At 43.2% G+C, this 144,179-nt stretch overlaps 3 long non-coding RNA genes across 3 annotated transcripts; 2 read left to right on the plus strand and 1 right to left on the minus strand.

Annotated features, from left to right (window-relative positions):
- The first annotated feature begins 37,674 nt into the window (after positions 1 to 37,674).
- LOC140002734 (uncharacterized) lies at positions 37,675 to 101,242 on the plus strand. Its single transcript, XR_011810030.1, has 3 exons — positions 37,675 to 38,178; positions 99,472 to 99,746; positions 100,402 to 101,242. It is a non-coding gene; the product is annotated as an uncharacterized lncRNA (long non-coding RNA).
- Positions 39,234 to 48,066, plus strand: LOC140002733 (uncharacterized). The gene is made up of 2 exons (XR_011810029.1): positions 39,234 to 40,007; positions 47,881 to 48,066. It is a non-coding gene; the product is annotated as an uncharacterized lncRNA (long non-coding RNA).
- A 2,854-nt stretch (positions 101,243 to 104,096) lies between the features above and the next one.
- On the minus strand, positions 104,097 to 108,923 carry LOC106017906 (uncharacterized). Its single transcript, XR_001191671.5, has 3 exons — positions 108,852 to 108,923; positions 108,325 to 108,459; positions 104,097 to 107,395 (listed from the first exon to the last, which is right to left on the minus strand). It is a non-coding gene; the product is annotated as an uncharacterized lncRNA (long non-coding RNA).
- Between the last annotated feature and the right edge of the window lie 35,256 nt (positions 108,924 to 144,179).

Raw genomic sequence — 144,179 nt, forward strand, 5'->3', positions numbered from 1 at the left:
CTATGTTTCATTTCAAAAGTTCAGTGTTCATTTTTGATCCATCAGGGCTCATACGCTGCTCCTGGTGACATCACTGTAAATCTGGGTTGAGATTGTTATGAAGTCAATGTCATTACTCCAGATTTACACAGATCTAGCCCAAAGCAAAATAAAGTCCATCAGCTAAAGCATTCCCTTATCTTCAAAGGGAATTCGTTACATCTATAATGAAATATCTTAGGGCAGCCTAGATTAAGCCTAGTTATTTGGCTTCACTGAGGCTCTTTGTGTGAATGAATCTTTTTAGATTTGATCCCGGATAGTTAAACTCTATAAGCAACCTTCCATAGACTTCACTGGAGTAGATCCAGGCTCTATATAGCCTCTGCTAAGAGGCTTTTCATTATGGCAAGATACAGTTAGAAGTTCCAAAAATTTGTTGGGCTTTTCATAAGCACACATAGAAAAGCTTTTATTTCCTAAATTCCAGATGCTGGAATTTACAATGTAGCAAGAAAGAGGAAGGGGTGAGGTGTTGGGTACCCTGTCTACGTCAGTATATTTTTTGCAAGGGAGAGTTCTAGTGTGGCTATATTTTCTTGCTGTATGTATAATACAATATTTTTTTCTGAACATAGAGCAATCACTTTCTTCTTCAGTTTCTTTTCTTAGTTACTTGTGAAGTGATCAAAAGCCAAAGCTTTAGATCAAGATTCCTTAGTGAATAGTCCCATGTTTTTAACTTACATTTACTTAGTTTAATTCCCAATAAACAGTAGGGTATACAGTCTTATACCTCTAGGAGGTAGGAGCTCTGGTTTGTATTTTGCTGTTTGGTTAAGTAAAGCAAGGCAGAGTAGCATCTTTGATTAGTTGGATACAAAAGATATTGCTCTGCTTTCTGTCTGGCCACATAGCAGGAACTGTAAGCCATTAAGTTATGTACTAAAATACAAGTCTTTATTCAGTCCATTCAGGACTTTGGCACAACTCTTCTCCATTCCTACATCTTGTTGCAAGAATAATTGAAAGTAGATCTGGGATCAGCTTACCAAGCCCAAGGTTTTTATCTGATGTTTTATTTGTATCCTTTCTGTGTAATGGAATGGTAGCATGGCACAACTTTTTCCCTACCATCAGGGAATCCAGCAGTGCTGGAAACACAGTGCTCCCAGCACTGCTGGATTAGTGCAGATGGCAGCACTTCACATGCTCTATACAGAAGTATTGGAGAAAATGTGTTCATGGGTAGGCTGCTGAAACCAGTATGACTTTGTCAGCATTCAGCAGGCTTCCAGGTTTCTTCCAGGAATGGTCTGAGTAAATTGTCCTGGAAGAGTCCACAAGAGGAGCAGTCTGATCTACCTCATTGCAATTCCTCACAGCTCCAGCAACAAGAGGAAGATTGCAAGACTTGTTTCAACATATCCAGAAACAACCACGTAAGGAGGAGAGGATTTTTTTCTGTTATTGAATAGGATCCAACCTAGACCTCTAGCTGTTAGGGAACTTTGGTGTTCTCCAAAAATGTTTTGGATAAAAACACACTGCTTTACAGTCCTTCTCCCTGTAGAATATCTGGGGATAGCATTCATTTATAATCAGAAGTGTTATGACAAAATGAAACAAAAACAAAATTTAGACTAAATATCAAAGAGCTTCACGACAGCTAAATTTATTAGAGTTTAGTTAGCCTAAAGAAACATCAGAAGCCCTGCAGCATTGGTCATATACAAATAGGATATTCCCAAACCTGGGAGAAGACTGTAAGGAGTGATCTTAGATTTTTGTATACAGATGCTTAAGAAAAATAGGACAAAAAATATATTTAAATACAGTATATTTGTCAAATCTGTTTCTTTTACCCTGTCTTTCTTCTAATCTGAATAAAGCCTGGCACTACTTTGCTCCAGAGCGATCTTACTCAGGCAGTGGGGAATTGCTGGCCTCTGTGCAGCATACAAGTTGTTGAAGCCTGACTCCTGTGCTGGGGTTTATGCTGTGTGACTGGCTGCAGCGCTGTGTTGGTGCCTGAAGACCTCATGTGCCTAGAGGCCAGCAGGGACTCTTGAGGCAGAGGTTGCTTTTGTAGTAGTTGGTCACTCACCCCAGCACTGTCCAGGTCTAATCAGAGGTGTGCAGAGCTTTCTGAGGTGTGTATCCTGGGAGTGGGAATTGGTATATGCATTGGTGTGTGACTTGCAGATCTGGGGAACTGGGTCTTCCCTGTTCTGTATGACGGCACATGTTTATAAAGCTTGGACATCTGATGGGCCTTCCTCAGAGATGACAAACTACAAAGACTGAACGTGGTTGTGGAACAAAGATGTTGTACACTGCCTAATACAGTGCAATTTGTATTTAACTAAGGGACCCTTCTCATAATATAGAATAGCTGAGGCTGGAAGGGACTTCTGAAGGTTATCTACTCTCAAAGTGGATTATTAGATCAGAGCCGTGTCCAGCTGAGCCTTGAATATCCCCAGATTCCTGGGCCACTATAAATCCCTGCCACAATGTTTGACTATCCTTACTGTGATTTTTTCCCCGTATCTGTAATTGGAATTGCCCTATTTGCATCTTTTATATTGCTGCTCATAATATTCATCTGATTTTAGGTTGTTTATGCCAATAGGCCATGGAGTCATGCAGCTGTGAATCCACCTCAATAACCAGGGCAGGATCAATACTTAATTCTATAAAAAAATCCTCTTAAGAAGGACAGGAGACCAAAGCTAGTATTAATAGAGCCTTCTAGTGTACACCTCCAATTGCACATCAGAGAGTTGTCAGTATCCCTGACACAATTTGCACCGTATCAAAAACACAAACCTCAGCAAGTACAGAAAGTGAAAGCAATTTTGGAATGATCTGTGCTAGACCAATTCCCTCCACAATAGGTCTAAGCTAACCCAAACTGATGTATTTTACACAAACGATTATAAATAGAAGCCAAAATTTTGTCAGACCAATAGTGCAAACTTAACATATTGGCCCCTTGGTGTCATTTGAAGAAAATTAATGTAGAGGGCCAAAGAGACAGAGTCTGCAATATGTAATGCTCCGGAGACATTGCTGAGATTTTGTACCTAGTGTAGCAGAAATAAATGCTCTTGGCAAGTCATAAGGGAGAAATAAGACATGTGCATAAGTAAGATTAATCAGTAAAGCCAGTGTCTATCTCATGAGTCATATCTGACATCAAAAAGGCCAAGGTTGTTGCATGTCAAATTTGTGCTACTACAGGAAAGGAAAAATAACAAAGAATTTCCCGTGCAAATTGTGCTGTAGATTTGGAGAACAAGCAAGCACTAGTGAGAATGGGGGCAGGGGAAAAAGCAGGGGCTTTCTCTCTCCTCTGTCAATAGGAAAGTGTGGAATGATGGCCCAAGCAAAATCAGTAACAGTGCTCCCATGGCTCTTAGTGGAGCCTGGTTTTACATACTGGGTTACAGTGGAAGTTAATTTCTCAGCCTTTACGTAGGTAAACTCTCAAAAAACTAAGTGGAAATGTAAAATGGACAAAGAGCCTGAATCACTGTGCTGAAAATGCTAGATCTGTTAAATCAGAGGCAAGGGGATTTTTCCTCAGTGATGGTCAAGTAGGCTTTTCCAAAACAACTGGTGAGCCACCACTGAATAATTGAGGGATGGGTTGGGTAGGGGGGGCAAATGGCCACACAGCTGTACAGATTTAGCCCCCAGGCTGCAAGTTCCTTGCTTCCCTTCCCTTCCACACAGTGTTTGCGTGAGTGACCTGGCAGAGAATCTGGTCCCAGTCCTTAAAGGCACAATCTGGCTCTGCTAGTTTCGTTGCAGTGGTTGCCTAGGCCAGTTCCCCCAGGACTGAAAGGAGAGGCCTCCTCTGCTGAAAAACTAGTGTCTGTCCAGTCTGAGCTAAGTGAGCTCTGTAATTAGGGTTTGTAACGGGCTTGTATCCTAGGGGAAATGACCACAGGGATCAGGAGGGTGTTGAACAAAGTCTGGCCAAATGGTGGCTTATAGGAAACAGTCACTCAGGCATCAAGCATTGGAAATCCTGGGCCCTGGGACAAGAATGTGGGGGAGAAAGGTCCTCACTTCATTTCTGTAGCAGGAATCTTACAAGCCCCTGGGATGGAAAGCATCATGTAAGACCATTTTTTGCTGCAGCATCAAAACTGGTGTTTCATCTTCCTCTCTGTGTTAAAAATGCTGTCCTGACCTCCTCTGGCTGAGGGAAAGCTATCAGCTATCCTGCTCCTCAGGACAACTTTTGGCTCTTTTGATAAATTCTGTTTTTCAATTCCCTATCACTCCAGTACCCTAATAGAGTTCAGGAGATTAACCACTGCATAGGGCAGATCAGATGGAGCAAAATAAAATCAAGGGGGGAAATGTGCCCTACTTGCACCACAAACTCACCCACTGTGAAGCATTTCCAAAGGGTTTTGGCTGTAGACACCAGTAGGAACAAAACCAACATGCTGGGATGCTGTTAGGGGGAGTGGGGCTGAGATGCTGGCTGAGCAGCGGGGCTGTTTGGGGCTGGCCGAGCAGCAGGCGGTAGCAGCAGCAGTGCAGGGACAAGCAGAGGCTGCCTCAGGCTGTGCAGCCCTGCCAGCCTGCTCGTGTGTCGGCCGAGGGCAGAGCGCCAGGCTGCCTGTGTGTGCATTTGCAAGGCACCAGCGCCCGGTTTATTGGGATGGGAGAGGAAGCTTTTTGAAGACTGTGCCCAAACCAATGTGCAGATACAGAGCTGTTTTAAAGCAGGGAGATTTAAGGCTAGCTCTTGTGTGCGGGGGAGTTTTTAGGGTAGGAATGCACTAGCTGCCCTGCTGTTGACTCATTCGTATTAAGTAACTCGAATGGAAAATGCAGACAAGTTAAGGAGAGGGACTGGTTGCCAAATGCATTGCTAGATAAAAGATGTAAAGATAGAGTTAAAGGTGAGGTAGTGCATCAGTCATTTAGAGGTTAAAATCATGTTGTAATTAGCTGTGCAGTTCCCGGAAATTCTGAATACTGATTATATTGGCAAGACAACCTGTCATGTTAAGAACATGCAATTAAAGCCTTTCTGCCTTCAAGTGATGAGGATGAAAACCAAATAAAGACAATAAATTAAGATTAAAAAATCACTGTCTCCCAGCCCAGCACTGCAAGCTGTGAGAAGAAAAAGTCCCACTCATATGGTTAATGCATAGATTTGTGCAGCGAATGGACGTATTAACTACCCCACAGTTTATTTCCTTGTCTGTGTAGAGTCAGTGTGTGCTGCTTAGATGCAAAGAGGGATTGAGTGGATGAGCTTAAGTGCTGGCAAACATAACTGCTTCTGGAGTCCCAGCACAATTGCAAGTGCCCTGGGACAAAGTACTTGCCCTGTGTTACCAAGTTCAGTGACTTGTGCCTCCCTGCTTTCTGGTCCAGCTTTGTATTGTCTCATAGCAGAGACATCCTCTGCTCTGCAGCTGTCATAACACTTGCAAACCACCCACTCTTCACAGGAGCAATTACAAGTAACCCAACCCCTCACCGTATGTGCAAGCTGATCTGTCCCACTGCCCTAATTCAGGCTGCAGAATCTCTTTGTTTTTCAGCGCTGTCACCTCTCTAGCAATTGCAGCAGACCAGCTTCATTATTTTCCAATTTGCGCACTGGGCTCTGAGACCTCAGACCTGCCCGCTCTCTCCCAGGAGAATTACCCTTAAGCAGCTCAGACAGGGTGCTGTCTGCCCGAGGTTCCCTCGCCTACCTCCTCTGGATTAGTTGACAGGCTGATTTATCTTTCTCCTAATTGCAGCGAGCTATTTGTCAGCCATAAATTTTGTTTCTGATTTAATTGTCTCCTACTACAGAAATTTGTAGTAGGACTTAGCTTATTGGTAGGAACTTATCTGAGCACTTGTTAAAGTTTACCGCCAGCCTCCATTCCATTTCTGTACTGCCACGTCTCTTACTGTGTTCTGGTTGAAAGGAGAGCTTGGGCCAGTTTGCATGGGGATCTTGAAGATGAGTTGTGACAGAAGAGGAGCCCCCACCCAGAATCCAGTTAGTTTTGTATTGTTTCATATAAACATTTTAGATCAGGAAATTTGCTCTGCTGGATAGAAATTTCCAGAGGTTCTGGGGCTACAGCTTTTGCCACTGTTAAGTTTACTTTCTCAGCCAGTGTTTTATTTGAGCTGAAATGTTCTGCTTGTGATCCAGATTTTGGTTGCTCTGAAGTTGAATGTTTGCATCCACTCAGAATTTAGCTATGAATCAACCCCCCTCCTTCGCTGCCAAAAAAAAAAAAAAAAAAAAAAAGGAATAATAAAAAATGTCCTAACAGATTTCTTTCTAGAAAAAATATGTATGAAATATACTGATTTGACCAGAAGAGTGTTTGTCTTTCTCAGGAAACTCATTTTAGTTCAAACAGAAACAAAGCTGGCTTTTTGAATCACTGTTGTCATTGATATTTTAGTTCATTGTTATCACTAATAACTTTTATTTATCCCACTTTATGGTGTACAGCTTCTGCAAAAAATCTCTGGAAAACTACTGGAGCTGGAAATGCTCCAAAGAGGCATGCATATGGTAGAGAGTGTCCCCCTGTGACTCACTTCTTGGGAATTTAAGAGCCTTGCTGGAGGCTGTTGGGGATCTGAACCTTTGCTGTCACTTTGGAAAACTGAAATCAGGTTACCTGCAGCAGTGCCTTTGCTGCAGGGCTGTGCTCCCGCGTTATGTTCGTACCATAGCCAGGTCCTGACCTTGCTGGTGGTGGAAGCTGAAGGAGGCCTTTCATTCTGATTGAGCTCTAAGGAGCTGTTTCAGGGAGAGCACAACACTGCCGAGTGTGGCGGTGGTCTGTGTTGCTGGTCTTAAGCTGGGCCAGCCTCCCTTGTTACAAGGACAGCATTAATTTTCTTTTGGGGCCTTCATGGCATTTCTAATAAATACGAATTGCAATTAGGCAAAAGTAGTGAAAAACTAAGTAATATTTCTTTCCTGTTTCTGTGGCCAAACGTTTTGGCCAGCTCCCATAAAAGTGTTCCTGAGGGAGTTGTTTTTCACGGTTAAAACTAGGATTCATGGGCCAACATCTGAAATCTAAAATTAGGAATCTAAATAGAGGCAGTCTAAAGATAAGACCAGTTTGGAGTAGGAATCCTCAGAAACATAATTGTTGTCAAAAATAGTCATTCTGAAAAATCTAGCCAGCTTATGGGATCATTCATGGAGCATCACAAAAATATAGGTGCTGATAAATAATGGCCTGCTCTTCCCATGTCTGTGTTGAGCCATATAGGAAAATGCTGTGGTGTACAGATGGTAGAAAGGCACAGGGGCCTTCTCTCATAGAAAGGCTGAGAATTTGCTGAGCCCTGTGCAGATGGTGGCCGGGTGGCAGCCCCACATTGGTATTGATGGTCTGGGATGTTTGTTCCTCTGTGGGATGGAGTTTGGGCGAGGGGCCAGCAGTTGTGTAAAGGCAGAACAGGAGAACACCAGTAATGTGATTGTGCCATGAAGTCACCAAACCCATACATCAGCAGCAGGGTGGAAAAATGATGCAGAAATGAACCATGGGGACTGCCTGGGCTATCCTCCCCTTGGGTCACATATGTTGAAGCCAAAACCTCTTCCCTAAGTGCAAATGATCTGCATCTGCATGGGGTTTATAGCTGTAGCTGGTCATTCTGCCTTCCTGCGCCCTGCAGGGCTGTGGCACAGCTGGGCATGACCTGGCTCTGCATAGCTAAGGGAACTGCTTGAGGAACACCATGGCTTTGGGCAGCGGAGGGAGGTGCGTTTCATTTTGAAGCATATAAATTGGCAATACAACAACTTTTCTGTCCAACAGATGGTGCTCTCCAGCTGATTTTGTGGCTTGAATTAGAAGTTTGGGAACAGTTTAAGGCAAACCCTTTCATGTTGTTAACTCTGGTGATTTTTTATTTTTTTTTTTCTGAACTGGGTTGAACTATCCAATTATAAAACTCAGAACAGGCTTCAGAAACTCTCTTCAGAGCAGACCTGGCGTGATTAACTAGGCAGATCTTTTTCCATTTGCAATTAAGATTTTATTTAAACTTAAACAATGGTTAAACAACAAAAAAACACCGTCCCCCATGTACAGTGTGCTGCTGGCAGCCTGACAACGTGTAACTCTTAAATTACACAATGACGACCCCATGACATTACAGTACCAAACAGGAATGGAGCACGTTTCTAAACCTACTGCCAAATAAGAACAAAGCATGCTCTTAAACTTACTGAGGCCTTAAATAATCAGATTGTGACAAATTCATACAACCAGGTGGTAGGTAAATCAAAGCAGAAATAGTTCCTTCCTTGCCCTTTAGACCCTTGCATTCGAGATAGAGGTTCGCAGCTGATTTGAGGTAATTGAGAGTTGTGCTCTGGGTGAACAAGGTGCTGTCATGCACACCTCTGCTGCTGGCTGGGTGTCTGCACCCTCCTTGTGGGAACAGTGCTGGTGCTGTGGCCAGTGCTCGGGGTGGGTCAGCTGGATGCAGATTTGCTAGATCAGGAAGCTGGCCCAGTCTGTCCCACAGCCACCCAAGTGTCTGGCCTAGCAGAGGAAAATGGTATTTTGCTACTGTATTGGCCTGCTTTGTTATTGTTTGTTTGTTTTTTTTTCCTTTTCTTCAGCATCCTAGGCTTAGGCTGGCTGCTATGCAGCTGCTCCCCAGTTTTACCAAATTTCATGAAGTCCTCTCTGAAGGTATTTCAGTTAACACACTTTTGCTGGGAGGTATTGTGCCCAGCTGTGTCATCCATCCACTTTCTTCTACCCATTCTGCTGTTTCATGGATCCATCCATGACCCAATTCATATCACCAATCTAGGTGAAAATGATCTGTGGAGAGACCCTTTCCTTCTTTCAGCAACAGTGAGCCTGGAGATCAGTTTAGTTGCTCAAGGAACTGTACCTGGAGCCTCCAGGTACCTGATCTTGCTCACCCTGAGGTTGACAGCAAAATTCCACCTGACTTGAGTGCTGCAGGAGCTACCTCTGGGCTCCAATCTTGAATATGGTTATATAGAACAGCACAGGCACAGGTTTCATGCCTCCTTGGAGTTAAACATACCAATATGTGCTTCAAATAACTACCTGTTGTCTGTGTACATCACCCTTAGAAAAGCAATATTTTAAGGAGGACTCACAGCTGCTTGACAGGAAAGCAGTATATCACAGGGGAGGGATGTGTTGCATCACAGACAATACTCTGCAAATGCTACAGCTGAGATTAACTTACCAGCTGCCTCTTGATTTACTTATGATCAAGGGCATGCGAGCTGCAACTTCCTTCCTTTACTTTTCCTTGTCAGAAGGACCTGTTTAATGCAAAGCTAGGAAGTATGACAGGATGTTTCCTCATGCGTTGTTGGTGGTTTATGTGGACAACACTAGCTTGAATCACTCTAGTGGAGATGTGGAGCACATCCTCCTGTGTTAGCTCAAGAGAAAGTATCCAGCGTGTTCAAGCTGGCAGGAGTTTCTTGTTAACTTCCCTTCCCCCAAAAGTGTTATCACAACCATCTAATGCATTTTTATGGCTATGAAATCTTCCTCTGATTACCGAGCTGAAAGGAACATGAGAGCAATTTGTTCTGGTTAATAACCAGGAGGCTTAACTTCAAATCAGTTGGAATGAAAGCAAGTGTAAACCAGATGCGGAGAGAACAGAGTTGCAACTTATTTAGGAAGTGTTTGAGGTTTCTTGTGCAGATTTTTCTTCAAAACAAATACTAACATGTTGAAAGTACACATCACATCCATGATGCTTTGTTCCTCCATTGTGAAAGCTGCTATGAACAGGGAGAAGCATTGCTTTCAACAACGTGTGTGGGAGCAAACAGAGATGGCTGGATTGCACCATTGTAACTCTGGAATGGGCTTCTCTAGAGAGCAGTCTGAGGTTGTCTAGGCCAACTGAAAAACTCAGAGGAGGCATGTAGATGAATACCTTACTTTCCATTTGGCTGCAAAAGTAGTAGATCACAATGAAATCAATTTGGTTCTCTTGCCTTTTCTTTTCTTTTTCTTTTTTTTTTTTTTTTTTCTCTGAGATATTTGTCTACTTGGTTACATGCCCACAAGGTTCACACACACCTGATTCCCTGGTGATGTGCTAGATGTAATTGGAGAATATGAGATAAATGAGGCAAAGAGAGGAATTCTCTGCAGTGCCAAGTCTTGCTTGTGTTGTGGTTCCCATGCTAGGAAACATCAGCCATGTGTCTGAAAGGATCTAAATCATGGAGCCTTGGTAATGGCAAACTCCACTGTTAGCACGACAGACATGTTAGTGCTTTTCTTAACTGTAACTGCAGATTGGTCTGAGGCACAAGGTTGGTCAGCATCTAGATTCGCCAGTTTATAGAAGCTCAGGTTGTCTGTTCAGAGACATGTTAGCAACAGTGTGTAGGTCCAGAAGCTCGAAGGTGTTGACAGCTGTCTTGGGGTTGCATCTAACAGCAGCATTTTTCTAAGGCTTGGATTGGTGCCAGAAAGGGAACCCCAGCCCTGGTTGTCTGAACAGCGTACACAACCAGTGCTCAGCTCTGTGTATTTTTGCTGTTACCTTGTAAGTTCACTGGTGCTGCTGTTCTTTGTCAGAGAGTTTAATACACCCCAGAGCACCCCATCAGTGTCTGGGTACTGGAGGCTGTGTGTCCACTTTGTAGTGTTTATTTCCCTGAAGCCGAGTGGGTGGTAGCCCTAAGAAAGAGGCTTCACTAAAATCAAGATGGTTTTATTTTCCCTTGACATACTTTTTCCTCATACATTATTCAAGGAAGACTAAAAGCTTCTCTTATTGGAAGCTAGTTGTGAGGCATGGGGGCACATCCTTCTTTCCCTAAAGCCCAGTCTCTACAGAACTTCACATGATAGCCTACATGGTCAGGCTGAGGAGGCTACACAACTCTACCTTTCAAGCTGCCATACACAAGCAAGAGTGTGAAGCCATCTACTTAAGACTAGTGTTTTATTTTCTGCCACCTCCTCATTCTTGAGGGTAGTATTGTAGCTACCTGAAGTGCCAGCCCAACCACAGTTTGCCCTGGCAGGTCCTACCCAGTATAGGGTGTCCCTGGTCTCCATGGACTCTGCTAGCTTAGATCCTCTAACAACACACAAGACAGATTTACTGCCACCTACAGCTTCACATTTTTTGTTTAATCTATTTTTTATTTTATTTTTATTTTTTTACTACTCAGCTGGGAATGAACAGAATTACTTGGCTGCTATAGATCATTTATCTGCCAATTATTTGGGTGATTATAGATTATAGCAGGCCCGCAAAAACAGCTCTGTTAAGCAGAGATTGCTTTCTTCCAGATAATTAAGCCATTTAACATTGCATTACTCCCCAGATCACACCAGATATATAATAATCTGACCATCTCCATTTGTGGAGACCTATACATTTACTGAAACACAGAACAGCTATTAGAGGTGCAGGTTGTTGTATTTATTTTACAGAATGAACATAAATTTGGACAGAGAAGCTTTGGGAGTGCTGTGGGAAAGTGTCAAAGTAAGGCCACCCTCTACTGTACACTTGAGTATACAAGTAAAGCAGTTGCTAAAAAAAATTGTATCAAGCAGAAAGAATTCACTGTTCCTCACTTAGAAGTGCCAGCCACTTCAGGAGGGTCTATGGGTAGAAGTGTGACCTCTTCTGTCACTTAACAGCCCTTTCCCTTGCTCCCTGTGCAGCAGTGTAGATGCAGAGGCAGGGAGGGTGAGAAGTGAAGGAGGTACAATATTTACCTGTGGGCAGTCTGCATGGTGGGGAAAACTCCTTCTCCAGAAGGTGTATAATGTTATGGAAGTGGTTCCTTTTAGAAAGCTTAATGGATCACAGATTCTGCAGTGGTCCTGAAGACTGGTTTCCTAAAATTATATCTTCCCCACTTTGCCCACCCTCTCTTTCTGAAGAAAACCAAATCTATCTATCTATCTATCTATCTATCTATCTATCTATCTATCTGTCTATCTATTTATTCTAATTTTGTTGAGGAACTGCCCACAGACATAGGAAATTAAATCTATTTGTGGGACTTGTCCTTTCTAGGGGTGGGCTCACTCAAAGAGGTGCAGTACTTCTACATGGCTCATTTGATGAAGTTGTTGCAGTCTTCTCCATTGGTCTGGCTGGGCTGGGGCACTCTGAGTATCTGAAAAAACAAGCTCAGTCACCTGGGTAGCCTTTGCTGCAGTTGCTCTTCACAGTTTGGAAATAATTGTACACATTTAAGGTAGGGTCAAGAACAGAAAAAAAAGCACAAGTTAGATGCAGTTGAGAGGTGATTGGCAAAAGGGCTGTGTCCAGGGAAAGGTCTCTGATAATGACATTTGTGACACAACAGAGCCAGAGATATGCAGGGTCCTGAACTGATGGAGGCTATGCAATACTTCTTCAATACAGTGACTCAGACTAGTGCTATACATGTAAACCACCAGGAAAGTATATGAAAGAGTTCTGTCATACTTCCAGCTTTACATTAAACAGGTCCTTTTGGTTGGGAAGAACAAGGGAAGCTGCAGTACACAGTGCCTCTGATTACAAGTAAATTGACAGATAGCTGGGTAGATAATGGCACCCATTGGAGAAAGTGGGATATGAGGAATCAAGTGGGTGCAGGGAATTTTTTGAAGTGAAATGTTTCATCTTGACTCCCTCCATGTTTCCCTCCTTTCCCCAGGGTCTGTTCTACTGAATTCTTTTTCAACAGAAAATCTGGAGTTCAAAAAACCTACATTTTTCCAATAGTATAATACTGAATATATACCACAGTGGCCCAGCTGATCCTGCTGCCTAAATCTTTATTGTTGTTGAAGTTTGATCAATATGAAATTTTGGAGCCAAGCTCACTTTTTCTCTTTGTTTTCTAAAAGGGAAGCATGTCATTGTTCAGAGGGCAGTAGCTAAGTCGTTAGCCCTGGCATTTTAATTTCAGTCCAACAGCCATGGAAAACACTAACTGATCTAGCCCTATGCTGACAGAGAAATAATATGAGGAGAGGCATTTTCAAATACAGAATGTGTCTCATGTAACACTGTGATTTTTCTGGTGTAGAAAATATTCAGAAGGGACAAGTAAGCCATGTCATTTTTAAGTAAGACTGATTAATCAGAGCTCTTTGTTCCCACTCACTGAGCCATGCTTTACCTCCAGAAACACCATGTGGTTGCAGTCTGCTCCTAAAGTTCATTGTAGTATTGGATCCTGACAAGCCCCAGAACCTGCAGTACAGCACTAGATGTGGCAGCGCGTTGGTAAATATCTTGTGAGAAAATGGAGCATGGGGCTGAAGGAAACGTCCTGGGTTTCTGTTGCTGAGGGAACCAGAGCGCTGTTTAATTTTCTGTTTCCTAAATGGAGAACTGTTCTTCTGTGACCCAACACTATTGTTATTGGGAAGAGATGGGATCCAATTATCACAGCTGGTGCAAACTGGATCCTCTGGTGCTTGAGCATGGCAACAGAGCTGGGGATCCTGGATCAAAGTCATCAGATGGGCATGTAGCTCTTCTCCGCACTGCCTGCGTGGTATCTGTGGTTTGACCTCTGGGGAAGGCTGAGGTGTACCGTGTCCCTTCGTGCATGTGGTCTGTGTGTGTACACAGCAATATTGCAGATGCCAGGCAGGCCTGCCCTACGTTGGTAGTGTCGCTGCTTTTCTTTCAATGACTGCAACAAGTATTCCGCGTGATTTAACTTTACAGTGTAATAAACTGTAAAAGTAAAAACAAATATGGTTTGAGGGAGAGGGCAAGGCAGTTTAGGCCTAGGCCTGCTAAAGCAGCAGTTGTTTCTATTACCACTAGTTATGTCTGCAGCTGCCTAGGCACTCAGCAGCCACTCAAAACCTAACACGGACTGCAGAGATCGGAAGCTGCAGGGAAAGCTCTGAGGCTGTCCTGGGCGGTGGTGTCAGACCAGGCATGCACGCGCTCACGCACACATGCTGGCCGGCATGCTAGTGTTTCCCAAAGGGCTGGGCAAAAAATAACTAGAAAAGGGAAATGGTGTTGTTGAAAATACTTTCAGAACGCAAAATAAGCTCTCGTCCAAGAAAAGGTATTGCTCTGGAAGGAAGCCAGAAACCAAGTACACCCATGACCTGCAATGACCACAGCTTCTCTCTTCTGACCTGGCTTGCTTCTAGTCTCCTCAGGGAGTGCAGTACTGAGTGAAGGGAAGCCCAGCAGCCTCTGTTCTTATTTATCTCTGTGGTGAAAAGATCTGATTGTCATGGTGCTGTGCCTGAACAGTACCTTTCCTTGGTGAATAGAGAACCCAGCAAAAAGATCCCACCCTATACTTACAGGCAGGGGAGGAGAGGAAATGCCGCAGAAAAATGTGCTGGTTGAACAAGAGCAAAATACATAAGTTTAATCTCTTTTCCAAGTACAAATTCATAATATTTATTCAAGGTTATGGTTATTCTAGTAAGGAAGAGCCATTTTATAGGATTATATCAAAGCAATTTTCTTATATCAAAGTAAGTTTCATAGAAAGGTGGAGCATTACAGGACTCATTCAGGAATTTTTCAAAGGAGCAGACCGTTCTGTAAAAATTAACTAAGCATCTTCAATCTGCTCATACTACTAGAATCAAACCTATGATGTTTGCACAAAGCCAAATGCCTTAATCTGTGTATTAAATCTCTCTCTTTATCTAACAAGTCTCAGAAAAAATCTTCGCTCATTTCAATTAAGGATGAGCAGCAAGCAAAACAAAACAACAAAAAAAGGCAAAATAAAAAACACCCTAATGAAAACAAGCTATCAGCTTTGGTGCAGAACTCTATGCTAAACTTCAATTTAGAGCTGTCTGGGAACTTTACAGAAAAGATACTGTAGCAACCAAGGTATCTTGTAGGTGTACCAAATTTAGGGAAATTTTTGTTGGATTAAACTTTTTATTTTCTGAGTATCATATCATACAAAAATTAAGCATTCATATATGTGCAGAATCTAAATATCTGGATCATTGGGTATTTGTTCTTGGTGTTAGTACAATGGAAGTGGGATTTGAACTTCCCATGTACCAAATGAGTGCTTGCATGAAAATGCCGCATTCTCTCTCTCATGTTTTATGCTGGATCAAGTTTGCCTTGATCTTCCCTCAAAGTATTTGGCTAAGCTGCTGCTAATGAGGATTTCAGTTTCCCTTGCCACCTTTTTGAGAGCTTTTCTACCATTACAGTTACTCCTGGACGTTTCTTCAAAATCTTTCTATCACAGTTTTTTATTTCTACTCTTCTACATATGGTGGTTATGCAAAACCACCATAGTACCACCACAGGTAGTCTGTTTTTATATAACATTTTTTTATTGAAACTTTATACCTTTTTTATTGAATCTTATTACCTTTATCTTCTATTACATGAATCAAGAAGGACGTTCCGTATCCTTATTATCATACATCATCATTCACTACCCATATGATCAGTGATCAGTGATCTCCAGTGATCACTCCTTTTAGACCAGTGAATTTCTGCTCAGATCAAACCAGGGGAAAAAAAATCTCTTTTCCTCCTACACTGCTGCAGTAACAGAATTGCTTGAGAGATTAAGTTCCTCTGGGTATCCTGTAAAAGCTTTGTCCATCCAGCTCTTGAAGAGCAATGTTTTTCCAAAGTACTAATGTAAAGGAGCTTAAAGCCCAATCATCATGAGTCTTACTGCTACAGCTATATTAGCATTCCATAGATAGAAAATCAGAAATCAAATTCTGTGGGTAACACTTGTGTCAGACACTTGAATTGCTTGCAGACCCTCTATCTGAGGTCATAAGCACTGTTTTGTGACAGCAGGGGTCTCCCAAGTACGATGTTGCATATTTTATTTGTCTGAGCCTTTCCTCTACTGCTCTTGCAGGTGGCTTTCATTGGAGAACAGCCAGTTTGCATGAAGATTATTAATGTTTGACGTGTAGTAGTGCCTGCTAGTGGAATGAGCTGAAACGCATGTTCAAATGTGTGATATGAGGGACTCAACTCCCTGTTCTGAGTCTCTTGCTCTCTGTTTTACAGTATCATTGCCAGGATGGCTGATAGGACAAATGGAAGCTCCACATAGACAGCTGGAGAGCAACTGGAGAGAGAACATTGTTGGTCCTATCTACAAAATAATTCCACCATAAAATACCAGAGAGTCCTACCCACTCCTTTCCTTCCTCCTTTCCTCCCCCTTCCAAGCCTCTGATTTTCCTGATTAAACGCTGGATAGCAGGTTTTCTTAAGACAAGGAGAAACAATTCTCATCTGACCTTTGTGGAAGACCCTGCAGCTGCCTGCTTGACCTTGTTAGAGTGGTGTTGCTGACCCTGGTGCCCTGTCTTCCAAGGGGTTTCTATTTGACTCAGCAATGCACCATCTCTGGGAGAGGTGAAGGTGGCTTTTCAGAAAATTGGGACTGGAATTGCTTATCTCAGCTATGTCTAGCCTTTGAAAATCCACATAGGAAGCAGCAGCAGGACTGGGCTGTACCTAGTGGCCAGAGGAGGTCTGATGTAGTTAGAAAGAGTGGTGGAAATAGTTCTCATGAGCAATAAATAGTTGTTTTGATAGACACCTTTAAAAATTAATCACAACTTGAGCAGTTTTCCCCCCATAACAGCACAGGTGGGTCAGGCAGAGTGTTTTGTTATCTATGTGCTAGGGAGTGAACCACTTTTCAGAGCCCTGACGAACAGCACACACCCAATTTTATTGGAACTAACTAGCTGTCGATGGAGGAGTGTCTTCAAAATGATGTATTCCTTTCACTGAGCCCAAAGAGCTGGCCTCGTTTCACATCTGTGACTGATTATGTCTCTTGAACTTTAAGACAGCTGTCTTACAGGTTCATTTTCTGTAGGAACTCAGGAAATTACTCAGGAAAGCCACTGACACTACTACCACTTACTGCCAGATCTCTCTCACTCCTCATGTGAAGAAGCCTATTACAGGGAACTGCTGGCATGCAGCACGTTCAATGGCAGCCCACCAATTAGTGTGGAATTTATAAAGAATGATTGCAATAGTCCCTAAATGTTACCACTTGATGTGTATTCTAATGGCCTATGAAGCAATCCCCAGAGGCTGTGGCCCTTCCCTCCCACCAACAAATAGAAAGGGATTCTACAAATTACATTGAGGTCACAGTGGAATTGATTAGGTGTAAGGAATATAATATATGAAGGAGACTGTAATGTGATACTTATATGCAAGTCATTACTGTAGTGAGGGACTTGATTATTGTAATGTTGCCTCAAAATGTTGGCGTTGTTTCCTGCTGTATGGAGCAGCCTTCAAAGAGCTGAAAAAAAAAAATGTTTCACTTTTTTTTTTTTTCAAATTTAATCTAGAAAAAGATAAGTGACTTGGAACAACTGAAACTCATTCCCCTTCTGGTTATTTTCCTGATAAAAATGAATTGAAGGACAAAAGGTGTTTTCTTAAGTGCCTTGCCAACAACTATACACTAATTACTTCCAAAGGGCGTGCAGGCCACCAGTGTCGACTTGAATGAGAATTTAGGGCTTTTGATGATGTTGGTTGATTTTTCCCTTTAATTCTCAGCATACTGCTTTGGGCTATTATCTCATCTGATCTCAATGCTAAGCAACAGTCTATCCCGCCAAAACTTGCATGGGAAGCAGCCAAGAGCAGGTGTTTCAGGAAATGGTGTTGGTTTATTGAGGTATTTTATGTATTAAATCAATGTCCTAGCAAACTGCTGCAATCACTGTGCTACTGAAGTTGCTTTGGTAGACCTATAAACACCTAAGCCCTGTTTTTCTCGTGAAAGAAAACCACACTTTTTCAAAGCATAGCCTTATTTGCTTGAATATCCATGCCAAATAAGTTTTGATAAAATTTCTCACGTTTTCTTTTTGATTTCTGCCCCCTGTAGCTAGTATAAGGCTCTGTGATTCAGAAGACTGATAATATACTGAAGGACTAAAAAAACAGGTCAATGCAATTTGCTCACAAACTGACCAGAAGCTGAAGCGGGTTTATAAAAAACATTGGCCAAATGGATCAGACACATAAATTTGTAAGAATCAAGGGATGGTGGGAATCCTAAGAGCCACCATTGAGCCTGCGCTGGCCTGGAGCTGGCCACACACAGGGGCTGGGTCCATTATGTAAAGAGTAGCTCTGTGTGTGTGTGTGTGTGTGTGTGTGCTGGTGTCTAAGAAGCAAGCCTTCTGAGTACTGCCAAGTTATCTAGAAAGTAGAAAGGTATCTTCCATATACAGAATACCAGGAAGACAACATTTTTTTTTGTCTTGTTCTTTCATTGTGTAAAAACCCAGAGTTAAGTAAAAGGAAACTAAAGAACAAAATTAAAAAAAATAATAATATTAATAAAAAAAGAGCGAGAGAGAAAAGTCTCATGATAAAACATTTCTCCAGAATTAACATCCTCACAAGTAAATTCCTGAAATCACCAAAGGTACAAGGAAGGGTGGAGAATCTCCTTTGCAGGAAGAGATAAGAAAAAGTATGTAAAAAAGTATATTCTAGCATAAAATGAGCAATCATTTAAAAACCACCATTTTACTATAGAGTCACACAGATACAATGTATTCCAGTTCAAAAAAAAAAAAATCATTCAGGGTTTTCATTTCTTAAATTTCCTTCCTCAGATCCATCACATTGGAATTCCCTTCTCTCAAACTATTAGTACAAAAAGCAAGTAGCTTTTGACATTGTTCTCAAAATAGATAAGGAATTTTTGATATCTAGTGGAAAATGGTACACTGATAGATATTTCAAAAATTATTGAAGGAGGGTCTGGGGGAGTGCAGTTGGATGAACTTCTCAATCCAGCATTGAGTGACTGGTGTTTGTCCATAAAACATGGCTGGGAGGATAAAAGTCAATATGCAGTCTGCTGCATGAAAACTCAATGCTATTGCTAACTGTGGGCTAGCACCCTTGGTGCCAGTTCCCTAGCAGGCACCAAACACTCATATGCAGTTCAGCCTCCATGATTTGAGGCTAGCATAAGCCTTCAGTTTGAGAGCATGTCTGAAGAGCTTAATTTCATACTTCAGTGTGATATTTATCTGCAGAGATTTGTATGCTTGTCAAGATGAGACCTGTTTTCTGGACTCTTTATCTTTTAGACTCTAATCTCCTTTCAGAAGACTTTGGTGCCTATCTCCATGCTAAAAATGGTGCAGACTTGATCTGGAGAAAGGTGAGTTGGGTCTGTAACCCCAAAGGGCAGCAGAAGGAAGCTGGGAATTCCATGGCTGGCTTCTCAAATTCCCCTTGGCATGGTCAGGACTGAAGGGGAAAGGTCTGCAGAGGAGTAAGGTGACAAAAGGCAGACTATAAAAGGCAGACAAAATTGAAAAAGATAAATCCTTTGAACGGCAAGATGATTTGTCTAATCAGAGGATGAATAGAAAAAAGTAAGGCAAATTGCAGTGCACAAAGAAGAGGAAAACAGTATTTTTAACTGACCTTTGTGTAGCAGTTAATACCAAAATTAATGTCTCCACTGTTTGGGATGAAAGTGTGTATTTAAATCCTTCTCTTCTTTAGTGGTGTTGGAGGCAGGACCAGGAATAGTTCCTCCTCCCTGACATGTGTGGAGCCCTGTATGTTGGCCATGTGTATGTTCATTTCCCACAGGGACAGGGGACTCCCATCTTCCTAGCTGACTATGACTGGAAGTGGTGAGCCCTGTTGTGCTATAAGTGAAGGAAAAAACATCTGCAACAAAAAAAAATATATAAAAAAAAAATGAGGAATTAATGGATCCAGTAACGGTTGTCTGACTATTAAAGCTTTCCAAGATTTTGTGGAAGCTGTAGAGCTGTAATCAACTAAACATGAATACTGGACAAAAGCATTGTGTTTTTTTTTTTTTTTTTTTTACTTTTAAAATTATTTGTTAGAAATACAGACTAAATTAAATCAAATTGCCAAAAGACCACAGGGGAGCTCTCAGAGGTCTGAGTACATAAACTTTGGCTCCCATTGGTTGGGCAGCTTTGGAGTCTTTAATCTTTGTTGCTGTTTATTTTTCATAGCTGTCACTCTCTGTAAGTCTAATTATTGGTTTTGTTAGTGGAGTCATGAAGTGTCCTGCTGGCTGGCTCAGAGTCCAGTGCTTGGGAACTTTTTGTTGCTGGGTGAGTTGTGACAAGTGCACATCACTCCAGTCTCCCAAATTCCTCTGCGGGATTTGAAAGAGCCTAGACAATTATTTGGCCAGCTGAAAAAGAGACAGTGAAAAAATTAATAAAATGTGGTCCAGTGAAGCAATTTCCTTTCCCTTTCCCTGTCCTTCTTCCCTTCCCTACTTTATTTCACCTTTTGTCCCCCAGAAGTTAATTTTCAAATTAACGAACACATGCTACATGATACAGCTTCAAGTTTTTAAGTGAGCTGAGAGCTGAAATCAGAGGCAGCAGGAACTGAGTTTGACCTCAGCACTTTCCAGGCATGTAACAAGCACCCAGACACTCCACAATCACCAAGGTGTCTGTGCTCTCCTCTAGGAAGCAATTATGAATGTCTTTTACCTACCCTCCTGGACTTGCTGCTACTTGTGGGGTGGTGAAAGAAGTGAGGTACAGGGGGAGTGGGAGTGAGAACCCGGGATGGTGGAGTTGCAGGGGATCTTCTTGGCCTGAGGTTCTGCATTCCTGAGTAAATCCCAAATACAGCAGAGAGGACCAAGATTAGGGATGGTACTAACTTCACATGTGGGAATTCAGCCAAACTCCCATGACTGCTTTGGACAAAGGATTTAAATAGGGGTTTCCAACTCAGCTGGTCGCTGGATCATAGTTTAATGGTGACCTCAAAGTTGATCCCAATTATCAGTGTGAGCATGCTGTTGGACTGAGGAGCCCAGACTTTACTTTCAGATGTGGTACAGCTTGGTATGTTAAAGTGCCCATGTGCTGACTTTTGCACGTTAATTAATCACACAGTCTTACACTGTTTGCCCTCTGTGTTGATACTGTGCTGCTAAATTTAGGATGTTCCCACTAGTGTAGGAAATAGTACTAGTGCACCAGTGTAACAGGCACTTAATTGCCATATGGGTTGCTATGACTGCAAGCAGGCAGGGCCAGGGATGTAAATCTGTTTGAGCCTCTCAGACACAACCATTAGCCCTCACCTGAGGAAGGATGCTCTTGCATTTGAGTGCCAACTGATATGATGTCCTGTCTAGAGGAGCAGCCAATCATCACCTACAGCTGGTACAGGACAGCATAGCAAAGAAAGCCTAACAAATCTTTACCAAGGATGCTAGAGGTCCAGCAGACAAGGTCTGAACCCAGCTTGCATTCCTGAGCATCTAGTTTTCAGTCACGCTAGATCCCACCTTAACTTCTGCTGCCATGGCTGTATGAAATAGACTTTTTAATTATTATTTTTCAACACTGCCAGAACATTGTTAGGATTCTCAAAGAATCAGAATGTGAACCAACAGAATTCTGGATATCTGCAAAGAACTTTTATCTGAGATTATTTTGCTTATTTATGTATTGAACATGCATAGCCCTAGGCAAGCTGTGATGAAGAGCAGGCAGGGCAAACAATGAATGCTGCTAATATTGACCCAGAGCTCCATTTAGCTTTGCAGCCCCCTTTAAAAGGAAGCAATCAAAAGAAAGTACCATGAGGTCCTGAAGGCTGCTTGTTTGTTTTTTCACATGCTGCTCAGCTTGGGAGGTGAAAATACCCGTCAGTTTTATTTCCTTTCTCAGGCATTGGTTAATTGCTGATGGCTTTGTATTTTCAGTGCTAGAAGGGTAGTGTTGAAATACATCTTCGAAAGATCATGAAAGACATTCTGATTAAAGAATGTTTCAGATGCTTTTAAAAAATAAATAAATATAATAATAATAATTATTATTATTATTAATAATGGCAGATCATATTGCTGAGTTTTGTATAACTTTTTTTTCATATATATGGATTATTCCTGTACATGATTGTCACTCTGCACCTCTGGTGACACACAAATTGTCTAGCAGGTAATTTTCCAGTCTGAAGTCTACAAAGGGTATTTTCCAAAGTTTTTGCAGTGTCATGATGCTTTCTATACAATGGTATATAAATGTCATTTCCAATTGAGACTGCTGTTATTATTAACAGATGTTCCAGCTCTTCAGTTGCCTAAATATAGTTGTTGGTGAGGGATTTTAGGCTTTCAGGGCAGAAGGTCAGCTTGAAAGGGACTTAGAGTTGTAAAGTAAGCAATTTCTGGATTTTGAGCCTTATCAGCTCTCACTTTGAGTGTGATGGGAAAGCCTTTAAGCTGCTTTTGTCGAGGTTGGGAGATAAAACTGGCATTCTGAGGTCCATCTCGTAGGAAAAAATGCTGAAGTGTGAATCAGTTTGGATCATAATTTCCCTACGTGTAAATTTGCTCCGCTGAATTGACACCAGAAGACCTGATGTAATTTGCTCAATATAGGTTTTAGCAGCATGAGTGGAGGTATTTTAACATTAAAATGATAATTTCAAAAATACAATCTTTTCCCCATCTTCTCATGTGAGGAAAGAGCAAATGAAGAGATATCGCTTTCTTTGGTGCCATAACATTCATGTCCTTCATATGAAGAAACAAATCTAGGCTAACCTGGAGTCAGCAGCAGTACTTTGGATTTCAGTGAGTCTAAGAGACAGCTTCATAAGTGCTTCTTCTCAAGCTGATGAACTGCAGCTTGATCTCATATCACAATATTTATGCATTGAGGGCTATTTGTTTAATGGCATATACTGTTATTTTCCTACCATGACTGTCAAGTACGTTTCTTTTATCTAGGCTTTCACCTTCCACATGTCATTAAAAGCTGTATGTATTGCAGTTTGATATGCTGGAGCATAATAACAAGGTACGTACCGCAAACAGCACTGTAAGAAAACTGAGTTGTGATCCTGAATGTGTAAAAAAGGCCTTAGCATTAGCCAAAGACCTTATTCTGGTTCTTATAAAGGCACTGACTTTGCTGTTCTTAAGAGCCTCGTTAAATCTGAACCTATGCTTTAATTTTAGTTTTTCACATTTCTTCCCCTTTTCAGGATCTGTCATCCATTCTTATATGTAGTGGGGCATTCTCTAGTTTATTTTTAATTATTTTCTTGCAGAGCTGTAATTGGACTCCTCCCTACCTGACCCTTCCTCTTCCTCTTGCTTCTCCCTCTGAAACAAGTCTGTTTTTCACCTATAAACCAAAAAATGTTAGCCAAAAGAATTGAGCAGACCAACTTTCATTTCTGTCAAAAGGTTACGACACTTTGTTTTCTATAGAAAACACACATTTTTCACATACTCAGAAAATACCACTTACTCAAAGATCTAACTTTTGTGCAGAAAAATATTTTTTCCAAATTTTTAACCAGTCCTAATTTTTCTTCATCAGGGTTTCTTAGTCAATCCTAATTTTTCTTCATCAGGATTTTATTTTCTCCTCCACCATTTCTGTTTCTATAAACTCTTGGGCAAAATAAGATCCCTATAAACGTCTGAGTATGAGATGAACTTTCTAACCTATGGTATTTAGGTGGATTAAAAATAAGGTGAAATCAGTTTGCTGGTGCCCTATTTTTGACAAGTCTGGCCTAAACGCTTCCTTTATAGGTCAGTAAAAGCCTTGTTATAAGTTTGTAGAGTCAGCAAAATAGCTGTCTTTCCTCATAGACTGAACCAGTGCAATCTTGAAGCTCTCTGAAGTCACTGAGATAAAGACCAGGCCTTGAGAGAGAGCACAAAAATACGCTAAATGCACGGCTCAGGCCCTTGGATACATCAAAATCTTTTGAAGCAAATGGCAGAGGGAATAAATAGAATCTCATGTCTAGATCCAGACCACACCAAATAGCTTGGCGCTGTTCTCATCTGTAATTGCTGCCGTGGGTGATAAATTCTGGTATATCCCCATCACTTCAGAATATGCAACAGCCATGTCCGAAACCCAGCCAGTGAGGCCATCTGAGAAACCTTCCAGCTTTGGGAATGAGGACAGCCTGGAGCACTTCTTCACTACAGATGGAAGTGCTAGCCAAAAGCCTCCCACACCCCTCCTCTGCCTGTTGGATGCTATATATATATATATATATATATATGTATATATGTAAATATATACATATATATGCAAATATTTTGAGGTTACTTACTTCCTTCTAACTAGTATCTAATGATCACAGCTGAATGTGTTGTGGGAGATGCCTGTGATAATTGCAGGGCATTGTGTAGTTTTCAGGATGTTGCTCCCCATCTTGCCTGACCAGCCTAATCTGGTTTCACCATGTTTCTTACTCCACCTTGGGCTTGTAGGGTGTTGTTGCTGGGGGAGCTGGGAGGCAACCAAGTAGAATATGACCCGAACCTGGGAAATCATGCAGTCTGTTTGAAACAGACTCACTTGCTGGGAGAAGAGCTGTGCCGAGTCAGTAAAAACAGTTTCTGGGGTATGCAAGATGAAAAGAATTTCTCTGTAAGAATATTTCTGGTAATTTAATTACTAGCAACTAACATCCAGCACTGCTAGCGGAAACGGTTACAGTTTTCAGCTAACCTGCTGTGAAGGCTGAATGGGACATAAGGGTAAATTTAATATATTCTGCCTTAGTGATTAGAGTTGGAGTTCAGCTTTGCAGCCTTTAATGGGAGCTCTGTGACTGTGTGTTCTCTGGTAGCACTGGTTTCCATGGCAGCTTCTGTGTCAACTATTTTTCACACATGCTTTATGACTTATTGTGCAGCACGTGTTGTTTAGTTTCACAGTCTTCACTACAGTTTTCAGGAAACTGGTGACTCTTTAACATCTACTGAACACTGCCTGGCAAGGAGCAATCGCCTGCCACAAGGAGTGAGAGAACAATGAGCAACTCGTATAGGAAAGGTGGGGAAGGCACTCTGGTATGTTAAAAATTTGGGTTTGTCACATCAGAATACAACTGGAAGGACTGACAGGCTCAGGAACATCTGTGAGGCCTTGGACTTGAAGGAACTGATTGTTAGTGGTTTTCTGTTGCTTCATGAACTCGCCAGTGTTAGATTTTCTTTCTCTGCCACATTCTCCAAGCCCCATGTCAGATGCCGCCTGAGGGCTCTCTCTCATGTGTAAGCCTGCTTTTTCCCATGCCCCTTCTGTCCCATCCCAAAAGTTCCTCACTCATGCCAGAAAGACATTTCTAAAAATACCAAGGGAAAATACTGCCTGGCCTGGCACATCCGTGCATGCTTGTGCTGGGTCAGTCTTGCTAGCCCAGCTGTGTTCTCACCAGGTCTATGCTGGGGAAACCTCATCTAGAAGCAGGAAGGTTTCTGGCCTTGTTCCTGCCCCCCAGGCAGGTGGGCAGCCTGGAAGGAGAAGAAGCTGCAGCCTCCTTTGGGGGATTCCCCTGCAAAAAGTCCCCCACCTCAATCCCAGGGCAGACCAAGGTGGGAGCATGTGCCTGCACATCCAACTGATGCCTCCTTGGGGACTGCTGCCTGGCAGCTTGAGTTTGAGTAGGGCATAGGTTGCCTTGGCACACCTGAGACCGTCAGAAAGCTTTGATTTCCCCTCTGAGAAGGGAGAAGGATGTACTAGAGGACAGAAATCAATGAGAATTTCCCTGATCAGAATGAGAGAGACACAAGGTGAGATCAGCAATAACATATTGAGTGGTTGAGTGCCTGTGCTTTGCCTGAATTAGAGCAGTCAAAATTGGCCTGGAGGGCAGTTTAGAAAACAATCTTTTGGCCAAGTCCCTTTGAAAGGATCTTTCCAAAAAGGCATTGTTTGTGCACAATGAGGGAGTGCTGGCCACTGCTCCATCAGAATAGAATTCCTACCAAATGCCTGCTGCCTCCCCTGAATAATACCCAACAATTAATGTTACAGCAGGAAATATGTGGGAGATTAACAAAGGTTTTGTTGCTGAGTGGATTGTGTGGCCCAGCCAAAAGGAGCTGTAATTCCCACCCAGTCTGATTATTTCTGCTGCAGCCTAGCCCTGTCGCTTGCTTCCCCTTTCAAACAAGGTTAACACCTTTAAAAATTCGGAACTTGCTAGAGACTTGGAGTCTGCAGGAGACAGTGCTTCCCACCTCCCCTGGGCATTTCTGTACAGTGTTAGGAGTTGGCAGGGCTTGAGGGTGGAAGGGATCCCAGTCTTAGGACTGAGAGGGGAACAGCAAGACAACTGATGGAGAGCAGTGTACTGGCCCAGGATGGGCTAATTTGTCATCTGCCAGGTACTCTTAGATCTTGCAGTTCCTGGGAGAGAAATTGTTGAGAAGTGAAAAGCTTTCTGGTGTCTGAAGATCAGTGGAGCCTAATGCAGGAAATTGTGTTTACCTGAATAACCTCAGATAACTTAAGAGCAGAGATTGAAGCATGAGCCACTCAGGAGCCAGGCAGGAACTGTTTCACACCCAAAGCTGCATCCTCTTCCCTGGCGCCAATACAGCTCCCGTTCTGTGCTCCCCAACTCCCACCCAGCCAGACTTAGCCTAAATGTGCTGCTGGCCCAACTCCAGAGGAGAGATGCAAAGCCTGTCACAACTGTTTTGTGGTTAAATGTGGTCTTTGAGAGACCCTGGGTTTTCCAGCAAGCCTGTGCCCCATCCTGGCCCTGATTCCACCAGGCACATTTGTCCTCCTGCTGTCACAGCACCACAACCCTTCTGGTGGAATGTTCATCCTGGGCTTGGAGAGCCTGTGGGTAAAAGAGCCCCAGGGACACAGGGATTTATTTCACTTGTGCTAAAGCCTCTTAAAATGTGATGTATGTGTTTCCTGTCATCTTGTAATATGGAGGTTGTATCATGGGGTACTGTGCGTAAGGTCCAAAGCCACCTCTTCTTGGGACACCTGGTGAGGTGCTGCCCCATGTGGTTCTGGGGGGGGACATGGAAGGGAGCACCACTGCTGGAAAAACACAGGATTACCATAAAGCCCATCGGCACAAGATGCCAAAACCTGGGAAAAGGAGAGAAGGTGTGCAGGGGGAGAGCAAGTGTGCATGCTCTGTGGCTTCAAGGCAAAGTGGCATCATAAGGTGAAGATTGCATGGAAAAGGGGTTTGAGTGTGACTGTGTGAGGCTGGAGGCATGGGGACAGCTCCTGGGCAGGTGTGCATGGAAAGGAGGGAGGTGTGAAACTGAGGGCCGTGGGGAGGTGTGAGAGCTGGCGTGATGGGGAGCTCTGGAAATGCCATGTGAAGGAGAGCATGCAGGCATGTGGGAGCAGAGCAGAGGCTGTCTGTAGGTGGTGGGTTTTGAAACAAGGCCCACGTCCTGGAGGAGGATGAAGTGTTCCCCAGCGCTGGTGGAGGTGCCCCATAGTGGGGTGGGAAGGCTGCGCTGGGGCTGGGACAGGAGTGAGCCTCCAGCCTGGTCTGGCTGTGAGGAGCAGCGAGTAGCCTCACAGCCCTTTCCTCAGGCTTCCTTTCACTGTGTCTTATCCTCAGGATGGTTGCCTTTGCAGTCACAAACTGTACATGGCAGAACCCTCCAGACAGCCAGGGAAGTGCTGCTCACAGTCCCTGCACTCACGTCGGGTTAGTCCAGTGCCTGTAATCCCCTATGGCTGCAGCTCCACCCAGGCAGAGCTGTTTATTTTTGAAGCTGCTGGAAGATGCTGTGAGAGAGGTGGGTAAAGTTCAGCTGGGATTATTTTTAATACCCTGTGTCTAGAGGGAAATTCGGAGCTCCGTTTGATTAGAGCTGCTTTTTCCATCTTCAACGTGTCTGCTTACATTGTGTGAAGTCCCTGCCATTTTTTGTACTTCCCTGTCCATTTCCACTCTCCCCTTTTGGCTGCCCCTCAAAATGCTTAGTTTTGGGGCCAAGACAGTGCGGCAGGCGACGCACTTTGCCTGGTCAGCAGGAGGACCTGGCCCCTTCTCCCCTCTGCACTCTTGTGAGCTATCTCTATGGCTCTTTCCCCATCTGCCATGCAGGATGAAATCTACCTTCTAGCAGGCAATCCATCACTGTACTTGGTGACAACACAAAGCTCTCCTGTTGAGGTATCTGAGTGTGTCCCCTGGCTGAGATACTGCTTTACACCAAGCTTGGGGAATTAAGCTGTATTGCTGTATTTAGACTGGGCTGCAGCTTTGCTCTGGACCCTCTGCCAGGCTCTGGGGATATCAGTAAAAGTGAAGCCAGCAAACAGGCCTACACTCACCTCTTCTGGTCTGCTGTGTGGCTTGACTGCGGCCACTCTTGGCCCTTGGTTCCCCCCCTGTAAAACGAGACTGACAGTACTGCCCTGCCTCTTAGAGATGCTAAGGAGATAAATGCATTAATGCTGGCATTATTGCTGTACTCACAGTTAACTAGAACTAAGCAAATCGTAGTTAGAGGTTAATGGACAGGCAGATTTCCCTCTCACCCACACCTCCACCTTTTGAAAGCACTGGGATGTCACCATGGCCTGACACTTGTAGGCACTATATCTGCGCAAGGATGTGTGTGTGCATGTGTGTGACACTACAGTGTCCTTGCTGGATTCAAAACAGATGTCGAGATGACAATTTGATCCCCTTCTACTCTGGCTAAGCCCAGTGGGTGGAATCTGGACTGCGGCTCACAGCTGAGCATCCAGCCAAGAATCTCCAGGCCTTTCTCCGACATTAGCGGGACCCCCTGGAAGTTTGGGAAATGTTGCTGTATTGATGTACAGCTGGAGAAGCCAAATTACAGAGTGGACTTTGCATGGAGTGCAGGCTGGAGCCTGAAGTCAGGCTTCCCTGGGCAGACCACTAGATGGAGACGTTCCTACCACTTTCGTGAAAAATGCGTGTATTTATGAAAACTTATTTCCCAGTGGTTTCTCCAGGACCTGCCAGTGAAAGCACAGACATTCTTTCCCCTGGTTCCACAATGAGTCAAAATTGGACCGTGGTAAGGGAAGGCGTTTCTTGGTTCAGTAACAGGATAATTGGTTTCTTGGTTCAGTAACAGCAACATTTAAGAGCACTGCCCATTTTAAACCCCTTTCCACTTACCAAGCCCCCTCTCTCACCCTGGGAAGAAGTACAATGGAGTGGTTCAGAGCTCCCAAGCAACTTGCTCTGTGGTGCAGAAGAGAGGGTGTTCCTCAAGCTCTCCAGATCCTGGGGAGCTCAGGGGTGACCATGCTCGCAGCAGCATCTCTAGGTCAGTGCACACACCTCCATGGCACAGCTGTGGGGATGTCCTGAGGCCCAGAGCAGCTCATTTGGAGTTGCCTCCACCCTGCATCTGGCAGCTTGCTTCACTCTGCCTCAGCCCAGAGGGTCACGAATATGGATTATTCTCTGCCCAGAATCTGGATTCTGCTTAGACAAGAATTCCTCAGTTTGGATGGGGGAAAAAGAAGGCAGATACTGCTCTGTGGCTTCAGCTCTGCCTGGTGGCTCTTATATCTCACTAGTTTAATGTATGTTTGAACGTACTTGCCCCTGCTCTCTGGATTTGTTCTCATCTAGTCCAGGGTGCAGGCTCTTGTCTGTAACTGCATACATGTGCCCAGTACCAGATTCAAGACAACCCACCCACTGGTACTTAGTGACAAATTGTGAGGGGTGTTCACAATGAAGAACTCTGTCAAGGTGCTGCTTTTAGTGAACACGAGTGTCCAGGAAGGTGTTTGGGCTTTAAGTCCAGTTTTGCCCTAAGGGCAGGGGGAAGCTTCTCTAAAAGTGATGTCTGGGAGTTGAGTGTAGGGACCAGAGGCTGCACAAACCATTTTCCTAGGCAGCAGTGAATGGATGTTGGTGGTGTCACACAAAATCTTGCACAGGGTAGGTCACTGCCTGCATGGAGCTTACTTTCAATGGCAAATATAATCTGGAGATTCTTTAAAGTCATGATGTCTGGATATGAAGGAGACCCTGGCACCACATCTTCTTCCATACTGTTTATCTTTTCTTTGCATTCTCCCAAAGGGGAAGATTTGCCAATGGAGAAGATGTGGCCCAAGAGACTGCAGCTCCCCTCTCTCTCACACTCCCTACTGACTAAATGCAATGGTCATACTGGAAGACCAGTCATATATGGGCACACCTTCTCCATGACCAACTAGAGCCAAAACACATGCTCAAAAAGACTGTACTTTTCCTTTCTTGGAAATGGCATATTATTCAGAACCTTAAAATACTAGCTGGAAAGTTGTTTGCTTTTTTTTTTTTTTTTTCTTCCTTGTTTTCCTTTTTTATCATGCGGACAATGCCCATTGGCAAAAGTCCATCAAATAACAGATGAGGTGATGAATGCAGCTGGAGTTCAGCTCTAGGACTGAAGTTCCCCCTGTGTTTGCCTTTGGGTCCTAGGGGTACGTACGTGCATGTCTACAGGAGAAGTAACATTCTATAGAAAGAGCAATGTTTTCCCAGATTCTGAGGGATCACAGATTGCTTTGAAGCCTGGAAATAAAAGAAAACAATTATGTTCAGGAATTACTTTTGCTGCTGTTGGAATGAAGCCCCACCTGCAGGACATGGCCTATTTACTGACAAAGTTGTGCAGCAAAGGAGGGTATAAGGGAACTGAATCACCAGCAGGAATGTGGAAAGGGCTAGACAGAACTTCCCTAATCATTACGTGGCCAGGATACCAGTGTTGGTGTCATGCTGCCCACATGAGTCAAAAGATCACTGACAGCATGCTTAAGACTTTATTGGTAGAAACAAGGTATTTGCAGTGGCACAAGTGTACTGATGGTGGGCTGGATCCTCAAGGGCTGAAGAGGAATGGGTTCTTAGTCTTGATTTGTGCTGGACTTTGTTCACCTGCTGTATAATTGATTCGGAAATTATTTTGAAAAAAGCACTCCTTGTTATATCACCCTCCTCAGATCCCCGCACTTCTTGTTGGGCATTTCCAGAAATAGGGTCACTTGGGAGACATGAATAGACGTGAGCACATGGTGGTTCTGTGTCAGCAAGGCCATAGATCTTTTTTATTGTCCTCTCCTCTTTATTTCTAAATAGGACTTTCCAAAATCCTGTCAAATTCTGAGTTACAGGCAATCTCTTCAAATCTCCTTGTACTGAGCTCAAAATCCAGGGACAATGCATACTAGAACCTCACAGTATGACAGAGTAAATCCCTAAAGCCCAGTCCATTAAGGAGGAGTTAATCACTATAGAAAAAGGCTTTCTGACTGATTCTTTAAAAGTGAGGAAAGAATCATGGTTAGACAAGTAGAAGAGAGAGACTGGAGCCTTGATTTTAAGCTCAGCTTTGCTACTGACCTCTGAGGTGGATTTGAGTAAGTCGCTGTCTGTGCCTCAGGTGTTCCCCCTAATATGACTGACTTCATCGCTAAAATGCTTTGAGCTTGAGGTAAGATCTGAGTGTTGTTACTCTCTGGTGGCACCAGGGTTTCGGAACAATCTCTTAATATAAACACCTACCTCATCAAGTTGAAAAGAAACTCTCTCACTGGTTTCCCTCTGGGTAATAAACCATTACACTTGTTGGGTTTTAAGGTAAAAATTAATGATCTCCTTCCTGTTCTAAAGGAAGGTGTACTTCCGGAATCTGGCAAATTCTTTTCTTAAACATTCCATGTAAATATAATTCTTTTAAAAAAATAATATGCATGGCTTAAGTCATCGTAAGCACAATGGTTATTGTATATAAAAGAATTGGGGCGGTATTTTATAACTAGGTAAGTGCTATATTTAAGAAATTGAATAAATCACATTCAAATTTGCTGATGTTAGAAATGTCAGGTGCCCCCAGGGAAGGAGAAGAGGGTGTGCTAAGGGCCATGAGTGGCTGAAGAGCAGCCTCATAGAAATATTGCAATACAATATGGAATTCATTTTATTAAAAATAATAAAAAAATGAACATTGTTTCAGTTTCCTGCACTTGCTGTCCCAAAGACTTATATTGTCCTGATCTGTACTGTAGTCCCAAAGGACTTTCAAAGATCCTTCATAGGAAGTAAACTTTTACTTATTGTTTGCTGGTCAGTTTGCTCTGCTGGAGGTAGCAATATCATGGAGGACTTTTGGGGTGTGGGAAGGACACTCCTGGTAGTAGGTTTTCTGGAAACTCCACCTGGCCTTTCTGTCTGCCTCTGGTGGGGGAAAGCCCTTCTCTTCTGAAAGTATGGGAAGCTCCCATACAATGTCAGTATGGCAAACCACCAAGGAATGCCGAAACTGTAGCATAATGTGTAATTTGTGCTGAAGGGGAGACCACACTGTGGGGGCCTGGTTCTCTTCAGTGTGAATCAGTGCCGGGTTTCTCCCTCAGAGAGCAACCAGACCTATCCCAAGAGCACATGAATTAAGACCAAAAGTCAAACGTCCATGTGAGCAGGGGAGTGTTTCATGACACCCCAGGGGCCCTTCAGCTCTGACCCTTTGTGGATATGTGTGGTATAGGCAGACATTCATTGTGCAGACTAACTGTGTGGCTCAAGTCAGTCTGAAACCTTGTGGTTTGGTTTCTGTAAGTCACTGGTATTGGCCGTGATGGCCGCAGTTATTTCAGCATTGTCTTTGAACAAAAGGGTCCCGAAGGAGCTGGATACTAGCTTCCAAAGACCCACTGCTTGTGTGACTTTGGTACTTAACTCCTTTATGCTCTCACAAAAATCACACTTTAAGATAATATTCTGTATACTTTTATACTACCTTTAGCTTTTAATACCACTTTGAATTATCTTGTAACTCTAGTTCCTCCCCACAACACACCACTCGTTCCTTTCTGACCTGTTTCAGCCAGTGCTGACAAAAGTGCCAGCCAGGTATCCCTGTCAGAAGGTTTCTATGCCATACATGTATGACTGGGATGGGAATTAAGGTCCTCAGGGAGACAGAATCTTGCCCACAGGGCTTGTGTTTATATCACAGCACCATGTCCACCTCCCCAGCATCTCCATATGCAGTGGTGTGGCGCAGGAGAACTACTGGGCTACTGGGGTGCCTGCCAAAACCCAGGAAAGGAGCTCAGTGGGTCAGCAAACTCCAGATGAGTGTCCCATTTTCAACTGAAATGCTGTGGAATATCTTCTGGTGGTATGAATGACCCCTCTGTGCAGGCCCAAAACATGCCACAGTCATCCTGCCTATGGAGGATACTTTGCTTCAAGCATTGTGCCCATAGCCCTGAGATACTCTGCTGTCTGAAAATTGCACTGAAAGCAAGGTGCCCAATTCTCATTTCAGCTTGAACATCCCAGCTCGATCGTTTCCATAGACTTGAGCTATGCTAAATAGTATTTGGTGCCAGAACTGGCTCTGTCCTATTCTGTTCAGCAGATGTATCTCTGACTGCTTCTCATGGAGGTGTGCATGCATGCCATCCAGTGCAGCCCAAAAGACTCATCCTTGAAGAGATACTGTGGTTTTCTTTCACTTCTGATCAGTCAGCTACAAAAACAATGTGCCTTTTAAAATTGTAATCATAAGGCATCAGTGGCATCAAGTTGCTAGGAACACTCCATGTATCTCTAAATAGAAAGCAACGTTCATCAGATATTCAGTTGGCTTCACTTCTTAAAAGGATGAACTTTGTCCTTTGAACTTTGCCCCAAAATTATGAATAGGAGTAGGGTGTATGATGCTCTCAGTTTGGACTGAGTCCAGCTTAGGCTGTAAACAAATCTGAAGTACTATTTTTTACAAGTAACTCTTACTCACCCAAGGAGCTCTGTTCACTTCAGTGGCATTACTAATGTGATTATGGGCTGCAAAATTGAGTGTTGTATATATGACTTGTAATTTGTGGAGGGAGGCCTCTGGAAAAAATTCTTCTTATTTAATTTTAATTAGCTCTGGCAAGACCCTTTTGCCTCTATAAGAAGACCGGGCCACAGAGGGAATTGGTGGAATAATCACGGGCAATCCCTACCACACAGTGTTGCATGCTAACGACACATTACTACATGCATCGCTAATCTTTGGGTGGTGGGCTGGAGAGGGGCCTGGAAAAAAAAGATCATAGATTTCAATTAAGAGGCACTTAGCATGGAGAAAATAACAGGGCTTCAACTTATGTAATAACATACAGCATTTTTTGTTTGAATTAAGGCTGATAGATGTTTTATGCCTTAGGATCTATAACTCTAGTGCTTCCAGAAAATTAGTAGTTCTCCTGTGAATTGTAGTGGAGTTGCTCAGAGGATCCAAGCCATTGGCTGCAAGAGAAGGCACTCTCAAAGCTTCTACAGAGATGTACAGAGGGAGCAGCCGCCTCTCACTTCCCTGAAGCTTCCTCTTTCAGAGCATTAGCATCATCTTTTTCTGGAAGATGCACAACCAGGAGGGTGTTGCTGGTACTTCACTGGGCCACCTTCCTGTCTGCTCTTTCAAGAGCTGTTCTTTAAACTAAAGCATTGTTGGTCTGTCTGCTGGGATACCCCTGCCTCTGAGCAAAGCTGAATAGCTTTGGAGTGTTGAGGCATGGACATCCACGGGCTTAGCTGGAACAGGTGGTCAAATTGCTGCCTTCAGCTGTTTGTCCCATCCCTCTCTTGGAGGCTGTTTCCAGTGCATCTGGAAAAGACTTTAAGACACAATACAGTAAACTGTAGTGACTCAGGAAGGGTTTCATGAGCAGTTAAGCCACTCCTACTGCAGGGGCAGAAACCTCTGAGAGAACAAGGAGGTGGGAAGGTGAGGAAGGTGGGGAGGGGTGACCCGCTCAGCCACCCCAACTCATTTGCTGCTGCTCATAAGTGAGGTCTCCCAGCTTTCACCACACACATCAGGGATGGTGGGAGATGTAAAGGGACATCACTACGGCTGATTTCTGCATTCCTAACTTCAGCTGTTAAAACATCAAGCACATGTCTTTCAAAACATGAAAGAATTTTTTTCAAAATACGGAGCGTAAGTCTTTAAAAACTGATTGAATCTACAAAAGTGTTTGTAGACATGTTTAGCATGAAGTTGATTTTTTGCCCCATTGCTCTGGAATCTATCACCTTGAGTTACCTCTATACAAGTGGGTATGGAGATGAGTGAAAAAGGAAAGTTCATGAAATTTGTGTACTGATATGGACATATGTAATCACATGACAAGTCTGTCTTTCTGCCTCCTAAAGGTACAACTATGACTCTGAATTGTCTCTTGCCTATTAATACAAAAGTGCCATTGTTTCCTGTCGCAGTTCGGCTTTACAGGTGTCTGACCTGGGGCAATCTTGATTCAAATTGCCAGGATATAGATTTCACATGAGAATGTAGCTATAAAATGTATTGACTTAAAGACACTGGTGAAAGCAAATTAAAAATTAAAATGGCATTCTTACACAAACACAACAGAACAGCCCTGTGGTACATTTAATTCTTGTCCTCTGTTTGCTTAGGATAACAGGAATATTATGGAGAGCAGATTGTCTCCCCATCATCATGTTGTGTCTGTGTTTCTGTTGTAAACCCTGTTTTGACCTTCTTTCACTGAGGCTGTAGTATCATGAGTGGATTAAGTTGCCCTGGCTTCATGCCACTCTTTTCTGCTCCCAACATATCCTCCATCTCCCTTCCTTTGTACCAGCACAGCTCTTTGGATGTCCCTGCAGAGGAGTAGATTGGGGAACTGATCGCTGTTAAACATTATATAATTTTTCTGGGCTAAAAACCTCCTCTCTGCTTTCACCAAAGCTTTTCCCTATCCAAATTCAACATCTTGGATAGACACTGTGCAAAAATTGGATATTTTCTCTCAAGGGAGATACTTATATATTAATATTATTTTTCATCCCAAGCTGGGAGAAAGAGACCAAATACTTAACTTGTTTCCCACAGAAATTACTATTAGGGAAAATGTGGAGTCAAAAACCTAGAAATGGACGAGGGGTGCAGTCTGCAAAGCATTCAACGTGCTGCACCCCATTTTGCACAACAGCTGGGAAGCACCAGGGCCAAAGGCAAAGGAATATTAAGTTGACTTAATGCAGAATGCTTCTGTTCAGCTGGGCAAGATGAAATGTTTTGATTTCAGCTTAATGAGCCTGAAACGGAATAGTCAGCTCTCAGCTAACTGCCAGTGTTGAAAAATATTTATTTTTAGCATTGTATCATACGAACAGCTGGATCTGGAAATGAAATTTGTGGCTTTTACTTGGCCACAGAGAAGTCTTGCTGCCATGAAATACATTGGTGTGCTTAATTGCAATTTTGTTCAATCTGTTTTCTGATAACCTACGGTTGTAATGCTTTCTGCAGCACTGCTAAGTGCCGCTGTATCTGTTTACTCTTTTTTTAAAGCTCCACCTATGGGAATGGGGTGACTGAGAGAATTTTGGGTCCTGTTAAAATACAGAAAGAAACCATAGTAATAAAGAAATTAAATACAAATGAAACTCCGGAACAGGAACTTAAACGTTTGTGTCAGAAGGAAGGCGAATATTTAATTGTTTTTAAATGCCCTAGTTTTAAGAGGATAGGATCATCTGGGCTGTCAGTAATAATTCATGATCCAATAAGGACAGTGTGATTTACCAACCAGCTGAGTAAAGATTCAGATATACACAGAAGTTAGTGTGTGATAATACAGCAGTGCACATCAGCTCAATTGTAGTGACTGTATGTGTGCCTTTCGTCCTAAAGTGGAAAATGTGATATCATTTCAGTTAGCTTCGCCCTCAGAGAAAGAGGATATTGAGCTAAAATTAACAGATTCATAGCTCATAGCCAGAAGGGACCATTATGATAATCAATCTGACCTCATGCATAACAAAGGTCACAGAAGCTCGCCCAGAAATTCCTTCAACTAGTCTATAAATTGTACTTTTTTTTTTTTTTTTTAAAGATATATACTAAATACAGACTTCATGTAATGAAGTATTTATCATGTTTAATTTTCCTATTTTGATAAAGTCAGCAAACACTTAACAGAAGAATTAAGTTTATTTATATGTTACTTTTGATTTAAAAACAAAATAAATTTTGTAAATTACAAATAGAAATATTTAGCATAGTTTAACTTTTATCTTGGGACATAAAGCATTTGTTTATAGCACTGGAAGTATAAATGATTGCATCATGCTTGCATCAAGCAAACATTTTTGCTGTGGCTGGCAGTGGAACCATAGCAGATTTACAGTGGTCAAGTTTGATGTTAAAATAAAATTGTAATATGAATATGCTTAGGAAGTCCCTAGTGGCTAATATGGCCACAATACATGAATTTCTGAGTCAGTTCATGGGAATTTTGTAATGAAATTGGCTAGAAGAGGAAAGTAAACAGAGGAAGACATCATGCTTTCTGAGAAAGTCAGGTTCACATGACAGAAGTAAACCTGCACTCCCAGTGAGTGCAAGTATGTTTTAATTAATATTAAGTGACTTTCATGAAAGTACAATAGATACAAATTATAACATGTTAGTGCAATTACTAGAAATGCATTCTAGAAATAATTTTTTGTTGTGTGCATTTATCTGTCCATTTCGTATGTAGCAGGAGGCCAAATGTGCACCAACCAGGTTTGTGCTGCTGTATCAGTTTGGATACTTGAGTGAGCGTGAACCCGTGTGGCTCAGGAAGGAGTAACAGTTGTGCCATGGAAGCTCAGAGCACAGCATGCCCTGTGAGTGCAGCAGGAACCTGCATGGAGCTGTGTTTGGCCAGGGCTGCATTGCTGGTCATCCCTAAGCTGACCAAAATGGTCTTCGTTATGCTGCAGTCTCAGAGGAGAGGAGACTGCAGTGTGCCCATGGGCTCTCATGTGCTCAGACAGCAAATTTCTTGGGGCAGAGATAATCTTTACAAGATGTTTGTACAGCGCCTAGCTCAATGGAGCTCCAGTCTCAGCTGAGGCTGTAGTCACAAGGCTAATCTGCATAATAACAGCTCAGACTATTAATTGTGTCTGCAAATCAGTGAGGAGCAGAGATGGTTTCACCTTCCTGTTGTCATGCCTCCTCTCCTGAGGCTGAGGACAGCTCATCCCAGTGAAATCTCATTGCTGACCACAGATTGTCAGCTGTGCCATCTCACATTCCCTGTAAAATAACATAGGGGCTGGAAAATAACCCAACGTTAAACAGCACCGCAGCGCTGGAAGCCTTTTCCTGCTCCCAATTTTATGACCTTAATTAACACAGGCCAATCCATAAATCAGATCAACACGGGGAGATAACAATGAATCATGCTGAAGGCAGCTTTAATAGGAGCCTAAGCCCCGAAGAAGTGGACAGTACCGGCATTTTAAGTGCACATGTGAGGTTGAAAGGGAACAGATGTCCGACTGGGGCTGCTGCCTGCGAGGGTAAGTCTGCAGGACTGCTGGATTTCCAGAGAGAAACCTGTTTTGACATCTTAATGGCAAGAGTGTCTGGCCGAGGCCGATGGAGTGGTGATAAATACTGCCTCCCTCCCTGTGCGACTGCTGGGCAAGGGGGGGAGCCTTCAGGTTCAGTGTGTCTGGCTGAGTGCCGTCACCACCTCGCGGGGTGCTGAGCAGGTCGGGGCAAAAGGGAAAGAAAGCTGTAGGAGTGGCTGTCTGGAGAGCATGAGAAACCAAAGGGGAAATGTAGATGGAAAGGAGGAATTTCAGGCTTTCCCACCACAGCTTCAACTGGTAACTTGCCAGCAGCCAACAGCAGAGAGCATGCAGAGGAGCAGACAGATGCGGTCCTCTTTAATATAGCCAAGGAGTGACAGCAGGAATGGCAAGTCCAGGACTTGTGAGCTCTTAATGACCAGCTCCCTCTGTGTGGGGTGGCTGGTTTTCCTGAAGAGCCTTCTATGGCTTTTCCAGATGGGAGAGGCTAGGGTATCGAGGCTGCTTTCAGTTTACTGGTCCATGGCTGTTTGAGTGTGGTTGTGCTTGGAAAAGGGAGGCAGCGAGGATGACTTCCAGCAGTGCCTTGCTTACTGGGCACAGAAAGCCCAGATCACCTGTGTCCCCTTTACTGGGAAGAAAATATGGTCCTTTCCAACCACCTGCCAGGCAAATAGAGCTGAAAGTCAAGCTGGTTGATTGCTTGCACAGAGAGGTTACCAAGAAAAGACCACAGACAACTTATACCTACTTGTGCCAGTTTCCTGAGACAGCTTTTCCTCATCCTTCCTGACTGAAACTGAACAGACATTTCTCATGCCAGTGCATAAGTAGGAATAGATTCCAGGTTGTCTGCTCTTGGGCTGGCTAACTCACCAGCACAATTATTTTTATGTGTTTGGTTCTGCAGGGCTAAGTGAAACACAGTAAAGTGGAAATTTATTCTGGAGTGAGCTGCTGCAGCTCTGGTTTTCACAAGAGGCAGATCAGATTTTGCAGAGAATCATCGCCCCTGTAATGAAGGGTAATTGATGGGGCTGAAAAGGGACCTCAGAGTGCAAACCCTTCCAGTTCTGGGACTGTAAGACCCTTCATTGTGATCCTTCACATAGATGCCTCTGTCCTTTTGAAGGAGAGGCTATGAGGAGTCATCTCTTGTAATCAGTGTCTTGGTGCTCTGTTCAGCAGATTTGGAGGGTGTCCAGCTCCTGCTTTTCCTGAGCCATAGCCAATTGACAGGCTATCACTAGAGCAATGGAAAGGAACCTTTATTATGCTGGGAGATTGTTGAAGGCTGTGTACAAAGGCCCTCGGAACTGTGCTGAATAGGGAGTAAAAAAAGGCCAGTAAAAGAATTTTAAGATGATGCTGTTCAGCTTCCTACTAAACTTTTGTTGCTTTTCTATGAGCTCTTGAATGTGATTTGGGCCATGATCAACTGAGATGGCTCCTCTTGCAGCAGTCCTAGAGCCAGGAAAAGGGAGTTGACAGCAATGCCGGGATTGACCTTAGTGCAGCCTGATGAAAAATGAAGCTCTTTGGGATCCTTCCAGTATTCTGCATACCTCCGGCACTCAGTGTATTTCCCACCCATAGCTGAGCTCTGGTGAAAAAGAAAGAGGATTGGGTATGGTATATGGTGAGAGCACTGTTCTGTGACATCCCTGGGACTTCACAAAGGTTGGCTGTGACCTCACTCCCTCAAGTGTCTGTAACTTCATCAGAACACCAACCTCACCGATAGCTGAAAGATGAATATCACAGGGCTGGAGCAGCAAGTGGGTTTTCTGATGCAGGGACTCAGCCAAGACATTGTGAGTACAGTGAGCAGATACAGTGAGGGAAAAAAAAGGAAAAATTTTAATTTTGATCAGGCTTGAGGTCTAACTGCAACAAAGTTGCTCCTGATTTAGTTTGCTCATGTTAAAATTTTCCACCTCTTTCTTCTTTTTTAAGTCTAAGTCATTTAAAATGAACATTTCAAGTTGTAAACAGAATTTTAAAAAGTCAACATGAAATGTTTCAGCATTTTCAGATTAAGATATTTCATTAAATTGTCATTAAGAGCTTTTTATTTGTTTTTATTTTTTCTTTTTTTTGGGGGGGGGCAAACTATTTGACATAATCTTGCCAGCAGCTGTGAAGTTCCCTCAGCGATATGATCTGGTCTGCAGTAGAAAGAGGGCATATGATATAGAGCTTAGCAATGGAGTCTCTGTAGTCTAAATGATATAGAACAGGATATGTTAATGTGTATAGACTTCTTGTGGTGCATACTTGCCAGCTTGTTGCTTTACGAAGTTTCAGGGAGAAACAAATGCAGTGAGGAAGCTTAAAACGCAGCCTTTATAAAGACCTCAATGAAACTTGCAGCTTCCCTCATGAAGACTCCACTGTATTCTCTGTAGCAAATATTTGACATCGTAAATCATAGCATAGTCTGCTTGCCAAAATAGCTGATAGCCAGATCTTCAGGTGACAGCACCATGCAGGTGTCCTTTGTGAATCTCCTCCAGGATGGGAGGTCACTGGCCCCAGTCACTCTGGAAATATGGAAACCAGGATTTCAAGGCACCAACTGCCTCTTGTTCAAGCTCAACCCTGTAGGTCTATATTTCAAGCCACAGTAGTGTTTACACTGCCAAAGCTTTTCCCCTGACTGAAGTCCATTTGGTCAATCTCCTAACCATTGCCCTGGGGCACTGGGTGTCTCACAGAGATTGCTAAGGGGGTGGGTGGGCAGAGCTCTGTTATTTTTCTATTTACTCTTGCTCCTATGGTTTGTCTCCAAGTATGTGTTTCTGCGCTAAAGGAGCCTTCAGATACCCACTACTTGGGAAGAGAGTTAAGGACCTATTTTGGTTTATAGCACATAACTTCTGTTCCTCCCCAGAGCCTTGTAAACAAATTTCTCATTGAATTAGTCCCAAAATAGATCCCGCTCTCTCAACTGCCCAAAAGCAAGCTTTGCATTTTTTTCTTCTCCCCAGATTGTGGGTTTTCTTTCAGTTCAGCCCTGTGGGTAGCAGGAAAGCTCAGGGTGTGCTTGCTGTGCCCTGCCAACCCAAACTGGATTTATTATAGATCAAATTAAGAATTGCTCGAATGACTTGAAACTTCAAGGCCAGGAACTGTATGAACACTTGGCAAAGCACACAGGAGGGTCTCCTCGTCTTCCAGTCTGATCAGGCAGGGAGTAACAGAGTTTTATAAATAACAATTTTAAGAGTTAGTGTGGAGTGGAAGGACCTATGTAGGGAACATATCAGGGGTTCGTCTGGGGGGATATATTCATGATTCTTAGCATTTTATGATAGCTAGAGATCTCCCCAGCAGGCCTTACTGAGAGGCTGTGTAAGGGATGTATGCTAGGACTGTAGAGTGAGCAGGGTATGTGTAGTCTAAATTCAGGCCACAGGCCACAGGTAGAAAATGGTGCCCTGGAGGCTCCATCACTGGAGTGGGAAGGGGTCATGGCAGGCTCCTTCCCCTTAGGCAGCCTGGAAAAGGAGCTGAATGGGCTGCCTTATGGCCCATGGGACCTTCAGGAACATATTTCCCCTATCACCCACTGAAGGTTTGTTATTTCATCCCTGAAACATTGCAGTGTAAATCATGATCCAAGCAGAAATGTGCAATCAAAGTCCTTATATTAATTTGAATTTTGGTTGGAGGGGCTGCTGATTGAAGCTCTCCATACAAACAATTGGTAGGGTTGGGTAACAGATGTTGTGCTTGCATTGCTTATTTACATAGCCTTGCTCATGAAGCATTTCGTAAATGCAGCACTGGCCAGGTCTCTGTGGCATGCTGCAGGATGGAAAGTATTAGCCTGACGCAGTGCACGAGGCTGTGGGGATGGAGTGGGGAGCTGCAGATCACAGGGGCACTGAGGGCTGCTGGCCATGCCAGTGGGTCTGCCCTGTGCCAGCAGCACCGGGCAGAAAAGGTTGGTGCACGGGGCAAGTGAGAGCCCTGCTTTTGGCAGGGGAAGTGATGTCAGGAAGTGCATGAACTTGTGCATGGGTCACAGGAACAGCAGTAAGGACACAGTAAGCAGACACAACTTGTAAAAGTGGCACTTTTCACACTGGGTTTCCCTGTGGAGTCCAGATCATTGGTGTAGTTTGTATGGAAAAGATCTCATTTCCCACCTTGACGTTGGCAGGCTGAACACTCACCAGCTCTCCTCTATGGTCCTCATGGCCAAATTGTGCCCACCCAGGGCATGGGTGGCCGAGCCTGACTCTGAGGCCAGCAGAGTTGTCTGCCATCTGTGTGTTGGTAGCTGTCTATGCAGCTGGCTGGGAGAGCACTGGACACCCCCTCTCCTTGCGCTTAGACAGCTTTTGGCATGGTTCAAAGCCAAGGTGGGTTTTTACCAGAGTAAGATCAAATTTTTGGTTCTGGTATTTATGATAGTATGGGACATCAGATCCTCTGGCAATAAGTCACGTTAATTAGTAAGAGATAGCTGCACAGTTGCCATTTCACAACCAAAACATAGTGCATGTTAGAAATGGTGCTTCAGCTTTGTTCATCTCTGGGGGCCAGAATGGAGCCAGGCTTGCATGGGTGCTCTGCTCTGTGAAGTGCACTTGGAATGGCAGCAATGCTTCTCTGAGTTTCACTGCCCCCTCCAATGCTGCCTTTCCTGCTCAGCCAAGTCTCCCACTGGCTTCAGAAGAGGACCCTCCAACCCTTTATATTAAATCATTTCCCCTCATCAACAAAACTAATGTATTGCTATATTGGGAAGAAAAACATAAACAGCAGATAAATCTGCCACTCTAAAATGTTTCAAAGATAACAGATCAAACGTTAATTTAGTCCCTGGGACTTTTTTTTTTTTTAATAAAAAAGAAAAAAAATGTATGCTTTATTTACAAAAGAGGTCTTTGATGTATAGCATGCATTTATTACAAGTGTATTTTTTCCAATGGCAATGGGATTTTCAACAGCAATAGGATATGTTTTAATAATTAAAGGGATTTAGCTTCTCTACACAAACAGCCAGCTTCTGTTCTCACTTACAGACTACAAATCACCCATAGCTTCAGTGATGTTGCTACTATTAGCTTGGTATAAAACCAAGGCTTGTAAGACTTGCAGCAGGCCCGTTGTGGTTTTGATTTGTGGCCACTTCTGGTTACTTTCCAGTGTTAACTGTAGCAGAAATCTTGCAGTGCCAGGGGGGAGCCAAGCTTGCTGCGGTTTCTGGGCCACTGTGCAAAGTACAGATGCTGGGATAAGCAACTAAGCTGAACCTCTGGTTTTCCCTAAGGAATCTAATCTGAGGAAGGGGATCAAGCTCAGAATTAGAGTCTGGTATTTCTCTTGGGCCACCCCATAACATGGGAAACTCAGGCACAAGTTTTGGTTCGTTTTCCTTAGAATGAGTCTTTGCAACGCTTGGATCTTGGGGTGTGTGCCCTACAGAACTTGTATTGGCATGAAGGGAGTCGATTCAGGTCCCACTCAGGCATGAAAGTACATATTTGGTTCAGCTGAAAGTCATCGCTGCTTTATCTTCCTTCTGTGGAGACACGCTTGGCTCATCTAGCTTTTCCTGACTCCTCTCAAAGCCCAGACAGAGATCTTGCTTGTCTTCACCTCCTGCATTCACTGTCAGTAGCCCCAGGGAGACAACATCTTATCCCACAGCAGCCCTAGGAAGAAGCTAGACATGGCATTGCTCTGTACACATGCAGTCATGGCTTAAAATTGATCTTTTGTTGATTTGTCATTATCACAGGGTACCAAAATGGTTTTCAGCCATGAATCAGGTCTTCATTGCTTGGCATGGAAGGTCTGCAGTGCATTGCAAGTCCCATAAAAGATTCTTACAGAAGCAGAAGTGGCTGAGGGGACTTACTCTAGAAGATAATGACATGTTTAATAATGAGAGTTACTCCACAATGAAGAAATGAAATCAGATCACTGGCGTATCCATCCAGGTCCTTCCTACCACTTAGTTTCCTTCAAAAATATGTCTCAGCACAGGCAACCACCACGGATTGGTGACACAGATTCTAGAATTCAGGAATTTGCATTCCTGAGAGATTTACCTGGCAGGCCAGCTGTGAAATGAGATGGATTTCAAATGGGACACTTTAGGAGAAAAAATAAATTAAAAAAAAAAAAAAAAAGAAAGAAAAAGAAAAAGAAAAAGAAAAAAAAAAAACAGATATTTAGTCTTGGGTGTTTCCTGAAAGTTTCTCCCAGCTGGGAGATGATTGTAGTGTGGCTTCTTGTGCCAAAGGGCAACCCAAGAAGGACAAAGACTGGTGTGTGAATCTGTGTCTGGCTGCAGTGCAGTGTCTTCCTTTCCATCCCTATCATGCAGGAAGGCTTGAGGGCTTTCACATATAAGAGCAGAGAGGGGAGGAATGTAATGAATAGTGGCATGACCTTATGCAGGAGCCAAATTAAGCAAAGTTTACAATCCCTGTCTTGGTTGAGGAATGGTGTTTTTCAAGAGTCAAAAAAAAAAAAAAAAAAAAAAGATACTGATCTGTCCATCCAACCAGAGGTCTTTTAAAAAGAGCTACATCTGATTTCATGTTCTGCTTATCCTCAGGTTTAAGCCCAGTCTCCAACATGGACTAAAGTTGAGTTCTTTAATGTTAAGCCTTTTGTGTGGCCTGTAGGGATAAGTGGATCAAATCAGGGATCCCAGGCAGAACCTCTCAACCTTGCTACTGACTCCTCAGCAATGAAGGGCACCTCCCTTAACATCCAGGCCCAGTTTTACACTGCTAGAGCACTGCCATGGTCTTCATTGGGTAGCATCTGGTCTTAGGTTTGGGACATTCCTCATAAAGCCTGGCACTTAACCTCAGCTCTGACTGTTGTCATGTGAACAGCTCCATTTATATCTTTCTTTACATGTTGTGCTTCCAACTTTTTATAACTGCAGAGAAAGCACCCGATGTCTGTTTCCCACCCAGATCATAACAGAAGAGTGACTTCGTGGTGATTCCTGGCCGTTTCTCTGTTCAGCGGGAGGATCCTGTGTGTTTGATCTGTATCTGATCTCCTGCTGGAAAGACCAAAACATTGTGCACAAAACAACCCTGACAGGAAGCCTGAGCTTTCCAGCCAGAGCCGCAACTGGGAGCGTGTGGGGCTGGAGCTGCAGCGGGTTTAGCAGGCACAATGACCATTGTTGTGCATTTAACATGCTCTGCCTGCAATGCAATTGCCTTTTTATTTATTTTTTTCTTTTTTTTTGTGCTGAGCAGAATATGATTTGAGCCAGCACAAATGGCTCTCAGATGTTTTCATTGGTGTAAATGAGGCAGTCAACTATGCAACAAGGCAGTTACAAGCTGATCAGCCTGAGACCTGAGGCAGAAAGCTCTGGGTAGCAGAAATAGCTTTGGACAAAGTCATGTTTGCTGTGCTGGTGGGCCCTAGAAAGGCTAGTGCTGATTTGCGAAACACGACTTTAACACATCTTCTATAGGTAGGGCTGGCTAGAAAACCTTTTAATGGAAATAAAAGCTTTTCCTGAAAAGTGAAGATTTTCACCAAAAAGAAATAGTGTGTAATTGCAAGTTTTGTTTCTCTTGAACAGCTTTTTTTGAAATCATTTTATTTCCATGTGGAAGTGTTATTTCTACTCAAAAAGTAATGCTTCCACATAGTTCCACTACTCTGTTCCAACTGGCAAAGGTTAGAATACAAAAAAAAAAAAAAAGAAAAAAAGAAAAAAAAGCTGGTTTTCAACTGACAAAAGCTAAAAGACAGTCTGAGGATGGGGAACAAAGTGAGTCTTTGTTTTCTCACCCTTTCCCCTGCCCAATTTTTCTAATTTTCCTACAGGGAAACCATTAGTTCTTGATAGGGAAGCCTGAACTTAAGTTTTCTTAGAAATTATCATTTCCTAGAGAACAGAATTTTGTTCATAGGGTCTCAGAGATTCAGATTCAGGTTACAACCCCATCTCCTCTTGTTTAGTTTAAGTTTCACTCCAGACTTGACTAAGGTACCTTTTCTCACTGAAATCCTTCCATGCTGAGTTGACCCAGCAGTGATCAGCAAGCATTTTGTTCAAACAATTGCTGTGTTACCTGCTTGGTTAACCAAAGGATCAGAAAGTGTAGAGATGGGTTTTGTATCTTAACAAAATAGAAGGAGACAAAAAGTTAACTATTTCAGAGCAAAGGGAAAGTATAAACTATGGTTTGTACAGGGGTGATCTAAGCAGGCAGTGGGTTCAGTGATACCAGCTCTCATGAAGTCTGTCCAAGCCTGCCCTGCAAGCAGGCTGGCTGTGCCCTTGTGGGGCTGCCCATGAACCAATGATGATCTAAACTGTTGGCAGGATTTACTAGCTTGTCTGGATGCTGTGTTATCTCAGCTTCTAAATGAGTTGATCCGTCTGCCATGGCTGTAAGACCTGCCTGATAACTCATGATACTGCCAAACTGAAGATCTCTTCTCAGTGACTTTTCCCCTAGCTACTACAACCATCTACAGCGCTCTGTCCTTCTCCACATATATTTTATTTTACACATGTTGGTGCTTAGTTTAGATGAGCCCTCTCCCAGTACTCTAAATATTCAATTGCACAGTGAACTTGAGGCTTCTGATTCATCTAACACACAACTGAGCTGATGAATCATGTAAAACTAGTCCAAATATGTGTCTTTTTCCCACCATAGAAATTTTTGCTTCCTTTTTAGGAATTTACTTCGAACTCTGAAAACTTTAAATACTTTTTTTTTTTTTTTTTCCTGAAAGGTGAACATTTTTTTTTGCAGAAAATAGCTTCCCACCACCAGAAACTACCAATTCCTGCCTGTCTCCTTTAGCCTCTTGCTACCAACTTCTCCATGTAATAAATTTTGGTAAACATTTTTTATTTGTTAAATACAAGCTATTGAAGAAAAAAAATTGTAAAAACGAGCCATTTTCTAAGCAGTTCTGATGTTCTGTACCCATTTATAGATCTCCTATGTAAGGAAATGTCAGAAAGAAAGTGAGAGTAGTTTAAAGGACCGTTATGAAGAACTCTTGAACTAAATATCTAATATCTACATCCAATGTTGTAAAACTCATGTTTGGCATATCATAAATCTGAATTGGAATTTTAGCCTCTTTCTACTTCAGTCCTAGCAGGTGTACCTTTAAAGCACTTAGGAAATCTGATGTATAAACTCAGTACAAAATGATGGGTCTGAGGTTTCCCCATACTAAGAAGTTCTTGTTCATGGGCTAAAATGGGCCATGAGCCACTTTTAAGAACTACTACTGAGTGTACTGTGCAATTGCCAGCAGCACATGCTCCTTGTAACCCTTGATTCCGTCTCCGTGTCATTGTTGTGGTTCCTGAAAGGAGCTTCCCCCCTCAGGTGAAAGATGATACAACAATATCAGGAGATGACACAAAGGCAGCTCCATGTTACGTATTTGTACACCATGGTTCTGAAATTGCACTCAAGTTCCTTTCCCCCTCAGGGCAAAATCATAAAATGTGTAATAAAATATTGCTGTGAATATGTGTCTGCCTGAATTTGTTGTTCTCCCCGTGACATGTGAAATGGCTAATTAGAACTTCATGACACAAGATCAATATAACTCATATCCTTTGGCTAGCTCTGTATTATAAATATTCATATATAATATGAGTATTTTATAATTCTCCCTGTTTTGCTTCCTCTGCTTCCCCACTGCTTGTAGGCTCTGTGGACAGTCATTGCCAAAGGATGAATCAGCATCTGGGTCCAGCCACAGCCCCAGGGTTATTCATGCTGCATATTACCTTCAGATGATCTTGAATTCCACAGTGACCCTAACCAATCCTCGTGCTGCCAGTGAAAAGAGCCACTACTCCAACTCAATAAGAGAAAAATAGTTTTAATTCTTTTTTTGTTGTTATTTTCATGCAAATGTGTGCTGTGTTTGGATTTAACAACAGCAACAGAATCACCCCTTCTTCCCTTATTTTAATAATGAAAATGAATTTGAGAAAGCTTTCATTTTTCTTTTGCTCTAGAAGCTGCTGAACATTTTTATTAAACTTTCAAGCAATTTTGCTAAAGTGACTGAGCCTGGAAGTTTTCAATCATTAAAATGAATGTTTCAGAAACTAGTATTTTCATACTTGGTATTTACACCAGGATACTTATATAGTCTTATCACCAGAATTCACTTTAATGCATTTAGAGGTTACAAGAATATTTTTCATCTGCATTTAGAGTTGTGTTCTGGTATGCCATAGTTTACTCTTCATTAATAGGGTTACACTGGATAATACGTCTGGGGAAACACTCTTGACAGCTCACCAAAAGGTCCTGTGAGGCATGGGTTCAAACTCAGCTAGGCTAATTAATTCACTATGAGGTAATATGCTCTTATTAGCTCAGACTACAGACAGTAAATTGGAAAATGAATTCTGGCTACATTCCACCAGGTAGTGCAGCTTTCTGATTTAGATTCCTTTAAGTTCATTTTCTCTTAGATCTGTTTATCTGCAACCTATGCAGTTGAGGATAAACTTTAGTGCAGATTCATCAGAGTACATCTCCTGATTTTCAACTTGCTACATTGTCTTCCTAGCTGCTTTTGCTCTGTGCTTTTGCTATTGCCTTGTGAGACCCATGTGCAGGAGAAGGGATGCAAGCAGACAGCCAGAGGCAGCTGAAAGCCGTATGACAGTATGTACACCTGCTTGGCTTAACCATGCACTGTGTTGATTCTGTAAAGGTGAGTCATGCATTTACATGCCAGGAACAAGACCAGGTCTAAATGGAGCTGGAGGAATTGTGCTTGAAATGACAGAGGGAGCTGAATGGAGCCACTGAAAATAGATGTTACAACGTTGTAGGCTCCCTCTTTGATTTTGGCCCTCTGGAGGCTGGTGACCTGCCTAGAATTACCAAACCTATCCATGGTGAAAATGAGATCTGTGCTCAGGAACCCTTCCATCTCAGTCATCTCTTTCACCTCATTAGAAAGGCAAGTGTGGTCTTGAGGACAAAGAAAAAATACTTTATAAGCACTAGAGATTGGAATGTACCCCTGAATTACCCCTGCTACGTAACTTTAGGAGTCCAAGGAGGTAAAATGTATTGTGGGACTCTGTTAGCATTCTTTAAGAGCAGTTCCACTTCATACTGGGGGAATCTAATGACATATTGTAGACGGGAGGAAAATGACATTTATTAGCACTAAAAGCTGTTTGTTATATGGCTGAAAATGTTTTGGCTCCACTGGAGTTTAAACTTGTCTGACTGCTTGAAAAATGTTCAGGTTTAATATAGCTGATTCAAACTTGCAGTCAAAGTTCTGTGTAAAACCCTCTTGTGGGATAAGGGTCTTGGTTTACAGTGTCTTAAGAATGATTCTAACCACATGCCACATCAGAAGACAATATAAAGGTGTCTGTTTCTGCAGAGATCATATTGCCTTGAGTATCAAAATTGCAAATCAATTTCAAATTTGATAAATAGGCATTATCCACCAAGGGGTTCTGCTGGGAATTAGTAGTTAGTCTTGCTTTTGTGCTATCTCTTTCATAAACTGAAGAACATTTCATTTCATTCAAAGAAAAAATACAGCAGTGATTAAGTGAACAAACAGGAAATAGAAAGAAAACAGAAGAATCAGGCAAAGGATCTTTCAGAAAATATTTATCTTGATTTATATATTTTCATCCCATAGCTTGGAGGTTCTAAGGCCAGAAGCAATCACTGTGATCACCTAATCAGATTTCTTCCAGAACACAGGTCTGATAGCTCACTCTGTGAGTTCAGCATCAATTCCAGAAATCTTTGTTTGGGTTGAACCTATCCAGAGCAGGGAACTTGACTCTATTATTATTTTTTTTAATCTCCTGTGGAATCATTTTACCCCTCTGGTAAGTCCTTTTTAAAAGCTAAAGCCCCTAAGGCCAGACAGTGTTTTGTTTCCATCAACGTGAATCAGAATAGCCTCAGTGGAACCAATAGTTATTCCATATTTTCATTTGGGGAAATTCTGATCTCATGCTATCCTCAGTTAAGAGTAAAATGAATGGAATTAAACTCTGAATTGCCCTGTTATGTGACCACATCTCCCTCTTATGCCTGATCTCAGTGATTACAATCCCAATGACAGCAAAAAGAATTTTCCTTCTCTTCAAAAATGTCTTGAACTGTGCTGTCGATGGTTGCAGTTGTTGCTGCATCCAGAATGTGGTTGCTTACATGTGCTTGTTCTGTGCCCCGTTGTGCCAATAAATTGACTTTAGTTCTGATCAGGGATTGATAAAGTTAAGATTGATCGATGTTGTGTGTTTTGGAAAGTGGACAACAATTGTGTAGTGGGAAACTGAACAGAAGGCACCTTGCATAGAAGAGCATTCATCCATAAAAATGTTATTTTTGCTTTAGAGAACATATAAAGCTAGGGCAAAGGGGGGGATCAAGATTCATTGGCTACCAAAGAAAATGTTTTCTTTTTTAGTCAGAGCAATCTGTTTTTTAACTGACAACCCTCAGAGAAAGGAGTGCAATGCAGGGCAAAGCAAACAGTCATCCCTCGTCCGCCAGGGGAGGAACAGCTCATTACTGCAGGCAAAGCTAGAGTTCAGGCTTGCTTATTTTTGGCTTCAAGTTCCTCAGTTGTGGGAAACAGCTTTTTCATTCTTGTACTTTTAATAAAATCTGCACATTGTTATTTGCCTTGCTCTGATGAGGGTCTGGATTGATGTTGTCTTGTGATCTTTGCCAAATTTGTAACATTCTTTTTTATATATTTATTCTTCTTTCGACGAAGGCAAAGGATCTTATTTTGAAACCCCAAAGACTTTCCCAACATGTGGGGGATGAATAAATACTCAAAATGTCTACAACTGCTGTTACTGCTACAGCTGCCAGGTTTAGAAATGAACAAAGTATGTGTGCACATGCGCACATGCCTGTAAGTGTGAGAGGCAGAGAGAAATACGTTGTGGGCACTCTTGGGGTCAGGAGAGATCTCTAATAAGAAACACATTTTACAGGCAGCAAGAGAATTATTTTTACCGTACACATTTACAAGTCCTCAGGCAGTGAATTTTGTTGTACGGATATTTTTAAGGCTAATTATTTATAGCATGCAGGGCTTGAACCTGCAGCTTTTAATTTGGCACAACTCCTGTTCACTTCCAGGGGTGCTCTGCAGAGTATACGCGGTGGAAGGGAGGGAGGAACGGGATGGGTACATTCTGGTTACAAGGGGTTGTAGACATCCCTGATATCTTCAGTGAGAACAGAGCTTCTGTCTTCAGTGGCAGATTTTACATGGATTTGGGATGGGTTGGCTGGGAAGAAAGGAATGGCTCAGAGGAGGATTTTATTGCCATCATTACCATACAACTTGCCTGATTTTTAACTGAGCTTTTGGCATGGCACTTTAAAGCAGACTTTTATGGGGTATCCCACACAAATTTTATGGTGCTCCCACACAAACCACACTGAGTCTGAGTGTTTTAGTCGTTAGATTTTAGCACTGTAATCCTGAATACTGTCCTCTTACACAGAAAGGGAGAGCAGGATGAACCTCTATGTCAAATTTTCATCCAACACCAGATCTTTTTCATTGAGAAATGGAATTCAATCAACACTTTTGATCAAGGAGATTTGAGAGCTGCAGCACAGCAAGAGGAGGATGGGGAGCACTAAAGACATAAGCTTTCTGAGTTAGAAACCAGATTTTATGCTGTACTGAGCATACTTAACATGAATGAGCTCTCTTCAAGCTGGATGCTTCTAGGCAATTGAGAGGATGAGGATGTTGCTTATATCAACAACTTCACAGGGATTTTGTTTTGCAAAATACTGTTTGATGACTTGGGAGCAGCTGGGTCCTTTTAGCTTTCAACAAGCCTTTTATAGGACAATTTTCACTGGCACAAGCTTCTGCTTATGACCTGCAAACGAGTACATTTTTCTCCCTGTATAATCAGTGTATATAGAATTTATACCCACTCCTGGAGGACTGCAAAAAAAATCAGTTAACTTCTCTGTCCAATCACAGCTAATAAAGCTAGGCTTTTACTCTCTAGTCATTAACACTTAAAATAGATAAACAATGCCCATTAAATCAAAACTGTGGACACCAGTTTGAGCTCAATCAATCATTTCATCATTTGGCCAGCCACAGTTATAAAGTGCTAAGATATGCATGATTTACAGGAAGAGGAAAAATATTGAAATTATTTTAAGAGTGACTATGGTGTTCTCTCTCTCTCTCTCTCTCTCTCTCTCTCTCTCTCTCTCTCTCTCTCTGTGTTTAGAAGAGTAGGAAGGTGGAGAGCCACTGGGAGAAGGAAAATTGTCCATGAAGGTATTTGAGGAACATCTTAAGGATGAGTTATGGTAGTATTGCCTATTCTGAATGTAATTTCTGCTAAAGCATAAACAATGGAGAAGGCAAAAATAGGAAAATTACCCAGTGAAAGGGCAATTTTTTATTGATGAGCAGACTTGACTCTCATGTATGTGTGTAACAGATCCATGTTGTATTCAGCAGATGGAAATGAGGAGAATTGTTTGTGCTGCGAGAACAGCTACATCCCATCTAGAGCCAAATGAGCTTACTGCTATGGTACTTATAGGGACCTAGGTAGCCAGGGAAGCCCACTGCTTCTTTCTTGTTACCAGAAGATATGTAGAATATATGGGAAATGCCAATTATTTTATTTTATTTTATTTTATTTTATTTTATTTTATTTTATTTTATTTTATTTTATTTTATTTTATTTTATTTTATTTTATTTTATTTTATTTTATTTTATTATTTTCCGTTGGAAGGAGTTGCCAGATGTTTCATCGCATTCTGACTTGGGTTGAGCAGAGTTAGCCACTTCTCACATTCAACATTTGAGTTTGTCAGTTTTCTTTTATTTCTATATTTTTCTTTTAAAATTCAAACACACTGAGCCTGCCAGCTCCTTTGCTTTGTCTATCAGAGGTATGAGGTCTAGAGGTGACCTCTTCTCTCTCCCACAAGACAGAGGCTGAATAGGAGATTGATTCTTGGGACCAAAGAGACTGCTTGCTGAGGATACAGCCAGTTAAAAAGGCAGCCTGCCAAGTAAGTGGACTCTCTGTGGGCTGTTGTATACCCACGGCAGCTTGCTTTCTTTATTCAAGTTGCTGGAGATAACAGGATGCTTCTGTGACTCAGGGTCAGGTTCCCACTGCCTGCGTTCACGTTGCTATTGACCTAAAAGAACTCTCTTGAAAGCTGGAGTTTCATATGCAGATGTCACTCCAACTGGTGACTTTTTCTCTTCTGTGGAAAGTGTAGTCCTGGAAGGAGAAGAGCTTTTGGGGATGGCGATGAGAGATATAATCTACCTACTCATAGCATTTCAAAGAGCTGCTGCAGACTTGTTGGGAAAAGGAACTGGAAAGTCTGTGGAAATGGTTCTTGGGTCTAGAGGTAGAAAATTCTGCTAAAAACATGTTTTTCTGTAGTGGACTGAGGCTTACCCTATCTTACACATTAGAACCTAGATGTCCTAAAGAGCTTCACAGCCATTCTGGGAAGGAAAAACTGAGACGTGAGCCTTGAATCCCCATAGGAGACTGTCAGAATTGTATTTGGTCTCCTCCTCCAGTCCTCTTGCTCTGCTTTGAACCAGGGTAAACAGAGAAGGGAAAGTCTGGAGTAATTGCAGGGTGGATGTCCCTGGACACTACCACTTCTCTGCCAGTCTAATTTTGTTATTTTTATGGCTGACTGAAATGTGATCTTAGAAAATATACCTAATTTGATGAATTTCTAACAGATGAAAATGTTGTAATCAATTAGTAACAGAAAGCAGGGTACAACGCAGAGCCAAACATTCATCCAAATGGGTGAAGACACCTTCTGTAGTGTTTGTTTTTGTTTTTGTTTTTGTTTTTTTTAAGTTCTAAGCACCAGGTATAGCATGTTTGGTTAGTCTTTTTATTAGCAATGTTGCATTTGCACATTCTCTTTTCAGAGATGTAAACTGAGAACTTTAAATGAGTGAACAAATAGGCTATGGCATTTTCCTGTAGTATTTAGTTCCCATTTTGTTATTAATTCTGTTCCTGTAGCACCTACTGATTTTAACCTTGATTAAAATCCTTTTCCACCAGTGCCAGGTTTTGTATACAGAATACAGCATGCTTGTAATCCCTTTAGTATCGAAAGAACTAATTGGGAAATCACATTATGCAATTTTACAAATGCGAAATGAAGGCACATACCTTGAATTCCAGGCTGATTAATAAACAGCTGTAGCATTCTCCTCCGCTAACACTGTTGATCCTAAACAATTTGTGTCCTTAATTCAAAGTTGACTGGACATCGGTTTACTTTCTTTCAGTTCCCAAGGAAAACTATGTAATTTCATGGTGAATGGGCTTCTGTTGTAAATGCTTTCTTTGGTTTTGATCCACACATCCAAGGAATAAGGGTTAAGCATGCTCAGAATCTACTGTTTTGAGGTCAGAAGGGAATTTCTTATAGTTGTGACCTGAAGCTATAATCTGATCCAGTTTTGCTCAGCTCTGGCTGTGGGGAAAAGTACGGAGGGTGTTGCTTGAAAACACCCACAAGCTTTGAGGAACTTGTTTCAGGTCATGGATTTATAATACAGCTGAGATGACATTTCATGACCAGTCAAATGATCTAGAGAGGTGTCTCAGCTGTGAAGAAGGCTGTAGTACATATAAGCAGAGTAAAGCATATTTGCGCATTTTGCCATGACTTGGATGTGCAGCTCTTGAGAACTCTGCTAATATGCTAATACTATGTTAATTGCATGAAAAATAACTTTTTTTTTTTTTAATTATTAAACTGGCTTGTTTTATTTTGGGCACTTGATGTCACTTGGACTTAAAATACCATGGGCTAAGCAGGTTGTGAATAACAAGAACAAGAAAAAAGCTTTAAGAAACAAAACTCACACCCTCCACACAAACTCCCAAGCTCCAAGAAACTTTGGCTGCACACGCTGCCAGAGGAAACTTCTCATAAACCACTCTGTGTTGGTTTATACACTGCAAATCCCACAGAATATATTAAAAAGGTAGACTCCATGTCTGAGATGCTACAGTGCAAATGAAGCTCCAGTCAGATGAATACTTAAGCCTTTTACACAAACATCCAATGGCACTGTGCTGAAAGATGTTGGTAAGCAACAGCTGAGAAGGCTTGGTATGCCAGTAAAACCTATTGTAGTAACTTTGCGTGTATACCTCAAGGTCCAGCTAGCAAACCAGTATTTGTCAGGAGTGACTGAGTGGAGGGCAACTTAGCAGAGAACAGTTTTGGGGGGAAATTTTCTTCAGATGTTCTTAATAAGTTGTTGCCTATGGGAGATCAGGCTCCCAGGTCAAATGCCATGGGGCTATGGTAGCATGCAGGTACTTGTGCTCCAGATATGGAAAGGCTTGGCTAATCAGTTCTGTTTGCACACGTATGCAGCCTTCAAAGAGCAGGCATAACATTATCCAAGGAAGTAAAACTGTAAATGCAACCTCAAAGACTTTTCCTCTGCTTGGCACTGAACTGGGAACTCAGCAAGGTAACAGCTCTGCAAACATTGTCAAAGCAGGGCAGCAAGTGTGAGTGGTACAGTAATATCTGCTGTTTCATTAATGTCAGACAAAGTGGGGAGGACCCTCAACCCAGCAGTAACCGTGCACATGGCTGCCAACCCCTGAAGGAAGGGATAGCGACAGAATGTACGTGGGGCAAAACCAGAACTTAAAGCATTAAGGGTTACCTGTACCTTGGGGCTTCAGCATTGCCATATGTCAGCCTAGTCTTCCTGACTCCTCTCCTGTACCATGCTCATCATATTCCAAAATATACATTTCGGAAGGCAGATGACCAGTTGTTTCACCTCTTCTGAGAGATAAATGCTCTGATAGTATAGGACAGCAACCCATATTTATGTTAGAAGGAATAGTGTGGATCAAATTCAGCCAAAACAGGGCTGATAGTCAGTCTGACTAAATTGAACCAAAAACTCCATAATAATATCACTGCATCAGATCACTGATATCAGATGGACAACTTTGTGTCTTCATCTGTGCTGCCCTCAGACTCAGAAGGAGTTTCCTATAAACCTCCACAGAAAAAAAAAATCTGTCCTGAAAAACCTTACCATGCCTTTATGGCACTAAGCAGGCTGCTGGCATGCCAAGATCTATGCCTATCGTTCTTACATTTCCTGGCAATGCCCTGTCAGTGCCTGCTCACTGCTTTTGTTTGCACTGGGATAATTTGCAGTCACACTGATTTTTCTCAAAGGAATCCTATTTTTCTACAGGCTCCTCAGTAGTATGTCCCACATCCATTCAGCCCAAATACCAACACTTAACTGAGACATCCAAATCAGGATATTTGTTGCCTTTATCGTTTTTCATCCATGGTGACAGACGAGCATAAATGAGGTAAGGCCAGTAGTTAGTTGGGGTGAATTGCATTAATATAACTGAAAAAGAAATGAGTGAAGATTGCTTTTAATAGCAACCATAGCACCACCGCCACTGGAGTAATACCAGAAACTACATGATACTAAAGTGCTTTGCAGAATTTCATGTCTTAACCTGTCTCAACCCATACCCATGCTAATCTATGTATAGTCTGGTGGTCTGCCTGATCCTGCCTCAAGATGCAGAGACCCAAACGCTGATATTCCAGCAGAGCCCTCCCAGACAAAGCACAGTCGTGGGAGCTCATATCAGCAGACCGGATTGCAGGATTTGGGCCCTACATTCCATGTTGTGCTTGGCCATAAAGCATGCTGTGCACACATATGGTGCCATAGAAATAATAAATACTGTCCATAAACCAGATTTGAGATGGAGACTACCTTGGATAATGGTGTCATTTTCATAGAGACTCTATAACCCAGTTAACTTCTGGTGCTAGAGGCACTGTCTACCAGGTGAGTGAAGTTTCCCAGAATGTGTGAAATGCTGACATAAATCCCCAAATGGACTGAAATGAGGCTTTGCAGCCCAGCCAAAGCCCTCCAGCCAGATTTCAGTAGTATAAACAAGACTGGGTCACCTCTTCCCTATTTGAATTAGACATGGTAATAGTCCTGGCAGCAGCTGATTGCATGCTATCAATCATTCAGTATGTTACTTTTTCTGAGTTGGCACCAGAAAGAAAGCAACCAAGGTCAGAAAGGAGCCCAGGTTGCTGCTCTGCCTGTGTCACACACTGGAGTGAACAGTTCAGCAACAGCTTCATGCCTCAATCAATGCAGCTGTTAAGCCGAAGAAAAGCAGGACTTTACCAAAAAACAGATGTGTTGCACATGAACTCAGTTACGCCAGTTAATGACCCAGATAGAAAAGAAAACAAAGCACACATACATACACACACAAACAGGCACAGTCAGTGTTTGAAACATTATTTAAGAAGTACATGTATGGATGCTGAGACACACTGAGAAAGGGGGGGAAAAATAAAATAATATATTGCATATGCCTGTAAAACTTTTTGAAGTGCCAGAATAGCCTTTTGGCATGTTTTAGCCCTTTCAGGCACAATGTATACGTATGTGTGTGCATGAACACACAATTACATACGTGGTGCAGGGTGACAATGGTAGCATTGGGGCTGATTTGCATGAAATAGTGTCAAAATACCAGAGTGATCAAAGAATGTTCTTACAGAGTTTTTCTATCAGCATTTTAGATGACTAACTAAAAGGGAGGCAGTTTCCCGGTATCTGGATAGGAGATGAACTATCTTAGTATTTAGAAAATAGTTTCTAAAAATAGCAAAATTGACCACATGTTTATTCATCGTCCTAATTGAGGACTGAGCTTTCAAGACTGCAAAGAGCCCATATGGTGGTGATTTTGAATGCCTTGGTATTTGAATTTCTGAATGGGGATACTACAATGAGGCTGATTTCCAGGCCATGACTTCTCAGTGCTTCTCGAAAGTCGTTACATAGGATATGCTTAAGGTTGCATGCCCCTTTAAATTGCCAGTCATTTTCATTTTTAAGTGGCTGCAGTGTCTTTGGAATCACTGACTGTTTTGTCAGGGGTAAAAAATAATAAATATAAATAAAGAGCTTGCAGCTATTTCTGGTTAATACACCAGAGTCTTAGATCTAGACATCTATCGAAGAGTTGAGAATTAGAGACTAGTTGAGTTGAGAATTAGAAACTAGTTGGGATTTTTTTTATTACCCCATGATTGATTTTTCCACTTTTCTGGTAGAAATTACAATCTTTTTATTGTAATTGATCTCTGTTTAGTAATATCTGATCTCACCTTTATAATGCACCAAAAACAAGGATGGAAACTTCTCAAATCACAGCTGAAGATGTGGTCATTATAAGTGACCAAAAATAAGCATTTCTCACTCTTGGAAAAGTTTTTTTTTGGGGGGTTAGTTATTTTCACTATCAAATTTGTTCTTTAACATCGTGAACTGGCAACTCAGAAAACAAGTCTTTTGAGAAATGAAAATCATTTGCAGCTGCCTAGCAGTACAGAGCTATTGTCAATCTCTTAAAACTTAGCTTTGTCTCAACTTTAGCAAAACTTGATCAAACGTGAGATGCTTCCGACAAAATGTTCGAGGAAGCAGTGTTTACTGATGAAACTTTGTTTAGTCGGAAATTTGCAAACCAGCTTTAGTTACAGTCTTATATCTCTTGCACACAGATTTTTTTTCCTTACAGATGTATTTGCATTGAGCTTGTGTTAAATAGATGTTATCAAGTATTTACTTGAAAAAACAATAAGTTTTAAACTGTTTGACCAAGGAGTCTTTTCCTCCCTTGTGATGTTGCCAGAAGGATTTATATAGGAGCTAAAATACATGTGGAAAAGGTCAGCCCTGGAATTTTGCTGTAATTGAATTTTTTTGATGCTGAAAAACAGCTGCCCATCAGTTTAAGCCAATCACTTGAGGGCCATTCCACACTCATCTATAACATGACTGAATCACTGAAACAGTAACTCATTAGAAAATTACTTCTTCATTTAGATTTTCCTCCTGATCTTTGGCACAGACCACCCTTGTAATTCTGAGAAGAGCAAATTCACCTCTGAACCTGATGGGTTAAGCTAAACTGGACCAGAATAACTCTGTCTTCAGCTCTGCATGCATCAACACAATGCCCACCTCTGAAGCAGAAATTTCTGCTTTTTGACACATTTCAGCTTCAGCTCCCAATGCAAGGTCAGAAGTGGACATTAAGATGAAAGTAGCAACAAGAAAAAATGCCTTTTTTTTTTTTTTTTTTTTTTTAGCCTACCATTCAGCCCTGAAAGCTCCATGTGAGGCTTTAATAAAATTTCTATGAGTGCTGTGAATATGTAAGTCCTATTTTTTCCAATGTTTATCATATTGTATTTGTTACAACATTTCTAAGTTACCACCTACAGTCAATCACATGGAAGCCAACCTCTCCAAACCTCTCCATGTAGTCCTCTAGGCCAGCAGGATCTGTAGCCACTGTTTCACTACTGATCACTAAAGCAATGCCTGTGAAGAGAACTATGCTGTGCTTACAATGGGCAAGGGTTCATGTACAGCTATGTTGACAGGCAGTGAAAGAAAGCATGGTTCAGTAGAAAAATGAGATCTGGAAGCCCAGGACTTTAATCAGATGATTAATTAGCAACAGAACCCTTTTTACTATGTGCCTAAAAGAGTACTAAATCTTGGGTGGGTAATGTGAAAGTATGTAGTATTTTATGTTCCTGGTGGTTGCTTCTACGTGTTCCCAGTGAAAATCACCAAATGACTAATTGAGGAACCTGAGTGTTATGCTGTTCACAGGATAAAGTAATAGGTATTGAAAGACAATTAGGAATTTGCTTCCGAGTGATCTGAGGGCCCTCAGGCAGAAAACGTAGAGAAGACAAGTGATGAATGACCAATTACTGTATCTCGATAAGAAGAAGAGCCAGGCATCTGTGGGAATGGGACTTCCAAAGAGCTAGACACTGACACAGCCAAGCAGTTTAAACTGCAGAGCAATCCCAGAAAGACAGAGTGAGTGCTGTATTTCTGACGGGTCTCCTGGAGGTCTTAGCCTGTGGTATTCACTGCAGAGAAGGGGTTGTCAGGTCAATCATGTTGTCGGTATATTAAAAATGATCAGACAATTTAATGGCCGATAATAGCATTGTAGTTATGTCACTGAGATAAAGGGTAACCAGATACCTGGCTCCAGGGCTTGAACAGGCAGTCGCAGTTGAAAGATTGAATGGTCTTTAGAGGATTACAATAAGTCCTGCATGCTGAATGTTTCCATTTGTGACACTCAAGAGGCTGAGGGATGGACAGGAGACATGGGGACCCTCTCTTGTCCATTACCACCCTTCAAGAGACAGCTAGCATGGGTCAGTGGTTGGCTGAAAACTCAGATTGGGATTTTACTCCCAGCTCTACTACTGCCACACTTTTCTTCCAGAGGAGAGGATTACTGTGTGTCTGGCAGCCCTGTATCCCCATAAAGATCACCTTGCAGATGGGGTATGGATGCCACTCTACCAGTACCAGTGGAGCTCACAGGGTAGCAGGGACTTGGTGCAGACAGTACTCCAGCATGGCCTTGGTAGCATCTTGTCTCTGGGGGTCAGAGGGGAGGCCCTACATGGCTGGCTTGGCTGCCTGCCCCTGCCTTGTGCAGCAGCACAATGCTGGCTCAGGCCGCAGCACCTCTGGGAGCTCAGTTAGGTTGTGGCAGGGTTTGCCCCTGTAGATAAACACTGGGCTATTGTGAGGGGTGCTTGTGCGTGTGTGGGACACAGCACGTGTGATCTCCTGAATGAGGAGGGGATGAGGAAGGGTGGCTCATGTGCGGGCAGCTCTGAGTCATACAACATAAAACTTCAGGTGCCTTGAATTCACAGTGCAGGGAAGGGTCTATATATGCTGTGGAAGCTAGGCAGGAAAATCCCTTTGAGCAGCTGGGTCTGCTGGAAGAAACCAAGTGTTGGACAGCACTGAGGACTCAAAGGATGCATAGCAACCAAAACCAGATTGTTTTGTATTTTTTTTTTGCATTTTACCTTCCAGTTTTAATGTTCATTCATCACCAGCCAGGATTATGTGATTCAGCTACATTGAATCCTCCTTGTGTTAGGGATTCATGAATCCTATGCAGTCTCCCAGTGGGTTTGTGCTGTGTGGAAAGTCTGCTATATTATGTTAACATAAAGGCCTGCTCCATTTGTATCTATTCTAGCTCATAACTTTGTCCATGTACCCCCCAAATACTAGTCTGTGTTTGTGTTCTCTCACACCCAGGAAGTAGCTAGCAAGTTGCATCCATGCATTTCTGCACTCTGCCAAAAATACCAGGCACACTTCAGCAAACATGCTTACCAGAGATGTGCTTATGGTGCTGAAATACAACCATCCCCCATGTACTCATCATCTCCCCCACAGACACATCATACAAACTTATGACATCCTCTTCACATGCATCCCTTCACAAATTGCTTTACAAGGTAAATTTGCTTAGCACAACACAACTGCTTCTTTCTTGCAAGCCTACGCGTTCCTAGCCCATGAATTGTACTGTAAGTCCCATGAACATTGTGTGAACCTCCAGCTCCTGCATTCAGGGGAGCAATAAAAACCTCAACATGTTTTTTAGGTTTTATGGTTACAGGAAAAAAATAACACACAAATATGATATAAAAAGCCCCCAGACCAGAAGGCAAATAAAAATAATCCCTGAAACATTACTGTTATAGCTGATAAATCCCATGATTTTTAAGCTGCCTTCTTTAGGGGATCTGATGTATGGTTTTGGAACTGTAGGATTGGCCACACTTGTGAGGAGCGCATATTTCACTGTGCCCAGTTCTTGCAGCACTCTTTCCTTTTGAACCCCACACAGTCCTTCATAGCACTCATAACACTTGCTACCCCAAAATCTGCTATGGTATTAAAATATCTGCGGTTAAAAAAAAACAGCAAAACAGTCTTTAGATTCAGCCTGCCTCAGACACAGCTCTAGTCATTACAAAGACAAGGGTGAGAAGCAGAGACACTAGGGAGCTGCAAAGGCCATGTTCAGTGTCTGCTGCTGCTTTGGCTTAATGAGGTGCATGAGATGCCAGAACAAATAGCCCGTTCCCCTTCGCGCTCAGCTGCTGAGGCAGTGTGTCCTGCCTTGAAGGAACTGTTCACACGAGGTGCTTCCCAGGGCGCCTGCTGGCTGCTCTGCACCCTGCCCTCTTACACACATGGCATTCAGCTCTGTGCTTGTAAGCAAAAATCATGCTTAGTGTGGAGATGTGACAGGCCACCCTTTTTGTGACAGTTCAGAGGTGTGCTGTCCGATTTGATGTTTCAAGTACCTGATAAGTAGTCCAAATTTTTGTGACTGTGTGACCCTCTCCAGCTCCCACTCAGGTCTGATAGCCAAAGAGCCAGAGAGGCTGGATGTGGTGTCCTACTGCAGCTGCAGAGGCAAGAGGGATGTGAATGAAACCTCTCTTCTGAAGAAGTATTTCTCTGAATCCAAAAGGGCATCCAGTATTTTTTCTAAGGTCATGGATGTTTTGCAAGAGCTTTGAGTGATGCCAGAGACATACTTTGCAGTCAGGTCTTTGGGGAGTCAGCTGGCAGTTTGGGCTGAGTAAGGATGATGTGAATTGGCACTAGAGTTATGGATTGACCCAGAGCATGTGAGAAGTCTGTGGGTGAGGCTGACCCTAACTGAGATCTGAACTTCATGTCTGGTCCACATGGGAACAAGTGTGGAAGACAAAGGGACCTGGCATGTCCTACCAGGACCTGGCATGGGCTGGAACAGGGGTACCCTAGGGAGATTTCTCATTTTGGCTCCAGCACAGACTTATAGAGGGCAAAGAAACAGTGTACACAGGCAGAACTGGTGTTCACAGGAGGATGTAATCTGTCTGAGACATCTCCTGTTCCCTTCTTGTTTCCTCTTCTCTGTCCCCAACACAGTTGCAGTCTCTGCACTCTCCTCGATGCCAAAATTCTGGTTTTGTAGCATCCTTGACACTAGAGCAAAACTCAGAATTAAAGAGGGAGTGGGGCATAGGCCTGGCAGCAGATCTGGGCTGGAAATGGTTTTCTCAGTTAGTGAGGATTTCCAAGGTAATGTAAAAAGCTTTTTGTCTTGACAGAGGCCGGAAAGTCAAAATCTGAAACATATTGGTGAGCTGAAAATCTGGAAAAGAGAAGTAAGGTTGGGGTCAAGTGCAGCATTTTGTTTAGATAATTTTCAAATGTTTTGTTTTCATTCAGTACATTTTTAAAGGGTTTCCAGCCACTACAATTAGCTAGAATTTGGAAATTAAACGCTACTTTAAAAAGTAGAAGTTTGAGCAATCTGGGGGAGGATGAAACTTCAAGCTGGAAACTTTACAAGAACAAACTCTTTCCTAGGGAGAAAAACAGTTTTAATGAAATGGCTTTGCATTATGAAACCTTGAAAGAACCTGATCCTCCCTGCCCGACAGCTGTCTCAGGAAAGGGATGGTGTTCAGCCGTCTACTTCCTCAGGTTCACCTCAAGGCAACACAGCTTGTCATAGGGCTCGGTTTTACCACTCCAGTCTGTCCCTAGGACGTTTTTTCCCCACTTGTGGAAGGGTTTTGTGTTGTCCGATAAACACTGAGCAGAACCATATGTGAGCTGGGTTGCATTATGCAATAAGGGAGGATGGGTAAGTATCTACTGTTCAACTTGTGAAAGTTTTCCTTTTTGGCCAGATCTCAAGAGGTGGGATTGAATTACATTGCATTTAATTTCTGATTGACATTGGATGCTTAAAATTTACTGCTCATGTAGACACAGGTTTGTGTTTTTTTTTTTTTTTTTTCTTTTTCTGCTGAAGGAATTCTTATATTCCCTGAATTTTCTAGATCAACATGAGCCTGCCAGTGCCAATTCTTGCTTTACAAGCAACTACTAGATCCTAAGGCTGACTTTACAGTATTATTTCCTTGTAAATGTCACATGCAATTTTGGGAGAATGCTCAGATGTATCCGATACTGATCAACTCACCAGTTCATTAGGGTGCAGTCAAATCAGATGCAGCTGAGATCCTTACCCCATACCCTTGGGGAAGTCTATTGACAAGGCCTGGAGGCAAGCTTTGGAAATAACAGACATGAAAAAGTATAAATCCTATATTCAAGTTTTATAAGCTTCGTTATATAGTGACATTTCAATTACTCTGTGGGAGATTTGGATGAACCTACAGGAAAAAGGCAGATATGGGATTGGCTAAGACTTCAGGAGAGTTTTGCTCTGGCTATGTTCTGAATTTTTCCTTTTGATTAGAAATAGGAACTCCCTGCTGCTGAAGGGGCAGCACTGGACCAATTTGTTTTGGTCATAAAGAACTCTAGGCCCTATTGAATGATCACAGATTCCACTGAATTCCAGTAAGTTTTGAGGCTCTTTCCCTCAGTTACCTTTACAGCCCCTCCCACAGAACAAACCTGAGCTACCTTCTGTTAACCAGGGAGGTGACTACCTTCACGTTACCTGACAGAACTCCTTATCCAGAGCTTAGTGCCTCTGAATGAGATTCAAAGCCCTATGCCTTGTCACAGAGGCAACCAAAATCAGTTACTAGACAAATTATGAGCCTTAAACCTGTGAGTTTTCCTTTTGTGCTAGTGTACTCCCTCCAAAGCGAGTATGAGCTCTTTGAAACAGAGTAGAGCGAATGTGTTCTTTCTTTTTCCTTGAAAACACATATGGAAATGGGAAAAATACATTAGTGCTGTCATTACAGTAGTATGCAGGATAAGCGTGCCCTAAGTCAAGACCAGATTGGTAGCCAGCAGCCGGAAAGGATTGATGTCTTATGGGGAAGTGTGTTTGATGAAATCCTGCTTATAGTCATAACAAAGGAAATACAAAATATATCTGGTGACTTCTGAGAAGTCCGGAGCAAATGACAACAGTCCTGTACATACCTGAAAATTGGTTTGTATTTTTAAATATAGCTGTTCAGATGAGCAGTAAATGTCATTTACTGACTAGTTTCTTTCATAGACATGGCAGGTTGCAAGCAGTAGTCAGATCCAATGCATCTAACATCTCCATGGAAGTACAATTATTCCTGGGGAAACTAAGGCACCAAGGGAGTGATGTGCCAGAGAAAAGCTCTGGAACTGTGGGTGCTAGTTCCTCTTTTTGTATTCATATTGAACCTTATCTTGTTCTTTACAAGAAAAATATATCTGAAAATATTGAAGGACTCTACAGGGTTTCTGTTATTCTTTAACCCTTTCTCGAGGCTGTGGTACCAATCACAAATACAACAGAAATGAAGCAAATGAAACCTCATAATAAAATAGCATGAGTTATTCTATGCATCCTGCATTCATTCATGAAAAAGCTCAGCAGATCAACAAAACAGATTTGGTGGTATCATTGCCTACAGTACAAGAAGCTGTTTTTCTTTCCCAGTCCATGGTTCAAAGTACTTGACCTTTATTTTCATATCTTCTGTCTTTCAGGAGGGGCTATACTAAATTCTAATTCCTCTCCAGTTATAGGAGTCATGCTTACAGCTATGCAGTCTCCAATTGTGAGAAGCTGTCCCCAGAAACACATTTTCAGAACTGCCTTTTACTGAAGGGAACAATAAGGCTTAATATAGTGCCTGCAGTGATATTATAGAGTTAGAGTCAGATCAGAGATTAGTACATTGTTTCTGCCATAGAGGATTTCTTGCTAGGACATTAATAGAAAAGGCTTTACCTAATCATATTGTTTCCAGGCTTGCTTTGTTTTGCCAGAGTGATATGCAAGTCCCTGACTGTCAAAAGGGAGCAAAGTTCAGCTTCCCATTTTCCATTGCTATTAAGTAATGAGTCTTGCAAAGTCTTGAGCTTGGCTTATCATGTGCTGTACAGTAGTGGATACATGAACATATTAGTGGATACATGAACATATCACCTGATTTCTGAGCCCTTAAGTAACACTGAAGTACATTTCTGAGGATGAAGGCAAGAAGCCTCTCTGAAGCAGGGAGACAATACTGGAGGAGGTTTGCGCATAAATTCCAGGATTTCATAAGCCAGATTTTATTTTTTATTAAAAAAAAAAAAACAAACAAGCAAACAAACAAAAAAAAAACACCACCAGATTTCACAATACTCACATTCTGATTTTGAGGGATGGTGAGCCTTTGGATCTGAAAGGATTTTTTTCCAGTGTCGTCTCTATTGACTCTTAGTTCTGATATTTTCCTTCCCTTCCATATGTGACCCTCTTTTTCAAGGTCATGCATATATTGTGCATCGGGAAACTAGTTTTTAAAGCCACACTCCTCTCCCCTGCCCCCTTTCACTGCAGCTCTTTCAAGAAGCATTATATTTTCTTAGAAGACCTTCTATTCCACCTTTTTCTATACAGTCTGGAAGCCTGTTGAAAGCAGGCGTCTTTATTCCTGTCTGCTATCAGTTGCCTCTTTCCCATGTTCTCTCTCTCTCTTATTGCATGTTGTGGACCCCTGCTTCAGGGACAAACTTTGGGAGCAACCTGTACTCCACTAAAACCATCTATTGCAGGCTAAATCCTCCTCAAAGACAAACATCACCATTCTTGCTGTGTTGCAGCTTGCTCTTTCCATGCCAAGATTTGCTTCAATAAATCCCCCAGATGAATTAAAAATACTTTTTCTCATTTGTTGGAACCTCTGCCCAGCACTGCTCACAGCACACAATCTGTATGTGGTACTAGTTGGGTCAAGACATCACAGAAAATCTTATGCCTGGCTATTTGCTCTTCTAAGGGTTTATCAGGCCAGGATATCCATAAAAAGGCACCATCACACTCTCACACACACACTCACACAAACACACTCTTTCTCTTTTTTAAACAGGAAACTCAACTCAGCATGTGGTGAGTAACTAAATCTCAACAAAGACTTTCTTGCATTTTTTTTTTTTTTAATTTTGTTAAAAATAAAAAGAAGGAGAAAAAAAAAATCCAGTGTTAAAACAAACTCTTGGGTGCAAATGGTTCAGCACAATTGGAAAACCTGGCTATTTAGTGGAGATTCAGGCCAGCATTCATTAGTCACTGATTCAGTCAGAAAAGTGAAGCTTTATGGTACCTGAAAGCTTTTCAGAAGTTTGGGGAAAGTTTTAAAACCAAACAAACCAAACAAAGCAACAACAACAACTAAACACACAAAAAAGCTGATATTCTACAAAGACAGGATGCAGGCTCATGATATAAGCAGACACAACTCATTTCAAATGTGTTAGAGCTGTGCAAGAATCTTGGCTTTGGCCCTGGAAATAATGGTAAGTTTGTAGGTTAAACAAGGCTTGATTCATTGTTTTTAAGGCCATAGGGATTTTTAGAAATGTCTCAGGGGACTGTCAATATAGCATACATCTGGGATACACTGTGATTCATCTACAAGGTCAGAGCTCTGGCAGAGTCGAAATAAATTTTTTAAAGATTTTTTTTTTTTTTCTCCTGAAGGTCTTCAAGAGGCAGAAGACTCACCAAGTCCTTTGGTTAGACTAGCCAAGGGTTAATTATCTTCCTGAACATGCATCATTCTACTCACTGCTCCTTTTGATTGTCCTCTGTCCCCACGGTGTGGAAGTGGGTTTTATGTGCTTCTCTTCTCTGTCCCACTTGTTGTATCACCGGCTGTACTACTGCAACATGAATGCTGCTTTTGTATCAGAGGTGATCAGAGCAGAATGACAGCTTTTGATAGCCAAAGTGCTTCCAGCCCACTCAGTATCCAGCCTGAGGTGAGAGAAGGTAGGCCTGATATCCCCTTGCCAGGGGAAGGACCACAAAAACTGGAGCATGGTTATGGGAGCATGGTTATGCAGTTCCATCCTTTCATTGTTGAGAAAAGGTACTAGAAAGAAGCTTGACATAAAATAAGATCTTTTTCTTTTGAAACGATGGTTCAGCTATCATATTTTATTCCATCTTGGCTGAGGAAAATACTTGCCATGGCTAGTGAGAGGTTTGCACAGCAAAAATGAGCTGAACATCTACATCAAGGTTTGGCCCACAGATCTTACCACACAAAAGGTATTTCCTGAATGGGGAGCAACAAGAGCCACGTAGTTTGTGCAAACTCCCTGCAAGAACATATGATGTTTCTGTTCGCAGCAAATCATTACCAGATGGTACAACGGAGGTAGGTGTATGCAAACCCACAGGGTGTAATATCATGGATGAATAACATCTCTCTGCGGCACATTAAAAAGTCAAGGTGATGGCAAGCAGAGGTCTTGCTTCACACTCGCTGGTCATGCTCCATTCTGCCTTCACAGTGGACATGGGCTCTGTGCAATGGGGAATGTGCCATGGGAACAGCAACACCACCCAGGGCCTGAGGCCTACATCATGGGCCTAGCAAAGGAGCATCATAGCAAGGAGAATTAAATGTTGGTTGGTCTTCCGCGACTCTCAGCATGAAGGAGGTTCCTCCGAGCTGGTTAACACAGCTCCGATTCATAATCTTGAATGGAAGGAGGCCAACAAGCACAGCATGCTATTCCTCCGAGTGAGCTGTTCCAGCTAAACTGAAACAAAAATTGCAACTGCTCCCTCACCCCGAACTACTGTGGGGAGGTGCTCTGAAAGCTTCATTAAAATGCCATGCCATTTTAATGCCTTTTGTGGTAAAGAGTGAGTCAGCCACATCACCATGGATGTTAGCATGTTACTGTGGTATTTTAGCAAATCCTGACTTCTCCTGTCTGGGTGGTAAACAGTTTGTGTGCCCTGTGAAAAGGTTTTTTTTTATTATTATTATTGTATCATTTTATTTTTTTTTAAACACCACCCTTTCAGGATGGTGTGGGACAAATAAATCAATATTTTTTTTCAAAATCATTCTTCAAGAAAACCCTAAAATGGAGTCAAGTATTTTCTAGACCAACCACTCACCTAGGAGCTGGGGATCACATTCCTTTTCTTAGCCCAGTAGAACAGACTCCTGAACTTGAGGTTGTGGTAGGAAAATGACACTGCATGCATTTGTCAAACACAGACTTTTTCTGCCCATGAACTTTCCAGGACCAAGGCCACCGTATTTCTAGATTTGTTGATTTCTCATAATGGTTTGATTAAAAATTTGAATTCATTTGCATGTGAATGACCTTCTGTGTATGTCTGTGAAGGAATGTGTGTCTCACACCTGGTGAGTTGTGTAAATTAAAAACTTTTTGATGGGTTTACTGCAGTTATGGTAGTTCAGCAGAGAGAAAACATGAGACTTTCAAGACAACTGTGAGCAAGGCTGCCCATAATAAGCTGTTGCAGGAAAGTTCACAAGCTACAGCTATTTGTGAAACTTTACTCATATAAAGCAGGACTTGCAAAAGATCTTAAAAGATCTCTTATGACTGGAAATCATTGATCTTGCTGGACTGGAAGAGGGCACACAGCCTAATTCACTGAGAAAACTGCTGATTAAATGATTAAGAGATTTTGTCTCCTGGCTCTTTTACTTGTTCTAAAATCAAAGCTGCTTTTCCAGTTACAGATGAATCTCAGTCAGCTCCCAGAAATGCAGAAAATCAGAATTCTCTTCTTCCAAATATCAATTTTGTACAACAATTGAATTCCATTGATCTGAGAGGGATTTGGGGAAAGCTTTTAATGTCCCATATGGTTTTGGGATTCAAAGAATTTCCATGTAATGAAGTATTGTCTTCTGGACTTTTCCTTTTCTGCTTTATACTTAGCAGGCGGTATTATAACACTAGTGGCCTGGGGCAGTTTAAATTTCATATTAGAACTGTAGGATCTGAACTGAAATCCCAAAGGGGATTTTTACCCCTTTTCTTTCCAGCATGTGTCAATGGAAACAATCCTCTGAAGGTCAAGAACAAGTGCTGTCCCTAAATATAGAATTCCTCTGGTTATCACAAAAGCAGCGTTCACCACAGGAAGGGACTGGAGTTCTGAGAAGGGTGTAAGTTTTGATTTCATGAAGTTTGTTTTGCAGAGGGGTTGTGGACAGAGTCTTGGAGACTGGTAAGAATCAGTGAGATATTATCGGCCCACTGCAAAGTTTATGTTCCAAGGCTCCTGGCATGTAACTTGGGTCCTTATTTTCCATGCTACTGATTCTGATACTACGTTAAATAAAAACAAGGGTAAAGAAGACTTGTTATAATCATGTTTTCCATTGCAAATGTAAAGCAGATTATGCAGTTTGGTGCAGAAGGGGCAAGCGTCGCTCATAAAATTTATTTGAGAAAGACCTGACTAAAAGCAAGTTTACCTCAGCTCTCTTGTCAGGAATATTACAATAGTGTAGCAGCAACTCTTTTTTTATTATAAGGAACACAAAGAGCCAGTTGGCTTTATTGTCTGTGGATTGGCCACACTTGCCGAGGCGATGGGCTCCGGGGCAGATTGCCGAGGCGATGGGCTCCGGGGCAGACGCGTTCTGCAGCAGAGCGGAGGATTGGACAGGCAGGGCTAATTTTTCCGGCACCGAGCCCACTCGAGGGAGCCGCCAGGACCCGGCAGCCCTTGCGAGGGAAGTGAACGAGGCGAGAACGAGGTGTAGGTGGAGCCAGCAACGAAGGCCGAGCCAACAGCGCCTCCCTCCTGGCTGTTCATAAACTGCCCCTAGGGAGCGCGGCGACCAGGACGGGCAAACAGCGTGGCGCGTCAGAAGGGTGAGGCGCGGCAGTCAGGGCAGGCAGGGTGAGCAGGGAGGGCAGAGCGTTCCCCCCCGCCCATACGAACACCTCCTCTAATGGTGGTCTACCACTAGCTCAGCTGCAATGGTGTACACCAGGCACAGCGCGCTCTCCAGGAAGTCTGTACACACCCAGATCAACTGACCGCTTGAAACTGCGGCAGTTCAGGTGTGTGAGGTGCGAGCAGGTGGACGACCTGGTCCACCTCGTGGCAGAACTCTAGGAGGAGGTCGAGAGGTTGAGGGATATCAGGGAGTGTGAGCGGGAGATAGACTTGTGGAGCAACTCCCTGAGCGGCCTGAAGGGCAGGCACCGGGGTGAGACCCCCCAGATGGGGGTGGACCCCCTGCCCTGCCCTGCTGCTGTCGGGCAGAGGGAGGCGACCTAGGAGTTGAGGAGGAATGGAAACAGGTCCCTGCTCCACATCACAGGTGATGCCCCCCCTACCGGCTCCACCTTCCCAGGTGCCCTTACGCAACAGGTTTGAGGCCCTGGAGCTTGAGAGACTGGTAGCTGAGGAAGAGGTAGGAAGTCTACCCAGGAGGATGCCTGGTGCGAGGAAGTTGACTTCACGCCTCAGGACTGCCTCCACCAGGACAGAAAGAAGGGTGATTGTTGTGGGCGACTCCCTTCTCAGGGGAACAGAGGGACCTGTTTGTCGGCCTGACCCTACCCGTAGGGAAGTCTGCTGCCTCCCTGGGGCCAGGGTCAGGGACATTGCCAGAAAGCTTCCCAACCTGGTTCGCCCCTCTGACTATTATCCTCTTAATAGTCCAGGCTGGCAGTGATGACACTGAAGAGAGAAGCCTGAAGACCATCAAACGGGACTCTAGGGGACTGGGACGGTTAGTGGGTGGAGCGGGAGTACAGGTGGTGTTTTCGTCCGTCCCTACAGTGGCAGGGAGGGGTACAGAGAGGACACAGAAAGCCCACCTGATAAACACATGGCTCAGAGGCTGGTGCCAATGCAGAATTTTTTTATTTTTTTTTTTCTGACCATGGGGCACTTTACTCAGCACCCAGCCTGATGGCCGCAGACGGGTTCCTATCTCTAAGGGGAAAACAGATCCTGGGCCAGGAGCTGGCGGGGCTCACTGAGAGGGCTTTAAACTAAATAAGAGGGGGGATGGGGCTGAAACAAGGCTTGTTAGAGCTGTGTCAGGGGGAACAATGGCAAGGCTGGGAGAGAAGGCAATGGCCCAACTGAAGTGCATCTACACTAATGCACGCAGCATGGGTAACAAACAGGAGGAACTGGAAGCCATCATGCAGCAGGCAGGCTATGACTTGGTTGCCATCACGGAAACGTGGTGGGACCACTGTCATGACTGGAGTGCTGCAATGTCTGGCTATAGGCTCTTCAGAAGGGACAGGCAGCATGGAAGGGGTGGTGGTGTGGCTCTCTGTATCAGAGGGAGTTTTGATGTCGTGGAACTTGAGGCTGGGAATGATAAGGTTGAGTCCCTATGGATTAGGATCAGTGGGAATGCCAACAAGGGAAGCATCCTGGTGGGGGTCTGTCATAGACCGCCAAACCAGGATGAGGAGACTAATGACGAATTTACAGGCAGCTGACAAAAGTTGCAAAATCGTCAGTGCTTGTTCTCGTGGGGGGCTTCAACTTCCCAGATATATCCTGGAAGCACAACACAGCCCAGAGAAAGCAGTCTAGGAGGTTTCTGGAGAGCGTGGAAGATAGCTTCCTGACGCAGCTGGTTAGTGAGCCTACCAGGGGAGGTGCCCTGCTAGACCTTCTCTTCACAAACAGAGAAGGACTGGTGGGAGATGTGGTGGTTGAAAACTGTCTTGGGCAGAGTGACCATGAAATGGTAGAGTTCTCCATTCTAGGAGAAGCCAGGAAAGGGACCAGTAAAACCTCTGTATTGGACTTCCAGAGGGCCGACTTTGAACTGTTCGGGACACTGGTTGGCAGAGTCCCTTGGGAGGCAGTTCTGAAAGGCAGAGGAGTCCAGGCAGGCTGGGCGCTCTTCAAGAAGAAAATCTTAATGGCACAGGAGCGGTCTGTCCCCACGTGCCCAAAGACGAGCTGGCGGGGAAGAAGACCAGCCTGGCTGAACAGAGAATTGTGGCTTGAGGAGTCTGGTTTTGTCTTTTTTTTTTTTTTTTTTTTTTTTTTTGGAATTTATGATCTTTTAGAGTTCTTCAGTTAACATTCTCTAGAAATAAAATAGTTCAAAATTCTTTTTTTCCTTGTTTGTCCTGCTTTTCTTTCCTGTTTTTCTTCCTTTCTCCATCCCCTCCTGCTTTTTCATTGTATCTTCTCTCTTTCTCTCTCTTTCTCATGTAAAAAATAAAAGGGGAAAAATCTACTAAGAGAAAATCTAGACATAATGAGAAACACAGGTTATAGGAGAGATGCCTGGGTCCAGATCCTTGCTCTGCTACACACCTCCAGGAGAACATGATCAACTGATTCTCCAGCTTAGATTTTAAGCATGAATTTGGGTGTGCATTTGAACCCAAACTTACCTAGTCTCCAAATGATCAGTAAGAAGGTTTAAGTGAATTCATGATTAAATCAGGGAAGAAGATCCAGCTTGGCCTTTAGAAGAGGCCATTGTGTTTTGGCCAAGCTTTTTTCTATTTGTCACATACCTTGCAGCCTTCCTATGGCCACTGTTTGGAATATGCACTGATATAAGTGATGCTCCTTCCTATAAGGTCCCAGTGTGGTGCTTGCTCTGGCAGATAAGTGACAGATCTTGTGCTGATGCATCTACGGGGCTCCCAATGTTTGCTCTGCATCAGGCTCAGGCCTTGCTCTCCTGGTCTGAGTAGTAATACAGTATTGTATTACTTCCTTGCCTCAAAACAGTATCTTTGAAGAAAAAATCAATACAAAACTGGGAGGTGGTGAGATACCGTGTTGAGAATGGCCATAAAGCAGCTATGACAGCTCACTGTTGTTGGGGGGAAAACACAGTGCTGCTGTTACCTAGAAGCCTGCAATGGTTCTTGTCAGGTCTCAGGGAGGTCCTGCAGACTGCAACTATCAGATCCTCATGTTCCTTTATGAAACGCAGATGCCAATACTTAGAACATCTGTCTCCACCAGTTACTGTTATATAGGTGCCATACGGCTAGCCCTGATCCAAACAACTTCACTGAAGCAATTGGAAGATGAGATGAGGCTTTCAGAAGCAGTTTAGCCAGACAGTAGCCAGATGACAACGGGAGGTAGTCCAGTTGCACAGCCCCTCCTTCCCTGTGTGGCTGTGATGAAGTGCAAGAGTCTGTTTGGAATTTCTTCCTGAGCCTAGGTCTCCATGTTTGTCATCAGCTTCATTTTGTCAATGGAGCAAAACATTGAGTGAAGCAGCTAGAAAATTACCATCCTGTTGCAGCCGAGCTACAGGGAGAGAGCACTGTGCAGCACGGGTGACGTACTCCAGCAGCCAAGGAAGGATTGTGCTGGTGGGTGCAAGCCAGTGGCACCTGAAACCCAGCCCTGAGGAGTTCAGTCGATGTTGAGAAGAAAGCTGACTGCAAGAGGAATATTTTCTTTCCCTTTTTCAACAGCATAAATTCCACTAGTGTCGATCTTTGCGATCTGCTTGTGAAGGCCATTTGCATGACACTGTAAAGATGAACATGTCCTTTGCTTTCTGTGTGCTGGGGTGAAGCCCAGGTGGTGCAGTAGCAAAGGAACTTCCACTGGTGCTGAGCACTTTGTGCTGAGTGCAGTGACAAGCATCCCTCTCAGTAGGCTTTCTTTTCAGAACTGCTAAAATTCCCATCAAACCTTACTTAAAATGTTTAAATCAGCTTAAGAAAGTTAATAAATTGTTTGAAAAATCATTGAGACTGTCAACTTGATGGTTTGTGTAGTTATTCAAGTTCTAAAGCTCTGAGAAACAGAGCTCATAAGAGAATTGGCAGCTGACCCTTAACTTCAAACATCATTGCTTTTATACTGCAATATGAATTATTTTCTGCCTTACAAACTTGTGTCATTCACTAAAGACCCTATTGTGGGCTGGAGTTTTCAAATATATTAGTGATGAATTGTACTTGTTCTGCAAAAATCCAGCATTCAGTGACTTCTAGGCCTCAACAGCTGTCATCATTTTCCCAAGGTACATTAGAAGATATTCTCTTGAGTAGCTGTTAATCACAGATGTTTGTTCTGAAGGATAGGGTTGGTGGTCCTGGGCTGTACTTAAGGGTGCCTTGATGAAATTCTACATGGGGATCAGTTTCAGTGATGACCCAACTTTGAAGAAAATCTTTTTCTTACAGTTGCCCATCAGCAAAAAATGCTAATTGATTTTTGAAGCCTCAGTCCCAACTGTGGAGAAAGGCAACAGGAGGCGGAAAAAGGTTTTGTTGTCTTTTCTGGTAGTTCATTTTGCAGTCTCCAATATCCATCTGCTTACAGGGAGTAGGGGACATTCAGAAAGAACATCTGTGAATATCCCATGTCATTACACTTCCAAAGCCAATGGCAAAGGCCTTGGCAAGATCCAGGGTTTTCAAACATGAACCTTTTCTGAAAGTGTTTGGACAGATGGTTTGCTACTGTATGGAGCATCTTCAGGGAATTTACTCTTATTCTCAACGTTGCAATTACTGTAGGCTCAGGACTGGCTGTCTCCTGCTGAGTTTCTGAACAGTGTTTGTTTTTGCTTGATGAAATTCTGTCTCAGATTTTTTAGTGATTATGCTATATTGTGTTCTGCCAGGCTTTGAAATGAGATCAAATTGCTTTTTCCCTTAGCGTTTACTTACAAAACATATGTCGGCCAAATCTTGAAGTTCCTACTTGCTTACCAGTCACCCACCAAAGTCAATGGGACCTTTGCCTCAGTAAGCACTGAGGGAAAATCAAGAAGGGGGAGATTTCTTGGCTTCAGAATAGCAGCTTGAAGTAGCAAATGTTTTGTTTTCTCTGAAGGAGGTAAACAGGTATGCTGACTTTCACTTTGATGTGATACTTTTAAGACAAGGATTGGCCATTTCCAGTTTGCTGAAGTGTTTATATTCCTGTTGATTTCAGTCTGAATCAAATCAAAATGCAAATTCAGGGATGTTTTCAGTGATCTGGAGAATCACTAACATTGTATCTGCTCACCAACATTGACAGCTTCTATTATTTTTGCTGACAACATAGCTGTGGAATTGGTAAAGGAATCAATTTCACTGAGTGGTTATAGAAATCTCTGGCCCCAGACACACCAATAATGCAGGTTTGGGCAAAAGTCTTTAAACTCTAGGTATTTCAGACAAAATATTTTGTGCACAGTAAATCAGTGTTTTAAATTAAATTCTTGTAACAGAAACTTCCATTCATCTCTAATAGACGCGATCCAAATCACATCCCAACGTTTTGCCGTTTAGTGCAAAGTTGAATATGAATGTTGAAGTTGCAGCCCCTTGTGAGACTGTTTGCAGCATGGACCACTGGATCCCACAAAGAACATTTCTGAGAGATTTACATTTAAGGAGTTATTGTAGAACTATATTTCTATCAGAACCACTTCTCCTTTTCATAACACCACACCAGGCAGACTTGACTGCACACAAAGGAGGAAACTCATTGCTGAGAAAATAAATAGTACAAGACTATTTAGATTCTTGAAAAACAAACGCGGTGGTCTTTGCCCTGGTCTACAGAGGAAGAAGAATACTACATTTTCTTTCCTATTCCAAATAGGAAATTAGCAAATCCCTACACACTGCAGTCACTGTCCTGTCTGTACTAATTAGAGCTAGTAGGACTGATTTAATTTTCATATACCATATATGATTGCTGTGATGTCAGTGGTAAGGACGTGTGTTAATGGACTTAAGTCTAGATGCTAGTAAATGCACAAGAAATTATTGGAGTCTTTTAAACTGAAATTCTAGTCATTCTAACTTGTAATTAATTATTGCAATGATTTAGTAATTGCAGAAGACAAGTTTATTTATGTATAATTTAAAAAAAAATTCAGCTGAGTCTAGGGAAATGAGCCCTGATTTCTTACAGAAAAGATGATTGTGTGTATATATGTATGTCTGTGTGTGTCCCTGACACCTTTTGAATTCATTGGCTGGCTTCCACCAGATTTGTCAGAGGAGCAAGGATGTCTAAGATAAGTAAGCTTCTAAAAGTAGCTGGCCAGGTGGAAGAAAAAGATGCTGGGAGGACCTGACAGTGAGGAAAAGAGCAGAGTGAGAGTGTGCATTGTTAGAGATGAGAGGATCCATATGGGGGAAAAACCCTTACAGATGTTTCAGTTGCAGTAAAATTTTAGATATCAAAGTCATTCATCCATGAGACACAAGTCTGAAGGAAACTGGCTTCATTGATTCTGGTGCCCTTATTTTCACAGCATACATATTTTATCTGCATTCAAGTATTTGGATAAGATTAAGAAAACATCCTTCTCTGGAAAACAAAACAAAACAAAATAAAGCTTAAACATATGGGTGATTATGCATTCTTGAAAAAAAAGCAGTATTTTCTGGAGACAGAGCTGAAGCAGGCTGTGAATAACTGGGATTCAATAACAAGGTACTGTGGGTGATATTGGGTATCTTACATTCTTTGGGTTCATTATCTCCTTTAAAAATGTGCTTAATGCATCTTAACTCATTTGGGAAGTGTTTTGACTACAGCAAAGATATGGTCCCCGAGATAGGTGTAATTAAAATCTCTATGTAATTTAAAATGATGTTTCTTTCTGCTGAGGCCTCAGATTTCAAGATCTTTAAGTCAACTTATTTTGTTTAATGTGAACATAAGTGGCCACTTCAGTTCATACCAAAACAAGAAGTGTCACAAAGACTGGGCTTCTGTTAATTCACTTTGTACTACTTTTTGAGCAATAGTCAAAGATACTATGCAAGGCAAGGGAAAACATTTTGGTCGAGCTCTTAAGCAAGTAAAGTTTCTATATGTTGATGATGAATACGACCATGTTCTGTGGGTGAATGTGGCTGTATTGTCTTATAGACAGGAGGGTGTTTTGAGCTTCACTACACTTCTGTTAGCTGGATCCACACTGGTAATAAGGCGCATGAGATATTTCTGTCAGATACTAAAGAACAGGGAGGCTCAGGACTCTATGTTTTATGTCTCTCCAAGTCAGTATAATAACTTTTTTCTTTTGTTTGAGTAAAACATTTGAGGAAAATTCTTTCCAGAGCTAACATTTCTGGAAGCTTTTAAGGACTGTATAAAGCTTTGATGACGTCATTAAAGACATTAAAGATGAGTTTGAGCAAGGGTTTCTGGAAAGGTTTAAATCACACAGTGCTCTAATCAGCTGTAAAGAAAGAGTTGCTAGATGGCTGTGTTGATTATGCATGTCTCTTGAATGTGACAGTTTTATACCATGGCCAGAACCAAAATCTAATTTGCTTTCAACCTAAAGCTCAGCTTTTAGGTGGTAGAGAAGGGTTAAGGCTGAATGTACTATGAAAGATGTACCAAGACTTCACCCCAGCTCTTGTGAGGAAACCACGATGGCTAAGGGATAAAATTCACAAATGATTTCCTTGGTAGGAAGCCTTACTTTTGTATAGAAAAACAATCAAACAGCATGTTCTGTAAACAAATTAATCAAATACTGGCCAGATTTCTCCCAGATTCATGTGGTTACATTAGGGTCAGCTGGGGCCCAATTAGCTTGTGTTAGCTTCCCAGGGTCATCAAATCTTGGCAATCTGCATCATTCCAATAAAAATTGGGTTTGAGTTCTGGTGCAGAGAGCAGCTGTGATTCCAGGTCTTTAGCTATTTCTAGTTCCAAGGAGCGGTGTGCAGAAAAACTAATCATCTGACATCTCAGCAATGAGCACAGGGAAGTGCGAGTTATGTGTATCAGTAACTTGTGCAAGGGATCTAATTAGGAGCAGATGCTTAAACTTTCCTAATGTTTATATGAGGAGAACAAATTGCCCGTTGGCAGAAAAAGCCATCTGTAAAAATGGCCTTCCAGCCTTGTAATTGGAAATGTTTTCATTATATTCCTAATTTGCATGTACAAAATAAATTGCAACTCTATATATTTAACCAGTAATGCAGCCTGAGTTATGCAAGGCTTAAGGTCTGGACCATGTCACCCAGCAGTTCTGTAAGATTGTTATATATTCAGCTGAGGATTAGATGTCCATGAACCATTGTATAGAAATATATAAATACATTTCATCAAAAAATAACATTTGAGGAGGATCTTACAAAATCAACATGAATAAGAAATGTTTTTCTCTGATTCTCTAGAAAAGTAGTAATAATTTTCTTGTATATAATTGATATTTGTTTATATAATATTTGTTCCACTAAGGGAGAGAAAATGAATGATTCATTAAAGCATTGGTGTCAGTTAAAGGAATAATGTACTAGAGGTATGAAAACATATTCTCTTCCCTTACAAAATCCAGCTTCTTTATAAAATAATGAATGCTAATGTGTTTAGGGATCCCTTTGTATAAATGCTGTATATCCCCACACAGTGAAAGACCTGTCCATTCCCACAGATGTCAGCTGGGACATAAAAGCTTATTTTGGCAGTGCTTGCTGAGTCCTCCTGCCGTGGGCTAGAAGGCTTCCCTCTACCACCTGTGTGCTGCACTGATTGATGCAAAACCAGACCACATACTGTAGGCTGGAGAAGCAATTATTTGTTTCTCAAAGTCAATCTATTGTAGCTCAAAACTGGCTTTACAGAAAACTTAGGAGAGGGACCTTATGATTGCTTTGGGGTGGTTATCCTGGGGAAATCCTGATCCCACCTGCTGGGCAGCCTGGTGGTACTCAGCAGGCTGCTCTTGCATGTCAAAGATTAAAAAAAACACAGTTGCCTCGAGCTCACTGGTAGTACTGCAATGCAACACTGCTGAACCTGCAAGGGAGTCATTGAGACTGATTTCTTGTACATCACAGGCCACTTCATTTTGCAAAATTACTCCTGGACAGAGTTCAATAATCTGTGTTAGCAAAAATTGTCTCTTACAGGGTGGGCTTCAGCTGTGATCTGAGTACTTCAAGAGATGGAGGCATGCTCCAATTTTTTAGGTCATTTGCTTCAATGTCTAATGACAGACATTGGTTTTAAAACAAACAAACAAACAAACAAAAAAACTATGGCTACATTCCTATCTGGAATTTGTATGGCTTTGATTTGCCAGTGATAGTTTGTGTTACTGTTTTACATTCTAGTTTAAAAGAATCTGTTAGTGATTGATATGTCCTCCATGTGAGGTGAGGACACCGAAATCAAATCACCACTAAAAGCTCTTTTTGGGAGGCTAAGTATGTGGAGCTCTTCAGATCCCTTGCTACAGGACAAGATTTTCTGAGGAGATGATCGGAGCTGCAGCCTGTGGACTCTGTTTCTGATGACATCTCTTGAGACTTGTGCTGGACACTGTTTTCTTCAGCCCTTAAATCATTTCAGTGGTTCCTTCCAGTGTCATTTTCTGAAAGAAATCTGAACTGACAGCAGTGACCCTGTATGTGATTGCTACTATTAGAGACATTGGGAAGATCATTTCTCTCCTTCACATCTCTTCTGGTTGCACTTTGGGCCATGGCATTTTCTGTGGCATTTTCTGTTTATTTATTTATATATTTATATATTTTTAAATCAATTTAATTTTTTATTTTTTATTTTTATTATCATTATTTTTTTATTTTCCATAAAAGTATGCTTTGAGCTACATCTGAGCTTGTCTGCTCAGGCGGTGTAGTCCAGCTGTGTAGTCCTTCAGTAAAGTCCCTGTTTTCCTGTTGCCTTTTCTATTGCTCTGCTTGCCTCCCTTCTTTCTGTCTATGGAAAAAGCCAGAGATTTCCAAGGTCTCAGAAGATATCTGGCACTCATTTCTCAAATAACTACATTTTCCCCAGGCTTCCTCATCCAGCCCAATGTCATGGACCCAGCTGGTCTCTTCACTTCCTCCCATACCCTAAACTGGTGGTTCTTTGCTACTAACTACATTCAGAGATAGGGAGTTGCCCAGTTCCCAGCCATTTAGTATGTGCTTGCATGGCACTAATGTAGATGAGGGTCCCATTGAGTCAGACCTTCCCTTAAGAAGAACTAAGCAATAGGCTGGTCCTCAAGGAGCTTGCAATAAGGTACACAACTGTTTGGAAAGCACTTGCTTGCATCACCCAGAGAGATCAAGACATTGGTTTCCTGGGCAGACTCTGACATTGGGAACATGGTTCCTGCTATTTGTCTGACCTTTGACTGCAGCTGTCAAAGAGTAAGTGGTTTTGCTGGGCAGTCTGCATTGCATGGAGTGTCCCCAAACAGCACCAGAAATGCTGCCAGCCCAAGGCAGGGGTCGTGGTGGTCTGGGAGGTGGCAGAGATCCAGCCTGACCAGGAGCACGGAGGCATTCAAGCACAAAGCTGCTCTCCTGTGGATCCCTGTGCTTTCGGGCCTCGTTCCCCTGTGGGGCTGATCAGTGCTTTTCCATAGACACTGGCTGAGGAAAACCTCAATGTACAAATGTACACCATCTGTGCATTTAACTGGTATTTGTAGTTAACCTTTTCCATATTATTTTACTTTCCTCCATTTCCAAATCTGGTGTTGAGTTCCTCAGAATGTGTTGCTTCCAGGGATGAAGATCCAGCCCTTAATTACTTCTCTCACTCTACACTCTTCTACAGCTCCTGAAACAGCTGAAGCAAAGGTTTCCAAATCCTCTGGAGAGATCTGTTTGCTCATTTCTTAACTAATTAATTTTTTTGTAGTTTTGACTGCAACACCTCGATGATCTTGAGGTCTCTTCCACCTAGAAATTCTGTGACTTTTTTTTTTTTTTGTGGTTGTGGTGAGGAGCACAGCAAGGAGACTGATCCATTGAGTTTAAACCAGAGGGTCCAAAGCTAAAGCACCCTTCCTACTCTCCTATTCTTCAAAGTTTCCTTTTGGCTTGTTTCTCTCCTGTCTTACTCAGGAGGAACGTCACTGAAATCAATGAAATTTCACTGGGATGTTTAAAGAGAGTGGATTTTTAACAAGGATTGTCAGCTCTTGGAAGAAGTTGCTAAGCAATGTAGTAACTTGTGAACTCTCTGTCCTTTGAAGCATTTGAATGAAAAACCATATACCTAGAGTTAGATGTGCCTTGTATCAGCTACGTGTTTGTGGGTCTAGTGTGAAAATTCCTGGGGGAAACCCATGGCCAGCTTTGAGGAGTTCAGAGTAGACCATTATAAAATCCCACTTGGCCTTAGAATCTCTGGATAATTGTCACAGCATGGGTAGAATCAGCCACAAGTAGAATTTGGCGTGAAAGACATCTATCACAGAATGTGCAATTTTTACATTGCATTAACAGAAACTCTCTCTCTCAAAAAAAAAAAAAAAAAAAAAGTGCTAGTTGTAAACCAGCACATCTAAATAGGTCCCAGTGTCATCTAATGCCATGTCATAGCCAACCTGGCTAGGCTGTCCACTTTTCCACTTTGCAGGTATTAAGTTAGATTCTCTCAGCTGTCTAGCCTCATTCTGTGCTTTTCTTTTCCATTTCAGTAAATTGTGGTTCAATTTTGTCATGTGTTCTCATTATTGTTTTAGGCAAAGGAAAGAGCTGGCTGTCTAAGGGTTTTCTGACCTCTCTAAGTGCAGACATAGCTGAAGAGTGCTAGCTGCTGAAAAGGCCAAGAAGATGAAGACAAGTCAGGGTTAAGTTCATAAGTTGGTTGAATTTAAAGATCCCATATGTGGGATTTATGGAACCATGTTTTTCAGTTTTAAAAGATTTTTATTAAGTTTTCACAAAATACAAATGAAAAGTCATAAACAAAACCCAGGATCCTGCTCAGAGTTACCCTGAAATAAATCTGGAGTAACTGCCTTGGAGTCAGGCAATGACTCCAACTTTATGTCGTTGGGGCTAAAAGGAGAGCCTGACCCCATGAGTATATTCAAGCATGCACTTATAAAGTATGCAATGTTCTCTTAATAATTTAGGTTAAGAAATTTACAGGCTGCCATTCACTAAGGACTGAGTTTAACCAGTGATGTTTGATTTATGTGCTCTTTTGGATTCAAGTGTCATAAGAATGGAATGTGTCCAATGACCCCCACAGACTTCCCTGTGCCTATTATCAGCGTCACAGCTTGTGGTCCCCAGGCACCAGGAGTTTGTCCTCATGACACCTCTGTCAAATAGGGAGGCTTTGTGTTCTCTGGGGAAATGGAGGTACACAGTGGTAAGACAGTTCCTCAAGGTCACAGGGGGAAGTCTGTCATAGGTGAGGGTAAAACTCTGACTTCATCATGGCCAAGATTTCAGTTGGACTTCCCCAAGGCCCGTACAGGACTCCGTGAAGTGTTGGACTGCAGAGCTGTCATCAGAGCAGCCATGTTCAAGTTGTAAGGTCAGGATTTTTAGTTGGTTGAATCAAAAGTACTGAAAAAACCAATGTCCTTCTTGCCTTTATACCCCTTCAGCTGTGTCTGTTCCATTTTAGAAAGAGGCTCTGGTAGTCCTTGGCATCAAAGGTTGCATGGGATACCTTGGGTGTAGACACTCCACTGCCTTTACAGGCCATCAAATCCTGGAACTGACCTTTTCGTCCTCACTGCTCTGGATTGGGTTAGCATTATTAGGTTAGCATTTGTTTCCGTTATTTCAAAATTGCATAAAGACTATCTTTTCTTGAATCCTTGCAGTCTTTTCTGTGACACTGGGGGGATCTACAGTATATTGCGGAGGGCACATCTCCCCTTGGAGTTAAATTACACACAGAAACTGAACTCCTGGCCCTGCCGCAATGAGGGGAAGACTTGGCAGCCAAGCAGGGATTTCACCCAGACACCAGCCCTTTCTTCTGAGCGCTCTGCTCTGCAGGATGTACTCTTTCCATTAGCGTCTCACTCCAGGACTCCGCAAGGACACTGTGAGAAAACCACTTTTGTCTCTTATATCAGATTTAGGGGCTGCAGTGCTCAAGCCATGAAAGCTCCACAGAGGCTGGGCAGTCAAATCCACGGAAATCAAATGAGAATTTGAGTAAAGCCCCTGGTTAATAAGTCATTCCCAAGTCCAATAAACATAACTGGAAATAAATTGCATCCATACATTTCACAGTTTGATTTACATTAAAATGAAAACACGGGAAAGACCTGCCATTGACAAGTTCAAACAATGCAAAATTCTGCACAGTTTATGTTTATTCAACCGTAATTTATAGCTTCAATATTCCATCGAGATACAAATAAATCAATAGTAGTACACTACTTGTGATTTATCTAGGAGCTCTTTAAAAAAACAGATGATTGTTTTTCTATGCTGGTAGTGCGGGTCTATCATAAAAATTGTGCTCTGTAAGGCCCAAGCAGAATGCCTTCTGACAAATGGCCTCTTTTCACAGTTCAGACAGTTTTGCTTCTGTTCAAACCTCAATCTAGCCAAGTTTTTGTATCTGAAGTGAAACTGTCACTCAGCTCTAGATTTAATCTCTGGATGTATTTTTGACAAACAAGGTTCAATTCTTGAACCTTTTAATACCAGCATCGTGCCAAGGAAATCAGTGTGGGAGCAGTGGAGGAGCATGTTCACGCACCACCTGACTGCTGACAGGAGCAGTGGTTCAGGGGTAGTAGCACTGTTATTCAATAAATATTACTGGACGCAGAAGAGAAAGGAATTCTCCTGCTGTCCCTATGGCTTCTATGGTTCTTGGCAGCATTTCTGAGGTGAGTGAGTCATTAGCAGCTGCTCGGGAGAGGAGGGAAGGCAGAGCAGCAGAGTGCCATGGCTCCTAGCTGGGTTCCTCCACTCTTCCAGGGGTTCAGGGCTTTTTTCCCCAAGAATCTGAGGTTAGAGAAGAAAACTCAGAGCTTCACATGATGTGCTGGCTTTGGGCTTGGATTAGGTGAGAAGGCTCATTTGCTATTTGCCAAAATGGGGATTATTAGAGTCATAAAAAAAAATAGGTTGGAAGGGACCTCTGGAGATCATTTAGTCCAACCTTTGAAGCAGAGATAGCTTTTAAAAGTCAGATTGGGGTGCTCAGGGCCCAGACCAGGTGAGTCCTGAAGATCTCCAGGGATGGATACTCCAGTGCCAATCTGGGGTCCCTTACAGAGCTTTTCCCATGTGTTGTTCTTAAAACAGGGACAGGAGAGATGGATTTACATATCTAACCCCAAGCAGGAAAGTAACTGCAGAGGCAAAGAAAGGCTGAAAGCAGTTTGTCCACCCTAATAGGGCAGAATCTGACCTTCTAGGAGGGGGATTCCCTCTCCTGCCACTCCACTTGGGGTAGGTACTGTCCTATTTTGGGGAGGAGGCAAGAATTCACTGGACAGTCACTTCAGATCCACTGTGAGTAGCAATAGCCAGCTTTCTCAGCACTGGACAGATTGGAGCCTGGAATTCCCTTAGGCCAGTGTTCCAGCAGAAGAGATCACCAGAATCAAGATACTGGCCCTGATGTTCCTTCTGGGTTTCCCATACCCCTGGCTCTCAGCACCTCAGAGCACCTTGGCAGCAGGTCCCATTTGCCAGGGTACCAAGGATGCTGAGAACGTAGCACAACACTCATCATTATGCATCAAAACACTGCTTGTTTTTTTTAGCTGGGATAGGACACTTCAAAACCCACTGCACATCTTCTGTTCCCTTAGGGCTCCACCACTGTCAGCCTCTGTGTGGTTTTCAAATGCAGAGTGGTGTTTTCCAGGGCAGTCCTTGGGGTCTGCCCTCGGTGCTCCTCTGCTTGCTGTGCAGCCTCCCCCATCACCTCTCCCTCCCCAGGGGCCTGCCAGCATAGGAAATGGGCAGGATTTCCTGCTGCCTTCCAACCCATTTAGATCTTTAAGGGCGTGAAGAAGCCCATTTCTTCTATGTGCTTGTCTCAGTGCCAGTCAAAGCCCTGGGGACAGGGCTGGCCCCGGCATTCACACCTCTGCATCGGGTCTGCACACCATGTGGCTGGTGGCTGGCCGGGACACGGGTGCTGCAGGCGTGGGATCTGGGCTCGGGAAGCCTGCCTGGGGCTGCTGGATGAAGGGGCTGTGGGGCTGCGGGATGGCCAGGTGGGCCTAGAGCAGCTGTTTGAACTGAAAGCTTAGAAGGGAGGCTTTTTGGTTTACAAGAGCTTGGGTATAGGGAAAATGAAACAGAAATGAAGTCTAAGCCCAGGTCTGGTGTTCCTGTACAGGACACAACTCCTTACCCTGTGCAGGTGGGAGCAGGATGCGGTCTGTGTTGAGCTTTGCTTTGCAGGAGAGCACTTGCATAAAAAAGAGTGAGCCCCTCTCCTGGATACATGACTTATCCCCAGTCAAGGCACTCCTCTGTGTTCAGATGCTCACAGACAATTTGTTTGCTGCCTTTCCCCACTCCTTATGGTTGAATGCCCCTGCAAGGGTCATCAACAGTGTTGGCACCTGAATCATTACATTGGAAGCCTAGGTCTCTAATGCACTAACAAGCACATTCCTCCTCCTCTGTCTCATACCTAGTGAGAGACAATAGCCTTTTATTGAAGCGTGCTACTAAATGGGAGAAAAGAATGGAAAATCTGCAAAAACTGCTCCCCAGCCCTGGCAGTTCAGCCTGGTATCTCAGAACTGGGCTTTCTCTGCTTCACACACTGCCATCAGCAAGAGCAACGCCAAGTCCATTTTCAGGTGGGAACTCTGCAAGTGGCACACAAGTCCAGGTGAAAGGGCCCTTGCCTCTCATTACCACGTCCTGCTTCTGGGGGGTGATTTGGCCAGTGTTGCAACTATTTCTCCCAGATCATTTGTTATCATACAAAGACGGCTTTGTCCATGATACTGTTCCCAGTGACATAGCTTCATTTTACAAGTATTTCTTGGTTGATGCCACCACATTGACACTGACCTGAAGCTGGCTTGGGATCTGGGCACCCATCAGACCTTGTTGTCATAATTCCTGGGTATCTTTCAGCAGAAAATGTCTGGAAAGAGGTGGCACAGCCAAGGCTGAGCACAGGGCTGTGCTACCCAGTGCTCTCTGCCCCTCTCCTGCAGTCAACCTCTCCAGGTCGCCGGGTGTTCGCATTTCTCTCCCCCTGATTTCCTTGGATATTGTTGACATATTTCAGATTCCCCTTCAGTGTGGGAAAAGGGAACTTGGGCCTTGCTCAAGTCAGCTTAATCCAGGCCCTGCAGGCAGGGAAGGTGCCTCCAGCTGAGGTCACTGGTGGGACTGGTTAACCCAAACTTTCTTTTCTCTCTCCCTGCCCCAAAATGTCACATAATTTCTCATACTGAGGTGGCATCCTGTGAGTATTTAATTAATAATTAACCAGTATTTTGCAAAAGTCTTTGAAAGTTACAAAATTCATTAATTAGCTATGAACCTGGCATCTTTTCATCACAACTTGCTGCAAAGTAGAAGGGAGTTATCAGTCTAATATCGATTTATTTTATTTTATTTTTTTGCTTTAACTGGGGCTATTTGTCTGATGCCAGATTCATGACAGACAGCAAGAGTTTGCCATTGGCAAAACTGCATTGTGCCTTTGTCTCAGCAGGGTGCCTCATCAGGTGCCTGCATTTATGTATCAGCAGACTCCTACAGAATATTAGTGGGACATAAATGTATGCTATGTACTTTGGGTAAATCCACATGATCCTTGCTGAACTGGAATCCAGAACCAGTCCAGCCAAGTAATTAACTCACTCATTTTACAGGTTTGATTTGTCTCTGTGTCTTTGGTTCCTTTGAACTCTTTTTTTTTTTTTTTTTTTTTTTTTTTTTTTTTAATTTCCTCTTGCTCTTCTTGCTGTGTAGTATCCCTTCATTTCCAGTGCTGCCTCGCTGGATGGACTTCATCCCTCTCCTCTCCATTTCACTCCTCCTCCATCTCCCTTTGTGATTCCAATGCTGCTTCCTGTACTACATCTTTTGGTTGAGAATTAATGGCAGCTGTGTGTTGTGCTACCGAGTGCAGTCAACTCAGACTTACTTGGGAGCTGACAATTTTGATGAAATGCTGTTTTTGGAACAAAATGTTTACAATACTTTCCTGGAGATCCCCTTCATCTACAGTCTGTCCAACTGCTTAATTCCAGCTGTGGCTAAATATGTAATGGCTAATTAGCTCTGACCATTGCAGATAGATCCTACTCTCAAGTTTCATCTGATTATTTTATGGAGTTTACCTACATAAGCTTTGTATCAGCCGTCTGAGGTGGGTGAGAGGTTATTTGGTGCAGGAATGCAGACGCTTTTGGTGAGGAACTCAGCAGCTGCATCAATTTATTTGGCACTCAGTCCTTGGAAATAAAGGATATAGATCTAACCAAACCATAACGCAGACTTCAGGGAGGAGGACTACAAGGATTTTGCATCATGTTACAACTTGGGTAGAACCTCACATTCCTGCAGCACTCCTAAGACAATGCCATGAGATCCTCAGTGCAAATAAGACATCTGCTTTATCCCTGTCAGACAGGTAACTCTTCTGTAATACAGCACCTTTGTGCAATACGGTGGAGCTTTTGATCAGTGCTAAGGAAAAAGAGCTCTTGTTTTGTAGCTACATTTACTTTACTTGTCCATTAAAAATACAGATCCAGCTCTGTTAATGGAATCCGACATGATCACAGCCGAAAGTAATACGCCTGCAGGCAAGCCAAAAAAATATTTATAGCCCATCATTAAAACGATTTGGGAAACTAATATGTGTCCTGTGTATACATATCGTACTTACTTTTTCTCCACAACAGATGCTTATCATGGATTTTCTGTATGTCTGTTGCAACGAAAAAGAGGCAGGGAAAAAATCCCAAACTGACATTATTTATTATATTGCCATTGAAAAAAGATCATGAAAGTAAGTTGTAAAAACTATTGGGCAACATTAAACTTGTGCTGCTGAGTTCACAGGCTATCTCGGGGGAATCTGTGAACTCCTGCGCGCTCTGTGAGCTGGAATCTCTTGCACAGTTCTTGGGCACTGGCTTTGTTTTTGCAGTTTACAAATTAGTGGGCTTGAGGGTAAGATAAATTATGAATGGGGGGAGATTTCAGACCAGCAAAGATTGTGGGTCTTTGTGGTGAACTTCAGAACCATTGTTTCTTCTGTCATGGCTAAGATCTTTATAATAACAAAACCCTGAGATGGGGACCGGCATTCGAGTGGCCATCAGAGTGGGTGTGTAAATAGAGCCATGTGAACTTCTCAACCAGTTGGGGTTTTTCACTGGTAACTGTAGGCTTGGAGTGACTGAAACTTGTAAATCGGTGTCAGATTTACAAAATTGCTTTGACAAATCTCTCCGCTCATGAAAAAAAAAAAAAAAAAAAAAAGAAAATATCCCCTCTGGCATTTTCTGAGGAAAACATTTTAGTTCCTTCATTATAAATGTTCTGTGTAAATGTTTAATTTAGCTTAGTTTAGAACAAATGTCTTAAAAATATATCAAGATTGAAACAAAAGGTTGTTTGGGGTCAACCCAGCATGTTTTTTTGTTTTGTTTTGTTTTTCATCTCATCAAAAAATAAAATGCAAATATATTTTTTTCAGGTGGATCCACATCACATTAAAAAAATGTCCTTAATTATCTACTGGAACTGCAGGTGAACTAAAAGTCTGTTATTCACTGACTTTTTGTGCAAAGCAGTCTCAGAATTAGTTCAGATGTCACAGCAAAGAGGTGCAAGTCCAATTGTCCATTGTTATTTCTTATTTTACAGAACAGAACAACTCTGCCCTTGAGGCAAGAGGCGGAGGGGAATTTGGGGCCTGGTTTCAAAGCATTTATCATTAATGGTTACACCGGGGCAGCTAAGTAGGAGCTGAAAATCAGGCCAAGAGAGTCATACGACAGGAAAAATGCTTCTTGCATTAACAAAGGTATAAATCAGCGTGGGCCAAAGTGTGTGAAATCACTGAATTCCCAGGGAATTAAAAACTTTTCATTTTGTTTCAATAAAGGCAACAGAAGCAAGGAAAGAGGATGGCTCTTCCGAGGTCACAGCCTCTGGGGTTGCTAGAAAACATGCAGGAGAAATGGTCCCACGCAGTTCCCCAGGGCTGCAGAGGGGCACCGAAGGACAGATCACTTAATTCAATTTTGTTAAAACTCTGCAAAAACAAATTTCCATTTGGAAGCGATAGAGGAAGCAGAGCTGCGTGTTGAAGTGCTCTGAGGAGGTGTGCTCTGGTTGTTAGTTATCTGCTGTGGAATAAACAGTCCCACCAGGGACCACAGGTCTGTGGTGAGGTACCCAGGCTGTGTGATGTGGTCCTCTCTCCTTGCCTGGATTCTCTACAGACTTAATTCAGTTGCTGTCTCTGGCTGTAGTTTGTTATCACATGCTTTCTGCCAGGAGCAAGAGTAATAGCCTATGATTTACGGACACGGCTGGTGGCCCACACTCTAAGGAGACAAAGACCATTTTACCCTCGCTGTGCACCACGGGGACCATGAGAGTCATGGAGAGCTTGGTCAGGGCTCCACACGGGGAGAGAGTTTTACTTTGTACCTGAGCTGGTGACTTGAGCCCCCTAGAGAAATATGAGAAATACAGCACATCCTCTGCAAATTCAGCGTTGTTCCTATAGGCAAAGGATGTTCTTTCTCAGAATTCATAAGGAAATATGCTGAATAGTATATAAAGTGAAAGTAATTAAAATCTGGGCCCATTAGCTGTGCAGTGCCTACATTATTTTATTTTATTTTATTTTATTTTATTTTATTTTATTTTATTTTATTTTATTTTATTTTATTTTATATTTTATTTTTATTTTTTTCCCCCAAAATCTGGTAAAGATACATGACTCTCAAAACTCCTCATAGGATTCAGACTCATGGAAACAAGGCCCTGCAGCCTCCCAGCCCTGCCTGAGTGCTTTCCTCGAACTGCAGCACCTTCCAGAGCTGGTGAATACGAACTGCACAGACTGCAGCCCTCCAAACACAGTGTTTTATTGTGCTGTGGGTTTAGCTGGTGAAAGGATGTACCAGCAGAAACTGTGGTGATTTTTGCCACACAGCTTCCCTTCACATGCTGGTGGTGTGCACCAGCACTGACTGCCCTGGCTATGGAGGTGCATTCAGCACCAAATAAATTCTCAATTTCTGAATTTTACCTCCTCTGCAAAAGCTGTGCACAGCATTCACTTTGTGGATATTAACAGGAAACAAGGAAGTACCCAACAGATTTCTTAGGCCAGTGTGATGCTGTAAATGACACGACTTGAACCGACACTGGGACTGGGACCATGATCTACAGTGCTGAAGGCATGAGTCTGCCTCGTCTGAGAGAAGAGATGAAGCTTAATGCTTAGAAATGGCCTCAGCTTCTTCTGGATTTAACCACTAGAGGGAACGACAGCCAAGTTTCTGTTTAGTCCGATGTCAGACTGCTGTGTGTACCTGGCATGACAGCCGGCTGCCAGCCCTGCATTGCAGCCAGGTGCCCTCTGCCTGCGCCGGGCTGAACTCACACAGACACGCAGAGCTTGCGGGACCACTCAGGCTCTCAGGTTCCCTTTGCGTGTGAGAAGGTGCTAGCAAATAAAATCCCACCCACGGCGCCAGGGCCTTTTCATTAGCAAAGGCCGGGAGTCTTCCAAGAAGATTTTCTCTCCTAGCCATCGCTGGATTTCTCCCTCACTGTTTAAGAAACCCTCAGTCCAGCCAGAGCAGTGAAACTCTGCCACGGTGCAGAGTGGGATGGAGGAGAGATGTGGAACAGGGAGATGAGGGGAGATGATGGGGGAACAGTTGGGTGGAAGCACATCTGTTTCACCAGGATCATGCCCTGATTTCAGTGATCCTGGGTCTCGCAGTATTTACAGGAAGGAATATTCAGTGGAGAGATGTGTTGCATTTCCAGCAGAGCGAATGAACATCCACAACAACAGAAAGCAGCCCTAAATGTCGTAAACATAGGAATAGCCGAGTCTCAACACTGAGTGCATATCTAGATCCATACTAATGGAGTAATGAAAGACAGCTTTTTACCGTATGCTTTCCATATATGATAAAGCGATCCATATGTTTTTGTGTCCCATAATTCCTTCCAAAGCAAACATCTTAAACACTGTAATATAGGTGCTATTTGAAACTCAAACTAGCCTAATAAGACAATTACAAGAATGCATAAGCCACATGCTAGGAAATAACAATTATGTAGCAACATAAAATATGTACAAATGCATACTTATTTATGTTACTCAAACATGCTGCCACAAATGGCTTTTCAATTTCCTGGGTCACAAACCAAACATTTTCTGCATAATATTGTGACCAAAATCTATCAATAAACATAATAAAATTTAATTGTTCCCCCCTCTTCCAGCCTAAATCATTAGGCACAGTTATGTTATCCTTTTCCACCTGTTTCTATCAACTCCATAAGTCACAGAACTCTTGGAAAACACTCAATAAATGGTTGTCTCTCTGGCAAAGTGGAATGTACTTTTTTGATATTTTAAAATGTAATATCTCACTGGCATTTTGCTTCCTGGCAGGTAATGTCTCTGGAATGACATTTGTAGTGAATAAAAGGCTTTTAAGCTCACGTTAGAAGTGTGAAATGTCAGCTGTAAGTAGGAGTCCTTATTTGTTCCTGTTCTTTTGGGGGAAGGCATTTGAAAAGAAACTTGATTGCTGCTTGATGGTAAAAGTTACCCTCATGTTCCAGGGCTGCCGCTGGGGCAGGGACACCAGGCACCTTCACAAGCTGCTTTCTGTCATCTCTGCCAGAGAGGACATTTTGGCAGGTTTGGAAGCAAACAAACAAGACTTCCATGATACCACAGCAAGGGATCTGTGACATTGCTGAGAAATGCAGTCATTGTCACTGGGCTGGAATGGCTGGGGTGGCTGCTGCAGGAGCATCAGGGCAGAGATGGCAGTGGGGGTACACTCCTCCTCTCATGAAAGCCAGCCTGGAGATGCATGTACCCTGCCAGCCCTTCCTGATCAAGTGCAAAAGGGGAGAAGAGAGCATTCAAATGCAAGTCTGCCCTCTGAACGTCCATGGCAAGGGAGCAAAAACACTAAAACAGAGGGGATCTGGCTGAGATGCAATGAGTTTGCTGCTTTATTTGCTGCTTTGATACTTTGGGGTCAGTGTTCTGTATTTCCTCCAGTGAAAGCCAGCTACTTTGCCCCATGACAGCAGCTTTACACGTCCATTTGGTGAGAGGAGAATGCTGCCTCGGGAGGCCATAAAGGAGCATGTAGCCTTCCCTGGATTTGCTGCATGGGTTTGAGGTTGCGGGGCTGCTAATTTTAAAGGGAGCAGTTATTGCTGAAGCTAGCTCCTGCTGCCAGCATCACCTTGCAAAACAATTGTGAGTGTGTTATTAGGGAGCATTAGGAGCGGGAGCACATATGGATGTCAGTGGGATTGGGGCCCACTTGCAGGGGGATGCGCGGGGCTGCAGGTCTGGGGGTGGGATGAGGGAGTGAGACACATGGGGACATGGTGGGGGGAGGTAACTGGAACAGGGGGTTTTGAGGGAATTAAGTGAACTGGGAACCAGTTTCAGCGTGGTTGGATTGGTTTCCAGAATTGTGTTGAATATGATAAGCTGTTGGGAAGAGAAACAACAGGGTGGGATTTTAAGACACCAGACCCTTTCCCCTGGATAGCTGCAAACCAAATGGTTTTGGCTTTTTATTTTGAAAGGACATTATTCATTTAGAAACAGGCATGATAAAAAGCCATGTTTACAAGAGTTAAAGATCACGAAAACAGGAGAAACCCCTGAATTTTAGTTGTAGCAAAAATGATATTTTTATGATATTTTTTTTTTCTTTTGGTTTCAGTATATGCCTGCTGCTCCCCCCATCCTTTTTCCCTGACCCTGGCTTCCCGGTTGTCCACCAGCTGAGCCCCGCTCGGCTGCCTGCAGCCTCCAGCTGTGTTCAGCATGGTTTGGCTCCAGGAGGAGCAGCCATCTTGCCCTGCATGCTCCATGCCTAACTTCTGCTATCTAAGAGTAAACATCTAGTGTGCTTTCAACTCCTTCAGCAGCCACCGAGGAGGGAGCAGCTTCTCCAGACTGTAGTGGGAGGTCTGCTGGACATACCCACACGTCCCTGCGGGCTGTGCTCAGTGTTCTTGCACAGGGGTAAAGCAGTGGGGAATTCAACACAAGTAGACTCACTGGGTACGCTGTACTTAACAAAAAATTAAAGCTTTTTTCCTGAAGCAGACCACAGTGACTCTGAAGGGATTTGCTTCCCATGCAAGAGGAAGCCGATGTAGAGACACATGAGCTCTCCAGCCTGTTAATAATAACAAACTAACAAACACCCTCTCCTAAGTTTGCTGTTCCACATAGTCATGACCAAGTGCTGCCTTGTGCAGGAAGCTGAGCAACACAGAGGCTCCAGAAATGTTTCCACGAAGATTTTAATCTGCGTAATCTAAGGAGCTTTCTTACAATAAGCCATTGAACCCAGCTCATCTGGTCCCGTCCTTGTGTTTAGAGCAACTCTTCCTTCGCATGTGCGTAGGGTGCTGTGTCTGGCTGGCCAGACACCCTGTTTGCTGTGTCGTGTCACAGCTTGTCTGTGGCACGAACAGTGCTCCTGGAGTTCAGATGGGGACAACAAATGGGTCTTACTTTCCCCACACAGTTGGGGTTTACTGCCTCCCAGCCCAGGAGGGGTATAGCTCTTGCTGGAGTCGTGTGGGACATAGCTCTACTGAGCATCCCAGCGTGGTGGGACAGGCAGGGTGGACAGGAATCCCTCCAACATCTCCAGGTGACTTCTGGTCTGAATGAGGCTCCTGGCTGGCAGCCCCACATCTGCACACCCTCGTGAGCAGGGCCAAAAATCTGTGTTCAGCCACGGGGAAGGCACAGGGGGAGAGATGGGGATGGGGGAAATGCTGCTCTCCTCTGCTGCTTCAGCTCCGGGAGTGCGTCATCACTTTCAAAAGTGCAAGCCAGAAAGTAAAAATGAAAGACGAAAGTTTTGAATGAAATAAAGCATTCCATTCAGATTTGGTCAAATTCGAAAGACTTTTTATATTTAAAAAAAGAAAAGCAAAGCACATTTTGTAACAGCCATTTCTCATTCAAACCAACAGTGTTTGACTTTTGCAAGAACAGATTTAATTTCCCTTGACAGCAGCAATTTGGAGATGAGTTTGTGAAACATATTGGCATTGCTAAATCTTCTGTTTGTTTTCCTTTAAAAGAAAAGGTTTTAAACTTAGGATTTTTTTTAGGTTTAAAAATTTTTAAAAACGGGTGAAAAAGTCCTTCTCTTTTCTTTTCATGTCAAACAAGGAGGCTGTGTTTCCAGCCCACATGCCAGCCCAGACCCTTGACAGTGTATAAGCTCCCTCAGTCAAGTGAGAAGACCTGACTGTGAGACCAATAAATTCACAAATCAAAACTATCCTTCCTGAGACTGAAAGAAGTTTATTGCTGGAAAACAAAGTCATACACTGGTTTTCTTTCATACCACCGTGATAAAGTCCTCGAGACAATGAGGTATTTATCCCAGGTTTCCTTGGTTTAAGAAAACTTTCAATGCACAGAGTGAAGCACTGTTTATATTAAGCTGAGGCAATAATGGGCTTAGATAAGGTATTTTCCCCAAATAGTCATGATCCGTAGCTCTCAGGGCTGCAGAGAGGGGACACAGCCTGAATCACCCAGCCCTGATATGAACAGCAACCTCCTGGCTATGCAACCACGGGGCCAGTCTCTGCACAGCGTGCCACAGGCTGGGGTGACGCTCTGCGTCCCCATTGTCCCCGCAGGCTGGGGCTACACCTCGCCGGCTGGCGGCCTTTGTTCAGTACAGGAAGATGACCGCATGGCTGTCCTTGCTCTGTGGCTCCAGGGTTTAAAAAAAGCCTTCCCTCATGAGTCACAGCGCGTGCTCACCAGCCAACTGCACTCGGCTTCCAAGCTATTTACTACATAGCCCCTGGCTCTACCTCCACCCTCCTTTTTGTTCTTTTTAAGGAAAGCTGGACGAAAATGGGATGTTTCCAAAATTTGGTGGTAAAAAATAAACAGTGTTTTTTTTTTTTTTTCTTTTTCTTTTCTTTTTTTTTTTTTTTCCCCCAGCAGGTCCTGTTTTGAGGGCTGCATGTTATCCCCAAACTCCAATACTGCTCAGATGTGGCTAGCACAGTGCCAGGAGCAGCGAGAGCCTGCTCTCCAGGCAAACCATGCGGTGTAACAGAACTGGTGGCATTCTGTGTGGAAGACAGGGCAGGACAAATGAGAAAGTGATGAAGTTCAACATTTCAAACAAGCAGTTTGTGTTTGGAGCTACGCAGATTGAGCTCTTTGGAAAAGTCAGAAACTAGAGAAGTAAAAGACTAAACATTTGAGGGTGAAACAGAACATTTGTGCTGGTACATTTTGCAACACATCATACTTTTTCAATTATAAGAATACGGTGACATGAGATTCCTACAGGGATTTCAAAAATGAAAAGTCATTTTGAACTGAAAGTCCCAAGCGGCTTGTTCAGAAAGGAATTAATTGGAACGTTTCTTTTTTCTCAATGCCTTTTGTAGCATTCTTTCTTCTGTCTAAATGACCATGACATCTGAATTAACACAAATTTGCAAAGCAGTTTGTGGTCTCTGAACCTACATTTTTCTTTGAAAAGAGAGTCAAACCTGCATTTTTTGTAAATCTGCATGCAAGGTCTGCCTTGTGCAAGGAATGGCCAAAACCTCAGCTCGGCCCATCCTTGAAGTGTTCCTGGACTGACAGACAGGCTTGCGTGGCCAGCTTCAGCTGTGACTTGGCTGATGCTGAGGAAGGGGAGCGCTGAGGCTGCTCTCATTCTGAAGTGAATGCTAATAATGCCGAAATCAGGGCAAAACATCCTCTTGTCATGTGATGGGGTCCAGATCTCAGTCTCCTGCGGTGTTGGGAGCACGTCTGTTTCCAGGCTGGCTGGGGGTTTTATTGCAAGCTAGGATATCACCTGACCACTGTTAAATGTGCCTGCAGGCACAGAAGTCGGGGGACTGAGTTTCTGGGTGGTGGAGCCCTCACTCAGCTCTGGCCCTCCAGCTCCTCAGATGGACGCTCCTGACAAAGCAGGGAGAGAAGATGTCATTATATTATATAGTTACTGTAATTATTCTCCATTGACAGTCTACTTTGGCTTTCCATAAGGCAAATGAGAAGGAAGAGGGATTCATTATGATTTTACATACATACTTCATCAGAAAAAGCTACTATGCTGCACCCCAGCTGGTTCCTTTTCCTGAAGTCACCCATAGCCACGCTGGTGGCCCAGGGACCTTTCTGGTGGCCTTCTCCTCCCTTTGCTCCCAGCGGGGCAGTGCCTGACATGCAGCCCCGCAGCTGCCTCCCCACCAGAGGGGCACGGAGATGCTTGGCCCCAGCTCCCGGGAGGCTCCGCAGTGCCTGACCACAGGCAGAGAGATGACCTTCTCAACTGGAAAAGAGAGGGGAAACTTTCCATCCCATTTTGGTTATTTATTCACTTTTGACTGAAAGCCAGAGTTTTCCAATGGAAGTAAACAGTGTTCATGAAAAGTTTCTAATAATTGCAAGCTGTGTTTTCAGTGAAACCCCAGTATTGACAGTTTTCTGTACATTCTTCTAGGCTTTTCAAAGCAGGAGAACTATAAAGCCCATATGCTGCCTTATGGTAGGATTTTTTTCCATTTAAGACAAATCTGTGAAAAATGGAGCGACTGTTGAGTTTCTTTGATTATCTCTATTTCCCACCCCTCTGTGAAACAGCACTGGACCCGAGGTGAATCCAATGCTAATGTTGCATGGTTGTGGGCCAAGCAGACTGGCCGCTATCGCTGTCCCAAAAGCCTCAGCCTGCCGGTAATCTGCTGATGAACTGTGATAAATGGTGGGCTTCGTCCTGGCCAGGAAGGGGGGTAAGTCTTGGCTGAGCTCTGGCACCCCATGCTGGCCCCATGATGTCAGTCTGTGTGGGGAGCAGGGAGGACACAGCTTTACTGGAAATCTCACCCTTTCCACTCCAGAAGTCGCCTGTTTTTAGCAGCAGCCGTACAGATGAGAAGAACATTTGCCCAATTCAAGGACAGCCTATTTTTGCCTGCTTTGCCCCATGACAACCACCCAAATCACCGTGGGACACGCCAGACGTGCCGATGTCAGCGTCGCCAGTTTCCGAGGCTTGTCTCAGGCTCCCTGCCCAAATCCTGGGGCTTGGGCTTGCCCTCTGCAAGGCTGGACAATGCTCGGCCTTGATGGCCCTCACGGTGCCAGACCTGGAGCCTCTGCTCACTTCCCGCTGGGAGCTCTCCCAGCAAAACCCCAGCTTGCTCGGGAGTTGAGAGCCGTGTGCCGAGTTACCTTTGTCTGTGGCCGAGACCGGGGTTCCTGCGTTTGTGCTGACCTTGTTCCTGTCTCCTGCCTGTCCCTCAGCTGCCTGTCTCTGCCGGTTTCCTTCTCTTCCGGAGGGCTGGGCACTGGAGCACACACAGCGCAGCCCCCGCTGCCCTCCCAGGACATGCCATGGGCCTGTGTGGTGCCACCACCACCTGCTCCTATCCCCAGGGCTCCTGCTGGCATGGACACAGGGGACACAGGAGCGGACAGGGATAACCCAGATGGGCAAAGTCCTCGCTCTGCACTTGCTGCACTCCAGCGGTGGCTTTATGGCTTTAGCACGTGAATTAATGTCAGTACAGTCCTCATCCCCACAACAGGTTTTATTCTGCTTTTTTCTTCCCATGGCTGCTGTGGTACACACAAAATGCAGATTCACAGAGGGATATGCGTTGGGTAGCTGGGGAAAAAAGGGGATGTTTTAGTCAGGGATTCTCACCAAGCAATGAATATCACTTGAAGATTGCATAGTAGTTGTGGAAAGTCAATTTTCAGTTCAAAGTTTTTTTTTTTGTTGTTTTTTTTTTTTTGTTTTTTTTTTTTCTTTGTTTTATAGGGAAAAATATGACATAACAGAGATATCTCAGTGATTTATTTGTGTGGTCAAAAATGCTTTGATTTTGGAAAGTAAATGCCAAATACAAGGTGAAATTCACGGCAATCCCACAATTACCAGCCAACCCCCAGATGAAGTATGCCTGTGTGAAACATTCATTAACTTTTCTGTAATCATGATCTGATTGGAAGCAGGTCAGGCAAACATGAAAGACTAATTTTGGGCAAAGAAATAGTTTTCTGTGAGTAATTAGGATATGTACTCATGGGTAAAGCATTTTGCCAATGTTAGCTGCTGTACAAACATATTCATAACTGTTATTAATGGAATAAGGAAATATTTTAACAGACAGCAGTCAAGATGAGCTTTTCCAAGCCACATTTTCTATAGAGGAATATGAATACATGTATGTCAGGACTATCTATACATCCATCCAGAAAAGATAGCAGGTGTTTTGGCCAGCTGAAATGGTGTCCGTGGGGCTGTAGTCTCTCCCACATAGCTTTGTGATATCAGCAGAACCCCAGTGCCCAAAGGCAGCTCTGCCTGTCCCCCAGGAGCTCAGGGGAGGGACAACAGGTGGCTGGGGGGCTTTGGTAATGCTTCTTTCTCTTCCTGGCTTGTTGAGCTACTGGTCTATTTTTAAATATTTTATTATTTTATTTTATTATTTTATTTTATTTTATTTTATTTTATTTTATTTTATTTTATTTTATTTTATTTTATTTTATTTTATTTTATAGTGTAAACTCATTTTTTCCTCCACAGGAAGAATATTTCTTCTGAACACCCTGACTCTAATTCCTGAGCACAGAGAGCTGCCTCCTGGAGAAGTGTTGCTGAAAAAGAAAAGGGGAGAAAATGAGGTGTCTGCACAACTGTATCTTACTAGAAGCAAAGACCTTGCATGCTGTACTCCTGCTAGCATGGGCACTGTAATGCTCATTTTACCAGGACAGGGCTATGTTTGCCTTCTCACATAGCCAGTCTCTGCACTGCGGTGCCCAGGGACCGGTCCCACTAGAATGGTGGCACTGGCACTGGTAAGTGCTTGCTGCTCCTGAGAATTACTAAAATGCTTCTCTGGCCTAAAATTTTGGTCTCTGATGGAACAAGGAGACCATTGCTGGAGATGGGCTGTATGCTGCAAGGCAGTGCAAGAAGGGTGGGCACAGGAGTAAGTGATGGCAAATTTATGAGGTCCCACCTTATAAATTTATGTGAAAAGCAATAAAAGTGGTTTTCAGGGTGTATCTGTATGTATATACATCAATTCATGATAGAGCCACAAAAGCCCCATTTCCTTTGTCAGCACAAGAGCTTGCTGAACCACAGAGATGCTGGAAAGGTGCAGAGGTCAAACCCACTTTAGAGAGGTTTTTAATAGCCCTTAAATCCCTAGCTGGGATTGTGAAACTCCTACTGGGGTGCCTAGAGAAGGAGCCTCCTTATCTCTCCACTATGGTGACCTGCTGATAAAGTCCAGCTGCTTGAATGGGAAGCCACAAAATAGTTGTATATCAAAAAATTCCCCAGACCTTGATAAAACGGTGGCCAGGAGGAGCCTGGTGCAGATGGGATGTTCTTCATCATTCTTCTTCAAATGCTGAAAAAAAGTCTTTTTGAGTAACAGTAGCAATGTTTTTTTGGGTGGGACAGAGCTCATGCAGATAAAGCCGCCTGTCTTTCTCTTTCTAGGTTTCCTCTCCCAGAGAGGAGCTGTGGCTGCTGCTGCAAAGGCAGGCTGACAGTCGTCGGAGAACCCCTTCTCCTGCCCCTTCCCCTCTGCTGTGGGTTAGCTGCTTGCTGCGAGGAGCCAGATTTGTTCTATTAAAAGTGTGTTCCCGGGTGGAGGGAAGTTCTCATGCACTCTGCCCCGGGCAGCCTGACCCGTGCTGGCTGCGGTGCGAACAGCCTTGTGCTCAGCCCAGCTGGGTGATCAGAAGCAGACCACAGAGGGTGCCTGCCCTGCTCCCCCCTCTGAATGATGCAGGGAGAGGAGGGCTCGGGGCTGCCAGGGCAGAGTCACTGTCCTGGCTCCTCACTTCACCCCTCTGCTGCCCCTCACCAGGCCTGTTGTGCTGCCCTGATAGCAGAAGCGGCACCGGGAGGTCTCACATGCCCTTCAGAGAGGTGAAACCCGACATGCTTCCCAGCCCTGGTGTGGGCTGGTGGCCCCTGGGGGAACATGGGGCTGGGATGCTCCCTGCTTCTCTAGTGTGCACTGCCAGGTGCTGGCTGAAAGGGGCTTGTCATCCCACACCCCCTGGGACAGTGTGGGACTGGGCTCCCAAAGAAAGCACCTAGCTGTGATACTGTAAACAGAAAGAAAACCTTTCAATCACTAGGCTGCCCTTTAACAAGAAATTAATAAAGCTCCCACTTAAAAGGCAGCGAAACTCAATGTCCAGGCCAGGAGGGCGGCAGGCAGGGAAGCGGAGTGACCTCCGTGTGCTGCAGGATGCTGTGGCAGTGAGAAGCTGCTCCACTTCCCTGCATCTTCTCAGAGTGAAGCGGGAGGATTTGCCAGTTTGTGAAGCCAAAATATTTTGATAGTAAAACATCTCAAGTTCTCACACAATTTCAACAACATCTGGTTTCTGGGAGTGACTTTTCAGGGTGTATTACAAAAGACAGACTCGGTTTCTTCCCAGGGAAAGTCCTTATCAGGGAAACGCCTCTCCAACGAACTTCCTGCGCAGGGACATATCCTGAGGAGAAGGAGATTTGATTTTCCCCTTGTTTGCAACATCAGATTTAGAAAGAGAATTTTCTGTCTGCCAGCATTTTAATGTCTCTTGACTTGAAGAAATCCCACCAGACCTTTTCTAAGAGCACTCTCTGATTTAGACACCTGGAAAAAAAAACTCTCTCCAGTTAGAAGGTGTTTGAACAGCTTACAGGGTACCTTGTGAAGGTCACCTAGAAGGGGAGCTAGGCAGGGTTCTTGGTCCCAGTTTCCACACAGTCCATCATTTTTTATTCTCAGTCCAGATGGGCACACTGAGGACCTCAACCAAGGTTGGGTGGTGAGTCTGTGGCAGAGCAGAGGCTGGCATTCAGCGTTCAGACCTCTGGCCAAATTTCTGGCCCATCTCTCCTCCTTCATACCCTCACACATGGCTGGATTTTCCTCTTCTAAGAGCAACTGGATTCATTCATCAGATAAATACCCTCTAAAGGGAGAGCTACCTTTGAGTGAGAAGCCCAGGATGTAACACTTTTACCATAAAGTTAACGGGCAAAATTCCTGGGCACTTATCATTCCTACAAGAGTCCTCAAAGCCCATTTTCCTCCCAGGGACAGCTGCATCTGCACCTGGGTGAGGTGAAAGCACCCCCTCAGGGCCCGATGGAAGGAGCTGCTGTGGCTACAGGGACTTGGGTGATTCCCAAGGCCTGGGCCTGTCATGAAGGGCAAGATGGTGCCTCCTTGAGAGGGACCTCTTCACTGGCTCATTTGGTGGATGTTGCCATTAACAGCCCACCTGTTACCCCCCTACCAGCACCTTGCACTCTGCTGCAAACTACACCTTGGTCTGAGGGTAAAGATGTGAATCCCAGAGCACTTAAATAATGACATTTATGCATCCCTTGAATGAAAAGCAGTGCACCCTGTACCCAATTGTTTTATTCATTGAATCAAGTGAGTATGTGACAGCCCAAGCAAATTCCTGCCTGTTAGCTAGGAACACAGTTACTCCTGAAGTTCTTTATAAACTTCTTTTGGCAGAGGTACAAAACGCAGAGAAGTTACCGAGGCACATTCCCCACAGCTGCTGTAATCTTTACAAACCGATTTCTTATTGCACCAAGGGAATAAAAATAATGATATTCACAATAATAACAATGATGACGATGATGACATAGTTATTACATTTTCATCAGAGGATCCCTAAGCACCTTATAAACTATATATATATAGCTAAGTTTCAGAATAAATAATACTGCAAGATATATAAGTATTATACTTTATTTTGCATGGTCCCATTAGGCTAAAGAAACAATAGAACAAATCCTAACTTACAGACTACCTTAACTTTAAACTTTCTTCTAATCATAATGTTAAAACTTGAAATAGCCTTCCCCTCCATGCTTTTCTCTATAAAAATTTCCATCTTGAAATATTTTGAAGAAATCTGGACATGAATCAGAAAGCACAAGAATACATGGAAATCCCCTCAGCCCTTCTTATGTTGTTTTCAGCAATTCTACTTGAGGTGTGAAAAACTGGAAATTTCTTATTTTGAAAACACTGCTACTGTACTAAATAAAAGTAGCAAAGTACTCAAACACACTTCTGGGCAGCTCTTTTATTTTATCCAAAAAACATTTTTATTTAGGAAAAATATCTATTGGAAAGTTTTTATCTTTTACAAAAATATGGAGATTATTTCAGTTTACCCTCTTCACTTTGGGTAAAATCCTTTCCTAATTACAAAACAAAAAACTTTCATAATTAATTCACCTCACCTTCAAATCCCTCATTTTTCCTACTATCTCTTTGTAAATGATTAGGTAGGACAACATTTCTTATCTTGTCATGTATTTGTTTGTTCCTTATTGGTCCTCTAAGCTGATGCTACAATGGTGTACATATACAATTATGCAGTTTGCTAACCAAAGACATTCTATTCAAATTAAATACTCATTAATATAGCTTGAAGCATGTGCTAAAGTACTCATAGAGTCTGGGTTATTAGTTTTCTCTGTTGGATTGTTTGCATATTACATATTTTATGGGAGAGAATAAAAAAAAAAAAAAAAAAAAAAAACCTTTAAAAACAAGAAAAAATGTTTGCAAAGACAAGACACCATCCCTCCAAAACCTTCTTATGAAAAGTAGCAAGTGCTATAAAGCTACAGACAATAAGTTAGTCCGGCCAATTGAAACTAATAATTACATATTTCCCTTTAAATGACTTGCCCAAGGTCACACTGCAAATCAATAGCAGATTCGATAATTTAGCCCAAGAGTCCTGAAACCCAATATCCTGCTCTCACCACTAGAAACCACTGCTCAACCGGCTTCCAATCTGTGAATGATACATTACGTAGGGAGAAAAATTATAGGTGTTTTCTTCCTTGTGTGCTCCCAACATACAAAGAATTTCTATTTTCCTCAGTCTAGTATAGTAAATACCAAGGCACGTGTTCTGTAAAAAATGTCTTGAAAAGTTGTCAGAAGCTGCTGGGTCTGCTGGCTGAAAATTACACCTGGGGCTGCTCTGAGCGTTACTAATCTTGTGTGCATTTCTTTTCCTTGCTTGAAGAGTAACTCCTATGGCCAAGCTGATAAATATCCAAGTAGCAGTAACAACCAGAAAATAATTTGTTTCCAATGAGAAAATTTCTCAAATATTTTTATCCAATCTGCTGGCAATATCTTGATATTCAGCTAGGTACAGATTTACTACTATTTTTTTCAAAAACTCATTTCTTTTTACATTTCAAAACTCTTTTTTTCCCCCATTATTTTCTTGCCAATAGTTGCAATAGAATGAATAAGATTGAGGGGCTCTCCTTTCATTTTCCCTGTTTTTCTCCACTCTGTATGTTCCAAAGTAGAAATATATCCAATGAGGACAAAGTTGTAAAAACAAACAAAAGTATGTAAAATTCTGTTTCTTTTTAATGTTTTCAAACAAAACATGAATGTGAAAGCACTAACCTCTGGATTTCCCCTTAGAATTATAAAAGAAAAAGAAACAATTCTGCATGAGGAATTCACGCAGTGTGCAGAAAGGAAAGTCACTGTGTCTGTCCTCTTGGGACCCCTTCAAGCAGTGATGGGGAGGGGGAGCCCAGAGCCTGTAGGAGAAAGTCAGGACTGGCCCTGCAGTACTTTGGGTGCAGGGAGCTGAACAGCAGTGCATCCTGCCTACAGTTCCTCCCTCTGATCTGGGAGACAGCAATCTCCTTCCACACCACCAAGGCTGGTTGGAGACACAGTGCTGAATTTGTTGCATGTACCGTCAGCTTCAAACCCAGAGCATGGGCTTATCCTTCAGTGCCTCCCCTGGATGTGTGCTGCAAGGTCACCATCAATTTTCCTGCCATCCCTGCTCTTGTGGCAGCCTCCCACAGCAGGTGTTCCTCGAGCCACCCGCTCTGAGCACACCAGCTCATTTGTCAGTTCTGACCTCAAGCTGCAAAAGCTTTTCCCTGCCCTTCATAGAGCACATGTGCAGGGAGTTTTAATTAGAATAGATTTTATTGCCAGGCAGGAAAGGGCCCCACTCAATTCTCCAAACACATGGTCCCCACAGCCCCGGCCAGTAACAAGGTTATGAAGACACTCTGACAAGACTGCTTAAGAGTTGGCTGGTGTCATGCTTGGATGTTGCACATGTGTACCCTTTCCAATCTTGACCCCCAGGATGGCATAAACCTTATGCCTGTGAGGTAGCAGCAAGCCAGGTTTATGTTATCCCTGATTCACAACCAAACAAAATATCCCCCCACCCCTCAGGATGTCCTCTCTTCAAGACATTGAGTCTCAGGGGAAGGAGTTATGGAGCCTCCTGAGACCCTCCTGTGCAGTGAATCACCAGGGCCAGGTGGAGAAACCCCAAAGGGAGCAGGTGGTGGGAGGCCAGAGACACTGAGAAATCAGCATCATGGGTGCTCCTGAGGGGTTAGAGCTCCTGGCAGGTACCCTGAAGGATCCCAGGTTCTGCCAAAGTTCAGTTTCCTGGTGGTGAAAGCAGTGTCTAACTACACACACAAACCAGATAAGTGGGTAATGGCAATCTGGGAAGGTCAGGCCAGCCTATGCCTTGTGGGGAAGGTGAGCCTCTCCAGGCAGCATGATGCTCCTTGTTTGAATGGATGCAACAAGAGCCATAACTGATGATGCTTTTCCAAAAGGCTTGCTTATTGTGCATACTTGACTTGAGACATCTTGTGCTGGCCTGATTTTAAGGCAGCAAACACATGGACCTAAATACACAGGTGTAAGATGTCTTGTAACCAAGAACCTCAGGTCACCATCACATTCTTAAACCTTTGGCTATGCTGACAACTACCACATTAGAGCTACAAATGGGTAGCATAGCCCCAGAGAAGCAGCTGAAGCAGGTACAAGACAGAAAGCAAGCCCCAGGTAGCTCATACAGTCTGTATGAGTCAACATCACTGATTTCTTCACACCAAGCTCACCCACACCTTCCTGGTTGGGCGAGGGTCAACTGGGTCACAGCAAACCATCAGAGGAAGACATCTCTGGGCCATTTAGCGTTACAGATGATCTTCAGTGCACACCAGTGCCAGATATATTGGAGAACTGAAGCAACCTATGATTGACCTGATAAACATGACATTTTTTAGTGATTTCTCTCTGCAAATAGATGCAAGCCCTGAAGAAGAGAGCTGATTGCTCCTTTTACCTTACAACACTGGCTACATTAGCAATAGCATCAACCATTACCAACTCCTTATAGTACCTCATTTTAAGAATAGCCGTTCCAGTGCACTGAATGCTATTTTTTGCAAGGCATGAGGAGGTGATGGCAGGGCCATTTGAGCCTTCAGATGATAGGAAGTAATGCAGAACAGCCAGGCTCTGGGCACAGCTCTTTGCCAATGCATACATTTCGTTGGTTTTCAGAACAGCAGGAGTCTGGGAAGCAGAGCAGAATTTTGGTCCCTCATCTAAGACTTGGCTGTATACAGATTTGCTCTCTTAAGCAGAATGATGAGGTCTGTTCTTTCTCAGTCTGGCTGTAGGATTTAAAATGGAAGCTTATTGTTATCATAGTCCCATAAAACTCAAACCCAAATCTAGCCCTTGGCTACCCTGGGTGAATTTCTTATGGATGGCAGAATGGCCCAAGATTTCTTAAAGGAAGCTGTGAGAAAGAGTTGATATAAAAATGTACCCAAACCCTGGCATTCCAAACTAGGGCCTTGCCCCCCTTTAAACCTGTCCTTTCACTAGAAGGAACTGCAGCCAGACAGCAAAGTTGCACCAGTGTAGAAATGCTGTCTGGGAGTGGAAGATCGGATTCCTCAGTGACACTTTGTGGCTTCAGAGCTTGGGGGTGCTTTGATATGGGCTGTCAGAGACCAAACTAAGACGCTGTGATCTAGTGTTTAATCTTTGCCACAGGGGCCTCTGGAGCTGAAATTCTCTTCTTCAGACTGATTTCTTGTTTGAAATAAAATCAGGTATGTTTACTCCATAAAGTACAATGGAAAATCTTGAAACTTAAACAGACCTATGGCCTCTCTATGCATTCTCTAATGTGCTACCCATTACAAGCAGAAACACCACAGGCAGCTCTCCTCCCATCACAACCTGTCCAGTTTGTGTCAGGTGAGCAGAACAGCTCACCCCAGGAATGCACTATTTAAACTTTGCCTGATAAATAACACCGAGGACAAATTAGCCGAAGTTTCATTAGCTGGGCCTTTTGGTGATATCACTGGGAGACATCACCTGATAAGAAGCTGCTTTGCAACCCGATCCTCTGTTTCTCTATCATGTGCCTAGGTGATGCTTGGAGAACACAAATCTGTTAGCAGGCAATTTACTTATGCCTTGCCAGGTCCATTTGCAAGCTTCTCTTTTTCACTGTGAATTACTGTAACATCAAACATGACACCTGCTCCTCCTTGGGAAAAAGCCAGTGTAGAGTAAGCAGCCAGCAGAGCTGTCTGATCCATCAATCTTGCTTGTGGCAACAGTGTCCTAAAAGATGTAAAAACAGAGATGAATGCCTCCAAGTAGGATGTGAGCCGCTCAACCCACTTATGGAATATTTTTCCATGTTCTCTTATAATTACACCTCATTGCCTGTCACAAGAGGTGAAAAGCCTGTCCACACCCCAGGCACTTCACTCCAGCAAGGCATGACCGGAAAGTGAATTCTGGAAAATGGCTCCAAAGGTAGGAAAGAAATGCAATCAAGCACACTTAGGATAGACACAGATTGCCAATAACACAAGACATTTAATGCTTATGATTCATATTTGCTTATTTTATCTCAGCATCATCATTTAGGTGCCTCTTCTGCAAAACAGCAGAAAGAACAAAGAAAACCTTGCCTCAGGTGGCATCATTCCTCATAGCCAGAGGTAGGCACAAGCCATTTTCACAACCAAACAGTGATTTCACTGGGGAAAAAAAAAATAATAAAAAAATCAACTGATGAAAAGATTAAGAGGTCTGAAAAGAAATATTGTGTCGCCATTTCAATAAACAAACTTCCAGCAACTAGTCAGGCTTCATACCTGCAGTACAGTGTGATATTACACTATCTTGCACATGTTCTTTTCACTTTGATGAAAATTAACGTTTATAAAAGAAGCAAACAAAATATTTCTTTGGTCAGACTTGTGTTCCAGCAGGGTGGTGTGCTGGAAACACTCGCAAAAGGTGATGCTGTTTATTAAACAAGAGAAACAAAAGTCCAACCACAGATTTAGATAAATTACAGTTCCTTGGTTTAAGATTAATTGTTTCCAGGAAGAAAAATGGAGTTTTTCCCAGGCTTGTTTTTACTACTGACACTGCATTCTTTCACACTATCTTTGGAGAAATTTCTCCCTTTCACTCTTTGGGATGCAGGGGAGTTATACCAAGCACCATCTTCTGCTGAGTAGCTGGATCTCACTTACAATGCGGTTCTGTTCCTTTCCTGAAGGAAAATCTGCTCTCCTACAGCTCCACACCAAGCCTCAGAGATGTGAAAACAGATCTCTGCTCACCCAGCTGTAGCAAACATCCCACACACACTGAAAGGAAGCAGCGCTCTAGTAGAAATAGAGGAGCAGAGGCAACAAATGTCATATAGCCTCATCTAGCTAGCTGGAATAGAAATCTCCCTGCGTAGCAGAGAGGTAACATTTCTGCCATGAGCACCTTACTACACTGAAAACAGAAGTTTAACTACAGCATTCTTTAATTCTCTGTCCTGCACAAACAGCAGTCCCATATCAAGTTAGCTATGCAGACAAGGCTTGCTATGAAATCCCAAGGGCCATCAAGCAGGGTATCTCTTTCCAAGGTAAGGGAGAGCTGGTTTCTAAGCTGAAGAGTTCTTGCAGAGAACAGACATACAGACTCCCTCTTTAGCCTAGAATATTTGTTGCTGTTGAAAAATGCTAGTAAACTCTTCTAATAGAGGTATAGCAATACAGACTACCTGTAAGACAAACAGGGATAACCATCAAGAAACCTCAAATACATAATCACCCTCCAAACCCCTCCCATTTCACCCTCCTATTATGAAACCCATGACAATGTCCTCTCTTTTATAAGTGAGCACAGTTAGCTCCGTAAATAGTTCAGCTGCACAGCTCAGCTGTGCTGTAGTGGAGAGCTGCTGATTTACCCCAGCTGAAAAAAGCTGGTGCCCAGAGTTACTAGTTCTGCAGCTGATTAAGTTGTGTTTCAGGGAGTAGATGTGGGGTAGGATCTTCCCCCCCCCCCCTCCCTTTTTTTTCCTAGTAGGGTTAGGAAATTCATTCTTAGAACAAACCAATCATTCTGCTTTCATTAGAAGTCAATTGCTCTGCAGAAATCTTTATGACTCTCTTTATCTTTTGCTAGGTGGAGAGCAGAAGCACTTCTATCTATTTTTATTCCTTACAAATAATCTTGTGTAAAGGAATTTTTATCTATAAGGAAACAATTAAAGGATCAGGAATGCTCGGTTCTTTCCATTTTCAGCATGAACTTGCATCTCATTGGTATTTTTTTTTTTTTGGTCTCCTCTGGAATTCTGTGAAGCTGTGTAAGAAAAGTCTGGATGAAGTGAATGTTGTAAGGAAGAGAAGAATTCTTTTACAGCTGGATCCTGCTTCCTCTGTGCTAATTGATGCAGAATAGAAACAAATGTGGATGCTAAAATACAAGAAAAAATAGCTGACTGACCTCACGTCCAGACAATACCATGCTAATTATTTCACATAAATCAGAGCATAAGAAAGTTTGGCGTGCTCTGTTCAGTCTATAGGAATAATCTGTTACAGTATAGGAGAGAAAAATTAGCCAAATTGGAACACTAGTTCACACAGAAGTGAACTCATTGACTAAATGCAATTGTGTCTATGCATGAACTGAATTGGACCACATTGTTCATAATTCTGTGGTCATCACTGCTAAAACAAAGTGCATCCTTCAACACGCAGTCTGTGGGATGCTTTGCTAAGCAGTTGTGCCTCTTGCAAAATTAAAACCTTCACTCAAGCATAGGCTCGAGACTTGGTGGCAGCAGGGTCTCCTCAAATGGGTCCAGCATTTTGTGGCTCTGCTCACCAAGGGAATACTGAGTAAATTGTCTTCTTGGGCACTCTGACTCGTCAGCACTGAGACACCCACAAAGTGCTTAGCAAAGCATGTCATGTAAAATGGCCACCCAAGGTGTAGGATCCCACAGGATGGTACTAGCAGAGAGGAGATCAATTGTGGACCAAGGATCTGCAATATGTTCTTGTTTCCCTCTCCTTTACCTTAAAAGGAGAAACATCTAAATCTTGTGTTAGTGAAGTTTGGTCACTGAACCACAAAGATGCCACTTCTCTTTGTTCTGTTCCTTGCAGGTACTTGGTGCTTTTGCAGAATGAGGGGAAATGGAAGCAAGAGGCTACAGCAGGGTTTCACAGTTCAAAATCCGGTGTTTGCTTTTTGTGAAAGGAACAAATATTTGCAACCATCAGCATTTTAACCTCAAATGATTTCATTTCAGAATCCAAAATTGCAGAGGGAACATTTCACTCTGGCTTTGCTGATGCACTCCAGTTTGTGTAACTCTTCCCCCGGCTGCGGATTGCTGTTGCTGGTAGCTTTCATCTTCCCCAGTTGATCTTTTTTTCCCAGTGTCATGTTGATTTATTTGTCTTCATTGGGATTCTGATAACATTTCACCAATAAATTAGTTTTAAATTAAACTCTCTGTTGTGACTTTTATGTTGGGTCCAGTGCATGTGCTGGAAAGGAAATTTCATTTCAGAGATACTTTATTCTTCTTTTTATTGCCCTCTTCAGCTACAGATTCACCAGCTGTTACATTTATTTTACTTTGGGTGAAAGTTGTAAAAGCACTCTGTAAATTATGAATAAAAATTGCCACTAGTGAAAATGAGCAATTGAAAAATAAAAACCAACAAAAAAGCCACAAAACAACTATTTCAACTTGTCTCAAAACATAAGCAGTTGTACATAAAACTGAGGATTCAGCTTAGTATGGGAATACGAACCTCTGCCTTGTTTATGAGGTATCTACCAAGGGAATAAAGCCATACAGTGCCTGTCCCTCCAGCTCTCCCTATCTCCCTGCTGATAGACCTGTACAAATGCCAGAAAGCAGCACCAGAGCAGCCTGGGGAGGGCCTTGAACCACACTCAGTCTGTCTTTTTCCATTTATTGAGGTATGTCACTGTCACCCTGCAGCTCCAGGGTGATGCCAGCTGGGCTGTACCCCTTGCCCAAAAGCCATGGTCCTGACAGCCTGCCCAGCAAGGACTCCCTGCCCGCAGCCCCATCCCTGCTTCTCCTCCACTTCCATGGCAGCCTCAATGGTTACACTGAGAGTGGTTTTCCACCTGCTGGGGAATCCTGCAGGCAGACATGCAGCAACACAAGAAAAACTGTTTTCCTTCATAGAAAGGAGGCCTATGACCCACTTCTGCTCTGTCTGTGCCAGGTGAAGCTGTGTTCCCTTCCCAGCAGCACCGCACTGGCCACCTCTGTGCTTTTGAGCAAGGCAGGAAATTGTTTCTCGTGTGGGTGGCAGCAGGATTCACAGCACTCTGCGCGCGGCCGCCTGGCCCAGGGCAGGCTCCCTAAGCTGGCCTCTGGTCTCTCAGTTTTGGCAGCACTCTCAGGTGCTGAGAGGAGGTGAAAAGTGCATGTTTGGCTTAACCGAATTCCAAAATGCTGGATTTTACGGTATGGAATATAAAAGCGGCAAACACTGCTTCTGCTGTAGTTTATTTTTGTAGCAGATACCATTCATTCTCCTCTTGCCTCATCTTTTCAGCGTGTTGTGGTGATGTATAGTCTTCTTGATGAAGCACTTATCTGGGACTTGTTACCGTAATGACAAAACCCTCCATACTCTTTCAAGGTTTTATTATCAGAACCACTGCTTTGCTGCAAGCTGATATTCATAAATCATCATTTTCTCATGAAACCAAAGGGAAAAAAAAAAAAGATCTGAAAACCTGCCACCTATTTTACTGTGTGATTCCTCACATGGTCCATCTGCCTGACCCAAAGGCAGAGTCATGTCAGCTGTGCCTGATTTGTATTCCATTACATTTATATATATAGTGGAATATATTTTATACTCCAGGAGATATAAAAGAATCTCCTGGGTTTGAAGGGTGAGCCCAGGTTTCAGGCTGAAGGCTGAAACCTGGCAGTGCTGTGGCTGGTGAGGGGGTTTTATGCAAAGCCAGTGTCAAAAAAAAAAAGGATGGAAATTCAGTCAGAAAGAAATCATGAAGTCTTGTGCCGAGAATAAAGTCTCAAGCTCTCTGGTGGTATCTTCAGAATAGATATTGTTTGCTGACCTGTACAATGTCTTGCTCCATAATGACTCTGAGTTCTGTGCTGCCAGAGCCTTGTGCGCAGGGACTGCCTGCCCGAATCACACCTTCAGCCCTCAGCTGCAGCTTCCTATTCCCAAGGGACCACCTGAGGAACATCTGCCTTGGCCACCCTGTCCTGCAGAGCAAGAAGGTCAGCCAGGAGGTGTCTGGCCGTGCCCCTTCCCGTCAAGGTGCTGGAGGAAGCCCCGGGAGGAGACGCACCTTGGTGCCTCTTGTGTCAGTCCCTGGCCTCAGAGGAGACAGCTTTCATGTATTTTCCTCTGTAGCCTCTTGCTATTTTTGGAGAGGAAATCCAGAGGAACTCTTAATAGCAGCATGGATGAAAAACAAACCTCTTTGCCTTAGTCCCCAGGATAAACATTTCCAGCACCAGATGAAAATGAGGGCCCCTGAGGTTCCCATCCCATGTCTGTGTCCCAGCACCCACAAACAGGACATCCTCTCCAGCTCTGCCAGTGGTGGCATTTCCCAGAGCAGATTCCCCCCTTGTGTCCAAACCGCTTCTCACCTTGCCTGCACAAAGCACCTCTCTGCCATCTGGGACTTCTCAAACCTGCACCTTTCTACTCATTGCCCCAGCCCTTGGGCCCCCTGCTGCACTGAAGGGTCACATCCCCCTGGAGCAGGCGGGCCTGGTGTCACCTCCCTGCTGCTAACCCCATGCCGCTGTGCCCACCTCCCCCTGCTGTGGGGCAGCAGCTCCCTCCCACCCCTTCCGCTGGGCAGTGTTTTCCCAACAGATCATGTGAAGAAATCAGCCCGCATCCCCCGCTGGCTTTGGCCGGCCAGGAGAGTGGCTCTGGGATTTCTCTCTGTCATGGGAGTTGTGCAACTCTGCGTTTCCCTCATATTTTATGGCTCCTGGTCTCCTCTCCCAGCTGGCAATCTTAGTGAAGCCTCAATGCTATGCAGCTCTTTGCTGGTGGGGCTCAATTGGGGTGTCTCTGCTGCAGGATCTGCAGGGATCCCACTTGTTTCAGGGATGCTCTCCTTCCCAGACTAACATTAGGTCAGTCTTATTAGATCTTTGTTAAATCTTTGGATGTAGTTCACTTCCAAGTGACAGTGTTTGGTCTGATATTTTTGGATGTTAGTTATTTTAAGATTTAGGGAGGGTTTTTGTGTGTTTTTTTGTTTTTTGTTTTTTTCTCTTTGGCAAACGAACTTATCCCACTGTACAAACAAGGAGGAATCAGAGCTATTTATGAATTTGGGATAAACACAGAGAACTGTTTTCCTGAAAAAAGAAATGAGTCTGTTTAAATGTTAAACAATATTTCTTTTCAACTTTTTCTAAACAGAAACATTCTTTTGCATCTGAACTACATTTTCATTTATGAATTGACATCAGTTGTAGACAAATTTTTCAAAAGCTCGCATAAAACAACCCAAATGAGCCATTTCTAGTTCCAGTCAGAGTCTTTGTGATTTTTACTTTTGGTTCCCTACCAGAACCCAAGACAGCCCTTGGTGCTTGGGTTTGCAAACCACTGTGGTCTGAAGAGCTGTTCTCACTCTTTGCCACAACAGCTTTCCTGGCACTGGCACCCACCGTTTTGTTGACTCTTCCTTGGCAGATGGCAGAGGGACAATATCCATGGCTGCATTGACCAAGAAGGGTCCTCCCCAGGACACCTCTGTCCTCCACTGAGGCTGTTGCTAGCTACAGTGTTCCTGGAAGAGGAATTCATTGATTTTTCATCTCCTGGGCCAGTGCTGCTGTTTTTTGTTTGTTTGTTTGTTTGTTTTTCCCTGACATGCCTCTTGAATCTCTATTTTTTTCTACCTCCATTTTATTCCTGTAATTTTTGTCTGTCTCTGTGCCAGGATTTCATAGGCAGAGTTACACCAAACAGGTGAAGACTACTCCCGAATCGAACCTGCTACTGGTTTATTTCATTTTGCTTTTCAATATGTGGACCACTACAAAATTTCTAAATGAACTATATCCCTGTATAGCAGATTTGGGCCTCTTCCAACAGGTTAGTTCTTACTTATGTTTCTTGGAGCCTTTGCAAATTGCACTTCTTAAACCTCTCAGGGATTCCTAGTCCCCAGATGGAAACCAATGGTTAGTTTAGTGCATTGATGATGAATTAACTGAGGGTGATATTTGATTGAAGAAGTACAAGGGAAGAAAAAGGGGAGGAGAAAGATTGAACTACCCTGCTGCTCCAGCACCACTAAGAGCTCTGCTGCCTCAGGTTCTTCAGCAATACCTCTTAAATACATGCTGGATCAGATCAAAACACAAAAAAATTAAAGGAACTGGACAAGTAATTTCTTCTTGATCCATTCAGCCCTCTTCAGATCAATGGGATTAATGACTGCAAATCTTTACAACCAATGGAATTAACATGTGTGCATTCACTCTAGGGGAAATCTGGTGATTGGATGAGCTTTCCTTGATGTCACACTATTCCCTGTTTGCAATTAGATAGGAAGATTTTTAACTGCAAACTAATTTATTCAGCTATTGTCTGTGCACAAAGTTTCAATGACTTTTGACTAAATGGAACATTTTAATGGTCTGCATTATTTCATTGTTGAGATGTTTCAAACAAAGGAACTATTGGAACAGATTTCTTAAAGGACCTAGTTTCTAATTAATTGCAAATCACAAACTAACAAATTACCAGACCATTCATCTCATACCCAGAGGGATAAGTGCTGCCAATTTGAGGAGGAGACTATATTTTTCAAACATAACAAAGAGGCTGAATTCCTGTTTTCAGTGCAAAACGGAACTGTGCCTTAACTGTGAGATCCAAACTCGTGCCTGCATTAGAACAGTCCTAATTTAACTATAAAATTGAATTATCCACTGATGATACTTTTCAACCTGATTCCCTTGCAGAGATTTCCATCATTTCCCTAATACTATCTTTGGCCATCACCTGGCTGCATATGTTCTGATGATTGCTGCCATTTCTCCTCTTCATTAGTTTCCTGACGCCCTTAGTTTTTGGCACTGATTTACAGCATTCAAGACAGGAAAGCAGTCTGAGTACCTTAACTCAGTGTCACTTGCAGACCAGTGCAGTGATAGGACAAAACACATCATAGCCTCACAGGAAATAGCAGGGCCCCCACAAAACTTTGCTTGTTCGCCAGATGTGCTAGACCCAAGCAGTTAAGAAAACAAAAGGTGGCACTGAAATAAATTAGCAGCAAAATTCTAGCTCTGAAATTTAACAAGAAAAAAAAAAAAAAAAAAAAAAAAAAAACAAGAAAAGAAAAGCAAACATGTTAAGTTATAAATTTTAGAGAGATACATGGGGGCATATCAAAAAAAAAGGTGGCGGGGTGGGGAGGGGAAGACAGCTTCAATTTATTGATTAAATTTAGCCTGTGGTTTTTGAACACTCCTCTTATGACATGAGAAATAACAAGTGCTAAATAAATTATAATAAATTATGCATGACTGTGTGGAGTAATTGTGGATTGTTGAAGGTGGATGATTTGGGCAGGGTTTTAATTGTCTTTCTTTTTACCACCCCTGGAAGGTGGTATTCATTTCTGGACCCTCCTGTGTGGAATCGGGTGTGAAAGGCACCATCCTGTGAAGTACAGAGGATGGCAGGGAAGTGACAGGGAAGTCAAAGCAGTGAAAGCTGAGCAATTCAGCCCACTGGGAGGGTTAGGATCTCAGGGAATCCCAGCTGCTCTCACAGGAAGGAATAATGGCAACGTGAGATGCTGCAGCAGGGCAAGGGTCTGTCCTGGACCCAGCTGTGACCATGGACACACTGCTCCCTGCCACGTGCTGTTTCTCTCCCTGTTCTTGTCCAGACAAGCTCCTCAGAATAAGAATTTGTTTGGCTGGGTTCACCTGTGCTGACCTCCTGGTGCTTCACCTGAGTCCCTCAGTGGTCCCAGCAGGGCAGGCTGGTGGCCTGGCAGAGCATGGCAGCAGTCCTGGCCAGTCACAGCCCCATCCCTCTTGTTGCAGCTAGGAAAAATAGAGACTGAAACATATCCGGGCTTTCCCCTAGTATGGATTTGGCATGCTGAGTGGACCTGCGTCCATGAAAGTGGACATATACTCTGTGCTTACACAGTAACAAACACTGTTTTTATTGCTGCTAAAACCTCCCTGTGCTAATGGAAGAAAATCAGCAGTTATTCATTTTTCTCATTATAGTTGTCTTACCTCCCCAGCAGCAGAAATCTGATAGCTAGGAATATTGGACAGGGGGAGCAGGGCTGTTTAGGCTGATCATTGTTATGTATAAAATCATCACTATTAGAGCACTAACCAAGTTACTGCTTTATAGTATCACACATCACACACCCACACCCTCAGCTACTGAACATCAAGAATGCAGGAACATCAGGCAGGGAAGGATCTCCAAAGAATGAGGTCTCTTTGGGCCAAAACTAGTGTATTTTGCCCCTTCCTAGAATGTGATTGCCTAACCTGAGCCTGAGCCTCTTCAGTGAAGGACAGTTTTCTGCTCTGCTGCACTGATGGATGGAAAGCTTTCCCTAGGTTCCAGCCAAAACAAGTTTTTGATGCAGATTAAGCTGATCTCTCCTTGTCCTTACTTTCATCCAGAACAATTGCTTGCTGTTATCTTTATTAGAGTTTTGTGTGCATTTAGGAACCATTCTTGTCTCCCCTTCGTCTTCTCTAGACTAAACATATGCAATTCTTTCTACCTCGCTGGCTATAGTTTCCATATTTCTGATCATCCTTGTGATCTCCTCCAGATTGTTTCCAGTTTATCTACCTCTTTATTAATGTATGGTGCCCAAAACCTTCCAGCTGAGACCTGCACACCAAAGTGCAGAGCAAAATAATTGACTTCTTAAACAAGATGACTCCACAGATACAACTCAGAGAGGTATATATATTTTTTTTCCAGGGCATTGCACTGTCAACACAAATCCAGCCTGCCATTTGCTGTGCCCCTCAGACCTTCTTCTGCCACCCCACCGCTCACATATTTCTTCCAGCTTTATAGTTGTGAATTTGATTTCTCCCTACTGAAAGTAGCAGTTGTCCTAACACTTACTTAACCAGGTTGGCTGTGGACCGTCTTTCCAGTTTATCCAGATCGTTTCTGCACTTTGATCCTCTGACTGTGATTCTCTTGTAGCCTCTCCAAGTTTAAGGGTAACTGCAGATTTCATCATCTGCATCATTAGTGAAAAGAATGGAAACAGGCCCAGAAATGATCCCAGAGGAATCCCACTTGAACAACTTCCTATTTGATAGGAACAATTGATAAGTATGTTTTTGGAGTGAAGTTCATCCAGTTGTGCACCCGTCCTGTTGTGATTACATTTCAGCTCATACCTAATGCGACCATGTCAGAAGGTTAGGATAAATCACATCCACTTGCTCTTCTTTATTCACTATACCAGTTACTCTGTTAAAAAGAGAAATTAGGCTGGTTTGACATGATCTGTTCTTGACAAACTCAAGTGGACTGCTTTTTATCACCATCCCATCTTCTAGGTATTTAAATACTGATTGTTTAATAACTCATTCCAGACTTTTTGGAAATCAGGGTGAGTGGTTTATAGCTTCCTGGGGTCTCATTACTCCCTTTTAAAGATCAGTACTGTATTCACCTTTCTCCTGTGCTCTAGGGCTAATCCCATTCCATGTGACTCCTTTACAATAACTGATTTACAATAATTGTTAGCAATTCACAGATTACTTCATTTTATTCCTTGAATAAGTTCAGGTGAACTTTATGAGCCCCTGCTGACTTGTACAAAGTTGGCTCATCCAACTATTATTTAACTTGGTCTTTTCCTGTTTTGGTTTGCAGTCCTACCTCGTTTTAAAAATAAGTTTGGTAGTTAGGTAATTAGTTGGTCACAAACAGCTTTTTTTTTTTTTTTTTTTTTTTTTTTTTTTAATGAGGGCTGGATCAAGAGATGTGCCAGGCTTCTCTACATCATTTGTTATTTGCTCTCTTTTCCTGTTTAGTACTGGATCAAGACTTTCCTTTTTCTTCCTCTAATTAAAATGTATTTATAGAACTTTTCCTTGTTCCCATTTATGTCCTTTCCTAGTTGAAACTCCTTTTGTGCTGTAGCTGCTCTGATTCTATCCCCAGTTGTTTCTCTTATTGCCTTGTACTTACCTATGTGCTTGTAGTCTCCTTTTTGTAGCATCCACTTTATTAATGTCCCAGAAAACTACTGATGCAACTGTAATTGTTTTTCTATGTACCTGGTGGTCTTCTGCACAGGGGTAGCTTGCTCTAATGTCTTTGACATGGCCATCTTTTAGGATCTGCTAGCTCTTTTCTTCCTGCTGAAAACCTTGATTATCTACTTGAGAGACCCTAGCTATCAGACCCTAACAGCCTTATTTGCAGGGCTTTACGTTACTGGAATAGCGGATAGTGGTTAACTGGCATTTCACAGGCACTGTCCTCCAAATTGCCGTATCGTTAGAATTTAAATACCCTTTTTTTTTTTTTTCCCCAATCAGACCAAAACAAGAATAGTTCATCTGTCATCCTCCTCTGCTTTTTCAAACAGAAAGTTATGCCAATACACTTCAGGAGCTCTCTGGTTGGTGTCCTTCCCTATTGCTTTTCCTGCCCAGTTTTGAGTATACTAAAATCTTCTGTTGCCACCATAGCTCACTGTTTGGCTATCTTGTACAAGTGCTCATGAAAAGCTTCTTCTTCTTCCTATTACTGATTAGATGGCCTGTAGCGGATTTCTGTCCTGAGCCTCCCCGAGGTCAGTTGTGTCATGGCAGATGAACAAAGGCTTCCAGTTCTTGCTGTTCCCCCGGCTCCCTGTGTTTGCCTACGGTGGTCAGCACATTGCTCCCATATTTACATTTTTGTCTGCTTTATAACTGATGTTTCTGATTCTCAGGCTGCAGCTAAAGACAACACATTTTTCAGTTAGCTGAAGGCTTCTGCAACCTGACCTCTCTGAGTCTGCTTAAGAGGCCATGGTCAGATTGTTTAATGGTTTAGAATAATTCTACCCCAATTTGGTATGATCTGTCAGGCATTCCTCCATAACTTGGTAGGGTTGGTTTGGACCAATGTGCAATTCAGCCTGAATGGACTGATCACAGTTTGACCCAATGACTTCTTGAAACTGTAACAAGAGGTGCAAACTCCAGGAGTGGGATGTAACATGGCTGTTGGCAAAATCAAAGAGCAATTCACCAACCCACCCCAACACGTAGCAGTTCCACCATGAAGAAAAATGCCCTGGGACATCATGATAGATGAAGACTAGATACCCTTCATTATATGCTGTCTCACAGTGCTCTGTTGGGACATTAGCTGTTTTTAATCTCAGAGAACTCCATGACTCACTCACCTCGTTCTCAGTCATTTTGGAAAACCACCGCCATCACCAAGTCATCACCAAGCTCATGGGGACACTGAATTCTCTGTTGGCAGGACTTCAGCGTGACTTCAAAGGTGTGTTTATGCTCCTTGTATTTCAGACTTGGCTGTGCAAAATGGTTCAGCTGTAAATTCTTCTAGGGCTTGAATTTGCTCTTACTGCACTTGGGGACAGAGTGACATAATCAGTGAAGGATCAGGCCAGGGGAAGTAGGGTTAAGCACATGCAGAAGCCCTTGAAGACCTGGAGCTGAGACTATAGTTCTTGTTTGGCCTGGTGCATTGTTTGTGACCCATCCCATTGTTCTGAGCTTAATGCTTATTCATTTCCTCTTTGCTTCTGTTTTCAAATATTATTTTTTGTTCTAATTGTGCCTTTTTATTTTAAAGAAACAATAAAAATAAACTCCCTTGGGCCAAAGAATATGGATCAACACAATCAAGTCACTGGACTCATTTCAATCTGGGCACTAACACAAACACAAATTTCAAGGTGAAGGATTTGCCTAGAAGCTTTGCAATAGCTTTAGTCCTGTTGTAACTTCTGGGAATGCAAATGCTCCTAGTAGGAATTCAGCAAAACCATTCCTAGAGGGAAGAAAGATACTTTTGAGAGGAGACCTAAGATATTCACAGGTCTTCCTCTTTGTGAGGTTAACATTGCACATATCCAAATACTTGTAAATAATTAATTTTACTTCACACTATGAAACTACACCGAATCTCTCAGAAATTGAAGCTCACAAGGAAATTGGGGCTCTTCTGTTCTGCCTTATGTCACATCTCGGTGGTGGAAATGAAGTTTATGCTGGGAAGGAACTGGATGTGGTGGAGGAAGAAGGAAAGACTTTTGCTTTCATAATTAAGAGAGAAGCACAGTAATATAAGAAAATTTTGTCAAATTCCTCTTTCCCTCTGAAAGAGGGAACTTAAGGGAAGTGTTATAATGGAACAGACAAGGTGGCTCTGCCAAATGAAACTGTGGTCCAGACATGTGCTCTTCTCCCTTAAGAGGCTGAAATACAGTCTCTTTGTAAAGCAGCTGCAGTTACTTAACAGTAAAGCTGAAAATTAGCAGAATTAATAGGTATTTAAACAATGCCAGGGCACTTTGGTTAAACATTAAAGACTGGAAGGGCCATGCAAATTATGCTTCAGTTATTGCAATTCCACGGAGAGTGTAAAACAATGTGATGTGATCTCCCACTGGGCAGAGGCAAAACATATCTGAATGCTTCTGTTTTGAATTATGATGCCACGTTTATGGAAAACAGACAATGTTGATACCACAAAAATGTGATGGGTACCATTAACATTGAGCATCACACAGCAAACCATAAACTCTTAGTGCCTTCAAAATGTAAAAAAATCAAGTCAGTGGATTTGTTTATGGAAGGAATTAAAAGCACGTAAAAATAATAATTGTGTTCTTTTACCCCTTATGCAGTGTGCCAAGAGCTCTTTAAATAGAAGCTGAAAAAGCTATTTATGCTTTTCACAATGAATAAAACATATGCCCTTCTGTACCAAATATAATGATAGTAAAATTATACTACAAATAGAGACAGGAGATGCTGTCATAAGACTTTCCTTTAAGTTATTTCGGTAGACATATTAAACAAAGTGGTGCTTGTCCTAACTTTTGAATAAAGTCATACGGAGTCACCTTGATCTTTCAGCCACAGGGTCCTAGGCCAGGCAGGTAAGTAGTAGCTGACTCCATTACTGATGTGGGCAAGCAAAACTTCCATATGCAGAGGCCTAAAAAAGCTGGATCAGTTTATACTCAAGAGATTAAAAGACATGATAAACGTATGAAGAGAGTGGGTGGAACAGATAAGGGAAAGAATAATTAATATTCTCATTGTATTTAAAACAAGAGCGCAAAGAGATTTGGAGAAACACAGCAGCTGAAAATGTAATAGTGATAAGGGGAAGCACTTTTTCACACAATATGGCAACTAGACAAGGGAGTCCCTAGTTACAGGATGTTTTCAAGGTTAAGAGTTTATCGGGATTTATGGAGAGAGCTTGAACATGCCAAGTCATCACTGTGAATGCTAAAGAGAGCCAGGAACCAGAGCAGCTTCCTGCAGTAGATCAGGAGCATTGTGTCTCCCAGAGGTGGTCCATCGCCCACCTCCTCCTGTCTGCTGCAGGACCTCTGCCCAGAGGCCCTGTGGTGGGACTAGCTTTGGCAGCTCCTCTCTTCTACTTCATTGAGTCTGGTGGTGTCGGACTGGGCCTTTCTGGGTTCCAGCTGCAAAGTGGCTGGTGCTGAAGTGAGCCCCTGACAGGGTCAGGGACTGTGTGGGCCATGGGGAGCACAGTCTCCTTCATTTCCCTAGTAAACTGTAACTTTCTGAAATTAGAAACAAAATATGGTTCCACTCCTTTCCTAAATGTCACCGATGCAGGTGCCGATGAAGATCCCTCCAATCTGTACCCTTGACTGTCCATACTGACCATAGCCACAGAAGTGGGGCTGCCAGGGGAGCTGTGCAGAGCAAGAGAGATTCCCCTGCTCCAGGGAAGACACACAAGGATTTTGAATTCTGGGAATCCATGACCCATTTCCATGACATTGCCCTGGAGTTTGGGGTTGGGAAGCAATCCTTCACTCTGAAATCCCTTATCTTGAGGGAGAATGTAATATTTATGAGATTTTCCCTGTTTACTGGACATGCCGATAAGCAGCTCTGGGACCAAGGAGCTGTCAGAGTGTCTCCTTTTTTCTTCCTAAGGGATAACTAATTAAAAAATAAATAAATCATTAGTTGAACTCTCAGTAACTGTTCTAAAAAAATCATGCAGTGTTGGAAAGGTCAATGTCCACAGTAGTTTGGGATTCAGATCCCAGTGGGTCTGATGGCTGCCCTGTTCCTTCAGGGAAATGCTAAGTGGGACACCTGAGGGGAGGAGGCACTGGCCATTAATCCAGGAGACAGCAGCTGGCCAAGTCTGATGATCTTCAGTAGAAACAAAACACGTGGCATAGCGTGTGGTTCTTTAAAACCCAGGTTTTCTGCCTGGCCTGCCAGCCTGAAGAATTGCTTGCTTTTGCAGGGGGAAGTTTTAATAATAAAATGGATGTTAAGGTCAGGGAATAGGTTGATGCTTTAGCCATCCAGCTGGGAGACCTAAGGATGCCTCACAGGAATTAGCGGGAAAGGAGGATTTTGATGGATTTTGTGTGAAACTGATTAAAAGGAATTGCTTTTGGAGAAAGGTCACATGAAAAACAAATGCAGGCAGTCATCTTCATTACTGATGTGTCTTTTCTGTGTAGAAACATAGGTAGGGAAGGAAAGAGCTCTGATTTTGAGTAATGATCAGTTAGAAGAACTCCATGATGGGGCAACATGTGTTCCTGAACCTAGTGCAACTGCTGTAGGTGAACGTTTACTTTCATTTGATGAAAGAAATGTTGTCACAGTATAAATCGACAACCTCATCCTCCTCTCCTGATTCTCCATTCATTTCATTTGAATTGTTACTGTTTGTTTCAGAAAAAGCAAGTTAAGTACATCAGAAGAAGAAAAATATATCATGTACTGGAATTAGATCATTTTATTTATATATATAGTAACATATATATAATTAGAATTTAATCCCTAATTTAATCATTGGCTGTAACAGCAGTCTGTGGATATGTTCTCTGCCCAGCAAGAATGGAGGGAGTGAGCTTAGTCATCTTTCTTTGGAGCAAAGGTGATTTCAGTTGCTTTGTATTTGCTGTGGGGTTTGAGGTCCGCAACAGTGCTGCACAGGGCACCCCATCTGTAGAGGACATGCTGTTCTTCACCAGCCATTGGGGACACCCTGCAGCTCAGGGTTTTCTGTCTCCAAGTGCCAGGCATTCAGCACAACCCACCTGCTCTGCAGCAGACAAGTAGGCACTTATTAAAACAAGTTATTTCCTGACCATGCGAACCGATGCAGCCTGTTGTTCTATGGGATTTCTGTGTTTCATCTGTACAAGGACAACCTACATAACAGTTTCCCATGATCTCATGTTTCCATGCATTGCCTGAAATACCTCACAGACCCTCGTCTCTTCTCCAGCAGTCTCTGAACTGCTGGGGAGCCAAAAGCAGCACATGCCATGGCCCATTTTGAGCCATGTGGTGCTGACTGGCTCTCTGGGAGATGTCTCTGCTTGGCCAGCTGGCAGATCAAACAAGACAGTTAATTACTACTCTCACCCTGAAGCCCTTCCCTCAGTCAGGACAATAACTGGGGTTTCCTTCCTCTACCCAGGCTCTGATTTTCTCTGTTTTATAGGGATGCTTTATTTTTGATGTCTCTCCCACTTTGTCAAATGTGACTGAAAGCGACCAGTGGATTCAGAAAATGTAGGGAAGGAGAAATTGCAGAGAGAGCTGACAACATATGCAGCATGATTGGCTGCAAAAATTCATGTCCTCAGAAAACTACTACCCAAACACATTGGCTTTGTGCACACAACCTTCCCCAGGGAGAGGATGCAAGGGAAGAAACCCCACGCTGGGTAAATGAGCCACATAGATTCATGGGCAACTGGAAGACTTTCAGGTTTCCTCATGATGAAGACAAGGAGAATGTGTGCTGAAGTTTGGGCTTGTCAGTATGATGCTTGTCATCAGCCCTAAATTAAATTCAATGCAAGCACACACATTCAAGAAATGAACCAGATATAACTGTTGTACCTGGCATTTAAGTGAAACATTTTATTTCCTTTTGGAGCTGTTAATGGGCAGATGACTTAGACCTGAAATACTGTTAATTGGTGATTGACAGACACAAAAGGGTAAATGACTACTATTACCATCTGTAAGACAACATGAACAGGAGATGGATAAGGCTTGGATACTGATCAAACCTGTGAGAAAAGACCTAGGGCTCTACAGGAGAACTGTATTTAAAAATAATAATAATTAAAAAAAAATAATAATAAAAAATCTGCTTGCTCTCTTGTTTCTGATTCCTGTTGACTGTGGGCTTCAGGCCATCTCTCACTGAGCAATGAGTATCACAGCCTGGCTCGTGGCATTTCTGTGTGCGGGTGACAGATGTGGCGTTACCACCATAATACCTCCTTGCACTTATGTACAATTCACCTGAGTCATAGGAATTTGCTACAGAAATTCTACAGACAAGAAGAAAGGCTTATTCCAAGGACTTTGGAAGAGAAACACTTATTCTTTCTATATAGAAAAACCTGTGGTATTCAAACCACATGCTCATGAGCACAATACAAATTCCTGGAGGAGTCAATATTGTCCTTATTCTGCTGGTAAAAGAACTGCTATTTTCTGTTTATACATTTTTGTTCAGCACATCCCTTTAAGAACAGCCTTACATGTCTGACTCTTGAAATAATTAGAATTAACAAATGATAGCATTTCTTCTTTTATTTCCATAACTTCTAGGAGCCAGGTTCATACAAAAGCCCATTGTGGCTATCTCTTTTCATTAGTCAGGCAGAACATGGCCAAGTTCTGCTTTCAGTTACAGCCACATAAATCTGAAGTACCTACATATTCCCTGCCAGTAGTGCTTGTGGCGTACACTGGAGTGACCGTTTGATAGTATTAGTTTCCCAGAAAAAGCAAAGCGATAATTCATCCATGTGACTTAGGAGGGCAGGTTCCAAATATGTTGCAAGCACAGCTAAAAAAAGGAACATGAAATTAGTAGGAAAAACAGAAGGAAATATATTTAAAAAATATATAATTTTAAGATTTCCAGTCTTGAACGTAACTATGTGTTTCATGTACACATGCTGAAAAGATCTGTTTGCAATCAACTCCTCTGTCACTTACTGCTCAAGTGCCAGATCCAAAGAGTCTGCTGCTCAGAGATGATATGTGGGGAGCAATGCAGAATGAGGAAGTGGATCCAAAAGCATCCAAAACCTAGGAGCCCCGGGGAGAAGACTTGTCAGACAGCTGTTTGGCCTGGGAGGTGCTCGGGCACTTTGGTGGGGGAAGCCTGAGAGGGACAGAGAAAGAGAGAGGGAGACAGCAAGAGATAGGGCTAATTTCTCATCTGTTTGGGGTGTTAGGCTGCACCCCAGTGCAGGCAGAGCAGTTGTGGCCTTGGCAATGGGCACACGTTGATGTTGTGTATGGGAGGTGACGGGGTTGGGAGCCAGCAAACAGTGGGCCGGTGCCTGCAGGCCTCGAGGCTGCGCCACCTGCCAGCACTGAGGCGGTAGTGGGGCAGGGGACAGGAGGCAGTGCTCGCTCCCACTTCACAGCCACTACCTAAGTGCCAGCACACGGCCCTGAGGTCCCTTTTTGACAAAGCGCAGGTGCTGTGAGGCTGTCCAGGAGCCTGTCCAGGAGCCAGTCCAGGAGTTGTTTTAGATGGAAGCGATCCCTGCAAGCCGCAGGGACACCCGCAGGGAAGTCTCCAGGCCCCGTCTGAGCCAGGAGGACACGCGCCAATTTGGCATTTAGCACATATAAATACATGTGCGACCCGTGTTTATATTAATTACAAATATTAGAGGGTTAAAAATATGTGGCTTGATACCAAAATGGAGGGTAGCTAAAGCAGCAGCTTTGGAACTATCTGCACACAGAAATGTAAACCAGCCAGCAAGAAAAACTATAGCCGACCAAGAGAGATGTTTGAGAAGGAAAGTTTCCCATGGATTTGCAAGAGTTACAGCTGGAAAAGACATGATGTTCCCTCTCGTTGCCAATACTTAGTGGTTCTGCAGAGTGTTACACGCCTACAGCACGTGCGCTGTGCCGCGCAGGGGAGCGCAGGCCAGCCTGTCATTTTGTTTGGTAGCGTCAGGTGCATTGCCACCACGCATGGGAGGCTGGAGGTGACAGCTCAGAGTCTGAAGCTTGGCATCAGTTACAAGTGTGATCGTTTTCTTCTCTGTCCCTTTGTTTGCTGTTTCTGATTTGATCCTGCTTTCTGCTGACACACTGCTCATTCCTTATGGAGCTCAGCTGCACTAACTCATAAAGTCTTCCTTGACTGCGCAGAACGGTGGTGTCTGAGTCACATACTGCTGTTCCCATCTTGATTGGAAGGTTGAAACGTTTACAGCTGAAGTATACCAGCCCTCCAGAGGACTATCGATTTCTTTCTGAAAGTGTGAAAGGGAAAAGTCCGTTATATGCAGTCAATGTGTTTGAGAAGGCCACCTGCAACATCTCCTTCAAAAAATATCTAAAAGAAAGCAACAGTAAAAAAAAAAAAAAAAAAAAAAAAAAAAGCGGGTGCTTTGGGTTATATTCTAATGCTTTTGCTCCCCTGGCTCAGACCAGGAATGCATGGGAGCAGGGAGGGGAGTGAAGTGATATGTATTGAGCTCATTTTTCCCGTTGTATTCTCCAAGAGGATTTTTTTTTTTCCCTGTCTACTGCTGAAAAAAATAACCCAAAGAGGGCCCTCACTCCTGTTGCCCCCTGTAGACTGAGTGGGATAAGTACAGACCCAGCACACAGATCCTGATGGAGGGAAGCCACTTGCGAGGCAGAGGCCAGCACAGGACTTCAGCTCTCTAAAATAAGCTGCTAGGAAAGTGGATAGAGAAGACAGCAGTTTCTTCTGGAAAAGGGATTTTAGGGAAGCTCAACTGGGTGGGAAAGTGTATTAATGTGGCTTAGTGCATAGTACTTGCATTTCTGTGGTGCCTGGGGCTGCTAAACAGCTGTACAAGCAGAGAACAAAAGAGTGATTTTTGCTCCACAGAAGCTGGCATCAGAGCTGCCAATGCTGTGTACAGGGTAAAGATAAGGAAGGTTGTGCAGTTTCTCCACGCAGAGGACACCAGCAGACCACAAAATCTCACTGTTTTCTTTCAAGTCTTCCAGTGGTGCTTGATTACGAAGACCTCCCAAAAAGAAACAATTCAGTCTAATCCACCAGAGAAAGACTTCTTGGGAAAGGGACCAGAAAGCCTGCCTGGTTGGCCCGACATGAGCCAGAGCGTGGCAGGGAAGCCAGGGAGCCGTCATGGAGAAGTCTGGCTCCCTTCCTCCCTCCCCAGGGTGGCATCCACATATGCTTTGTGCAGGCAAAATCTCTCAGACAAGAATGTGATACGATGGGAGTCCCTGCTCAGTATAAGGGAAATTAAGTGTTTCAGCAACTTCTGGTTTGCCAGTGTAGGCAAGGACTTCCTGAGAGCACCAGAAGGTGCTTCCTAGTGGCAAGCGGTCAGCCCATTTTCAAGACTTTGCCTCCAAGCAAAAAGATGCTAGCCGACAAAGTGGGCTTCTGATAAGAGTTTTTAAGTCATACATTTATTTCCCTGTCCTCATATTTTGTGAACTGGGTGAAAAATTTCAGATCAAAGCCCCCCTTCTTTCTTTTCAGAATAGAAATGCCATCCTTAACTAAAATTTATCTTCACAATGTGGAAAATATCAGCATGGCTGGTTCAAGCACAGGAAAATCATTTCAGTCATATCATGGTCACATCAAAGAATGCCTCAGGCTTCAGAGCTACGTAGAGCATTGCTTGCGTGGTGTACACTACAGGGACTCAGACATATGGAGGTGAAGGCTCAATATAGAATAGACCATTAGCATCCTTGGGTGGAGGCCTGTGATTTGTAGCCAAGACTTGTAAAACAAATCTCTGGAGCGGAGGTGTTGGGAAACATACTTGGAAATATATTTTGAAGACTCCCTTGACTGTAACAAAAGCAACAGTGGCAAGGATTATATGTTGGTTTATTTTATTCCAAGGTTTGTCGTTTTCACAGCTTGACTGAGGGTCACTAAATTTCTCAAACAGCATTAACACTCATTCGTCATACATGTTTATAGCAAGTGACACAGCAAGGCTGGAGACAAGGAGCAGCTTTTTGATGACCAGGGCATTGCAGTTCCATATGGAGGGAATGTGTGGAAATCTCACACCAGACATATAAGAGTCAGGAGGGAGGAATGACACAAACATGAGGAGATAAAAAGAAGAATCCTTTGCTTTTCCCTCATTTTACACATTCCCTACTCTTTTTCTACCACAGTAGTCCCAGCACAGAAAAGTGGTAAATAAATAGGTAGATAGTAGGCAGAGATAGGTAAATAAATAAATGTAGATAAATATGGGAGGAGACATGAAAATGGGCATTTTTCTTCCATTTCTCTCCTCTCCATTTCCTTTACCTATGGGAAAAATGAGAGGCATATGAGCTTTTGTCCTTCTCCCTCCCTCTCAGAAAGATCAGAGAAGTTTAAAAACAAAGTGAAAATCAAAACCTGGGACTGAAAGTCAACAGAACTATTTGGATTATTTTCCTTCACATATTTTTTGGCAGAAAATTGTATTACTTGGCAGGAGAAAACTTTGCCTTGTTTCATTTATTGGTCAGCGTTATTCATTAGCAACGTGTTAGGAGTTAGGCACTGCTTGTGTAGACCAGATTATGTCCATGTTGGCTAATTAGTCCCATCCCACTAAACCTCTTGCGAATTTTCAGATTTTAACCTAAAACAATGGGTTTTGCTATTCAAAGAAGGGAGGAAGAGGAAATGAAAGATCTGGCGCTGCTCTGTGCAGCTCTGCCCAAGGCGCCTCCTCCTGCTCTCTCTTCCTCACTGCAGCAAGGGCAGCCCTTGGTCCTGGGTACAGCCAGAGCTGACAAACTGCCAACGTGTTTTCTCAGTGAACACGGATTTATACCTGTCACATAGCAGGTGACAGACACAACCTCTGGGAAACCTCTTCCTTCAGGAGTCAGCCTCCACACGAGACTCTGGCTTGGGCACCATCATTGCTGGGCACAGGGCAGCCCAGAATTCATGTACCAGAATCTCATGGCAACGTGAGCATTTCCCTCATATGCTGCTCACACAATAGGGGAGAGAATTTGCAGATCCCTGAGGAAGAACTCAAACTGGCTATCCTCACTGCAGCACGCCTCTTTTTAAGCAGAAGTACCCAGGTACTTAGGGGAAAGTTACCCTGTGCTACGTCATCTTCTGCTGATCCCTCCTGCCCAAGGGCTCCCAGATAAGGAAGATGCCAGCATGAAGGTAAACTGATGTTCAGAGAAGAGGAGAGATCACATTAAGTCCCATCACTTCTTTACTGCAGATTTCCAGGCCCCAGTGGGGTGTGCCATACCCATGGGACCATATCACCTCTGCTTCGCAACATTCATTGCAGCATCACATCACTCTATGGCCCTGAGCAGCTCACTGAACCTCCCTTTTTCAATTCCTTCCACTGTGAAAGGGTGACAAGGAGGATTGCCAGCCCCGTGACTGGCGCAGGATTAAACGTGTGCACAGTTTGATGACAAGATGATGTATGAATGCTGACTGTTGTCAGCAAAGGGAATGGGGGCCAGGTAAAATACCACCTACAACTTCTGCATTTACTGCAGTAGGGGACAGGGAGCTGGGCTGTTGGTTCATATTTTCAATGGCATGCCATAAAGGACTAGAGTAATTTCGAAACACATCAGAGATATAATGCTGGTAGTGATGGACAAAACAAATAGCAAAGTTAATAACTTACTGTTGAGCTAGTCATGTCAAATTCCACCCTGCTTCAGCTAGCTTTCCGGTAAAATAGGTTTCTGGTTTTAAAGATGAGGATTAGCAGCAGCAGATTTAGGGCTTAAAATAAAGTATGTATTTTAGATTTATTTAAGGGCCTTTGACTTCTAAACACTTTGCTTTAATATATCGCTTTCTGGGCTGACATGGCTTTCATTTTTCATCACTACTTTACATTCCAGTGTTCAAATGGTTTACGCAGGGGAAACCTGAGGTTTTAAAAAGCTGAAATTCTTCTGCCACTGCTGTTCAAGCAAAGCTTTCTTTTCTTCTCTGCCTGTAGCAGGTTCTTAGCAGAGAGAACATTAATTCAGAACAATTCAGTTTTCCATCATTTAAGAAGCAAGACACAGTAATGGCTTAATCCTGATTATATGCAGCCATTTGTGAGGACTGACTTCCAGATGTTCACGTTCTTTTTTTTTTTTTTTTTTTTTGGGGGGGGGTTGTTTGTTTCCTTTTAAAATGTGAATGTTACTCATTTCTTTGGACTTGGTGCTAGGAAAGAAAAAAAAATCTCTGAAATCCCCAGGATAATAGCACTGATCAACTTCAGTTCAGCTGAAGTCAGAAAGCCACCCCGAAGTCCTAAGTATTTGCTGGACACATCCAATTCAGGCTGTAGCAATGGAAATTTTTTTGTCCTAAATCCTGCCCTGGAGGGAATTTCTATTTGGAGAAGAGCATGTTCAGTCTTTACTTTTCCTTGGACTCTCTTTAGAAGTTGCTAGGTATGGTGTGGTCAGAGCTCTTGGATCTGGTTTACATCCAGCTGACTTTGACCCCTCTGAAGGCAGTGGCTATAACACCAGCCAAGGTTTTGTGGTTAAAGGTCAGTTAAGATTACTCCTTAAGTTCCAAAAAATATTGAGGGGAAAAATGGGGAAGAAGACAATGACAGCATTTAAAAGCCAAATATGAATTTGGTAGCAAATGTTCTTTAAATACCAGATTTTAGACCCCCATATCTTCCAGTCAACTGTCCAAGTCACGCAATCCCCATAACAGGCCTTTTCTGTAAAACACTGCTTTCTGGCCCAGTGATGCAAGTTGGCTTTTGAGATGTGAGTTGCACTCCCTAGTCTGTTTCCAACAAAAAGTGTCATTTTAATTGAATTTTGGTGCTATCTTTGCACATATTATTCTAATCAGCCTGCTGAGAGGGTTCTCTATGTGGAACAACCAGGAGGTTCACACTGAGGCTGTGCTATATGGATCCAAGGGATAAATTGGAGTTCATGCAGCTGACTTGCAAGCAAGCTCACTAATAAAATTTAACTCTTAAAGAAGACAGCTTGATCCTGACAACTCTGATTGCCTTGGCACAATGTTGTGGAAATGCAATTATAAGATTGAACTGTTCTCAATTTGTTCCAGATAGACAGAGAAAGAAAAAGGTTGTTTTTTTTTTTTTTCTTTTTAATTAAAAATAAATAAGTAAGTCTGATTTTGAGAGCTTCTTGCCAGATTATTGTTTAACTCAGCATTATCTTTTCGTCTGCATCATGTTGAACCCAGATAAACAGTTCAAGAGATTTCCTCCTCTTCAGCAGGTGAAGATGTCCTGTTGTCTGCAGTCATGGGCTGGCCAGACAGGTCCCAGTGAGTGCTGCTTGTGAGGATGTCCCACCAACAAAGCTGCCAAAGCCTTCCGAGGGCTGTACAGTTATGCTTGCAGTCACAGTTTTCCACAGAGAAGTTCATCAGAGCTGTATAAGACCTCACTGTTATACAGTAGAAAATACAGGGCTTGTGATTGTAGTGTACACGAAGGTCTCTTCCTGCCCATTTTCACCTGCTGGGCAGCTCTTTGAGCTGCTGGGATAGTATGAAGGGCTGCTGTGCTTCTGGTACATCAAAACACTGTGCAAGGGAGCACCAATGGCAGCATCATGTGCCTGAATCCCATCTCTGCTCCAAAGGTCTGCATAACATCTACATCTCATCTCAGCTCCTGCCAGCAACACTCTCTCGCAGTCTATGTCAAGTATTAATTACTGCTCCTATGCTGCCTGCAAAGATCACTTACCACACTGGGAAAAAAATGCCAAATATTATTACAGCCTCAGTATGGGTGACTGGGCTGAGCTCCCCAGCAAAGTGGTGACTGCAGGCAGAGTTTGGGATTGTGGGGAGCAAAGCAAAGCAAAGTAAAATAGGAGGTGCTTTCAAGCAGCTGAATAAAGACGCGCCACAAACCCACATGACAAAAGCACAGTTGAAGTAATGCAACCTGAGCCCTGTGCTAGCTACAGCAATGCATCATATTCATCACCCAGGAGAAAGGAGCCGGCAGGGAGCCCGGGGGGACGGCATGGGCAGTGTGGATAATCATGGAGGCCTGCTGGTAGATGGAAAACATCTGTTTTGTGTTTGAGTTAAGAAGGGATATTTAACTCTATTACCCAGATTTGTATCTGTCCTTTACTTATTTAGATTTATTAGCATAGGCTCGCAACACCAAGGTTATACAAGGCTGAGGCATCTCGGTGTGTTGGGAGCCACGGACGGTTGCTATTAAAGGCAGCAAAATTGCAACAAACACCTGCGGGTCTCTCAGTGTTATGAGCACTATATGTGCACTCATGAGTCTGAAGGCCAGTATGTACTGGTGCCCACTGGTGTAAACCCAGGTGATGTGTGCACAGTGTGTGTGCCTGTGTGGGGTGTCCCCATGGAGGCATGAACGTGTTTGTGCCCAGCACTGGAGGTGGACAAGAGGATGTGTCCAGGTGAGGCTCACATGTCTGCCTGACAGTAGCTGTGGACTATCCTGTCTCTGCCTGCTTGAAAATACTTGGTCTGGGAGTAGGGACACTTCCAGGTTTCTTAGGTGATCATGTGCTCTGTAGAAATAGTGAACAGTGAAAGCAAATAGGTCACAAACCAACCCTAGGCTGAAAATATTACCCAGCACTGTCCGAGGAATCCCCATGAGGACTGAAGACACAAAACAATGGTGCCACTGATTTGTGAGAAGCTCCCCACTCTGGTTAATCAGCAGTAGTCTCAAAGATTGTCAGTCAGCCAGCTCCTGACAGGTGTAAGCCTATGTTTAACATTGCTCAACCCTAATTGTTTTTTTTTAAATGAAGATAGGGACCCTTTTTCCTTTCAATTGCATTTAATTCCTCCAAGATATTACCTATAATTCATCATGTTTATAACTTCTGAAATTAACTTCCCTCCCATAGAGTTCAATAAATAACACTTTTCCTGAATAGCTCATTCACAGTGTAAAAACACCTTCTTCCTTGTATTTTTCACTTCATAGAACAAAACCATATGAGGTGGTTAAGATTTACATGGTCAGCTCTGGCAAACTTTTTATATTTATTTGGGTTGCAAGATATAAATCAGGGCTGGGCCTTTCTCCAAGAACGAGTTATTTGTTATCTTGTGACATGTGTATTTCTGGTCAAAATTTGATAAGGTGTTTTTAGCATTATTGCATCGGGTAGGTAAGGTTTACATTGCTCTGTGCCAGCTTTCATGTTTGACTGCAGAATACTTACATACCTTATACCGCATTTTATCACAACCAATCATTGGAAAATTGAAAATTCTCCCAACTCAGAAATAACACGTGTAACTGTGGATCACATAGTTTTCTTCCAGAACAGTCCCCTTCAACTAAATATGCCATAAATTAAGTGTGATTGGGATTAGATATTTTACTAGGACATTGAACTAGAGCTGACATTTAGTTTTTTCCTCAGTTTCACATTTGTGGACTGGGTGACATGGAAGTCCTCAATCCCCTTTTTCTATCACTTCTGCTCACCTATGAGATCTTCGTAAAATAATCAAATCCAAACTCTGGAAAGTCATATTGACTTTCATAGAGACCTAAGTTTGGCCCTTGATCTTGTACCTATTTATATCTATATGGACCTCTTCAGCTAAGTTTTATTCCTCAGATATGTCTCTCATGGGAACGTCATGAAAAATTTTCATAGCTCACAGAGGCTTTTTGTTTAGTCCATGACTTGCAGCAGAACAATGATAGGGTAACTTGTGCAAAATAACCAGGTGTCCTTATTCATTACATGCAGAGCTCTTCAAAATCTTCATTTAAAAACAAATAATAATAATAAAAAAAAAAAATCTAACTTAAACAAGGTCTTGTTCTGGATTTTCCCAGAAGGAATTAATGGCAAAATACTTATTCTAATGTCAATATGATAAATGATGACACATCAAAGCAAAAATGAGCTATATTTTGATCAAAACCTGACATTTATAACCCCACTTTCTCAGAGTTTTTCATTCCAAATCTGACATTTTTACTCTTCATGTTGTCATCAATATATCAGCTTGTTTTGTGGCAAATAACTTCTCCACCACATGAAATCCCAGAATAATTTCCTGTCAGAAGTTAGTTCAAGATCTAGTCTGAGCTCAAGGTCTGCATCTGAAGTGAAGGGAAGCCAAACTCCAGGATCACTTGTGCTTGGTCCTTCAGCTGTGTAAGGGTTTTGTTATCTGATCCTTTTTTCACATAACAAAGAACTTTCCCTCCCTAGCAGAAATATTCTCAGTCCTCTTTCTCACTTTCTTCACCTTCAGTTTCACTTTGTATTAGTTCGGCGATTATCTCTGGGAGAAAACCCTTGAAGTTGTCCTTGTGCTTAAGTATCTTTGATATGCCAATGTCTCCCTTTCTATCCCATATTCCTGCTCCTGCTCTGGGCAGCTTAGTTTTTTGACTCCCTGATAGCAGCCATGAGGGCATATGTCAGTGATCAAAAGTGGTGAGAGGAAAAGAATGCAAATAAAGAAAGAAGAAAAATTCCTAGAAGGAGTTTGGTTTGGCAAACTATTCAAAGGCTTGTATCTGATCAGTCATAACCTCCCCTCTATCACTAACATGTTTCACTACAATTTACATTCAAGTGGTGTTAAACTAAGTCTTTTATCTTGGCTGCCTCCCTGCCCCCCCCCTACCCCCCAAGAACATCCTTTCCTGCCACTTTCACCTCATGCTACTTGTACAAAAACACAAGGCGAGATCAAAACCCCCACACTTGATGGCTGTGTTTTACCTCAATGTATAAAAACCCCTCATTTGTAGGCACCATTGTTAAATGATGGGCTGTGTGGGCAAAGCCGACAGGCACAATAAGGGGAAAAATATTACTACAAGGAAAACACAGGTCACTGCAAAGGATTATGCTTTATGGTCCAGAGGCTGATGCTGTGAAACATTTGTTACACTTTATGGAGAAGAGGCTAGAGTTGAGAGGTATTTATTAACATGTAGTTACAAAAAGCTAGCCCTAACAATAATTCAGAGATTGCCTGATGGGATGTGGGTTTGGGTAGGAAAGGAATTCCTAGGGCCTCATCCTGCTGAGAACCGAGCAGGTCATCATCTCTTCCCTGTACATTAGCCCACTCCTGTGGGTAATTCCTGTGTAAGCCAACAGATCGATGCTGCTGATCCCAGTGGGACCTGAATTAGGCCCTTGCAGTGTACAGAAGTCCTACACATTTGACACAGCACCAGAAATCCATCAGCATGTGGTAATTAATGATGTGTACTAATGATGTAAACAAACCAGAATGGGTGGGTGTTTCTAGGAGGGGGGAGGTGTTAATGTGTAAATTAAGTCCTAGCTATTTATGTGTTTTTTCATTGCTTTCACTGCCCCCCAGACCTATGAAGAACTGAACTTTTATATCTGCTTAAGTTAAGTGGCTCCCCAGGAGACCAAAGATAGGAAATTTGGTAAAGTCCTTGTTCTCTGTTGGAGATTTTTCCTTCTTTTGCAATGTTTAGTAATTTCTCAGATCTTAGGAAATGTGATCGCTGTGCGGTACGATCAGACACACTTAGTTATCAGTTGTTTTTTGCTTCTATGGTATTCACCAACTCTGGGTTTTGCAGGATACACAGGAATTTCATTGAAAGGGACCTCTGGGTTCTATGGGTTTGTGGTCCTCTGGTCTTTGTTCCCATGTTGTGATAACAAAATACCCCAGACCAGCAAATATTTAGATGACTGCACTGCTTGGAGGTAGGGGGAAACATTATCCACCCTGCACAGATGGGGAATTGAAGCACACGCTAGATGAAGTGATTTAGCCAAAGGAAGGAAGTCTGTGACTGCTCAGTGAGGAATTGAACACAGGTTTTCCTAGTCCCAGCGCGGTGTCCTCTGCCCCAGACAATCCTTCTCATGCCAAGTGCTGCGGCGCTAGCTCTGTCATTAGGCAGCAAGACCCTCAACACTAATGACTCTTTACTAACCATGTCACAAGGATGGCACAGTGCTATGCCGCTCCTGAATAAAAGCCTGCAAAGACCTCAGGAGAGGAGAAAGGCAAGAGGAAAAAGTAGAGCTGGACTTAACACACATTGATTTCAGCATTAATCAGGCCAGGATCCAGCTCTAGAAATTATCACACAGAATTATTTTGAGCAAAGGTTGTTACCGAGACCACATGTGAGTTGGGGAGGACAGAGAATGTGCACCATAAAGCAGACCTAGGGTTGTATAGATATAACATGCTTTTCAGATTATTCTCCATTAGCCAGAGAATTACTATTCTCCTCACTACCCAAATGGAGCACTGAAGTATGAAATAAAAGCCACTATCCGCCCAATCAGTGCCTGGGTCACAACAGTGTTTTGGTGTGGGTGGGTAGCTGTGAAATATTTCTAGGTTTTATTGCCAAGAAGAGTTTAAAACCTCACCGGATGCCAAAATTGCAGTAAGGATAAATGAAACAAAGAAGGGGGTCAAAAGATCCCCAAATGAAAACTGTTAACAGCAGAATGTCAATAACTTAAATGAGAGTGGAGGTAGTGTCCAGCAACACTTTAAAGTTTCCCAGCACTTTTGAATGGGCTTTGCAGATCAGCCCATTGGCTTGTAGCAATAAATCTGGGATGAGCTTGGACATGTAGGAGGTGGAGGCAAATCTGGATATCATATAGGAGTGCTGGAATAATGATAGAGACTTGTAAAAGCCAGGTGCAGGGACAAGCATGCTGCTTTCCGAGGACACAGAGATCATGCGATGTGTTGACAGCTCTCTCTGGCAGTGACTTTCCTCTTGTACATCAACTGCAGCGCCCGAGCCTGGGAGCCATGCTGGTTGAATGACATACAAATATTAAGCAATAAATCAAAATGCTCATGCCTTTAGTGCAACAAATGATGTTCCAGCTTAAAAATAACAACAATAACAAAAACCTACAGACAATGTATAGGTAATGAACAATTATTATTATTTTTTTTTTTTTCTGAAACACTTGTGGTAGACTGAGGTGCTGTAGTGGCTGTACTTTGAGGGCTGTAGCAGCTGTTCTAATGTAAGAAGTGTCAGCTTGGAAATACCGTATTTCTTTTGCAATGTCCATTTAAGTCTTAGAGGCTATTTAGCTTTCTCACTGGTTTCACTCATAAACCTCGCAATGGAAAAGTTTTCGATTAGTTTCTGCCTGAAACAAAATATATATTCTCAGTAGTACCAATATTTCAAGAAAATTTTCACAGAATTGGTCACTCAGAAAAGTCACTCCTAATAAGCCTCATGATTTTTGGTGTTTTCAAAACAAACAAAAAATACTATGAAAGGGTTTTTCATCTTGGAGAAGCTCAATTTCATTAAAAAATACCAAAAGTATACCTTAAAACATCTTGTAATATATATTTTTTCAATTTGTCAAAAAATTTGACACCATTTGATGAAAAATCAAGCCAAACCTGACTTTTCACAACCACCAGGAAATCTAAAGCATGCAAACGTCTAAAACCTCAATTTTCTCCCATGGCTGCTGAAGGCAGCTTCGCCCTGCAACACAAGGAATCATTTGCGAGGTGTCCACAGGCAAAATCTCCCTGTTTCCTCTCTGCTGTTTTGGTGGCTGCCTCCTTTCTGCCCAGGGCTGCACTCCTGGGGATGAATTTTTTACATGTTGTGGAAGACAAGTCATTGAGTACTACTGGGGAGCATGAAAGGGTGCTGGATATATATATATATATATAACACCTCTCCAACATTCCCTTCACCCAACAAAGCAGAATTTTCTTCACTGTTTCTTAGCAGAAAAGCCCTATGACTTAAATGGTCACAAGGAGTCCTGCAAAAGCAGCTGTTACTTCAGTCCTGGGGGACGCAGGAGCTGTCTTTTATACCTTATATGTTCTTGCTTAGGGTTTCACACCTGTGTATTAGATAACCAGCTTAGACATTGTCATTCAAAAGAAAGCCCCTACTTGAAACAAAAGATGTGAAGTCCCCAGAAGGTTTGTCAGGCAGCTCAACCCACCGATGTATTCCCCTGGCTTTCTTTCTCCTTTCCTGTTCTTTGTGTGTATTTATCTGCTTTTCTCTGGCGCCCATGTGGCTGTGCAGCTCTGCACATCTCTGTGGGCGAAATGAAAGGCAGTCCAGCAGGAGGAGCGAGAACTGGAGGTGACCCCCGAGAATACAGACAGCCTCCCTGCTTCTGCAGCAGAGCCACGTGGGATGATCTAATGTAGCTCCAACATGTGTAATATGCATTGTCTGTATTTTTAAGTGTGCTTTATTTAGGTCCAGGCAGCCAGAGAAGGGAAATGAGTTTTGACAAACAATAGGAAAACATAGACATCTAAAAACAGATTATTTCCCACTCCTGGGCTGTACTGTGCCACTCCATGCTCCAGCCAAAGCTGAGGATTTTAATGTGAAGGCAAAATGATGGATGTGGCATCACCACTGCTTATGACCCACCTACTTTTCCTTTGACACATCTGTGATATCAAGGCCCTTCACTCTTCAGAAATGAACTCCAACTTTTTTCCTAACACAGCACTTGATTTTGTGGGGTATCTTTTGTGCAGATTGAATCCCCAGTTGTTCTCAGCACTGCTACAAAATTAAATTCCACCCGTAACAGATGAAAATAATGAGGTGTGGGCAGGACTGGAGTTGGAAGAAGAGAGGAAGAGAATGGGTTAGGGGACAGACTTTCACATGGGATGAGCGAACAGAGGGAGGTTCAGAGACTTGGGTAGAAAGGATGGCTGTCTGGGAGATGAAGGAATGTAAATGGGATCAGTTGTTGATCTCAATTTTCTTGGGTAAAGTGAGGAGAGGACACCAGGAGAAGGTACAGAGAGTAAATAAGTACTAGAGAAACAGGTCAGCAGAGAGCGTGGGGACAGTGCCTATATGAGGCCTACCAGGCTGGTGTATGACAGCAGGGGTGGATTACAGACCAGTTCTGAAATGATTATTTATTTATTTTTTTCAGTCAAATGATCACCACCCATCCATCCATAACTTACTTTTAAAGATATTTCATATGGCCCGCCAACCACAGGTGACAGAGGGGTCAGTGGAGCAGGTGATCCATGATCCCATACCACACACCAAACAGAAGTGTAGTCTGGCCCTATGTCGGACCTATGCCCATGAAGGAGAGGAGCAGCATGAAGAATTCTGGCTGCTGATCCCATGAAGCTTCATGTTAACTTGTCAGACCAACAGTGTTTTAACTTTTGGCCAAACTTGTCATTTATCATTTATCATTATCATTAATTTACCATTTATCATTAATGAAAAAATTTCCCATGGAATGTCTCTTTTTATTTATTTATTTATTTGGTTGATTTTTTTTTTCTATGAGAAAAACACAGGAATAGTGCGTAAATCAGCACCTCCACCATTAATCTTTGGTCCTTCCTTAACTGCAAATCTCAGTGTGAGTTGAATTCATGGAATTTCCAGAACTGAGATGCTCCCATGGCTTCATAAGAAAATAATTTTTTTTAGCCTTGAGAACAAAGATCCCCTGCTGAGAACCTAGTCAGCACCCTGCAAAGATGGGCTTGGCAGGGGGAGAGCATGAGCGTGGGGAGAAAGGAGCACAGGGTGTGGTAGATCTTTGGCCAAGCAGCTTTGTATTTGGCAGACTCGGGTGGCTTAAATGAGACCTTTAACCTGGGCCTCTAACTCTTTCCCTGTGTGAAGGGGGAGCTGGACCTGGAATGCTGCACTTGGCTGTTTTCTCCCATTTTCTCCTATCAGCCGTTTGAGAACTTTTATTAAGGAGATTTAGGAAACCTGAGGTTTTATAACAACACAACAAAAGGGAAGCAGTGCAGTTCTAGAGTGCAAGTCCTTCTGGATAAGTCAATCCACAACTTTGTAACACAAAGATCATGAAAGGCATTTGAGAACTGGGCCTCGCCATAATAAAGATTTCTTTAGGAAATATTTTGGCATGGGGTTTATCTGTTTGCTGCAAAACACCATTTTGATCTAAAAGAAGTGCAGTAATTGCATTTAGTCCGCTTTTCTCTGTGGGTAATGAAGCCTCCTGCTTATTTCCAGTGCTTGAAAGTGGCCAAACAAATACGTGGGCATTTGTGTTGCAAAACAGTTCTGTGCTGTTACTAATCCCACCAAAAAGGCACAGGGAGATTTACAGAGAAATGTTTCTTGGCTGGTGTGGGCCTGCTTGTGCCTGCTTCTCATTTCTGAGTAAGTCAAAGGAGCGATCACTCACTTGCCTTTTACTCATGCCAGAGTCTACTGGAATCCAACAATCCTGCGTCCCACAGGGAGCCAGGGGCCCAGTTGCCAGGCCTGCATGGCTAATAGAGGAAAAGCCATGTGGAAGGCCCTGCTGGGGACCCAGGGAGGGGACTACTGAGGGAAGGGGTGTCAGGGCCTGCCCTTGGGCTGGCTCTCTGTTATCTTGCTACTTGGTGAAGTCAGTGGCCCTCCTGGGTTCCTGCTCAGTAGCTCTGACATTGCCTGTCTGTGTATTCAGTAGGGCTGAAATTAGAGCTATCACATGTGCTCAACAGACCTGTGTATGAGCATTAAAAGTTTCTGGAGAAGGCTGGGGCTTTTTAATCCAAGAATACAGCAAACTTGGAACATCCATATCTTGAGTTTATAGTTGGGAGTCAGAATAGCTCCCTGCCCTCTACAAAGGAAGATTCACACGGCTCTCTATGCCTTGTCCAGACACAGGACATACCTTCACAGGTGCCATCCATGAACTCCTGGTTCATCTGGACCAGGCTAGGTCTGCCAGGCACAAGGCTGGGGTATTTGGTTATTTGTTGCTATTGTTTGTCAGGTTTCTGGCCTTAAACATAAGCAGTGCAGCCTGAAATTCTGTATGTGGAAAAGCTGTTCTCATACAGTAGGAAAGTACAGGAACACTGCCGTTTTGTGTTCCTATTGCTGAGTGTGCAGTTGGGAATCTCAGTGCTGAGTAGATAGCCCTTCGTCAGCAGAGAAGCAGTGCAGAGTGGGCTCTTTGGAACTGCAGCTGTAGAGCCTTGAGCAACTGCTAATTGCCACCAACAGCAAAAGGTTTAAGCCCCAGAGTAGGGACACTGCAGAAAGCTGAGACAGACCCTGGGTACCACAGGGCTGCAGGACAGTGCTGCCTGCAAAGACAAGTGATGGACCATGGCAGAGGGCAGCTGCCCCTTGGACTTTTGTACTAGTGACTGAGTCCTGGGCTCTGGTCAGTGCTACTGCAAGGAGAGGGGCTCACTGCTTTTTTCCTACAAGCAATGTATGCTTCTGACCCTTCAACCCCTATCAAAGCTCAGTGCTTGTGAACAGGCAAGTGCTGCCTATTAAAGGCACCCGGAGTAGCTGTGTAATGAGCACAAAATGCAGCAGCGGGGGCCCATCTCTGGTGGTTATTAGCTTTAAGAGGGACCTTACCCCCTCTCCCTCTTGTGTTCAATCCCAGTCCTCGCTGCCAACAACTCCACACATATAACAAGAGCCTTGTGCTTGCCAAAGAGAGCCCACCCCCAGGGGGAGGAGGAAAACGTGTGGAGAAGGAGTAGCGAAGAGCATTATCATCATTTATACAGCAATGGGAGACTGGCAGCCAAGCGCTGTTGGCAGTAAAGCTTTCAGCTGCTCCAGGAAGATTGAGAGTGTTCTCGTAATGATTCCCAGACATCTGCTTCACAGCAATTTCTCAGACTTGTTCCCTCTTTGCATTGCTTTCGGCCTCTGTTTCATGCCCTCCTGCAGAGCAGGGACTAGCAGAGCAGGCAGAAGGGTGGACTCCCCAAACAAGAACTCGGGGGGGACACGCCATGCCCCATGTACGCAGTCTCTGGGGAAACAAGGGCAGGTGTTCACTTCCCGGCCTACCTCTACCCCTGGAGCTGGGACCTTGGGTGACCAATCTGTCCTCCCTGCCCAATGGTCACTCACCTTCCCTGTCCTGAAGGGCCGCCTGTCTGTCTGTCTCTTCATTTCCCATGCAGCATGGGCAGGACAAACAGCAGAGAGGCTGCCCTGTGTTTGCAGCCCTGGGAGGGGTGGAGGAGAGCAGCTGCCTTGCCTATGAGCTGCCCCTTGATGATGGAAGTGTTGCAGCAGTGATGCCACAGCTACCCATGTGTGACACAGCAACCCATCACCACGGAGAGCCAGGATGGGGCCCAGTGGGAGTACAAGACCGTGCAGAGTGGGGTGAGGAGGAGGTGGCCAAGATAGGTATCACCAGGCCTGCAGCCACAGCCACCCTTCACTGCTAGCCTTTTGTTTTTAAGGAACTGGGGCAAAGTTGAGAGGACTCACCCCCTCCTCCTGCACTGGGAAACAAACACAGGCATCCCTGTCCAAAAATCTGCAGCTCAGGCTCATCTCTAGCCGAGACAGGAGTGACGTGAGATTCCCTGAGCTGCGGCAGGCTGGACGCAGCAGATGGACTCCAGTTAACGAAGGCGAGGGGGGAGGTGTAGGGCCTCCAAAACACAATGGGAAGGGCTCTGGAGAAAACTTTGTGGCTAGGACTCTGAGAGCAGATTTTTATTTTTGGGGGGTTATTTAAATATAATTGTTTAAATGCAGCTTGTATAACAAGCGGATAACAAGCTGAGCTGGATGAGGGAATTTTGCTTTTCATGAGCCACCTGGAAAATGACATTAATTCTCTTGTCTCTTGTTTTTCTGGGTGGGGATGCAAAACCAGAAACTTCTCTGTGGCAAGGACACAAATGCAGGCGTGCAAACCAGCTTCCTGGTCACACACAAATGGACTGCAGTGACTTCAGTGTAGTTGTCCTGCATTTTCACCAACACCACTAAGGGCAGACTTCAGCCCAGTCTCACCTTTGCACTACAGAGTACTAAGTGGCTGACAATGCTTTGGCAAGGACAAGGGACTGGGGACCACCTGGCATGTGGCACTATGCAACATGGGCAGTGGGATTCAGGTCCTGCCAACATGCATGGAGCATCCTGGAGGGGAGGCTGCCTTGTGGGTGGCTCTGTGCCTCACTCAGCCCCTGACTTGCATCCAGCCAGCACCAGGTGGGAGGACAGTCCTGGGAATCACCCTGAGGCCACCAGGCAATTCAGTAGATAATGGCAGCCCCCCTGTTAGGGGTAGGGAGAGGGCAGCCAGGATCAGGGGTCAGAGGGCTCTTCTGCTGTCTGATCCTACGGCCAGATGTTCTTGACTAGAGATGGCAGCAGGGTGACTGCCAAAAGCCTTCATGGGGGAGGGAATCTCATTTGGGAAATAGTCTTCCTTCCAGCTGAGATGTTTGGGCTGGCAGTCAAGAATGTCAGTTGTCCCTAGGGCTCTTTTTAGCAGCTACTGTGGCCAAGAGAGGTGTGAAGACAGAAATGTGTAGTCCTAATAGATCAGAGATCCAGTCAGCTCCAATTAGACCAACCAGATGACATCAGAGATAATGTAAAATAATGTAAGGCCTGTCACCCCAACAGCTCTGTGAGAGGGGACGTGCAGCATTGGCAAGGAGAATAGGCTGGAACATCCTTCAGGTGATTTTGGTCACAAGTTTTTATGGGCCAAAGCCCATGGAAACAAATTAATGTTTCCTTTACGTTCTCTGATGTTTGGGCAATGTCATGCAAAAAAATGAAATCCCCCTTCAGCCAGCCATGTCCTAATCTTAAATTGGTCCTGTTACAGTTTCTCTGACTATATATAGACCATCTGTGAGCTTTTTAGGGAGTCTTCTGCTGCACAATAACGTATATATATGAACATCTTGATTTATCTAGTGCAGAATCACAACCCTGTAAGCAAAGGTTT

The sequence above is a fragment of the Anas platyrhynchos genome, chromosome 6, assembly GCF_047663525.1.
Source record: "Anas platyrhynchos isolate ZD024472 breed Pekin duck chromosome 6, IASCAAS_PekinDuck_T2T, whole genome shotgun sequence".
Taxonomy (NCBI): Eukaryota; Metazoa; Chordata; class Aves; order Anseriformes; family Anatidae; genus Anas; species Anas platyrhynchos.